At 30.9% G+C, this 127863-nt stretch overlaps 8 protein-coding genes across 9 annotated transcripts; 5 read left to right on the forward strand and 3 right to left on the reverse strand.

Moving 5' to 3' along the window:
* Positions 1–16755: 16755 nt before the first annotated feature.
* bbx (bobby sox) lies at positions 16756–36752 on the reverse strand. 2 transcript variants are annotated; one of them, XM_040720938.2, is made up of 2 exons: positions 36338–36752; positions 16756–19879 (listed from the first exon to the last, which is right to left on the reverse strand). In XM_040720938.2, the coding sequence occupies exon 2, from the start codon at positions 19201–19203 to the stop codon at positions 17899–17901; it is 1305 nt and encodes a 434-aa protein (XP_040576872.1). In that variant the 5' UTR covers positions 19204–19879; positions 36338–36752; the 3' UTR covers positions 16756–17898. The 2 variants fall into 2 exon arrangements, with proteins under 2 accessions (XP_040576872.1, XP_040576878.1); XM_040720944.2 differs by lacking the exon at positions 36338–36752 and adding an exon at positions 26502–26736.
* Positions 36753–37589: 837 nt separating this feature from the next.
* On the forward strand, positions 37590–40208 carry cm (AP-3 complex subunit carmine). Its single transcript, XM_040720958.2, has 8 exons — positions 37590–37640; positions 37744–38351; positions 38410–38832; positions 38882–39041; positions 39104–39217; positions 39290–39469; positions 39531–39689; positions 39749–40208. Exons 2-8 carry the CDS (start codon positions 38317–38319, stop codon positions 39932–39934), a joined length of 1257 nt encoding a protein of 418 aa, XP_040576892.1. The 5' UTR covers positions 37590–37640; positions 37744–38316; the 3' UTR covers positions 39935–40208.
* A 3670-nt stretch (positions 40209–43878) lies between these two features.
* On the forward strand, positions 43879–50486 carry LOC121125764 (gamma-soluble NSF attachment protein). The gene is made up of 4 exons (XM_040720966.2): positions 43879–44199; positions 48151–48441; positions 49742–49933; positions 49998–50486. Exons 1-4 carry the CDS (start codon positions 43906–43908, stop codon positions 50358–50360), a joined length of 1140 nt encoding a protein of 379 aa, XP_040576900.1. The 5' UTR covers positions 43879–43905; the 3' UTR covers positions 50361–50486.
* LOC121125772 (uncharacterized) lies at positions 49392–52201 on the reverse strand. The gene is made up of 2 exons (XM_040720978.2): positions 51644–52201; positions 49392–51573 (listed from the first exon to the last, which is right to left on the reverse strand). The coding sequence occupies exons 1-2, from the start codon at positions 52185–52187 to the stop codon at positions 51326–51328; spliced, it is 792 nt and encodes a 263-aa protein (XP_040576912.2). The 5' UTR covers positions 52188–52201; the 3' UTR covers positions 49392–51325.
* Positions 52202–54620: 2419 nt separating this feature from the next.
* Positions 54621–57392, forward strand: eIF2Bdelta (eukaryotic translation initiation factor 2B subunit delta). Its single transcript, XM_040721001.2, has 6 exons — positions 54621–54783; positions 54856–55341; positions 55478–56511; positions 56568–56798; positions 56871–56998; positions 57081–57392. Exons 1-6 carry the CDS (start codon positions 54763–54765, stop codon positions 57278–57280), a joined length of 2100 nt encoding a protein of 699 aa, XP_040576935.1. The 5' UTR covers positions 54621–54762; the 3' UTR covers positions 57281–57392.
* Positions 57393–61772: 4380 nt separating this feature from the next.
* Positions 61773–93662, forward strand: LOC121125790 (myophilin). The gene is made up of 5 exons (XM_040721013.2): positions 61773–61909; positions 72658–72743; positions 92029–92151; positions 93200–93320; positions 93383–93662. Exons 1-5 carry the CDS (start codon positions 61904–61906, stop codon positions 93563–93565), a joined length of 519 nt encoding a protein of 172 aa, XP_040576947.1. The 5' UTR covers positions 61773–61903; the 3' UTR covers positions 93566–93662.
* Positions 93663–94247: 585 nt separating this feature from the next.
* On the reverse strand, positions 94248–98723 carry LOC121125795 (SH2 domain-containing protein 3C). The gene is made up of 6 exons (XM_071891519.1): positions 98401–98723; positions 97855–98241; positions 97158–97486; positions 96664–97109; positions 95633–95981; positions 94248–95466 (listed from the first exon to the last, which is right to left on the reverse strand). The coding sequence occupies exons 1-6, from the start codon at positions 98526–98528 to the stop codon at positions 94385–94387; spliced, it is 2721 nt and encodes a 906-aa protein (XP_071747620.1). The 5' UTR covers positions 98529–98723; the 3' UTR covers positions 94248–94384.
* Positions 98724–99420: 697 nt separating this feature from the next.
* B9d1 (B9 domain-containing protein 1) lies at positions 99421–100728 on the forward strand. Its single transcript, XM_071894110.1, is given in 4 exon segments — positions 99421–99507; positions 99609–99765; positions 99829–99858; positions 99860–100728. Coding segments are annotated over 4 exon segments (648 nt in total). The 5' UTR covers positions 99421–99442; the 3' UTR covers positions 100256–100728.
* Positions 100729–127863: the final 27135 nt, after the last annotated feature.

Below are 127863 nucleotides of genomic sequence, written 5' to 3' on the forward strand. Positions count from 1 at the left end.
TTACGTCTTTATCGTTACATTAAAATAGTGAACATTATTAAGATAATTTATTAAAGTAAAATAACGTTCTTTATAATATTAAGTTAAATAAGTATGGGTAAATTAAAAAATATATATATATTAATTATAACTAGAAGTCAGAAGCAGAGAATCAGACAAATTTAAGAGGACAAATAATACGATAAAGAAACTATTAGTATAAAATAAAACAAATATGTAGATTCAACAAATTATTAGTAAAACTATACATATAAAAAATGAAATGAGACATTTTTATACAGAAATAAATATACTTAATAGCAGAATAGAATATGCATTGGCAATACAGACAAAATTATCGAAAAAAGAGAAGTACATTATCTTTAGAAGTCTAGAATTATCTTCTACTCATTTTCCAATGACAAAAGATGCACGCATGTAATAAAGAAATCAAGGGTCCAGGTAATATATGTAGGTAATTATTATCCATATGGATTATACATCACAAACTCCACTTTATTTATGGAATTGTGATTGAGATCATTTATTTCTGCTTTATATACCTCAACGGAATTGAAGGACCCTTATAAATGCAATATTTTTCATAGAGTAAAAGACGAAGCAGAGTTGATTTAAGAAGAAAAGAACTTCAGAATTCCAATGAAGGAGTAGTGGATGGACGTTTGAACTCTTACTTTTTCTCACTTGCCTTTCAGTGGATTATTCCGTCTATTTATGGAACTCATTAGTTCTTATAGCAGTAAACGATTCTTTTGTAGAAGATTTGGAGGAATATATGTACTTTTGAACATAGAGGCAATGATTTTCGAGGTCAAAAGTCACTATCACAGACCTTGAAAGGGATGGGGCATCTGTACAATGAACGATCCTTCCATTTTAAAAAAGGAGATCCAGCGAGTCATACAGAGACGAGATTCCTCGAACAGAACATAAAGAGAGGATCAGAAGGTGTGTTAAAAGGATGTCCTAAAGGAAATATGAACTCAGAGGGAAAATAGATAGATGGAGATCCAATTAAATGTAATCCAGGCGGAGGGTGAACTTTTTTAAGGTATTTGACCAATAAAATTAATTATATTCAATATTACTAAGGTAAGTGGCAAACTAATGTATTTATTCAAGGGAGATGTTATACAAGAAATATTAATAAATAGTGGAAAAAAAAAAGAAAATCTACCAACTGTTTTCCTTTTCTAATCTCAAAATAGTAATTTATTTGACCAAAAAGCCCATCTTTAGTAATAACTGCTCGACATGGAGTGGAGTTTGTGTATATTTCCTTCCTCCCATAGCTGATCTTATCTAATTCTAATGAGACGTCATGACAGCTAAGTTAATCTTTTACCAAACATGCGTCAAATAGTTAAGATAACCATGTTGATTTTCGGGGGTTTTTACGTACGTCATATTTTTTGCATCTCTAGAGATTAGTGTGTTCACTAGTATGAAAAAAAAAAAAATTGTTCATTTTTTTTTCAGCTGCTGATTTGTCTATTCGTGTCCTGAACGTTGATGTCTCATTTTTTCTTGTTAAGCAGTGAACATGTGTAAATATACTAATAGTAATTATAGTCCAAACAGAAGGAAATAATGACTCGAGTCATATGTACCTAGGCCATATTCCAGAGGTATAGACTCGACTCGTTAATTTAATTATTTGTTATCAAATGGCCAAATTATAGGAAAATGTATATTAGAAAAAGACTGTGACTTTATTGACTCGGGATTTGGGATGGATTTGAGCCTTTTGACTTTAAATAATTATTCAAGACTCCAAATACATATATATTTCCAACGGTTAGAGAAAATGATTTTTGAAATATAATTTATTTGAATTTGTAAATTAATGAACTCCTTCAGAAGTAATAGTTTATGTATATCCAACTTATTTATTCACAATATAAATACTTGACCTTTTCAACAACTCTCTGTCAAGAACATTTTTTCTTTCAAAATAATGGTAAATATCTATTTATTTAGAAGTAGGAATGTTTATTCCTAAATTTTATTATTTTAAAACAAAATCTATTCCTGGCTCAATTCTATATATACAATATTTCTTGATTAATCAATGTTCAGTTTACTCATCTAATACAGGATTTAAGAAATGAGGGTCCTTATTTGGGATGACACATATGCAATGTAACTAAAGACTTCATTGACTGTATTTTTTTATCAGCTGTCGGTTTTTTACTCTCCTTCTCACAGCGTTATTCATTCCACTTACACCAAAATTTACAGTTGATTGGCTGATTCATTTATCCATATCAGTATTTTGAGCAACCTTGATCGTTTGAACTTGAATCTCAAGGAGAGAGAAATAGATAAAGCCCAACAAAAAAGTTAGGGCCGATTAGACTAAATACTAAGAAGCATATAATGTTGAATGCCTTAAATAATGAAATGGAGGCGGTTGGTCTCTCTTCATTGTCATAAATGTTATAAAAAGAAATTGCGTTTGTAAACAGTTTCTACAAATACTTTGAAAAAAGCTTATTCTCCAAAAATTGATTATAAATTCAAAAACCAATCATTCTATATTTGCTTCTGTCACTACTCAGTAAATGGAAGAGAAAGACTTAATAAATATAATACCAAAGAAGAATACAAATTATGTAATAGTTTCTGTAACAAAGTAAGCATCATTACTGGGGAAATGCTCTCTGTATTCATGATAAATGTTGTTAAATAAAAGAGGAATCATGTTTGGGAATGTAATCAGGGGAAAAAATGTGATAACAAGAAAGATTGTACCACTGGTTGATCAAGGAAATATATTACAACTCAATGGTACCTTGAGCGGTCTATCGACCAAAAACATTTTTTTCCAATGGACAATTTGCCGAACCGACATTTAGCTGAAGGACAATTTTCCAAATGTACATTTGTCGAAGGAAAATTTACCGAAGGACTATTTGGGGTATTCCTGTATAATAATTTTTAATATATATATATATATATACGATTGGATATTTTAATTCAATATTAAAATAATAGTATGATAAATAGGTGTTCTTCATATGTCATATAAGGTAAATTAATTACTGTTCTTTTGCAGAAAAATATTTCTTTATTAATTATATTCATTAATTATCATTATATAAGCACAACTCATTAGTATGTAGTTCGAATCATTACCGTTCTAGTACTTTAAATAAATTATATAATGACCAAATACGACAGCAATTCGAATGGAAGAAGTGCTAATCACTTCTCCATTATCAATTAATCATCATTCGACATGATAAATTATTTCATCCCTTCGGCAAAATGTACATTCGGTAAATTATCTGTTTGGCAAATTGTCCTAGAACCGAATGGTACATTAGAAATATTTTTTTTTAGTCAAAAAGTCTAATTATTTTTAATAAAATACTTTCTATTAATGATGTTTTCAATGCTTTTTTTTAGTCAATTATAATTGTTACAAATCACTATCGACCTTAATATTGATCAAACTTCTCGAAAAAATATCAAAATATTCAAATTTCGAAAAAGTTATCTGATTTATTTATTATTGTTTGCTATGAGGACTAATCTACATAAAAGTTCCGCCATCTAAAATGTTACACTTTTTGAAAATTCAAAAATTGTTATTTTCAAAAAATATCATCAAATTTGGACAGGTTATTTACATTCTCAATCGATATAGGCGCCTCTTATCTTATTGACCAGTTCCAGTCTGTTGGAGAACTTTGCAGAGTAGTTCATTACAAAGCTTGGTTGGCTCAAGCAGTGATGATAGCGGCCTAAAGCTGGTTCTTTGTTGAATATCAGACTCCCGAAAGCTTCCCCTTGATGTGTCTAAAAATAGCAAAGTCCAGGGATGTACAGTCAGGCCTGTGAGGAGGCCAAGAGTCTTAATTTTCAAGCTTGTTGAGGAGGATTTTGCACCGGACATACACTTTACTCAATCCTAAGGCTTCAACCCCTAGCAAGGAGTTTTTTGTAGGCATTAATGATTAAGCCTTGCTTTATCAATCGGCCCATGGTTGTCTGGTTGCTGTGAAATTAACAGAGCAACATTGATGAATCAATGCCATTAATGGTCACCTTGCCTCTTCTTCCTTAAATAGTGCCTATAACTGCCTTAACCGAATTCTTCCGATTTGGACCTTCTAGAAACGTTTGGTGTGTCCCTCATGGTCCTTCAGTACAAAATAGAGTGGTTACAGCTCAACCCTTTAGAGATCTCTGATGCTGATTTTCCACCCACATGAAGCTCCAAAATTGCAGCTATGCGTTGTTCAATGTTTTTGGTTATGGTACTCCTATTTCTCGATTGAGTTTTCTTATTTTTGTTTACAATTTCTTTAAACAATTGATTCCAATAAGTTATTAATAGTATCATATAAATATAACTAATAGGACAAAGGCGCACCATTTAAAAAAGTGTTGCATTTTAGATTGAAGGGCCTAAATTTGTTTATTTTGGCCTTGTTAGTACATCCCGTGCGAATATCAAATCCCTATTCATACCTACTCTTTTCATGTTGTCCCTCAGTCTCAAACACACATTTATTACATATAAATATAAGTATTTAGTAAACATTATTACATTCACACGGTTAAGCCCTCCCTCTCTACATATAATGTGATGTTGCTTGAAATGAAATGCTACAAGGAATGCAGTATCAAGCCATTTCAGGAGTATAATGTTTGAATATCCCTTAGAAACAGAAATTTTCTTTTTTCTCTCAGAAAGTAGAGAGCAGATGTGTAAATTCCATCTAACATAAAAATAATTCAAAAGCTACACATAATATACAGACTATATGTATATATATATCCTTCTGTACTTAATGTCACTCTAACACATATAATACGTACTTTAATCATATGAATGGTCGTCGAAGACTACAGCCTCTTTGAAAAAAAGTACAAAATAATTGTAATATTATTGTAACAACTAACAAGATTTTTGCATTCATATTACAAAATACATTTTTCTGCTGTTACCAATCAAAAAACTTACTTTGGTTTATTTTACAGGCCTCTCAGGCTATTTATGGAGTACTACAGACATTTTTAATTTTTCAAAGTTGAAATTGTGTATTTTTAGACCTCTTGTGCCGACGTAACAAGAGCCATGGTATTAGATGAGGTCATACATCCATTTACTTGTACCAGAAAAACTCGACTTTTTATAAAATTACTAAAATAACTGTATAGTTGTTTTAGGATGCTATTAGATCTATTAACTTTGTAAATTGGTCCAAGAGTTTATCTTCCTCATCACCCTCTGCACACCAGACATAACCTTCTCAGGGCCGTCAAAATTCATCTCTCGTAGTAGATATTTAGGTTTAGGTCGGGGCTGTAAGGGGATTTACTTGGTCTATTTTGTTGTTTTCTCGCAGTTTGTGGTGTATCCAGATACTCGAGAGCTGTCGTACCCCAGATCGTCTGTCAGGATCCACTGAAAAGCTTTTTGCGGGGAGGGGGGGACATCTGCTACAATTTTGTTAAGCCAAAGGTTAGAGTAAATCAAGTCAGGAACACGAGTGATGCTGTTGAGGCACTGGGTCTCCTAGCGGCGTCCTGGACAGCCCTTGTACACCATGGTGAAATTTACATCATTTATTGCTTAATCCGGTTTAAAACAGTTTCCCGAGTAGGGGAGTGTTCTGGGTCATTGTTGGAGAGTTCAGTGTAGATTTGTAACTGATTTTCTCAGTGACCGATAATTTTGCCTCGACAAGATTTTGCCACATGACATATCCTCCACCGTTTTATATTTTGTATTATCGGTTCGAATTTTACTGCTGTATCTTGATTGGATTGATAATATAGCTAGGAGAAGAAGAAAATAGGATATATAATAAATAATTATAAAAAAGGAATAGTCAATGATTTATAATATTGTCTGGAGGAGCATAAGCACCAATCATGCAACTTGTTGTAGTGAAATTATCATTTCTAATGATAAATTCCTTTTGGTGAACTCATATGAACTTTGTACAATTATAAACCTATAATATTTGTCGTAGTTGTCATTTTATATCAACATCACGTAGTACTTTCAGTAATTCTTCCATTTTGGGATAATATTTGAAATCCCTCAAAAAAATGATATATTGAAATAATGTGTAGGTACAATTCAAAATCAAAGAAGAACAGGGCTAACTATAAAGTTCATTAATCAATGGTTAATAAATAATAAGTCAATCATAGTCATATTATACCGGATAATTTTTAAAGCTAAAGGGTAGCAAATCTGTAATGTGGCAAAATCTCTTGGAGACAACATTACCAGTGGTAAAAAATGAAGGCGAAAGTGTAGGTGCTAAAAATTACATAAAACCGATTTTCCGTCTTCCAGCTATGATAGAAGTAGCTGCGAAGACAAAGATTATGCATCGTGCACCTGTGAAATCATTATCCAATATATTTGAATCACATAAACCTTGACACTTGATACAAAAATGAGACAAACAATCCTTTCTTACAATTAAGGATGTAAGAGAAATGATAACGACATAATTTGTATATAGAATTTAGGGGGGAAAAGTTATACGATCAAATTATTTATGAGTAGTGATGGAACGATTAAAAAAAAATCCGGATGCCGATTCCAATGCAATTCTAGTCAAAGTACCAAATCAAAATTTTCGAAAAAAGTTCAAAACCCCTTGGCTATTTCTCCAAAAATTAAATGTTTTGGAAAAAAAATTCAAAAATACACACCTCTTCACAGAAAATTTCCAAAATCTACAGATATTTAAAAAAATTATATTTTTTAGAGGAAAAATTACAAAATTCATAGACGTTCACAAAAATTAAAATTTATTGGGAAAAAAATTTAAGTATTATATTTTTTGGGGAAAAAAATCAAAAATTTCTAATTTTTTAAATAAATAAATAAACTGGTTAAAAAGAAAATTATATATCATTTTACTTTAATTTGATTTGACAATCTATATCCTGATATGCTAATGCTGATCTGCTGTGATTATTTAGTGTGTATTAGGATAACATATGTGAATAAATTTGTTTCCACATGGTGAGTAATCTCGCGGCAAATTTTCTCACGGAGAACTTTCCTTATGCCAACTTTGGTACTGAAAACGGTACAAAAATATTGCTATATTGTTACAACCCTAGTGTAAATCATTGAACACATCTTAGATCCAAATATTTACCCGAAAACGGAACAGTTTTATATACACAGTATCAGAATACCCCTTCAATAAATAAATAGCTACGATCTTGAACTATCCAGACAACCCATATACAATTACATCAACAATATGTGTATGTACGTATTTTTGTAATCCGTAGTTATGTTTTCTCTAAGAAGCGTGCACTTCATACTAAAAAAGTTGCAACGACGTAGCTCAATGGACAATGCGCTCAGGATAAATTATTATCTTGAACTCAATGTGCGTAGGTTACGCCTCAGTCGTTCTTAGAGAAGAAAATATACTTCATATATATGGACTTTAATAAGGATTTCTAGGTCAGACGCAAGGTTTGTCAAAATACAAGGTTCGCCCATCATGTGCATCGGGCTTGCTTGAATTTTCAGTTTGAAATATCGTACCGACTACAGGGCAAAACAGGTAAATTTTGACAAAACATACAACCAAAAAACATAGTCTATGACGTAACTATTGCTATAATTTTCAATTTCATGTATAGTACCGACTGCTGGGTACAAAAGACAGACTTTGACAAAACACGCAAACACCATCAACAATAATGGAGAAGGTCAAACATCGGTCGTACACGCGTTATGGTGTAACATTGTACTTATATATATTAACCTTAGTCAGATTGAATTTATGTAATAGTATAATGTTTTCTTAAACTTAATTCCATGTGACCAATTAAAGGAACATTATAAAAAATAGTATAGATTTGTATAACAACGTTATGTAAAAATGAATGAAATGTTCACTCATATTTTTTACAACTCTAACCTATAAAATTAGAGCTGAGGACTCATTTTTGAAAACAAGCATGTGTATTTAAAGGTCAGCAAGGTATCCCTCTAAAGACTAAAATACTCCGTGGTTGATCACATCATATTTTTTTTTCTGAGGCTGTTATTATTAATATTTGATTTTTTAAGAGAGAACATTTAAATATTGATTAACTACGTGTGAGTGTGCTTGTCAAAAACTGAAAGTAGCACTTAGAATTTCTTTGGGAGTTATTTCTATATTTTTAAATACAAAGTGTGATTGTTCGTGGACGCATAATAACTCTGAGCAATACCAAGTACTAACGCTAGTAAATGATAACACATGCATGGCGAATACGAATAAGGATTCTTCAAACTTTTAACTATATATATACACATAAGTATTGAGTTTTGGTCATAGAACGAATTTTTTTTTTTTTTTGTTCGGTCTTCAGTGATTTTTTCTAGAGTGATAGTTCAGTCCGAATCGATATCTTAGACCGTAGACCCAAATTTAATCTTTATCAAATCATGGACCGACATATACAATTATTTTTTGTGTTCTTGATCTATGGTCGAATTTTCTGTACTATTCTTATTTTTTAGTTGCTCAATGTACAGCAAATTGATATAGACAACATATTTAACTTCATACAGCGTTATTCTGCTCATGTTCACAATTTTATAACAAACATGACCTCATCAACAATTCATCTGGAAAACTAGTGTTGTGTCAGTCTTTATTTATTTGGTTTAGCCAAGTCTTAGGACCTGTTCCATCAGTTCTCAGGATTGGTCCTTAAAACCGCCAGTCCTATGGACTGCCAGTACTAGAAACGATCAAAAATGACTAAGTCTTCAATCCTGAATAAGGATAGACACTACAGTATATAAGTAGATCTGGTCAAACCCGAATTTTAAATGAGCCCATGTTTTTATAAGACCCATCCCGGCCGATCTTCTTTAAAGAACCAAATTAAGTCGGTCCAGTAAAAATCATAACGGTCTAAGAATTGACCTTCTTTAAAGGTCATAATTAGTTAGGTCTAAGATATTCAGACCGTAACCCAACACTAATACACATAGTAACAAATTTAACACAACACAGTTAATGTTTTCAAACAGTTGTTGTACATTGTACATCGACACCTGAAAACAAAATACGCGATATGTTTTTGTGTTAGGGAGGTAACGACTTGGGACAAGTACCTAGAATGATCAACAATTGACCAATAAGTAGAGTATATATTTTCATTAGTGGGATAACCCCGTGATTCATGAATCTAAATTTAGATACATCACATATGAACGTATGTACATAATTATACCTCGATAGAAACGATGAAATATTTATACATATATTTTAAAAGATTATAAGATGTGAAGATCAGGGAAAAAATCAACAACTGCCTGTATACTTGTATTCACAGCACGTTTTTACATTTGGTCGATCTACGGACTCACCTCTTGCAGAAGCGACCGTCCTCATTGGGAGGCTGTTTATGGCGACAAATATGAACTTGCTGTCATCTTTACTGTAGTGGAGCCTTTGATAACATTTCCTTTACTGGTGCTTATACAGGACTCCAAGAGCTAGGTGTGGATCTCCCTATCTGCTTATGGTACGAAAAAGTATCCTGAAAGGGATAAGCATCACTCTTTGAGGAACTACGAAGAAAGTCCGCCCAACCAGGGGTAGTCCACAGGGGTGAGCGATGTTCCCTATTATGTGGAATATCACATCAATGATCGCTTAGCAAAGTTCGAGGATACTAAGGTAAGGATTGTTGGTGATGCAGATGATGTCCTCCTTATCGTTGTTGGACTTGATCTGCTAAGTATGGTTTATACTATGAATAAAACTCTCCTAACTGTTAATCAATAGGGGCATGCCAAGGATTTTATTCTATATTTTAACCTCTCCAATACAGTGCCACAGTCTTCACAAGTAAAACAAAACCTTCACTTTCACCTTGGCCAAGCCATTCAATGGGAGCTAACAAGTACAATACTCTCAAGAGATTAAATATCTCCATGTTATATTGGACTCGAAACTTAGATTCCTCACTCATCTCAGACCAAAATCGTGCAAAGTCGAGAAGCTTCTCCATACAATGAAAGGGCCTTATTGCACAAACCTGGAGCCTTAGCCCAGGCCAAACACTCTGCACTTACCTAAGTGGGATCAAACCTGCCTTAAAATATTTCTCTGATTTGGGCACACAATTTTACGTCAAGGCAAAGGCTCTTCTTGAAAAAATTCAGAGCTGGGCCTGTGTCATCCTATGTGTTGGACGCCCACATAGAGGGGGCAGGGGGAGGGTTGGAGTTATTCTTTGGAATTCTCCCCCCTTTCTTAGACACCCAGCGTCTTGCAGCGATGGCTGGTCTGCGCATCGTCAAAACCTACAATGACAGCATTAATAAATGGAGTCATTTCAAAACGGAGAGTGTACAATCTAGTTTTGCATAGGACAGAATTATCTCCAGTCTGTTTCCTAACATCCAAAAAGACAAAATAAATCGAGTGAAAAGCAACTTTCTTGATAAGGATTTTGAAAACCAAAATTATATATTCTCAGATGGATCTAAGAATGACAGAGACGTTGTAGTCAGTAATGGTGATCAAGTAGTAGGGGAAGCCTCTATAACCATCACTCCTCAAAACACTGTTTTCCAAGCTGAGATGCTCGCCATAAAAGATGTTCTTTCTTGTATTTAAAGCAATTGGGAGAAATGGGGTACTAGGGGACTTTGCATCTGGTCATACTCTCAAGCAACAATTGGACCAAAGCGGTCTATAGAAAGAGTAGAGAGAAAGAGTTGCATTGTCCGAGATTAAAAACCTCTTTTGAGGTCGTTAGCTTGTGAGGTCCTTCTCTCCCTCTCTTGGGTAAGAGGTCATCACTGGAAATAAGTTACCTGATATGCTAGCCAAAGCTGGAGGAGTGGATCAACCTCATACCCGAATTGTTAGTATTCCTCCGTCATCTCTTAGGGGGAAAGTATCTGCCCATTACATGGACAAATGGTCGACACATTGGACAAACCTGGACTATTGCCGTCAAAGCCGTGCGATTCACGATTCTCCCAAAGGCTAGACTTGGGAGGTGGAAGCACCTCTTGGATTTTTTAGAGGAAAACGGAACTCCTTAGTTCATTTTACCACTGGGCATTGTCTCCTAAGTCGACACTATCACCTTATGCACTATAAAGTTAGCCCACTATGTCGTGGTTTGGTTTAAGAGATGAAGAACCAATTCATCTGGTTTATTAATGTCCTAAATTTATGAATGAGCGGACACAACTTTTCGACAATATTCAACCTTTCCAAGGATGTTCTGTCTCCAGCCTCTCCAGTTTTTTAATCAATTATGATATCGACCACTGGCTGAACAATGAACCATCCCTAGAAACCCTTCAAGATGGACTGCTGTAGGATACCTAATCCGGCAAATTATAGCGAGGGCATCACAAGTTAAAGTTATTTTTCATTTGTATATACTAATTGTATGTTTTTATATTATGTTTAGCAATAAATGTTTTCATGGCGAATTACTAAGTTAAACTTTTTTTAATCGTTGCCAAATTGAGAGATCAAGCATGGCGAATAGAATATATTACCTTTCCATGCAATAGGACCCTGCTTCATAATACCTTCCCTTTAAAAGTTCGATATTTATGACACTTTAATAAAGGCTTAACATATTTATCCCCTCGTCTCACTTGAAGTCATATAGCTATTTCATAATTTGATTTCTCTTTGATAAATAAACGAAGTAATAATTTATACTTAGAGATATTTTTGTGTGTTTTTTTTTGTAAGAGTGCAAGGAAAAGGCGGGAGCGACACATATGGTATACCTGAATTAAGACCCTTGTTTATATCAGCTTCTTTCTATATGATTTTAGGTGGAGAACCTTCTGCATTTAAAATAGCATTAGAACAGTGAAAATAAAATATTATACATATATTTAAATCTATACTTGTGCGAACACGCTCTTTTAAAGACAATGAAAAATTAAAAAGATTTTTATTTTTATTCAGTTTGTTTATGTTAAATTCTAAACTAAAACAATCATCTAGAAACTATAAATATACATATATAATATGTATATTTCTATTGTAAAACGTCCATGCATACAACTTTTTTTCTTTTTTTTCAGTCCCTTTGATGTAAATATAATCAAACTTCTATCCCTTTTTGACACTCTTGAAAATGCAACATGTGACAATATTGATTTTGGTAATTATATGGCAATTTTTCTAAATGATTGACATTCTGATTTATTTATTGGCATTGCCATTCTAACTTGCCGTATTCCTTAATGAAGATGCATACTAAAACTACTACTGGCTAATCTACTTCTTCCTTCATTTACCTAATTCCCTTTTTAAATTCAAATTTAATATACACTCTTCCTTTTAACTTTAGTACAATAATTCATTTTTTGGATTTTTAATTTTTTTGGTGCATTTTTGAACAACAATCCATACCTCAAAAAAAACTTGGAAACAGGGGGGGAATCCATATTGTCTTATTGAAAAAATCAACTTATTATCCAAAAAAAAAAAAAAAAACTTGCCTTCCTGAGCCAAGGAATCTTCTCTCTCATCAGAATGAAACATAACTCTACGTACGTAACTCAAAATTAAAAGCAACATTTATTTTATGTCTAAAGCCTTTATCTGTCTCCTCCTTTCAAATAAATACATTTTTATCATTGTTTTTCTAAGGGGGAGGAACATCATACACCCACAAAGATTATTTTAATACTATGAAGGATATATTAATTTTATTATGGATTTTTAAAACAATTTAACAATTTTTTTTAAATTATCTCTGTATAATTTTTTATTCAATATACTAAAGATGATTTTTTATGTCAATCTATGTATTTTATGAAAAGAAGTGCACTCTCCATGAATACAGTACTCCCTAACTATTGCTACGTTCCCAAAAGACTATGAATACAATTCATGGTACTGATCTCTTGTCATATATATATGACAGGACCCATTTTATTATTTCTATGGAAAAAAATTTGTTATCATATTATGAAATATATGTACATAAATGTAATTCATTTTAAAAGTAGTGGAGAAGTTATAATGATCGTCGGAAGTACTTAAGAGAATTGATGTGATGGACATATTTGACAAACTACTAGATAATTTCGTGGCTCTTTTGTGTTTTCTTTTTGGAGAAAAGTACAAAAAGATCTCGGTAGGTTTGTGTTCCTCTTTATAATTCCAATAAATGTTATTTACTTCATTTTTTAATGACAAATTAGAAATTAAAAGTTGTTTGTAATTTTCTTCGCGAAGTTCGATTTACCCCGTTTTTTTACAAAAATAGACTAGGGAATTTTTTGTTGGTATGTTATTTGAAGTTTATAGCACATTTTTTGTTTTAATTCATAATAATAGATATATTATGATTCTGACCCGCGCCTTAGGGGTTTAGACATGAAGAAGAAATAATATTGAACATTGTCAATGGAATCCTCCTCTCTCAGCTCAAGCAACGCCGTGTAATCCTTCGTTAGTATTGCATTAAAATGAAAATATCTTGAGTATTTTTTGCTAGATATGTGCAACGATCCTAATTTTTATCATATATATCTTTTCGGATTAATAAACCATCATCATTTTTCATTAAAAATTACAACTGCCGACAGTTAAGGACCGATCCTAAGATTGGAATGGACGGAATAAGTAAGGACCGACGCAATATCATGATGTACTCATTTCGCCTTCATATAGCAATTCAATGTATAGGTATAATGAGTAATAGTTGGTAACAAGGAAAAGTACAGAAGGCTAGCTACCATATGTTTGTTATGTTTTTCAAATGTGTCCTTTCCCTTTGTAAGGTCGAGGTTGTGAGTGGATAAAAATGCTAGTCATGCTAATGTTCTTACTTTAAAACTTTAAAAAATAATAATAAAAAGGAAGAAATTATATGTACATGGGTAAGCAATTCAGTAACCCCGGCTTTTAGCAAGGTAATGCTCGTACAGGCATATCACACTATGTCCTGTTTCTGAATAGTTTCTGAAGATAAAAGGATGAAGAGATACAATGGTATTAATTTATGTTAAAATATATTATTATATAAAAGTAGAAACTTCCCCTAAATCACAATTATTACGCTTCATAGAAGCTTTTATGCAAGCTAAAAAAATGTCTCATAAAGTTTGCCCTCCCCTTCAAGGGAGTAAGCAATACTTTTTTTTTTTTAAGGAGGGGGGAAGGGGCTTATTTATTGGAATATTTTTGAAAAAAGTTTCAAAAAATCCACAGCTTTTCACAAAAATTTATTTTTTTTGGTAAAATATTTCAATATTTTAGGTGGGAAATCCAAAAATGTCTTAATTTGGGGTGGACTGCAGCCCCTCCAGCCCATCCCCTGCCAACGTCATTGAGCTGGAATAGTTTACATTCCTAGATATCGCAATATACCATAGAAATTTGAATATACAACACATATTTTTACCTAAGGCATGGTTTGAAGTTTGAAATTCTTAAAATTAATTAACGTTTCCTTACCCAAATTTTTATGTAGAATTCAAATCTGATGTTATAAATACAAAATATTTAACGGTTTTTTAGATATACTCATTTTTGTAAAGGTATGTCTAATCTCACGGCAATAATATCTCTTCAGCCTTTTTAAATTCTAAAAATGAAAAAAATAGTCAAATACCTGTGGTTGTGAGAACCTCTAGTTGTTAAGCGACAATTTGGACCTTGATTTAGCTCATATCAAGTAGGAGCTGGTCATGGTATTGCGTAATATCACGCGTTCCAAAACATAGATATTTTGCTTTAAAAAAAACGAGTTTCTGTTCCTTCGTAAATAAAAAAAATTACATTGTATTTGTCTCAAATTGGTTATTATTTTCATAAAGAAGTAAGTATACCCTGGGCAGAATCGATTAACTTTTTACGAATATAGCTCTTTCTTTATTTTTGTTACGACTCTCGTAATGCAAAAAATTTCCACAAAATTTCAAATTCGTAAATCGTAAGAAAAAAAAATCGGAAATATTACACCTGCTAAGAGAAAATTAAACACATCAGCCTAAAGAATAATATTTCAGGTAAAAATGATTAAATTTTCAAGTGTATAGCTCCTAAACTTTTTATGTATCCTCGATTTTTTTTTTCACACTTAAATATTTTTTTTTTTATATGTTTCTACACAAGAAATAGTAAAAAATGGTATCAATTTAAAGCCTATTAAATTACCAATAAAATGATAGATAAATCAAGACTGTAGGCCTTTCTTATTAGTAGATGTGGTTACCTAAAGCCAGGCTTTTATCGAAAAGTGTGAATTCTTTATTCCTGTTTGTCACTTGACACATATTTTTTAAAAGGCGATTCCACTTAAATTATGGAAGAAACAACTTAGCGTGCTGCAGTTATATTTTAAATTTATGGCCACTATCTATCATTTTAACATAAATAATGGTAAAATAAATGTAGATTGTAGACTCTATAGGTCTCCAAAATTGGGATTCCAAAAAAAAAAATTTCGCACAGTCATTTTCAGACTAAATTAGTCACAAATTCAAATTTCTTGGCTAAACGACACTAAATACAGGATTGAAAATTAAAAAATCATACGCTACAGACATTTTTACCCTAGAAAAGACTTATTAAACAATTCTCAATGCTTATTTTCTAACCTAAATATATATTTTAAAAATCCAAGATTGTTTTGATGTTGACATATTGGATATCAATTCCGTCACATTAGATTATCTTTTGATTTTTCCATAGTATGGTGAATGGAGAAGGAAGAAGCAGCAAACGTTTTTAAAGACTTGAACGAATGTTTAAAAACATCACAGATGTCAAGTTACAAACAACAGGAATTGAATGGCTGTGCGTTGTTTTTATGCTTTCTTGGAAAATTAGTGAACTCTGAAGGGAGAAAAGTGCACAAATAACATAATATTGTATGAGAAAGATCCTCTCTCTCTCTCCCTGTCTAACATTTACTTCCTTGCAATTTTTGAACACATTTGACTATAATAAGTTTTGTATTAATGTTATTTGTTTGACAAATTTATAGTCAATTCCTTAGAAGGACTGTTTTTTTATTGATACAATAAATTGGTATTTATATCCTGTTGACAAGATAGTTTTTTTTTTTTTTTTTTTTTTTTGAAGGAAAAGAGAAAAAAAAATATTTTTTGAAAAATAACAAAACAAAAAAAAAAAAAAATACTGTCCCTTAGAAAACAATTATCTACATCAAAAGTTACAAGTTATTTTTTTCTGACAAACTTATTTTTTTTTAAAATATGTAAAATAAATACTGCAAATATTTTTTTTTTTTGGTGTTTTTTGTTAAATTTTTTGTTTTTCATTTTTGCATTGAGTGGTAAATGATATAAATTGAGAAATAAATAAGTAAAAAAATCATCATGAAAAAGGCTTATATATCCTAAGAAATGAAAATGAAAAAAGCGGCCACAAATTTGACAAAAAAAGCCTAAGGATTTAATAATATAATCAGGTTCATCAATATCCTCTAATTTTGACGATAGATTCTTTTAATATACATATTATATTAATATATATTTATATTAATTAAGTATATTGACTAATACTTTATTATTTGAGAAAAAACCGGAGAAAAAAATAATTAGGAGTGATTTACAACACAACAAACACGAGAGACACACATGAAAAATGCTGTAGTATATAGTAGCTCTCCCTTATAGGGAATAAACAAGACACATTATTTGGCTATCAATGTACTGTGCTAGAGCCAGAGAAGGAAGGTGGGGCGGAGTGAGTTGCACTCAAGGAAATTTTAGACGTCAACGTATTTACATAACATATAAGGTATATTCATTATTTTCCCTTTTTCACAGTAAAGAATAATGATTAAAATATCACAATTTGACAAAAAATGAGTTGATTTCTTCTTTATATATATATATTACCATTCCCAGTCAACAAAATAGTCCGAATATATTTATGTATGCATAATATACTCTGCCTCAAATACAACTTCAATTCAGTAACACTTCGTGTCAAGGACAAAAAAAAAGAGAGAAAAAAAAAAAAAGGGGGGTATAATATATATGTTAGTAAATGCTTCTAAATCTGACTGAAATATTATTATAATAAATACATTTTAAAAAATCACAGTTATTTGTGTATCTATCGAACCAATATAACTATTGGATATAATTGTGTACATTGAGGAATATATTCTTGAATGATTATGGTCACACACAAAGATTCCTTTTTGTATGTTTTTACTCAGATCTTTTATATGTAATAGCCATCGGGGATCATCAAATAATTAAGGATAAGAGAGATTTTTCTATATAGAAAAAAAAATAATGAAAGCAGACGATTTGAATAACAAATATGAGTAAGCTCGAGATATTGATAAAAAATGATTAACTTGGTGGTGTTTGTTAAAAATAGTAGTAGTAATAATAATAATATAAGTTCGTCTGCTGTTGCATATTTATAAAAATAATCTCTTTTTTTTTTTTTTTTTTTTTTTTAAATTTTCAGTTAAAGATAGAAAACATTTGACAAACATTCATTATAATTATTATTAAAAAGAAGAGAGAGCATTTTTCATGGTGATGGGTTTTATGGTTGGGAATAATAAACTCAAAATATAATAATTACATGATTGATCCTAGAACAACAACATAATGTCATAATTTTTATGCAATACTCGTTGCTATAAGGTATATAATAGAATAATATTAATGTTTAAGATGTAGCTGGCAGTGAGGAATATAATAATAATAATTTTTATACAATATAAAAATGGAAAAAAAGAAAAGAAAAAAAGAAATTAGCACAGATAAAGGGGGATTGGTCCTATTTCCTCAAGGTTCTTTTTTTTTCTCCTGGAAATTTAAATACGATTATACATATTTTTTATCACACTGATTTTGTTTGAAAAAAACAAAGTAAAACAAAAAAACATCTCCACATTCATTTAGGCAATCAGTTGTTCACTTTCATTTCGAGAACGTGATTGTCGACGAGAGAGTTCTTCATCACCAGATTTTCTTCTGGAATTAATTCCAGACTTAATTTTTGACATTTTACGTTGATATTCCTCTAAGCTCAAAACGGGTAAGGCATTGAGTTTAGCAGAAACGTTGAAAGGCTTACAAGGGGTGTGAGTGTTGTTTGGACTGGTTGAAGAAGGAGGCATGGGTGGTGGGTTTTGAATGTTATCTTCTGAGGGTGAAGAATTAGAGCCACTCCGATGTCTCCTTTTCCTACCAAAACGACCCTCTTCTTTATACTCTTGATATCTCCGACCTTTACAAGAGCGAGAAGGTCGTTTCTCTTCATCATCACTTGACTTTATAGGCTTCTTGGCTAACGGATTAGGCAGGGATTTCCGTAAAGCAGACATGTCAGGACGATCACACCCCATGTCTTCCTTTAAACTTTGATAAATCCTCTCTTTAATTTGCTCAGATGAAGAGTCCAAATTATTAAAAGGGTTATTGTTATTTAGAGATGAAGATCGGTGCTGACCAGTTTCATCCCCAAGGGACGGTGACTTATCAAGAATGTTTTCAATGATATGTTCAATTATCGTTTGTCCCCGAATTGTACACTGAGTGGATAAATTGATAGGAGAATCCCCATTCTCATCACCGGTGATGCGCTCCTCCTCCTGTTTTAAAAGAGTTTTTGCTACACGACCCCAAACAGCCTTTTTAAGAGTCCTGAAGCCTTCTTCAGGCTCTTTAGAGCCATTACTATCCTTCTCAACGGACTGCTGAGATGAGGGTGGAGTAGGAGAATCACGAACACCTGCTAACTGTAAAAGAGCTTTACACGCCGCATCATCATTCTCTACTTCTTCGGGACTTTTCCCTTCCGTGTTTGTAGTTGTCGTTGTGGCAGCAGCCAAAAACCGTTTCTTAAATGGTTTTGGAGCTGATGCAACAACTTGATTTTCGGAACACTCTACTAAACTTAAATCATCCTTATCACAGTCCCCTAATTTCTCTTCGTTCTGATGGTGGTGGTGGTGGTGGTTGGATAAGTGAAGTTTGTATTCTAATGCTAGGTCCGTGTAAGCTGACTTATCTTCAGAAGATAAACTAGTCCACCAATCACCTAAAATTTTCGTGATACTCCGATTTTCGAGTGTTGGGTACTTTTCTTTGACAGTGTCTCTGTGTCTTTTACTAAACAAGAGAAATGCATTCATGGGTCTACGTCCAATCAGTTGACTACTACTCTTATCTTCGTCTTCCCTCATATTATTCATTTCCATTTCCCTCTTCCTCTTCTAATAAAACGTCTTCTCCTTCAGCTTCTTGTTCCTCCTTTTTCTTTAAGAAGATGCGCTTTAATATCAATTTCTTATTCGCTTTTTGAAAATACTCTAAGGGTTTTTGTGGCTTGTGACTAAAGACTGAATCAACTTCTTCTTCAAAGTTTGTAGAACTTTTCTCCGTATGACGAAAGAAAACAGAGGATCCAAGTGACCATGAGAATTTTCCAATGAATACTTGATTCCCTATTTGAACCACGGGCTCTGAAGTATCAAGTCCCACAAATTTTGTATTTTCAGAAGAAACGGGATCCTTTCCAAATATACCAGAAACTTCAACGTGAAGATATTCCTCTTCCTCTAGCTCCCAATCAGAAGACATGATACGACACAAATCATGTCTTAAAGTCCAACACTTTTTGAAATTTTCAGAGCGTATTAAAACACAAACACAATAACACTATTATACTAACAATTATTTTTGTTTTGTTTTTCTTCTTAATAAGGTATTTATCAAGTATTTTTATTTTAAAGATAGGTTGGTTGCTGTTTTTTTTGTATTAAATGGATTCGTTACGATGAGTATCTTCAAGGTATTCTCCATAGACTTGACTTCGAAGCAAATTCGTTTCCTCTTGTTTGCTGGAGCAATAATGAGAATACATCATCTTAATCCCTGAAATTAAGAATAAATACAAATTATGATCAGCACGTTTGTATGTAGGTACATATTATGTCATTTGTTATAGGGAACAAACACTGTCTTAGTTAAAATAAAAATATCATTTAAATACTATATGGAGTACTAGGTTAATGAGCATACTTCAACAGTTTGGTTTTTACGTAAGTTTGAACATTTTTTTACATTATTAATAATAACACTAAAAATTATTTGAGCTCACAAACGATTATACAATAAAAAATGTATCCAATAAAAATGAAAGAGCATTACAACGTGTCAACTATGACTAAATGAAGTGTATTCGTCAACCCATTTTTTTATTATTATTTATTTTTTGCATGACGATTATGAAACCATTTTCTATAATGTTTAATGTTTCCTTTTTTCTTAACGAAATAAGACAAGACTAAATCTGAGGAAGACAGAACTTGAGATGCAATGGTTGTTGAAGAGCAATAATCCTCACTTTAGTCGCTCAACTTTGAGTGGGGAGGGGGGATGATATCTTCTTATTTATTTTTGATCCTCACATACTCGTATATATATAGATATGTTTATGTAAAGAGTTAAAAAATTGTAATGATAATATATATATATTTATTTCACATCATGACAACATCTCACCCTCACTTAGAACATATTATTATCTATCTACCAACGAATGAACCAAACCAACCAAGGGAGGAGATACATAATTTTATATTCTCCAGGTGACCCGAAAAAAAAACTCCTGCGTTACAATTTCATATTTGCATTCTCCTTTCAAAGCAGCAGCGTTACAGCATAATATAAAAATGAGCAAGGTATAACTTTTTTTCCTTGGAAAGAGAAAAAAAAAAGGGAGATTATCAATTACATTCAACTTCAAGAGAGAGAGAGAGAGAGACGCTCTCTCTCTGTTCGGCTTCGTTCTTAATACTATGTATATCCTACCTTAACAAACATACTTTCGATTTTCTTTTTTTCTCTTATATAAAAAAGAATATAATAATATACATAAATCAGCTCTCCTTAGTACTCGTAGTTATAGTAGTACTTAAGAAACCGGATTTTTTTTTTTTTTTTTTTTTTTTTTTTTTTTCTCAATCAAAATACATTTAAATATATATATATGTATAGAGTATTTGTAAATATCTAACGATTCTTTACATATTATATTATGTAGTATAAGAAAATAAAAGGCACATTGCTACTACTTCACAGAAGGTTTTTGTTTTTAAACGTACTATGTAGAATATTTCTTATCCATAAACAACTAATAATAGTGTTGGATTCAAGTATTACTCAAACTCAAGGAAGGATTTGACTTTACTTCTAAAGCACATAATTTTCATTAAAAAAGTTTTCCGAAATATTCGACTTTACTTGAAAAACTCAAATAGTTATCAATATATCAATAATATAGTTGGATTCGAGTATTACTTGAACACGGGAGGTGGGACTCGATTTTAGTATCAAAACCGATACATTTCTTAAAAAGTTTTTCGAAATAATATTTTTAGGTAAATTTGACTTTACTTGAAAAACTCAAATAACTATTAATATATCAATAATAGTGCTGGATTCGAGTATTATTCGAACTCAAGGTGAGGAGATTCAACTTTGATACTAAATTCGATCATTTTTAGAGAAACTACTCTCGAAATTGTCCAAAATATGTATCTATATTTTTTTTTATTTGAAAATTCGACTTTATTTTAAGTATTCAAATCATCTTCAAAAAATGGAAACATTCGTGTAATATTGATTAGTCAATTTTCTACTAATATCACTCAATTAAAGGACAGTAAAAAATTACAGCGGACGCTCTTTTTCTGATTAAAAGAAGAGTTGTTATTCTATTAAAAAAGCCAGAGAAACCGCAATACATAAGATATGTATCAAGGTTAATAGAAATACAAGGTTAGACTATCATGTAATCGGACTTACTAGAGTTTTCAATTTGAGGTACCCTACCGATTGCTAGAAAAGACAGACTTATTTCGACGTTATAGAGTATCACAACGTACTCTAAAAGTCAAGGAAGGCGATATGTGCTACTCTTGGTAACAGTTATACTCTATGACGTCACGATTAAAAAGCGTGGTGGAAGTCAAACATCAGTCGGAAAAGCGTTATGGAATAACCTTGTATTTGTATTACTCTTTATATGTATAAATTCTCAAAACTTTACAAACTACACCAAACTTAAAAATTGCTATGTTGTTCCATCCCGAACTCCAAAATATTGACTCGAATCCAAAACATCAACATATTTTTTGCCAACTGTCGTTATATATATTCACCATTTCCAGAGATAAAAAAACATTTGTGATAATAATGCAAATAATAAGTTGAGGCCGTCGTAGCTGACCAACACATTCATATTATAGTAGTGACAAATAGCGTAGTTAACTGCATAGAGGGCGCTTCAAATATTTTTATGTTCAATCCCCATTGTATTTTACATTTTATTATATTTGATTTATGGAACTCTTCGGTTATTATAAAATGATAGGAGATTCCATACAAGATCTGAAGTGATTGATGTATAAACAACTATAACCTCGATTGTTTTGATCAACTAACTTCAAAAAAATTTCCTTGCTTTTGATGAGTATTCCCCTTATTATTTAGTGTTTTGAACATTGAGAAACACGGGCTCATAATGAAAAGTGGAATGTCTCAGAACTCAAACAACACCAAACTCGAAAATCGAACAAACTCAACATTTTGGAAACAAAACTAACCCTAAATCATAGATACTTAAAGCATCAATTTCTAAAATATATATATCTGTAAAACAAAAACTTGTTGCTAAGGCAAAGGGCGAAAGAAGAAAATAGCAAAACCGCATGTTGGAAGGAAGGGGAAAATATTAATGAGTGATAGAGAAATTGAGTCGAGAGTTTCTTAGAAGGAAAATAAACATGACGAAAAAGTCACAATGTTTCCAAGGCAGAGTAATGGACTTCATTTGACCTACATAAAAAATATAATTATAATAATATATTGATCAAATCCTTCACAGGCTCCTTATGTGTGGTTGTTGATGTATGTACTATTGCAGTTGTTCGAGGAGTAATGTCTCAGGCAACAAACAACAAGAAGTCATAAAGAGTGAAAGTAATTAAGTTGGTTCGCAACAACTGCTACATCATATTAGTGATAATAATATTGAAGAATTATTATGAATATTACTCTAACAAAATACAAATAATTGTTAGTAAATTATTTGAAGAAGATACAAGTAAAAAACAAATAAACAAAACTTGACTTGTACAATGTCTGTAGTATATATTAAGGGAGGGAGTGAGGGAGTGTGGTTCAATGACCTGCACAATATATAATAGACATACTTTTACAGAAAGAAAGAAAAAAAACACAATGTAAATAATAAAAAGAAGATGAAGAAAAAAAAGGAAGAATGACAGCAACAACCAACCAACCAAACAACTAACTAACCACCCCAGCCATCAAACGAGTTTGAATGAAGTCCTGCTAACGTGTGTAGTGTTAAATATCTATATTATGTATCTCTGATATGAGACAACGACAACGAAAAGAAGAAAGAAAAAAAAAGGTGTGTGTGTGATAAATAAATAATTAAAAAGTCTTATCAAAACGATTAATAAAAAGCTTCTTCTTCTAATACCTTAGAGTATGTTCATATTATTATATTATATACCATAAGGTCAGTGGCGCAGGAACCTTAGAAGCCATTGCCCTTCCCCCACCCCCTACTTCTGTGTAATTTTTTTACTCTTCACAAAAAAAAATCCTCCACCCTAAAAAATTTCCAATGACATAATTTTCGACAAAAAAAATCACTTTCGCTTTTTCGTTCAAATTTAGTCTCGTATAAAAACTTTTCAATCAAACATTTAAGTTAAATTTTTTTGAAAGCTAAAGTTATAAAAAAAAATATTTCGCAAATTTGGCATATAATAAAAGAAAAGAAAAAAACTTTTCTGACAAAAAATCCTGCGGCGCCCATGATGACCTAACCATTATTTAATTTGCCCCTCCTCCCTTGAAAATACATTCCGGCGCCGGTGATACAGGTACACCTTGAATTACGAGTAAATAGGAAGGGTAATCGACATTCAAAAACTGTTTGTTACAATAAAATGATTACAATTACAAAGCAACTATCTGTACTTATTAGTGTTGAAACTTGATCCTAATTTGCATTTTTATTTAGGATCAGTATTAAATGATTTTTTCTAGACCGAAATTTAAACAGTGGAATGATAAAAAAACCTATGAAATTTCTTTTCGAAAAACGTCATTTTTTTAGGGGCCCAATTGAAAACAGATATTATTTTTCATACAAAACCCTAACATAGCAAGGAGTCTCGCTATTTGAGAGCTTAGTACATTTACGTATAATGAAATGCCATCAAAACGATAAATTAGTACATGTCCTTACGGTTCTTTAGGGGCATATTTATATTATTCGTCACTCTATATATAAAAAAATTTAAATTTATAAAAAAAATCATGAAACTTCCTTCTAAAACCAAAATCTTCATTAACATAAAAGTACCATAATATGTACATAAAAATATCTTATTTAGTTCACAGTAGATCAGTTTCGCTATAATATGTATTGAAGTTTTTATATATCAAAACCCTTTTCCTAATAACATCAATCATTTACATAGATTGATGCAAAAAGGATACAATAATGTTAGTTCGCGTAGCACTGGCAGTCTTAAAGATTTAGATATCTGCAGAACCCAGATCAATGGTTCTTGAACTAAAGTACGTAAGCTACCTCTAGAGCAGGGATTTTCAACCTTTTTTCGGTAATGTTGTATTTCTTGTAAAATATTTGTTCATGCAAGTACCCCCTAAGCAGCCAAATTATTTTTAGTTTTAGTGATGTGACACTTGTAAAATATTTTTTCAAAGGCTCAATTAGCCCAATGGTTACGCGTATCCTCTACATAGATCACTCTGCCTTTCAATATCCAGTGTTGGTCATAATGGTGGTATTACAAGTCCATATTTACTCGGTCCAGTCAAGTCTTATGACTGGTCCTTCGGACTGTCTATACTAAAACTCATTTAAAAATTGAATAAAGCAATAAACTTGAGTGGCATCATAAATGATCGAGCTTTATAAGTTTTTAGAACTGAACTGGACCAGACCACGAGTGAACTACTGGACGGGACTGCACTCCTAAATAAGGATTAGCACAACACTAGTGGTAGGTAGTTATTCGGAGATCCTGATATTTTCTCAGGTGGTACAACACACTTTAAAACGGGTTGAGAACCACTGACAGACCTATTAAATATTCGGAGTTTTGTCATTTGTAAATATATTTTAATATATGATCACTTTCTTAATGATTCCATATGATACCTGTAATGCTACCCAAGATAACAATGGACTCTAGGTTAGGGACTATTATACGTTTCAAAAACCGACCCTTAATGTTCAAGTGTTTACATTCATATAATCATCTTGTAACTGGATATAGTTATATACTTTTTAGCTTTCTTATAAGTATATTCAATTGCCTACTGTGCAGTTTCAGCTCTCTTGAACACTAACTCCAACAACAACAACAGCACTTTGGGTTGCTGAACCTTGTTGTTGTGCACTAGAGTAGAATAGAGAAAGAGAGAGGAATTAAACTTTTACTTTTTAAAAGAGGAGGATTTTAATCTACTATTTTCATTTTTGTCATATCAAAAATAGAATATTATAATATGTAGGATTATTACATATATATATATATATATGTGTACATAAATGAATGTTTGTTGTATACTACACCATATGATCGTATTTTTCATAGTAAATATTAGATTTGAAACGCAACTATTACGTACTCCTGAACATTTATTCTCCTATGTTTTTGCAAGAAGACAAAGAGGAGAAGGAGTAGTAGAAGAAGTCATTGAACGACCTTAGTAATACTCCACGAAGCATAGCGTTACTATAAGTTTTTTTAAATATATATTAAACAAAAAAATAAAAAAGTTTTTGGCGATTCATCATTAATAAATTGATATGACGAATAGCTAAAATATATTAATAATATTTTTATAATTATTAGTGTTGTGGGTTTCGGTCTGAGAATCATAAAACGAACTGAGACCCTTGTAAAAAACCCCGCAACTAATCCTCAGGGTTACTCTCCGACTTTTATTAGCCCACATTAATGTTCTATTAGGTTTGAAAATAATTGAGTAAGATAGAAAAGGAGGTCTACTATTCAGAAGTTAAATAATAATCACAATATCTCAGGAAAAGAAAATTTATACTACCAATTCCTGAAAAAAGACGGGCCCCACTAAAAAAATACATACGATTTGCATGCGAATCATAAAGCAAAAATGTCGCAAACATTCCACGTGCACGTAAAGGGGTATCAGTAGATTTTTATGATCTTTAAAATGATAGTATCTATTGGGAGCGGGTACTCAGAATTTGGGGGTTAAGTGATTGGTGGGCCAATTTATTGTGAGGTAATAAAAATGTAAATAACAGTTGAAAAACTAATCTAGTATATTACCACTTTAGTAGCGGCATACCAAGCCATACAAAAAATCGCTCAAGATCGGTACCACAAAAAATGGTGTTTTTTAAGAGAAAATAAAAAATATTTGTAATTATTACCTTTTATAAAAAGGAAATTTGATGGTCTACGTCTTCAGACCGCAGTTTGAATCAATCTTGAAAATATCCCTCAATACCAAACCAATGGAAAAATTCGATCTCAGACAGAGTTTGGACATTAATTTCTACCCATAAGATGCAAGAAAAACACTAAATCAAAACAGAAAACTGGCCCTTTTGCTTCTCGTTTCTTTAAACAGACGACAATAGACTTATCATCCATCCGCATAATATATATAATAAATATATGTACAACATTTGAAGGATGATAAGGATTTAGTCAAGTTATATGTATAAAATACACATAAAAGTGAATATAAAAAACGCAAGAGTGTAAATCCACTCTTACTCTACAAGTACTGAAAATCTTATCAGGAATCTTCATGCTATTACTTATTTGCTCTTGAATACAAGGAAACACACATACACAAACCGAAACAGAGAGAGAAGTCAAAATACTAATAACAAAATTAAGAAGTAGAAGAAGGGCCATTAACCTTACGTACTACATAGAATTATGACAACATATTCATATGAAGTAAATAATTGCCTTCATCATCCAAGTCAAGGATATTTCCGCTTTTGTAACATTTTGTGAATTGTTGTATAGGGGGAGAGGAAGGTGGAATCAACAACATCAAAGTATCAAATATGTAACCTATACAGTATATATCTTGTGTACAAGTTGAAATTTGTATAAACAAGTTTATGCCTTATTATTTAATTTCAACATCCTTCATTTTAATTACAGACTATTAATTGATGTTATCCTTTCATTTTAGAACACTAAAATTACCCATCTAATATGTAGGCATTTAGAACAGAGATATGAAAAAAGTTTTTATACAAGTCCAAATCTTTGATCACAAGACAATTCCAAGTCCTTGAATATTTTCATTAAAAAAAAGTACTTCCAAAGTCCAAGTCCCTAAACCCTTCATATTAAGAATAATATAACTATGAATGAAACTATGATGAGCATTTGAACTTTATTATGTGTTATAAAGTTCGTCTGAACAATTAGTTTTTAATATATATATTGTGTACAAGTTACAACTTATATAAGCATATTGTAAAAGTTAAAATCTCTTCTTTTTAAAACGTATTATTTAATTACATCATAGATTATTCTAATTAAAAACCATAGATTGATAATATCATTTCATTTTTATCTTTAATTGAAATGACATGGTTATTTTGTATGTATTAATGAGTAATTTAACTGTGGGTATTTGAGCTTTATAATGTGCAATGGAATACATTTTATTAAGTAATTTTGTACTAAAATACTCAGAAATTATACAATATTGAACACTAAAGAATATTCAATTATTGCATTACCCTCCTTATAACAAATTCATCCTTTCAAATTATTCATCTAATGTTTTAATGATTACACCTTGTACAATTTGCTTATAGAATTTACAACTAGTACAAGAGAAGTACACATAATAGTACATAAAAATAGGACGTGGATCTTGCAAAATGAACGAACAACATACATTTGTACACATATTTAGGTAGATAAGAAGTAAAAAGTCATGGGCTCTACTCAGTAACATATGCATGTTTTCCTCATGATTCTTTCTTGACATTGTTTAAACAAAAAAAAAGTCCTTTTATTTTTAGATTATTATTATTATTCAATTTCTGTGTCATATTAAAAAGTAACTAAATAGTAGTATTATATTGAATCATTATTTGAAGTAAGTCAAAAGGGGGCATTCACCCCAAGCGCGCGCACGCCCTTTCTGCTCCTTCTTTTTCCTTGTGATGTCCTTATATATTTTTTCCTATGTGAGAAATATAGTGCGTTTTTTGCGGCGCAATTTTAATTTGCATATTTAAAATACCATTTATTAATAAATGTACATAAATACACATATTAGGGAGGAATTGACGTCATTATTTAATCAATAAAGGGTTGGGGGACATCTAAAAACAAAGAAGAAAATGAAACTTCAAATTGAAGGAGTATATTTTGATAGAAAAAGGATACTACTCTTCAAATACTATAAATAATACACCATATGGGATGTAGGGAGTAGTGGTAAAGTGTGCATGAAAGATAGGAAATTGAGGTACTTTACTATAGTATTAGTGAAATTGGTCTTTTGTAGAGGGTGCTATAAAATTTGGGACGTTTTATAAAGACCGATACAACCCTAACTATTAGGTTTCTTAAGCTTAAAATACAAAATTGAGAGAAAATAACAAGAGCTGCTTCACAGTTGCAATTTTCATACCATTTCGAATGCCCCTCTTAAAATATGTATTATCTGACATCCAGTCAAACATTCAAACTGTGTCCCGAGAAGATCTCAATCCAATTGCAATCATTTTTCAACACACATAATAAAGGAGAAGAGGGGGAAAGGTCAAAGCAAAAAGAAGTTCAAAAATGGCACACTACTACACTACCAGTGCCTTCTTCTCTGTTTCTTCTTCAATTTTTACCTGGGTTTTTTTGAAAGTGTTTTTTCTTTCTTTTTTGTGAACTGGCAAATATATAAGTACATATGTACCTATATATCAATATTGTCTACCTAACATTAAATTGCTCAGAGATTCCCTTTTTATTTGATATCGAAGGACTACTTTAATATACAAGTATGCAGTCCGGATTCCCGGGATATCCTGGACACAAGGCGGGGAATACGAAGTAACATTGTATTTTTCTCGTATGTATGTGAATGAAGGTGGATTTATTTGCTAGTAAAAGGCTCAAGAAATGATGAAAAATTCGTGCAGCAATCATGGATGAAAGCCCGGTGTTATTGCCGTAAATTTATTTATATGCTTGTACAAGTTGCAATTTATTCTTAAATAAATTACATTCTTTAATTATGACTCCAACCATTTTGATTACAAACTAATAATTATAATTAATTGATGTTATAATTTCCTTTTCACCTATTAAAACTACTTATTTGTCAATGTGAACTAGTGTTGTGTCGGTCCTTATTTAGGATTGAAGACTGAAGTCCTGTATATCAGGGCTAAAACTATTAAGTCCTTGATATTGTCACTTAACTTTATTAATTTCTTCAATGGACTTATTCGACCGGTTTTAAGAATAGATTGAATAAAAAATGACTTAACAGTACTGTGAACCCTTTGGATTGTCCAATGTACCCCAGAATAGATATCAACGTGTAACTTTCATCCATAATGTCAAAAACTACACCATTAATATATAGTCCATAATGATTCCCAGCCTTTTTATCCCTGCAGAGTCCTACAGCATTTTTTAATATATTGCAGAATATAAAATATGCCCTCAATCATATGTTTAATTTATTACTTATGTGATGTCAATCGGAGGAACTCAGGCTTTGGAACTACTGACCTAAAGGATATTCAACTATCATTATCCTTCAAATTACTAGTAGGATTCTAAAACTCTCGATCATTGATAGTTACAATTTGCTCAATATGGTTATACAAATTACAACTTGTACAATACATATTTGACATTAGTAACATTTAGTGTACATTTTAAAAGATAAAAAGGTCATCATCGTGACTCGTCAACAATAACAACATAATATCCACTCATTAGAAAAACAAATAGAAGATGATAGGATATTGCAAGGATGTTTTGTACTAAATATTACGTATAGACTTATGACATTATGATTGGACATGTGTATGTTTATTAAACATATTAATAATGATAATAACAATATTACACTCTCGTTTTCGTATCTTTGTGTGTATTATATATATTTTTTTTTTTAAACTCATTGTATCCTCATACATTCAATCATATAAAAAAATGCAGGAAAAAGTGTGTAGCATATACACATTTGACAGTCATACATAGAGCTAAGTTTGTTGAGACTCGGAACCAGACAGATGTTTATTTTTGGTTCGGTCGTACGTGATTTTTTCTAGAACGATATTTCAGTTCAGACTGTAGACCGAAATTTAATAGTTTTCAAATCGTGGACAGATACTTTTATTTTTTGTTTCAATCCTCCGACCAATTTTCTCCCTTATCCGCCTGATCGTACAAATATGACTTATGCAACAAATTTAACTAATGAGGTTATTGTAGGTAGATATTCCTAATTTGAAACATACATGACGTCATCATCAATTTATATATGGAATTTTAAATGACAACGGTCAAGACCAAATTTTTTATCGAGGCCAGTCCAGACTGGACTTCTTTTCAGGACCGAATGAGTGCGGTCCACTAATAATCATAAAAACAATCTCAGACGGTCTTGGATGTTCTGGCCGAAGCCCAGCACGCTAATAAATACTACTACGTTGAATCAAATTCTCAATCTCTTATGAACACAAAGTTGCATGAAAGTAGTAGTCGAAGAAGCACATTCAACTAGTTCCCCAGGAATATATATATATATATATATAAGATTTCATCGAATGCCCTCTCTCTCTCTCTCTCTCCGTCTTTCTTTATCTATCTTCGTATAACCACACTACCAAGATTATATTATTTATAATATACAGGAGTACGCCTTCCACAGTAATTTTTTCGTAGGCACAGAACGCAATACTTCTTAAAACTTACTTAGTATGCAAGTTTATATATATATTGGGCCACGAGATGACTTTTTTTTTGCCGGATTTCGCTTTTTATATACACATATCCAAGGGATTTTTTTTTTTCAGGAAAAAAATAATAATAATAATACGCCTATTGCCCTTCGAAGAAGAGGAAAATCATGCGAGTTCATTGCTCCTTAAGTGTGTATATAATATATACATACGTATATTTCAAAACCGTGCGCACGCATAGGCGGAAGAAGAAGGCACCACACTTCAAGTGAAAGCAGATTTTTTTTTTTTTTTTTTTTTTAATCGCTGTATTTTTTATCTACTATTTGGCAAGCAAATATTACTATTATTATAATAATGATAATGTTCCACAAGTCACAGCACACACACGAATGAATTCCCCCCTTACTCCCCCCTTCTTTTTGCTCCAATAGTAGTTATATTTTATATGTAACACAACGAATAATAATACGAAGAAGTAGACAGGCGGATAGACAGGCACAGGGAATCAAAAATTAAGTCAGACCATATCCCTTTTAAAAAAGGAAGGAATTGTCTAACATAAAAAGTGGCCCTATTTATATAAATATATATATATAAGAAGGGGGGGGCAACTAATTCTTACATTTTGACAGATAATTTTTGGGGGGACTGAGTATGGGCGTAAGGAAGATATCTGTGGCATATGATGTGCAATAAATTAAGTAGTGATGGGAAAATTTAAAAAAAAATCACGCTGCCGATTCTGATGCAATTCTAGTAACAATTACAATGCCGATTCTTGAAATATGTTAAATAATAGTTCAAAAATACAATTTTGCTATCAGGTACATCCAGAGGAGGACACTTTAGGGGGGAAGGGCTTGGTTCCTGGAATTTTTTGAAATTGATTTTTTTTGGGAAAAAAATTTTAAAATTAAATTTTAAAATATTAAATTTAAGAAGAAGAAAAGTCAAATATACAATTTGATATTAAAATTCAAAAATCTACAATTTACCAAAAATTATTTCAAAAATACATGAATATTCTCAAAAAAATTAATTTTTTGGAGAAAATCAGGGTTAAATCCAAAATTGAAAATTTAATTAAACTTTAAATATTAAATTTTCTTGTAAAAAGCAAATATTCCTTCATTTTAAAGGGGGCTTGTTTTGTTTTATCATAACCTAGAAATTTAATAAATAGGTCAATACTAGTAATATATAAGAATCGCAATCGCAAATTTGTCATTATTTTGCCAATACCGATTCCAGAAAAAAAAAACCGATTCTCCAATTCCAATTAATCGTCCAATCACTAATATTAAGTAAAAGGGCAATGAAATATCGGAAAAAGTGACAAAACTATACAAATAACATTTTTTGGTTTTGGAATATATCTACCTTCTTTTATTTTTTTGTCGGTAAATATATAGTTTAGATTAAGGGAAATGGTTAGAAAATATTAATACCACTTGAAAAGAAAAATTACTAATTGATATCAAAAAATAGAAAAATAGTTTCATGTCAATATTTACTTAATTGGCAATGTTCTTCGTTTTTTACCAAGGTGACCCAACGGTGGGTCATTTTAAAAATTTAAGTAACTTCTAAAAAACGTTGTATTTAATTTTTTCGCCATTATTTTTTAAAACATATTGAGTATCCATGTGAATGAAAATAATCAGTATATTTTAAACAAAAATTATGAAAAGGACACTAACTTATTTTTTTTTTTTGTCACTTTTCATCGGCTTTTTACTGAAGGTAAATATTAATGGGCTTCAAACCAAATGGCACAGATATATTCATTTGATCCATACAGAGTACCAAAACAGATTAAGCTTGTTGGATCTAAATTGAAGCACCCTAATATACATAATCGAACTTTTTATTATACGTAGTAATGATCATAAATAAATAAATATAATAAAAAAGGGGGTGCGCAGTCCATTTTTGAAGATATGATGTGTATTATATATATTTTTCTAACCCAGTAATTTACAAAACAAAAAAGGTGAACGACCCTTAGAAATTGTATGTATGTATATATAGAGAGAGATATGTATACATTTATTTATTTTCACCTTTATTTCAAAAAGAGCGTGATTTGCAAATTTATTTATACGATAAAAATTATATATATTTATACTTATTCCATTAGTCTTATGTCAATATTTAAATAAAAATGGCAAAACTATATATATATGAAAGAATGTTGTTGCATTGAAAAATATATATATTAAAACAAATTTCTCAAATGTTAATATATATATAAATACATACGATATTCCTCTGGAAACACACGTTACGTGCTATATATGTATATAAATATTTATTTGATAGACTAAAAGGGTGAAGAACGAAAGAATGTATTCCTCAGGGGGGGGAGGAAAATATTTTAAAATTTATATATGTATATATATATGAAAGATAAATTAATGTTTACTAGTATTGTGGACTTCCTTTATGTTAATTCTTTTAATAAGACTATACAATATACATCAGAGGTGGAGACATGGACTCGAAAGTAATTACATTTTTTTCACTGGATATTAAGTCCTACTATTTAAAGTATATTTACATATCTGAATAGTGTTGGGTTATTCCTTATTGATTCGGTACAGTCCAGTCTTAAGATCGGTCCTTCAAACTGTTCTTACTATAACTCATTAAAAAAAAAGTTGGGTGACACGTCATCAAGGACCGAACTTTTATAAGTTTTAGGACTTAACTGTATGGACTGCAGTCCTCATTCCTAAATAAGGATCAACAAAAAAAAATTATCTGAGAAATTGAACTGGAGTCGATAAAAATAATAAAGCATAAGGACCTTTTCCCCACCTCTGCAATACATATGTATAGTGTCAGACCTGGTCTAATAACCACCTGTGTTAATCGTGTCACCGCATTAAATGGGCGTATTTAATTTCCAAATAGTTACAAAATAAGAAACCTGGTTTAAGGGATCCCCTGCATTGAGTTGTCGCTTTTTCAGTTTTCCTTGTCTGAAATACATATAATGTCTTTGTATTCCTCTCTCCTTTAGGTAAAGAAGCCTTTTGCAATAGATTTTATGTACATAGCAAGCAAACATATTCAGAATTCGTATTTTCTCTGATATACATATATAATATTAATATATTTCTATTTCAATGTAGGAGGGAAAATAAATAACTTATATAATGTATGAATATATATTTAGTTTTTTTAATAATAATAACATAATACTAAATATATAGTCCTGCACAATATATGTATATAAATATAATGGTAACAAGAAGACAATTCTTAATAGAAAGTTTTCTCCAATGGCTCCAAGATAAAGCCCTCTCCTCTTCTTCCCCCTATTTCTTAACTTACGTATATACATATATATAATTTCATTATTATATATTCCCCCTACTTTTTACATAATATATATATGTAAAGATAGTAACAAAGAGACCTAATTTTTCCCTTTCTACATATAACCTACCCCCTTTCACATTTCATTCCTTCTTCCAGAGAGTTCACTCAGAAACTTTTCTCCCCAATTTGTTTCTTTCATCGAAACTATGTATCTAGAAAGAGACGTGTAGTTACAGACAGGAATCCAAAAAATGGTTTCATCTCCTTTCAAATAAATTTATTCAATTATATATTTAATAAATTGATTTTAAAGTAAGAAAAACAAAATAACAAGTCATAACGAGGTTAAGTGCTGCTGCTTAATCTTATGCATACTTCTTTTAATACTGCTGTGTTTACATTAAATGCTTATCAGGCATATTTATAAGTAGTATGTACACATAAAAAGTTGTAATAATAATAATATCAGAGAAGGAAAAAAAATGAAAATAAAAACAAATTATAAAATCAAGAGAGGAACCTTTTTATTTATTTTTAAGTTGAAGGGCGAATATTGACCCAATAATAGTTATAGAAATAAGGAGAAGAAAAAATAGTAATGAATAAATATAATATATGCATATATTATTAAGTATTAAGAGTATCATTATAATCTAAAGCTTTCTAACGATTTTAAATGCATAAATTGTACCGACTCTTTGAAGAAGAATGAAGCAATGTTTATAAAAAGTAAATAAACGGTTAGAGAAATAAAATACAGTATCATATCCAGTAGAAAAATAAAAATGAGATTAATAATTCGGTATGGGGTCGCAAAAATAGGATTATTTCTTCCTGAATTATTTTAGTAGTATGATTAATTTACACACACACATTAGTGACAGAAAATAAAGTGTAGAAGAGAGGAAGGAAATGATTATGTACAAGATGGTGATCCTGAAGCAGAGTTAGCGTCATTTTCAAAAACATGATGGTAACCATGAATAGTATTATACCCTTCTTGCCCCCACCCTAAAGCCATTATTTGACAGTGATCCCCTCTTTTCCTCTCTTCGTTTCATCTCAATTTCAACCATCTGTCTAATAGGAGTATATATTGTATTATATACATAGCCAGGGATTTTTAATAATAGTTTTCATGTCTACAAAAATACACAAAAAGAATAAAAATCGTTGATGAAATATGGTGTAAGCATATTACTATATACACAATATTATTAGAAGGGAATAACGAATCATGGCATTTGTAATACTTCATCAGATATATATATGATGTTTGGTACTGTACATATGATGCTATTAGAATAGACTAACGTATCAGGGATGGATCACAATTTGCCACTTCCACTCATGGGATTGAACATCTTTTTCTTTGAACGAAAAGAGTCCTTAATAATTAATAAGGGATGGAAGAATCAAAGTTTGACACCTACTGTTACTTCTATACTAAATCCACATGTTTTCAAATATACCTTTTAAGTGTTTAAACCTTTAGAAACTGTCCTAATTTCCCATGTAGCAAAGGGAATGAGGACTTAAGACATGTAGAAATGTCTGTTGGAAATGAATCCTAATAGAGTGAAGAAGAAAAAGAATGAGGAGGAGGAGGAGGAGGAAGACAATTCTGTACAGTAAGTAAATAAGCAAGAAGAAGAAGGAGGAGAATGTGACTAGGAGGGCTGAGATGGCGTGGTGTGGGTGCTCTAGAGAAGGGGCAAAGGGAGAGCCGAGTATTTACTTCTACTCACCGGCGCCATCTTGGAAATCTACAATTTCTTAGCAAGCGTCAACTCTCAAGGAACTTAAGACAAAAGTTGAGATAAAACTATGTGTGAATGGAGAGGAAAGGGGTGGAAAGTGTAGTGGAGGGAATGAGGAAGGAATTGAGCGGCTTCTTCCATTGAGAAAGTGAGGAAGAGTCGGAGGATTAAGGTTACTGGGTTAAGTTCCGTCATGTTGTTGATGTATTTTTTTACCTGTCAGAACTGAAAGTCTCAAGCGGTAATTGTAACGAAATGCGAGTTGTTTCGACCGAGAGGCCCGACGAGATAGGATTTCGAGTTCCTTTATTTGGTTTTCTAATTGTGTGATTTGTTGAGTCGCTTTACCGAGGCGATTTTCGGAATCCAATAATTTCTCTTCCAATTGCTGTCGTTCAAAGCTTAGGGACATACTATTATTTAAGACACTGAATAATAATCCTTAAATAAGAGAGAACAGCACACTGAGTATAAATAATGTTTCATATAATGCACTAAAACATGGAGCAGCGAGATAGCTACGATCCAACTTTAGAATTAATACTTGATTAAAGAACGAATAGATACAAGTTTCAAACGAATGAAATGAAATAATAAACTCGGGGCGCTCCAGGAGCAGAAGAAAAAAATTAAATTAAAAAGAAGAGAGAGAGAGAAAGAAAAAAGGAAAGAAAAAGGAGAATGAGTTGCACCGGTTCAGTTCATCATTGCTGAGGAGCGCGATTTTCTTTTTCTTCTTACATTTTATTATTTTTCTCTCTTTTTTTTCTATGTATGTACTATGTAGTTTAATTCTACTTCGAGCTGAATTTCGCTATCGACATCGAACTGCAGTTCAGTTCCTATAAATTCACCCTTTTTCATAAATAATTTTTTTTTTTTACTATTTTCAAATAAACTCAGCAGCCTTTTTACAAAATAGTTCGTATAAATATCATTTATACATTTCATTGAAAACTTACGTCACTAATCTTCATTTTCTATCCCTCCCAATCAATGTCAGGGTTAGTTCGCAGTTAGCAATGGACGTACACTTACTCAAAAAAAAAGGTTCAAAGAGCATCATTTTCTTTCCTTGCTGAAATTAAACAATAGAACCTACTGTTTCGTAGTAGTAATTTCACTTTCCATTTTTATGTAAAAAGTAATGTTATTATATCAATGACTATCAACATCCAATGAAGGACAGATTCTAGATAGTAAATACATCCTGAATGATATTTAAACATTAATAAACTACCTTATGGTTGCAAGTGTCAGTGGATACGAAATGAAAAATTAAATATTAGAGGATATTATTGTGTATCCTTGAGACCGTGGAAGAGGGACATTTTAGGATTACAAAACTAGTAAACAAGACAAACAATGATTTTACAACACTTGTTTTATATGTTTTTGCATTAAACATAAAACGTATATTATTAACATTCATTTCCTTGACTACTACATAAATGACGCACATAGAGTCAAATTGCATAATATGTGCTAGGGACACGACCTTACTTCTTCCATCCAATATGTATGTATATAGATTTGAGGTATTTTTCGGAATCTTTCTTAAGTAAACATATAGTATTATTACTCTGTCTGTACATATGCTCCATCTTATGCCTCTTTATTAGGACTGCGTCCAACTTGTTCAAATTGCAGGAAAAAGCTGTTACAAAATGCTACTTTCAATGTTCATTAAAGTCAGACTATAGAGACACCAAAGATGAGGAGAAAATGCATAACATATTATAAATACACGTTCTCCATACGTTTCTGACCTTCGAACTAATAGGTTATAATATGTAAAAATAATGACATTTAGTCAAAATTGCATAAAATATCATTATTTATACTACATATACTATAAACAAGAGTTTCTATGCCTATGTGTAGTTTGCAAACTCCAATTTGCATCATAAAATGGTGCTGTATACATGGAGTTATGTGTGTACTTCTTCAATCATCATAACTGTGAACTAGATGGGCAATGGAGAGCTGCATACAGGAGAAAGGGACGGAGGAAGGATGCCCCAGTACATACGTACCTCCTAAGAGGATCCTCCTCTAGAAATGACGTCACATTGATGACGTTTTCAAAAACATATGAAGAGAGACGGATCTGCAGTAGGGCTACTTTAACAAGAAGAAGGGTTCTTTTACTCTGATTATTTAAAGAATCATTGGTCTGGTTTCACTATTAGAGTATGATACATAGTTTATTCATCATAAATCCCTCAGGGTAAGTCCCTTGGACTCCTCCATTACCATCTCATTCTTTTAAATGATAATATTTTCAGGGATATATTTATGGAGAAGCATTGGCAATCTGTTGTTTCCCGATCCGTATGTGATTATTTTTTTGATGCACAGAATAAAGCATCTTCGGATCAGGACATTCCTCCAGTCATAGCGACCCCTCATCATTACCTCATTCATATTTCTCGCTCCAATGTCTTTTTTGTGGCGGCTTGCATGTCTGAAGTGCCGCCTCTATTCGTGGTCGAATTTCTACATCGAGTGGTTGATACGCTAGGGGATTATTTTAGTGGGGATTCTTCTGAGAGCGTCATTAAGGAAAACTATGTCTTAGTCTATGAATTATTAGATGAAATGTTGGACAATGGATTTCCTTTAGCCACTGAGTCGAATATACTCAAAGAACTCATTAAACCCCCTAATATTCTTAGAACAGTTGTCAACACAGTCACTGGAAAGTCAAAGTAAGGATGTGTTTAGTTATTGTATGAGTTTATTCTGAATCCTTTTTAGCATGAGCGAAACCTTGCCCACTGGACAGCTCTCTAATGTTCCTTGGAGACGCTCCAGCGTTAAATATACAAATAATGAAGCGTATTTTGATGTCATTGAAGAAGTCGATGCAATTATTGATAAATCAGGAGCAACAGTTTCAGCCGAGATTCACGGATATGTATATAATTACATCTTATAATTATATTTTTTCCATAAATTGTTACATATTGTTGGCTCTAGATCGACTGTGTTGTCAAACTGAGTGGTATGCCGGATTTAACCATGTCATTTATGAATCCAAGAATGTTTGACGATACTTCGTTTCACCCATGTGTCCGCTACAAAAGATGGGATGTAAGTCTCTTATCATAAATTAAAATTCATATTTTATTTATATCTATGTAAATGATTTGATATTTTGAATAGTCTGAGAAGATTCTATCCTTTATTCCACCGGATGGTAATTTTCGATTAATGTCATATTTGGTTGGGTCCCAATCCGTTGTTGCCATTCCTATTTATGTTCGCCATCAGTTAAACTTTTCTTCTGCTGGACATGGCAAACTAGATATCACAGTTGGGCCTAAACAAACCATGGGAAGAAATGTGAGTTACTTACCCTTAAGTAGATAATATTCTTATTGATTTTATATTATTAATTTAACAGTTAGAGAGTGTCAAAATTGAGATACCTATGCCCAAATCCGTTCTTAATTGCTCTCTAATTGCCACACAAGGGAAATATGCATTTGATCCTGTAAGCCATGCGCTGACTTGGGATATAGGCAAGATTGATTCAGCCAAGTTACCAAATATTCGTGGAACGGTAAATAAATATCCCTATACGAATAGTGTACTACATGACAATTTTTTTTTCTTTAATAGGTATCATTGCAAACGGGTGCAATGTCACCAGATTGTAATCCAACAATGAACGTATCTTTTACCATCAATCAAATGGCTGTATCAGGTTTAAAAGTGAGTAGATTGGATCTCTATGGGGAGAAATATAAGCCCTTCAAAGGTGTCAAGTATATAACTAAGGCAGGCCGCTTCCAAGTTAGGATGTAAACAATTGTATCCTTTTTGTATTGTTTAACCAAGACATTTCTTCTGCACTGTTATATATCACATAAAGAGACTCCCTTTTAAAATTTATACATCTTGACAAACTCTGTTGACTTTTGAAGAAAAAAAAAGATGTTATCCAATGACCAATGAAAAGTTTATGGATTTGTTGTTATACTCATTAGAATTGCATACTTTAATTGTTTTTTATATTATTCTTGTGTTTTTCTATTGATGAAATTTTATTATCATTATTAATAAATTTGCGTCATTTTTATGTATGTTAATTACCTTGTTTCGTGTAGATCGTGTCTATCAAATACTTGTGAAGAATTGCTATTAGAGTTTGATCATTAATTTGATTTGCGTAATACATTTTCAATCATTTCTTAGTACTATATGGATACATAAGAGTTTATAACGAAACCCATTATTTTTTAAGACGTTCTTAAACAATTCAAGATCATTAACTAAATGATAATTATGTCGGGGAAAAAAAATAATTCTCATTAAGTTAAGGTATGACAGCGTATGACAATTAAGGCCTTTTTATTGAGGTAAGGATGTCACTGAATATTCAAAGAAACCCATATCAAAAAGTTAGGCATAAAAATTTATAACTTTCATTCATTTCATATTCGCAATACAATATGGATCCAACAATGTATATGTTGCACAGCTAAGGTAATTTTGATAGATAATTGAAATTATTAGGGCCAGAAAATTGCAAATTAGAGTCGCCATGTATTGATTTTGAAGATAATGTTTAATCTTCCCCGACAAATTAATATCTTTTATTTTAGGATACATTTTATATACTTAGTTGAATATTGATACAATTGGTATCTATACTATTGGTACAATAGTTCTTATGAATATGATGTATTGAAGCCGCTAAATTGCACGTTACAAGGTGGAGATGGTTATATTTGTCAATTTATTTCCTTCAAAAAAGTAGAATATTGTTACTTACTTATATACTTATTCGTACACGATTGTTAAATTACTAGGGAGCAACTGTACTCATTCGACACTTAATGTTATAGCATAAAAATATATAATTTGTATTTGAGCTAGTTTCAAAAGTGGTTCGTTACTTGAAGACTTTTAATTTGTTTAATTATAACCTTCAACGATGTTTGTCGTCGTTAATTAATGATTAATGACCCTATTTTCTATCTTTTTTTTGAGGTTATTTTTTAAAAAATATTATTGAGCATCACCCCCATATCGATGATAGAATAAAAGATTGTTTATTTTAAATAATAGCAATGTCTTCAATATTTATTATATTTGTATTCATATTTTACATGCTTGCATATTGGAGTGAGATAAAATTCACATTACTAGCAATAAGTATTAGAACTTAAGTTGATTAATATTAAAAATCTCAAACTTAGAGGAAACTAAATTAAGCCTCCAACCAATAGTAGTAGTTCAACAAGTCAGCAAAAAAACATTTTCAAAGCAATAAAATGACAAAATTATTAGAGCCAAGAGTTATCTTGAATGTTTTTGAACGAAACAAGATTCTTAAAAGTCTGATCAACTTTGAGACAACTCTGATGCCTAAGCAACTTAATTATAAGTACAAAAAAAATTGTACGATCATTTTTATAAAAAAAAGATAAAACTGGAACTCTAACCCTATTATTCAAATCAACTTTATAGTCAATTTAGGGGTATTATTGACATTTCTGTTGATCAGCGGTACTCAACTTGTGGGTCGTCACCCCAAATAAGGTCGCCTAATGCCTTTTAAAAAGTTGTTGTATGATACCAAATGCCCTTGTGTAGTACCTCTTTTCGTTTTATTATAAATATTCTCCAATTATAGTAGTTATTTAAACTAAAATTTATTCAATAAAATTTCAGATTGCCCATGATGAATTGAGAAATAAGTATTAGGAAAATAAAAGTGATGCGTTTTTTTAAGTATGGAATTACTTTCACAGTTGAAAAATGATAATGAGTCATTTCCAAAGAAATTATGTCAGCCGAATCGATATAGCCCAACGAAACGAAACGCCATTTGGACAATAAACATCCTAACTTTTTGGTCAAGGATGTCCAGTATTATAAAAACAAAGCTGATGCTGTAAAAAAACAAAACAAAAAAACAGGCTTGATTTTGGCGGTAAGTACCAACAGCAAAATATGGTAGTCATTAAAGCTTCATATTTGGTGGCTACCAAAGCCAAGAAACCTCACATCATAGCTGAAGAGTTGTTGCTGCCAAGAAAAATAAGACATTGTTCAAGTTATGATAAGAATGGGATATTTTAACAAATTCAATTGAATTGAAGGCAGATGTTGTCAAAAGGTTTTAGTTATTACAATTTACGACTTTGTTTTGTTGAACATATTTTGATAAATTTTTTGATCTATAATACGAAAGGGTGACTCGGCATTGCTCGGGCGACCGTTAGGGTGTTCTTACAGGCATTATAATTAAGGAAGCAGATATACTCTTGATTATAATATAGCGCCTGTATATTATATGACATGTATTATTATGAATTTAAAAAAAAAGTGTTATAAACTTCAAATAACATACCAACATATATGCATGCAAATATATGTCTAGATGATAAGTCCATCTTTTAATTTTTAAAATTGGAAAAAATTGTTCTGTACTAACTTTGCAAAAAACTGTTTTGTCTAAGTTTGAAAAGGAAAGAAAAGGTATTTATGGACATTGTAAACAGAAGCAAACAGCTTCCAATATTTTTTTCTTACTTACAAAACAAAAAAAGTTACGTTTAATGTCGTCATTAAAAAAGAAAAAAAAAGAATAATCTCCTCAAAAAAAAAAAAAAACTTAAAAAAAAACCCTCATGTATGTAAATTTTGCAAAAATTATGCTATAATATGTTCAGAAAATTAAAAATTATGTTTTAGAATATTAGGGTTTGTAATTTTATGTCCAAAATACCTTGTTTTGTGGCTTTCTTCATAAAAATTTACGTTTGATGAAAAAACGAGAAAAAAATTGAAAAAACATTTAGAAAATAAAAGATATTTCCGTTAAACTTCAATTTTTTTCGTCAAATATATAAGCAAACAAATTTCTACAAATTTTATTTTATCTAGGAATCCAATATTCTATTGAAAATCTATTTTTTTTTAACCTGATAAAGAAATAAAACTGCAATTTCCACAGATTTAATTTTCTACCAATAACTTTTTGGATGTTAAATAAACTTAGAGAATATCATTATTTATATAGTTGTTTATTGAGACGCCAGTCACATAGAGGATTTATAACTCAACCCTCTTTCTAGTCTCATTGAGCTCCATTTTTTTGTTTTGGGTATATAATAATGTATATGACACCCTAACAAAAAAATGGGTACTTCCGTCCTAGCTTAACCATGTTCAAAAGAGGTACCCATGCAAAGTTTTACCCTCCTCGGTCCAAAGATGTGGGAACCCATAAAGGACACACAACAAACTCTATTGTATATATACATATTAATAAAGCCAGGTTTATCTGGATGAATGTAGGATAGTTTAAAGATGAAATTTATTAACGAACGTGTGTACGCTCAGCGCTTCATATTAAAAAATAAAATGATAAAAGGGAAAGGCTAAGCATTTTTTAGCGAGGGTATTTTTTTGTTGGCAACTTGAATCATTATTTTATTTATTATTGAGGAGAGACCATTTAATTATTGAGTAATTGCGTTTGAGTGTGCTCATAAAAAATGAAGTAAGGATTGGGGAGTCATCTTCTCTATTAATAAAGCAAATCGATATTATTAAAGCAAAGTGTCCCTGTTCGTAGATGGCTAATAACTCCAGCCATTGCCGAATACTACCGAAAGTACTATATAAAAAGGAATTGCTTTTATTTTAATAAATCCTTAATGAGTGCGATATGATAAAAATAACTTTGACGAAGGAAAATAAGGCTGAAAAGATAATGAATATATAAAAGATAAATTCACTTTAGTACTTTTTGTATTGGTCTAATGAGCATACATGAGAAAATGAGAGACGTGCAGTTTTATTTAGTAGAAGCAAAAGTTCATTTATCAAAGGCAGAAAAAATATCTAAATCTCGACTAAACATCTTCCGAAGGTCATCTCGACTCTGTTTAGCAGCAAAGGATTATTGTAAAGCAGGTATCTTGTACTATAAAGGTGGAAGCATGGATGAGTCTCGAAAAGTATTTTTACTTGCTTGTGAATGCTACAAAGGAAAAAAGGCTTGGTACTCTGCTGCTAAAACTTTAGAACAAGCTATGATCATAACCATGCAGCAAGTAAGGAGATCTACTAATTATAGTACACAGTTAATTTGTCTTATCTGAGAAATAAGACGTAGTTATAAATATGTATTTTATTTTTTAATTGATATATATTTGTTTTAATATCTGTAGAACTTATTATTAAAAGTGTATATACTATCGCAAATTATTCGACTCATACATTTGAACCTTTTCTAAAAGAGATCATTCTATAATAAAATGGAACATTCTTTTACTTTTTTTGTACCAAAAAAGATCATTTGAAAAAAATAAACGGGCCCTGTATTTTATTTCCTAAAAAAATCAAATTTAAAAATGGAAAATAAATAAAGGGCCCCGCATATTTATATTTACCCCAAGCTCCACAAACGCTAAAACCAACGTTGACTCTACTAAAACTAATTCAGCACTTACATAAAAAGTACACTATTATTTAATTTGATATAGATCCAGGGTCAGTTTTACCATTGAGACTAATTAATAATTTTTTTATATATGGAGGGGAAATTTATATCTTTTCTGATGAAATTTGAAAAGATACAAAATTTGTCACTTTTGACAAAAAGTATAAAAATTATGCTTATGTTACCAAAAATACAACATTAAGGTTTTCCAAAAATATGTAGGTCTTTATGTATATATATTGTTGGTTTTTTTGAGAAGTCAATCACTTTTTGATTTATAATTCAACACCCTATCTAGTCTCCTTGAGCTGTAAAAACAGGTTTTGTGTTTTGGATATAGCAAAAGCCCCCTTATATGACCCCCCTCCCCAAAAAAAATAAGCACCCCCGTTTTAGCCTAAACAGGTTCGATAGAGGCAGCCATACAAAATTTCAGCATCCTAGGTTCCACAGTGTAGGCACGCATAAAGGACACACACAAACTCTATTTTATATATATAAAGTCATTCAAAAAATATGTCTTATAGGCATATAATATGTGGTTCTAGAACACTTTGCCAAAATCTTACTGCCAAATGGACACTTTGCCGAATGTATACTTCGTCCAATAACCGCTTTGCCGAGCGGACACTTTGACGAAATAAATAATAAATATATTTGATGATGATTCTCATTCATATTACACCAATTTAAATAGATAAAACAAAGAAAATAGTAAACATTTTCTTTCATAAGGTGTGTATTTAACATAATAAATGTTACTTTCACCTCTTTAGCATATTCCAACTCAAGGATAAGTTCTATAAAAAAACTTATTCATGATTCTAAAATATCAAAGAAATAATATTGATTGATCATGATTCATGCCATATCTTCGAATAATTTTTCTAAAGAATTTAAAAATTACACACGTACATAAGATATAAAGTTAGTGACACATTTACAGAAAATATGGCAATAGATTTGCGAAAACGAAAAAGTCAAATCAAGGGTATACAGGGTGTCCCACAGTTAGAGTCTCATAAAAAAAATTAGATTATCCACAGACTATTTTGTCTTGTATTTGAATAAGTTTTGATACTTTTTTTATAGGTTTAATATTATCGTACAATTGACCAAACATTTTTTCAATGTGATTGGCCTTGTTCTGAACAAATTGACAGATATTTTCTCATAACGTCAACATTGTTGATGCCGGCGATTTTGTGGACCTAAAAAACCAAGTTTTATTTCAATAAAATCCGTTTTTCAATAAAGTTTATCAAAATAATGACCAATTGTATTTCAAAATAGGAGCAACAAATTAAACATTATTTTGCCAATGCCGATTCCGAAAAAAAAAAACACCCGACCTCGAGGTTGTGCCCGGTTCAGGTCCAGCGATTCTATCAGTCTTGGTTCTTTCATTTCAACGGTTTCGGTATCAGTCTCTGTTCCAGTCTTCGGTTTCTGTTTCTTTTTTATACAGACTCAGTTTGGTAAGAGGCACAAGGGGCGTCGCTTAAAAATTCGGGCCCAGGAAAGGATATTAGATATGAACATGGTCACAGTTACCTTATACGCAGAGTACTTAGTGCCCCAAGTTTCAGCAGGGGCTCCGAATACTATGGCTGCTAAGACACTAGTTTTCAAAATGGGGACTTGAGGGGAAGATAGAGAGGAGGGGGGACGCAGGAAGATGGAAAATTGAGGATTCCTTTTAGTCTACACATACATAGTACACATATTTCGTATGAAGGGGGAATCAGCTAAAAATGTATTAATGTAGGGGACCTTGACATACAAAAGTTTGGGAAACCCTGGCTTAAGAAATATTATGGCTATCATATAATAGGTCCCCTACAAGGTTAGTAGGGGACCTAGATTCCTAATCTACTCTACCCCTTTCCTCTTTTATTTAAACCGTCTGGTCTCTAAAACCACTTTCCCAGATTAGAAGAACCCCTTAGCTATATGGAACTCAGATACAATCATATTACCCTGGCTATTTTAAAAGAATATTTGGAGAATTCTTCAAATGCACAAAAAAAAAAAAAAAAAACAACTCAGAAAATTGACTTACTGATGAAAACTAATTTATTTCTTTTGAAATATATTGTATTTATTTATATATTCTATGTAAGGACAAAAAGACCGATAAGAATATATTGTGGTCTTGGTGTCCACCTCGGTTCGACTTAGTCGGTTTTGGTTCTAGCGATTCAAGAACCGGAACCGCTTGAATCTCTAGAAACGTAACACTGATAAGGGCACAACCATAGTAGACATGACTTGGATTTAATTCAAAATCCGTGTTTATCATTGGTATCAAGTAGTATTCAGTGCAGTTGTAAAGTTTTTATTTATTCTTAAAGGCATTTGACGTCGTTTCATCAAGATTTATTGGAAATTTGTCCATTTTATGTAGTAAAACATCAAGAAAGGACACGCTCCATTGATCCGACAATGACGTAACCCCCCCCATTCCGGACCTAGACATCTCCTCGATCCTTTCCCCTTCCATAATTGTGAATGAATGGGAATTGCTCTTTCTGTTTAGTTAAAAAAAAATATTTTTTTAATAACTTTCCTGGCCAATATCTATATTTTCATCGTCTAATGACTTCAATTTGATTTCATTTTCAGTATTCTATCGTATGAAATTACCAATTATGACTTTTCATTTGTGTAAAATGAATTAACATTTCATTAACTTTAATATACCTTGCAACCTTTTCTACCGCTATAGAAATGGAAAAAGGCTCAAAATCAGTTGGTAGTGATAGTTAAACAATTCTTTCCAACCCAACTGCTCACTCAACATAATAACATCTAATTCGAATTCAACCAATCAACGTTCAGAACAAAAATAAAGTAATGATATATGGCCAGATAACTTGATAAATCAAAAGCTGATAATAGAGTACAGTGTAAATTTCTATCCCCATGTTATGTAACAAACCTTTTAGCGCTATCTTTGATAAATTTTCATGGAATATATTTTTCTGATACAGGCACAAGATATTGAGAATAATTATAATTAGTCATTATTAATTTAGTGTTAATAATCATAAATTTTTTGATATAATATTCAAATATATGTATATTTACTGAACTAACTTAATTGACCGGTATTTTCAATTAAAATAATCATTTCGTTCTAGGGAAAGCACTCAAATTTGGAAATATAATCCTATACAACAAAATAAAGGACTTGGAGGCCCACATTTATTATTAATTGTAATCAAGATAAATTAATAAATAATTCATTTTTCAAATGCTGAAATATTTTATCAATTTATCATTACTTTGATTTTCATCTATATAGTTCTTTCCTGTCGAAATATGTCTCTGAATCGGAGTTATACAATTAAAACTTGATTTAAAAAAAGACATTAAAGCCCAAACCTCTAATGGTTGGAAGTTTTAATGGTCTTTTTTGTGTTCTACGGCTTAAATACTAATAATAAATGTAGGTTTGAGCCTGAGTGCCAAAATACTGTTGTATGGTGTAATGAATTATTTCATGAAATTTTATAAAAACCTAAAATTCAAATTCGTTTGTTTTTGTTCTTTTTTTTAGAACAATTTTGAGACCCTTGTGGATCTATCATGGAAGACAGCAGCTCTATACGACATGGCAAGACAACCAGACCAAGCTGCACTCATTCTTGCACGCTCAGGTTCTGTTCTGCGATGCAAATATCCTGATCAATACATAGCAATGATGTATAAAGCTGCAGAGATTGTTGCTGTGGAAAGTCGATTTGTTCAAGCAGCAACATATTTGAAGAGAATAGCTTCATCTCATCTAAACGATAATAATGTAAAAAGAGCAGTTCCTGTTCTGCATCAAATCATCGATTTTTATGCGGTATGGGTTGGAATATTTTAAATTTAAAGTATTACATTAGTCAACGAATTTTTACTCTTGGATTGAAATTGTGTTCATGTTTGCTTTTACCTCGAAAAACATGAAAATGATCTTTATAGCCCAAAATATCTAGTTTTGTGGGCTACAGAGAGCAAAATTTCATTTACTGGTTATCAATAAATCCAAGTAGCTAAATAAAAATACAAAAATATTGTTTCAAGCAACAAATATTAAATAATTTTTTTGAAGTTATCTTTTTTTATAATGAAGTTTTTATGTCTTCACTTAACCCGAAAATATCAAATATTTTTGCAAAAAAATTTCAATAATCCATTGTTTAAAAAAAAAAAAACAACGCATCAACAGCTGTTCACAAAAAGTTAAATTTTTTGAAAAAAAATTTACGTTTATTTTTGCGTAAATTTTTTTCATTGTGAGAAAAAAAAATTCTAGTAAAAAAGCAAAAATTTTTTTTTTTTTTTTTTTGGGGGTAAGATACAGCCCCTGCTTCTAAAGAAAAGGGTCATTAAATGTCATAAATTAATTTTTCTATCTTTTTTTTTTCTACTTACTAGACATTCTCTCCGATTGAGAAAAGATTTAGAAATAAATTATAATTAGAAAATTTTTTAAATATGAAATATGTACCTACAAACTATATTTTATTTATACCTTACAAGACGAAAAATTAAACCGAATCATGTAGATACTGTTAAAAAAATTAAAAAAACAACAACACTATCTATGCTACAACACCGAAATTTTGAGTTATAAAGGTAATTTTCAGATTATTCGGAGTATAAACAATCAGGAACACACCATCTAATCTAATCAATCTAAAGGCAAGAAAAGTTTGAAATTTTGTTTACTAGTGATATCAGTTATCTTAAGGCATTCACTAGAATAAGTGAATAATAATGATTCTAGAAGCCTAATTCTAAGAACAAAAATTTTTCATGGCATTCATTTGTATATTTCCAAGAATTAAATATTTACTTATGATTAATTATCTGTTAATATTTCTAAAACTATTGATCTCCTTTAAAGAAACTAAAAAAAATGTCAAAATATTTTTCATTTCAATATTCATATTTCAAAGATAAAAAAAAGAAAATAAACTTTTCTATAAACTAAATCAAGTCAAGGAGTGCCATCTTGAGAGTAACCCACTTAATGAAATTGCAAAAAACTTATCGATGTCAATATTAAATTATTGTTATAAATTAATCAACACTTTCTTAACTTAATAATACCAATTAAACTTTACTGTTAAGTGTTTTTTTTATATTAAAAAATTTAGCAAACGGATGAATACACAAACCTATGGCTAACTATTGTCAAGTTAACACTTCTAATGTTAATTATAGATGATTATGAGAAAGTTAATTCATTATTACACGAATATAGTATTGTAAAAGGGATTAATCTAGAGGAATACGAGATCCTCTCCTTAGTTTCCGAGGCTTTCAACACACCTGATGATTGTGAAAAGGTAAGAAATTCTATATCAAATACGAAATAGTTTAAAAATGATATGTTTCTTTAATTTATTTAAGGTGAATCAAGGGTTGAAAGCTTTAGAATCAGACGTTTTTGTGCACACACAAGAATCAAAGGTTTTAGTAAACAAACTCAAATCTCTTGCAGTGAGTTGCCGACTAAACAACGAGTATACAGAAGACGAAGATTCGTCTTCCATAAATACAAATACTGATATAAGTGTATCATATTCGCTGAGTCAGCCAGATACAGTTATTAAAAAGGAAATAAAGGCTTATGGAGATGATACAGGGATTGTAACTAATTTAATACATCCAAGTATGAACCCAAATGTATTTTCAAATGATAAATTGCATTTCAAAGACAAAAAAAATAATTTAATACCAAAATTTCGTACGTCTAAATCAACCACAAGTTGAGTATAAAAATATTATTGAGATGTTGACGTAACAATTTAAAAAAAATTTTAGAATAAAAAATATATCGGTTCTAGAAAAACTGTGATAAGTTAACACAAAAAAATCTTGAACAAAAATCAAGAAAAATGTCTAATTTATTTATTTTACATCATATACCTACTTCATAGAAATATTTCAGTCAATTATGGATCTTGTATTCAAATGTCTGGGAGGGTTTGAGATACCCAAGAATGTAAGATATAGTTTAAAGCCTTCATTTGATTTATGACTTATTTTGGACCCAATATGACGTTACAAACATAATCAATCATTTTTATTTTTATTTTAAGTGCAATTTACGGTGCATTCAAAGGATTAATAGTGGACATTAACTATGTCCACTGTATTTATGTCATATTTTATTAAGAACGTAGCTATAATTTGTTGATTGAAATCGACGATAATTCGTCGAAGAATACAAAAGTAATCCAGACGCAATTTTAAAGAAAATCTTTCCTTATCTACAATCAATAGATAAGTTTTTTCATAATTGTTCTTGTATTGACGAACCCTTAAATTCTAGCTTTCATTTACGTAAAATTGATATTCATGTATCTTGTCCCTTTACTATATAATTAATCTCAAATAATGGACTCCTTGACAATGCATTTAAAAAATCTAGACTTGAATGGATGAATTCATTATAAATATAAAACCATAATTTCACTTCATATCAAATTTTTGGAACAGAAACAGTATCACAAAAATTATCAAGTAGAAAATGATTTGCAGTAATTAGTAATGATTATCGTGATGGCACAAATACGTCAAATTGAATTTTAATTATGGATAATAGAGTGTAGCTATGAGTGACATATGATTTCATAATGAAAACAGAAATAAATTGACATATATTTGACTATCTCTTTTAAAATGATCATAAAGTAATATTATATTTTTATCAACAGAATGAATTACTCCAAAACTTATTTCGTTAAAACGACATAATCAGCCAAGTCCTTGTGCTTCTCATTATCAAATATACTCGGATTTTCTTCTGGAATAATAACCATCGACACTATTTTGGCATCCGGAGCATACTTTTTCAAATGTTCGACTAATCCTAGGTTCTTTTGAATATGAAAATGTCCTGTCAAATGAATAACTTTTTTGTTTTGTTTGAATTGTTCGCAGATACTGTGAGCCATAGTAGCATCCCATAGATTTTGAGCCTCTGTAATAAATAAAGAAATTGATCAAGTATTGTTAGAATAAGATTAGTAAAAAAAATTGTTTTTACATACCGAGCATACCCATCATTGAATTAGAATCCATGGTTTCCCTTCCAACTACACCCATCATCTCTTTAAATACTTCACTATAAGCTTCACTAGGAGGTGCGTATGTAAGAGGGGAAGGTAGAAAAGTCTTTCCAGAATCACTACAAAGTTCTAAGCCGGACCTTCCTAATCTACGAACAATAGATACGTACCTTCGTGGACAATTAGCTCCCAAAACATTCAACTTTTTATCCTTACAATGACGAATTAAACCCATGTAATCAGTATAATTTTCTGGAGGATTAGAGTCTCTTAGGAAGATATCTTCATCGATTAGATTCGACAAATATTCATGTATAACAGGCTGAGAGGACCTATCCCAAAATTCAAGTGATAGTGTCAATTCAGGACAAGACACTTTTTCAAGTATTCGTTGTTGAAGAGACAGTCGTTGGGGATCCATGTGATTTTCTCCGATTAAAAAAACATCCCATGCCTTGATTTGAGGAAGCTCTTCATTAATAAAATGAAGGATTCGTTTACCATTGGAACCTCGGAATATGTTCATTATGATAAATATTATTCGTGCTTCACTTTGGATATATATCCGTCGTATCCCAGAGATATTAAATTGTCATAGGCAACTCTGTAGCGAGTTGGTAGGAAATAGAAATTAACAAATTGTGCAGGAGGCCACACAAACCATTCAGCGATGTACAGTTTAACTCCTTTTTCAGATATATGAGACCAAAATGAATCCAACTTTTTCCTTTCAATCAGTCCAGCCACAGACAAACAAGTCAGAATTAGAATAGGACTAAAAATGATCTGATCTATGATTACTTTTTTGAAAATAATAATGCCTTTTCTACTAGGTAGAATTTTATCCAAATATATGTACCAATAATGACATAAAATACCGGATGTAAGACCAAAGGATGAGGCCATTAAGAGGGTTCGACTTGCATTGTATCTGTAACAGTGATTTAATTATAAAATAATATAATATTATTACTTAAAATAAGTAATAACTATTAAACTTTGACAACAAACTTACTTTTTATTTGAAGACTCCAATTTCTGTTGGCAAATATCTCCTATTGCAGATAATCCAGTCGAAATAAAAACGTTTGTGAGAAGAAGATATCGATGGGAAAATATATTTCTAAAAAAATTCATAGCCTGGACATGAATTCAGAATTAATAATGATTACTATCATATGTGATATGAGAACTTTCAGCGCCACCATGTACACCCAGTTATTTTTGTAGTAAATAAATAAAAAATGTAATTTTTTTATGTAACGTAACCTCGACTCTATATATGACAACTTACATAAGTTTTTATAATATTTTTACCAGAACTATTACGAATTTTAATCTGTGAAAAGGCAAAGCTAATTAAGATAAAAAAAACTATTTAAAAAATATATATATATTTTGTTCTATCACAATGGAAAAATATCTTATTAGTTATTACCTTTCTCGACCGTTGCATTAATAGCATATATAAATAAGAAAAGATTTCTTGTTCAATGTTCTTTCATTATGTATTTATTAAAATAAGTATTCAATTGTATAATTGAAAAATAATAAGACAAGATAATTCTACAAATGAACAATAAAGTATTACGTTTTTCATTAAATAGATTTTACGCAGAAAAATTCCACATGGGATCATATGAATCATGATTCATGATATTAATATGACGTCACAAAATTTTCGTCCAATAATTTTATTATAGATATACTTGTATAAATACCAAACATACCATATAATAATCGATCATGAATCCTAGTAAGATTTCTCATATTATTGTAACATGTAGTGAATATTAGTTATATTATATTATATATATTTTTTTTAAAGATTGTAAATGCTGGTTGAATGACCACTGTAAATATTTTATATTGAATGACTATCTACGCTTATTTTGACTGAAGTGCAAAATAATTTACTCATATTAGTAAAGAGTAGATTGAAATTTTATCTCCTCGCATCTTACCCGTTTCAAAAAATAACTTTTTTTTTAAGATAGAAAGTTTAACCATTCAACAATTTTCCTTTTAATGACATAGATTATGTATTATCACTGATATCACTGTGGATGCCCTGATAATTTATCAGGGCATCCACAGGGCAGGAGATTTTTTATCTAGACTACAAAAAATTATTTTTCTTTCAGAAAAAAATTTAAATTTATAAAGCCTCGCAAATTTTTACATTCAATTTAAAATGGCCATTGGATCATATTTGGGCTCTTCTAAAAAAAAATAATTCAAAAAAGTTTTTGTCTCTTCTAAAAATCCACCACAAAATAAAATCCTGCGAACGCCCTTGATGATATATTTTTAATTTAACCTAATTAGAAAATGAAACACATACGATATTATGTACACTAGTTCTCAAAATAAAATTGAGCCAATTAACAAATCCATCAATATATTGGTAATAAATTGACAGTTGAATAATTTTTATAGAAACAGTTTTCCATTTCTTAATTGGTATAAAGGTGGCTGTTTGCTTCAGAAACATTTTTTTTTACATAGATATAGAAGAATTTTGATGCAATTTGAGTGGAAAAAGTGGTGAGTAGATGATTTATTACTGCATGACGACTTCTAAAACTATAAATCTTGATTTGCTCTCGTTCATTTCTAAAAATTGGAATGGATACATATTTTCAAATAACTGTACGCAATATGGGTTTTATTATAAAAATTGGGTTAAATTAAAATATATCAAATATATCATGTCATTGGAACGAAAATTGTTTAATGGTTAAACTTTCTATAAAAAGAAATTGAATTATTTTTTTGAATGGGTAAGATATGAGCTGTTAAAGTTTCAATTTACTACATTTACTTTGTTAATATGCAAAAATTATTTTGCAATGCCACCAAGCACAAGAAAGAGAGCCTTCCTACTTACATTTCAGGTCGAGTACTAGGTTGCGTGGTAAGTTTAATAAAGATTAATATTTTTCTTTTTCTTCCTTTTATATGATTAAATTGTTGTCATCAGCAGCAGCTACTTACTGCACTTAGCTGGCAGCTGCTATCCTATTCAGTGAGCTGGTTTCTTCTTCGATATATTCCAAATCCTTCTTTTTTTGTTAATTACTAAACTTATTATTTCACTCATGTCTTCCTCAAATACATTGGTAAATAGACTCGTCATACTATTTGATATTGTTCTTTTTCCATTTCCCCTTAAAAACCACTTATATTTATAGAAAAAGAAAAAGGGTAACCACAAAATCTATAACCGGCCTGATGTGTTGCCCTCAGGGATGTTGGACGCATATATGGACACGGAGACCCCCGAAACCACAACCAAGTCAAGTTTAAAACCAGTTTCTACCAAGAATAAAAACAAGAAGAAGCTAGAACAACGCAAAATGGCGGAAGAGGAGGCCGCTAAAGAAAAGGAAAAGGTTCAACCTGAAGAAGTTGTTATTTTAGATTCATGGGAGGATTATGACCCTGACGTGGAGCCTGAGGTTCATTTGCCTCCTCCCTCGAAACCCACACCAGCAAAAGAAGCAACACAAAGTAATTCTTCTTCTACCAAAAGCAGCGCTCCACAAAAAGTGTCAACTTCGAATCCAAAGCCGTCTGTGGATTTAGAGGCCAAGAAGGCTCAAGAAGCTCTACAGCGGTTAAACGAAACTATTTTTAAAATGTCCTCATTATTCATTGAAAAGAATCCTGCACCTAATGTAATTAAGTACTTTTTTAATGTGCATTTGGGTATTTAATTAGTAATAGAATGATTGTCGTTCATTTACCATGGTCCTAAATGACTATTTGAAAAGAATAAATAAACAATTGTGTACAATTTATATTACTTTTCAGGCTGCAAATAAGGTCAACACTGAAATACTTCATGAAAACCCCACAGAGAATATGTCAAAACCAACGAGTAACAGCAATGTACCAAGCAAAGAAGCTCCAAAAAATGAAAAAACTAAGGAATTTAAGAAGGAAAAAAAACAATTAGCGGACAATGATCCTTCTTCGAATAAAGATCAAAATAAAAATAAAGAGGATATAAAAGCGGAAAGAGAGGCAAAAAAAGCGGCTAAAGCTGCCCGCCGAGCCGCTTCTAAAGGAGATGCCCCTCAACTTGTTGTACAGCCTGAAAAGAAGCCACCACAACTTGATGAACCAGCGAATGGAGCTAAAAAAACTAATGCTGAATTGAAAGCTGAAAGAAGAGCGAAACAGGAGGCTCAGAGAGCGGCTAAAGCTGCTGTTGCTTTGACTGCTGCTCCCCCAATTGTGAAGACCCCTGAAACAAAGCCTAAAGCCAACCAAAATGTAACTTCTGACCATGTAGAGAAAAAAATTAAGAAAAAACCTATTACAGCTGAGATAGTCCCAATTAAAAATTGTATGAGAAAAGTTATGTTATTTTCTCATTTACCCATTTATGAAAGGAATTGTAGTTTTAAAAATAACTTGCCTTTAGTGAACGGGGAAATTCATCCAGTAATTCTGCAGTTAGGACTGCAATATTCTATGGGAACCATTTCAGGATCAAATTCTCGATGCGTTAGTTTAATGCATGCCTTAAAGAGAATAATATCCGACTATGTGACGCCTCCTCAAAAAGAACTGTCTAGAGATCTAGATGCTAGTTTAATTCCATACATTAGCTTCCTCACAAACTATCGTACACTGAGCGTGTCCATGGAAAACGCTCTTCGATATGTGAGGACAAAGATTCGTAGAATTGATCCATCTATTTCTGACGAAGAGGCTAAAAATCTATTGATTGAAGAAATAGATGATTTCATCCATGTTAATATTGTTCTTGCATCAAAACAAATTTCGATGACAGCACGCGAAAAAATCAAGGATGGAGATGTGATTCTCACATATGGACAGTTAGTTGCTTCATCACTTAGTCCCTATTCTATAAACTTAATACCCTTTTTTTTAGTTCTTCCCTTGTAAGATCCGTTTTTATTTACGCCGTTCAAAATGGTGTAAAATTTAGAGTTATCGTGGCTGACTCTCGACCAAAATTTGAAGGAAAGGAAATGGTTAGGCATTTGGTCAAGTCTGGTATTAAGTGCACGTACGTCCTCATATCTGCTGTTCCTTATATCATTCGCGAAGTATCAAAAGTTATTGTTGGTGCTTGTTCAATTTTAGCAAATGGAACTGTCAAGTATGTTTATTTTAAGTATTACAATCCTAAAACATAGTGCTAACCTATTTTTTTAAATCACAATTTACCTAGCTCTAGGGTAGGTACGTCTCAAGTAGCCCTTATAGCAAAAGCATGCAACGTTCCAGTCTTGGTTTGTTGTGAAACGTACAAATTCTCAGAGCGTGTTCAAACGGATTCTTTTGTATTTAATGAACTAGGTAAGACATAATTCTCTCTTTTTTTAAACTTCTACTTTAAGTGAGAAATATTAATATAATCTCATGTTCTGTTTGTTTCTAGGTGATCCTAACGATTTGGTCCCTTCTAATCACCCACTGAAGGATTGGCAAAATATACCAAAGTTGAATTTGTTGAACCTTTGCTACGATATCACTCCAGCATGCCTCGTGGATGCCATTATATCAGAAATTTCTGTCATTCCAGGGACATCCGTCCCTGTTGTTCTACGTCTCAAAAATTCAGAGGCTAATATAAAATAATTTCACATACTGTCTCTTTTTTTTTTGTATTACAATTAAACTAAATATAATTATTTATATTAACTTATACATTGTTACATACTGTTAATTAAATTAATTCCTTCTGTATAAACTGATTATTAAATTATCTAATGAAAAGGTAGATATTCTTCTTTTTTTGTTGCCAAAAAGAAGCTTTGTAACACTAGACATTTGCTATTTATAAACTATTAATGAGAACGACATCTATTATACTTTTAAGCTCTATATTATAGTTTTATATTAATTAATAATGTTAGCGTTTGGGGAAATGAATGAAGCTGATACATTCAAAAATATTTTTTATTAAAAAAAAAAAAATACTAGGATTCACTTTGCCGTAAAACCACCGGTTTAAAATCTCATATATAATTGTTGATAAAATTAAAAAGTGCATGTATTATCAAACACAAAATTTCACATCGATTTATACGCATTCATAGCCTAATAAAACTTTGATCTCAAGTCCTATTAATTTATTATTCTACGACTTTAAACTTACCTGTCATAAATATCTTGAATGCACATTGAATGGATTGTGAAGTCATTAGGATATTATAATATAATTACAATCTTTTTGTACGTACAACTCAAGTTAAAAAAATCTTCAGTGGAAATGGAATGAAGATATTTAAAAAGAAAGTGCATAAGTAAATAGATAATGATTCATATTCTTAATTTATTCTTACAACTTCGGTATGGATGCAAGAAAACATCGATCTAAGAAATAATTTATAAATATGTGTGCACTTTAATTAGCGCATTCCAGAATAGCTTAGTTATTAAATCTAGGCTGATAATGTCTACTTAGGCAAAGATTCTTGACTGGGTACCAAATATATATTTATATATATATGAGTTGGACCCGTTTCGATTTTTCTGTTAATTTGTTCGTTACAGACAAGTTTAGGATCATTTTGTTTTAAACGACCATGTATATCAATTTTTGTTCATCACGAACAATTTTAGCAAAATCTGCATAACTGTCTGAATTCATGAAGACTGGCTGGGTAGTTAGTACTTATTACAAATAGATAGGTTTTTTTAAGAATGCAAGTAGAACGTGGGAGTGAGGTATATGGTATACCTGAATTAAGATCTTTGCTAATATCAGCTGCTTGTTTTCTTATTTTGGAGGGAGTAAATGAATTACCGCCATAAAGAGGAGAACCTTCTATATTTAAAATAGCATAAATGCAGGGAGGATCTTATAATTATTTTTAAATTCATATATATTTTTTTTATTAGGCATTTTTTAAACAATTTACACCAAAAATAGGCGATAATTCTTGTTTTAGAGGAAGATATTAACACATCGCAACTTAATAAATATTAAAAAAAGAAAAGAAACAACACACGCATCAACTGTTTTTCCTTTTCTAATCGCTATACTTAGTTATTTCTTTACATTCATCCCCTCTTACTTATAAGTTATAAACTATACAGTAATTCATGATACCCTCAGTGCCCTAGTGCACAAAAATTGATAATTTGGCCCCCTAAGATATTTATTGATTACTTGTTGTACTTTCCCGCTGTATAATACACTTAGTTATACTTTTATAGTTATAACTTATAATTTTAATCTTTAATTTCTTTGAAAATCAAGAAAAAAATGAAAGAGGAAAAAAGAAAAAATATATAATAATTAAAATAGCTGACACCATCTAGAGTCGATAACAACATCCTCAATAAAAACTTTGTCCCCATATATATTATCTATGGTGCCCAGAGCGTTACCTCACCAACACAAAAAAATACATTGAGACTATGAAAATTCCCAACAATTATCGAAACCTCGTAATAGTTTCATATTTAGGAAGAACTGATTTTGGGCCTTTTTATTTATTTTCGGAGGAAAGGCTGTGTGATAAAAATAAAATCAAGATAGTGACGTGGTGTTGTCGTTTCGACATTTGGTTTTACCTTTGGTCATGGGGTAAAATATATATTTGGAAAACAATAAAAAGGATAGCAGTAATGAACGCCGTTCAAAGATTTTTTTCGGATAGTCGTTCAATTTTTTCTGTTCAGGGCATAATATTTTATATCAAAGCTGTATTCGAAGTCCATATTATCCTAATCCTCATGCTCCTAGTCCAAGATAAGTTCATGTTCATAGTGTATCAATATTAACATATTTGGAGTTATTTAATGTACCTTGGGGCTTTAGGAATATACCCTCATTTCCCCCAAGTAAATTTTGTAAAAAGCTACTACTTCTAGGATCTTGGATTTGGGGATACTCTCAAATACAGATTAGGCTAAATAGGTAAATGGTGATGAAATGCCTTTAATCAAAGAACTGAACTTTCCTCAAAAAATAAAATCTATAAATAATAATAGAAAAAAAGAAAGATTATATGTTTGTATAAAAATAAACAGATTAACTTAATTATGGCAAGCAAACTAAATTTTAAAGGTGTTAGTTTTATTTTAAATCTATAATACTACTAGTTCAAGTGCAAAAGCAAATTTTAATTATAATGAGAAAAGTTAAAAAAATACCACACACAAAGAAATAAATTGTTAATGAAACCATTCAAAAAGTCAACAATAATATTTTGGAAAACGATAGACATTCTAAAAAGGCAAAAAAATGTAATGCAAATGTTTCAGCAATGTCTATGCAAGGCCGTTAATAGGATTTTTTGATTTTTTTTTGACAAATTTATCATATAATTTTGTTTTTTGAAAAGCTATATTTTTTGAAAAATTTAAAAAAGGATCTTTATAGAAAAGACCCATTTAAAAGTTTACCTTATAGATAATAATGAGATCCACCTCTATTGATAACCTCGTCCACAAGGCGTTAGAAACTTTGGAAGGCCTGAACGACATCGTGCAGATCCATTTTTGTCATTGTACGGGTAATGGACTTCTTCAAGGCTTCCACAGATATTTGACACATGCACTTTTTTGGCCTTTTGGCCCGGTGCACTGTTTTCTTTGAAGGTATAACTTCTTCCTTGGGCTACTCCATCCATCCAGGGAATGTAAATTTAAAGTACTAAGCCAGAACCAGTACAATGACAATACTGGGTAGCAAACTTAACAGATGAAGGCAATGGAACAGTCTTTTGCATACCTTGTCACCTCTATGGTCTCAACTCATAAGTAGAGTTGACATGTTTGTAATACAAAAACTACATTTAAAAATGAGAAAATGAAAAACGGCTTCTGGCGTTCTCTTGAGTCTTTTTTGTTCATTCTTTAATAGGGTATGGCAGTGCTAACTTCTCCCTCTGAAGTAAGAATTATCGCCTATCTTTGGTGTATTCTCTTAAAAATGCATAATAAAATAAATGTGTATGAATTTAAATACAATTACAATATTTTCCCTGAACTAATGGTATTTTAAATGTAGAAGGATATCCTCATAAGAGCTGTAATTCATTTTCTCCCCAGAAGTAATATAATAGACAGCTGATATTAATTCATTTGTACCATATGTCTAGCTCTCTTTTTATCTTAATGCAAATATCAACTCTAGTCATAAGTAGGTATAATGCAATTATTGAAATTCCATTAGCAAGCCGTTATCCTTTTTGTATCTCGCAGCCTTTCCTTCATAAATAAACAGGGAAATAAGCCTCACAATTAGTAGCTAGTTAGCTTTAATGGATTTTGGGTCATATTTATAAATCTGGCTAGTTTTGGATATTTAAAAAATTCATTTGTTTAATTTATATAATTTTTCGTTTATCGGTGTAAAAAATCGGGACAAAAAATATTTTTCTTATTATTCTCAGTTATATTCTTAGGTTTTCTTTTCAAATTGAATATACAGTCAAATCTCATCAATCAAAGCTCAGAACACTTTCAGCTATCAAGGAAAAACTGTTTAAATTTTCATGTACATACGAGTATGTGAGATAATAGAGTCTATGTTATATGTTTGACATTTTAGTTGTGTAAACTTTGATTTTTTATGATGATAGTTACTAATTGATTCATTGGTACATTAAAAAATTAAATCAGGTCAGGAGATCAAATGAAATGATAACATTAATAAATTGTTGTTAATGAAAATGGACACTGTGTTTAATAAAATATGGCATTATATTTATGAGGCAACTTGTACAAAATATATTTTAAATTGATTTTTTTCGATAAATTCGTTTGTTAATTGCCTAACAAACTTACAAAGTGTTATATATATATATCTACATGATCTTATTTATAATTAAGAACATGGATATAATTATGTAGACTCCAACTTTTTAAAAGTGTAAAAACACTTCACACTAATAATCGTATTATACTTAAACATACAATACTCATAGCTCTTAATGGCATGTGTTATCCATCATACAAGCAATAACAAAAAAGAAAACAAAAAGAAGAAGAAATGCATTAAATACTTGAAAATAGCTCACACCTCCTATAATAAGCAACTCCTATTATGAAGAAAGCCACAAGAGATCTAAGATTTTTTTTTTTTGCTTCCCTGATGAATTCAACATTTTTTTTACAAAAATATTTTCCATATTTTGCAGAAACACTTTGCAAAAGACATACATACATTGAGAGATTATAAGTAACTCTTCCCATCCTCATTGGAAAAATAATAAAAAGATCAATCAATCTTCGAATAAGAAAAAAATGGCGGTAAGAATTTGTGGTTTTTTCTTGCATGATGGGAGGAGTTTCTACCTTTTTCATGTTTTTTATTATTAATGCACAAATGGGTATTTGTACGTGAGGAAATGTTTATGGCATGTAGACAGAAAAAAAAAAATCCCCAGTGAGTAAGTAGATTCTTTAAATGAACAAGCATAGTCTTTTTGCACTTTAATTTAAAGTATATTTAGCCATTATTGTTCCTCTTAAATATATAGCGGATGTTTGAAAAGTCACGGAATGTTATTAAAATCAAAATCAAAGAAGTTTTGTAGTTTATTTATTTATTTAAACTTCAGTGTAACTGCTTGGTGTGATAGTTTTAGAAGTGAGGTCAGCTGTTTAGGTTAGATCAAATGCTCTTAATGGGAAATAGAGTTGTCTGGTATATATATAAAATAAATCCTGCAAAAACTATATATATCTATTATTTTCCCTGTTAATAACTTCGAAGGTTTTCTCATCAATTAATAAAATAACTGTGTTTTCACGATGTTTAACATTATTCTGGATGCATTTCCAGCACTAGAACGGTTTTTTTTGGCACTTGACTTAGTAAAGGTGGCTTTTGAAGCCTTAGGCACTTACCACTAGGAACTTTTTCGATTCTTAACACTGTGGACATGGCAATGGTGTTTTTCTTGGCCAACTCAGTCATTTTCATTCTTGGATTGGTTTTAAAGGCCTCTCAGGGAGCTTCTGGAGTTTTTTTTTTGTTGGTTGACCACTTTGAGGCTGTTCTTCAATGTTATTTCTAGCTTCAAGTCGTTTCCTTACCCTCTAGACCGTCTGGTTGCTGACTGAGGGTATGGTCATAACGTTTGTGTTGGTTGCGATCGGCGTAGATTAGAACAGCAACCTCCTTTCTTTTGGCTTCCATTTTCCACTTATGAGTATTTAACCTAATCTAAACAGCTGGCCTCACCTCTAAAACTATCCTAACAAAAAGTTCGAACCGGATGTAAAAAAAAGCATACGAAACCTCTTAATCTTTTATTTTAATTACATTTCAATACTTTTTGAACACTTGGTCTGTAAATAAATCCTCCTAAAAAGGGCTCAATCATTTATCAAGGTTTGTTTAATAGCACAAGTCATAAATATTATTTACATGCCGTATATATTTCTAATTGTAAGGAGTTACTTGGTATAAACTGTTCAGTTTTACTCCTAAACTTTCAAATAATACCCAACGATTAGTTCTGCATTAGCTACAGCTCTTAGAGTTTGTGGAGTATTGCCTATTCCTGAGTTATGACTTTTTTTTCTCATTTTAAATTTCCTGTATAATATTTTTCATTTTCATTAATTTTTTTCTGAACCTCAAGTATTGTCCCTATTACTAAAACCCTTTTTATTTTATGAAATATAATTTGTTTGGGGTTAATTTACGAGTTAACTGGAGTTAATTGTTTATGTATTCAGTGGGATAAATGTAAAATTATCTTAATCTTAATGACCAATTTGTCATATTACCTTATTTATGTTAAGCTTGATAAATTTAATTAGTTTACAAATGAATATATTTTTGTTAGATTATATAAAACATATATTTTTGGGTAGATTAAATTCTTTTATATTATACTTATAGACCTTATTATTCCCTACTATAGTTACTACCATAAAAAACTTACCCCAGCGCTACGTTGGCTTAGCTCTGAGGTTCTTGCACCTACGGAGAAAATTGGCTGAAAAATGGCGTATATTAAAATTTATATTACAACTAAAGTACCATTAATTATGTTATCAAATGTGTACCAAAAGCTGCATATTCTTTTGAACTGTGTAAAAATAAATCAACAACTCAGATTTCAATATTACTTCTACAGGTTGAATAACGCACCAACTAACATGTTCGTCCCTCTACTTAACCCACCTTAATGACGAATCTTCAATTTGTTGGGAAAAACAGAAAAACAACAACTGATTTTTGAGCATTTTTTATTTGAATTGTTTAAACATTTCTACACTTTTTGGTGTAAGAAATCTAAAGAAATCCGCATATAAATGTATTTATTTGCTTTAAAAACCTTGTGCTAATTTCAAATATGGTCCAATATTTCATGTTGAATCCTAATAAAAATGAATTTAATGAAAAAAAAAATATCTTTTTAGCATTTTTTTTGAAAAGCCTCAGTTTGTTATTTTCTTAGATTTTCAAAAGAAGTAAAATTTGGTGGTTTGTATAATTCAATAAATTTATACGAAATAAAAAATGTGATTTATTTTATCAAATTGCATATACCATAGAAACTTTTTTTTATTTTATAATACGTTGAATTGAATACACTATACTTTACTTTGCTATATGTAGAGTAGGATTTTTTTGTTAAACATTTTATTCAATCAATCAATTTCAGTTCCAATAGCCTTTGTTTGCAGAAAAAAATAAACACATTGTAAAGTTATTATTAAAATCGATCATTTTATTTTTAGCTATTTTAAAAAAAAAGGAGTCATATACAGCAATATCCCATTTAATCTGGATTGGATCAATCCCGGCATAACTAAAGTACATACTTTCCTTTCAAGATCATTTTAATAATAAATGAATCATTTAATGGGTATAAATTTATTTCTGCTGTAGTTTAAACTATTGGAAGATTTTTGTAATGATCTCTTAAGAATGTATTTCTAGACACTTGATTGATCGTACAAAGATAATAAAACTCATATTTTATTCAATATGAAGTCTTTTGACCTCAATAAAGCCCTTCAACCGATTTTGAAGGGGTGAGCAAACATTTATGATATAGTTTGGTTCAAGTTTTGTCAATTTCGGTCAGTTATTCGTTACTAACGAACACTCATAATTTGGTGTATGTTTAGTACAGATCTTGGTCCCAATACAAGTCCACATTTTATAATCACGATCCTCCCATGAGACGTCATTTTATTCTATGAACAGTTAATCTGGATATGTATCATTCCTTACAAATTTCGCACATTTTGGCATTGACGCACAGCATGGCTGAGATCTGACTGTGGATTTCGTTTGGCATCTCAAAAATGATTAGCAAACTATTTTTTTTTTTTGTAAACGCAGAATAGACCTAATCAACTATTTTGGGCATCTTGGCGCTGTCCCTAAATGATTTTCTAATTTTAACTTATTTATTGCCCCAAATTAGACTTCCTTTTATTGATTAGTTAAAGTCCTAAAAATTGATAGCAAATGTTTTATAAAATTCCTTGAGAAAAATCCATAATATCAATTAATATGGTTCCCTCACTCATCCTAACATGCAATTTCTATGATACAATGAAGGAAAAAAGTATTTTATTAATTGCTGATTTTGTGAGTATCCATACAATGATAAAGATATTATATGGCATTGAAATCCGGAGACTAGCTAGGAACTCCATTCTCTTAATGTGCTTCTTCTTGATCCACTCCACTCATTGGTTGTTTTGGGTTATTGTCGTACTAAAAAACTAGGGGACTACATTAATTTAACTTTGTACATATGTTACCATTTCTAATCTTCAATAGCCTATAACAGACTTTGATAATGGCTTCGATGCACCACCGGACGCTCTGAAAGCCGGTAATTTTGTAATTGGAGCTCACAGAGTTGCAATCATCATCAATGGAAGTCTTTAGAGTTTCGATTTTCGGTGGGCTAGTCCGTCAGTTCCTGTCTTCGACATACAGTCAGAAGGAAAAATCGAACAGATTCAATGGTCTTCTTCACGCTTTAAATATTCTCCCTTAGTAAAGCTTGAAATCAACGTTAGTGTTCCGCGCGATGTGCAGGGAAATCTGAACACTTAATAATTAATAAAGATTGAGTTATTAAAATTAATTCCTATTCATATATATTAAAGAATTAAATATTAGTTACAAAACAGAACAAGAGAGTCCCTCTAGCTTACGTACAAGTTGATGAAATGACACTTGAACGTGATTGACTAATTCCTATTCACGCAATCCAAGCATTTGGGCATCTCCAGATCCACCGTCTACTCATTGAATAAATAAGAAACGTTGGAGAGGAAGAAGGGATCTATTAAAAAGGCCAAATTGTATCTGGAGGAGTTAAAGAAAACAGCTCAGGCCAATCCCCTCAAGTCCATGAGGGTCCATGTAAGAGATATTGGAGTTTCACAGCAAACTATTCAGAGAGCTATAAAAAAATGTATGGAAAGAACCTTGTGAGGGTGGAGAGGCCACTTTTTACAACTGAAATAAAAGAAACTTATCTTCTGCGCTGCAATAATCTTTTGAACTCTTTTTTGACACATTTGGCCCCCTACAGTCCTGATGCCAACCCCCCTTGACTACACCTTTTGGGTGATTGTCCAGGGGAAGGCTTGCAATGCCCGACATCCAAACACTGAGGTCCTCAGAGCCACTGTCAGCCAGTATTGGGGCACCATGACAGAGGACTTCGAGCTCATACACACATTTATTTACATTATAGATTTTGCTGAAATTTTATCGTTAATTAATAAATTATATCTTGAAAGTGTTTTGATCTCAATGGACCACTCTGTAGAGACGCAATCTCCATTCTTTTGGCTCGTTTTGAGGTCCTTTTTCGATTGATTGTCTTAATTTTTTTTTGCGGGGGAGGGTGTCAAAACAATCAGTTTGCCAGCTGATTAGAGGAATTATCAATTCACCTTATTGTGTTGTTCGTATTACTCTCTGATATCCACAATGCATCCACTAAATATTTATCAAGTTATTTATGCTAATAAAAGTCTTTTAAAAATGCTTTTGTATAAAATAGAAGCATACATATATAAAATATCTGTCATGAAAGGCCTTAAAAATAAAAGATATCATGCACAAAATTGTCCATACGCTGCCTGCATATACAAATAGGTAATTTGCTTTTTTTAGTAAGACAGTTTCTTCCTCACTTTTTAGTATGTTAAAAAATATTTTGTCTTTCTGCTTCAACTAAGTTATTTGATTAAATATATCATCCTCTACCCATCTCTCTGACATAATATCTGATATATATGTTTTGATATAGTAAAATTGAGGATTTTGTTAGTTTTTTTTGCTTAGCTAAAGACTTTGTCAAAAAATATTTTTTGAGGAGTCTATGAAATATAAAACATAATTTAATTTCGAATGTCAGAGTTTATTTATTGATTATTATTATAATCTTTTGTGGAAAAAGATTAACACAATCCAAATATATATAGAAATTAAGGCAAAAGTTGCTAACTTTCACCATTTCAGTGGGGGGAGGTGGACTTAGTCCCAAAAATTGTCAATATCTGTATATAATTATTTTTATAAATATGTTTATCTTATATATAAACAAGGGTGGTCTGAAAAGTTTCTTACATCTACATGAAGATAGAATCACTCGTAAATAAAAGCTAGTCACATCTATTTTGTATCTGTTGACAGTTACTCCCCAAAGTTTCAGCCATTTTGGACGCGGCTTTGCTATGCATCAGTCGTTTGAGAGAGTTGATGTGAGTGTTATTGTGAAAATACTTTTAACTTGATTATCCATCTCAAGAGATGCTTTAATTCAATTTCCCATATTTTAGGGAGGACGTCGGAATGAAAATTTCTTCAAGCTACACTTATGAAGTCATAAACAATTTATTTGTAAGATCGGTATAGACCGAATATGAAATATGACCTATTTTTTACGGACCAAACTGAACCAAATTGTTTCTTTGGACCGATCTAGACCGAACTTTTTTTTAAGGACCGAATTATTAGGGAACAACAAAAAACGTTATAATTCCTGACCGAAACCCAACACTATTACATATTTAGTTGTTTGAGCTTATTAACAAATAACAATTCGTTAAATTGTAAATTAATATCATATGGAAGTTTTAATAAGCCATAAAAATTTAAACGAATGCACCCAAAATAGTCATTTAACACATTGGAGTTAATGATGTAAAATTATCGGGAAAAAATGAAAAATTCGAATATCGTAAATTTTCAAGTTTTTTTGTCAAGTAATAACAGAATAGTTTTTGAATATAAATATATGTCTATGAAGTTCAATAAGTGAAGACGTGATCTATGTTTTTCTTCTGAGTAAGGACTGATTAGTTTAGTATACAAGAGCAAGCCACATAGAATTAGTATTGTACCTTGTTTGATCACATTTAGTCTTTTTCTTATCTTTGTACCGAAGAAAATATTTGATAGCATGGATCTTTGTACTCCTGTTGATCCATTTCTTAATAATATATCTATTGTGAACTGTCTATAGACAATACTGTTTATGAAATTTTAAATATCTTAGATATATATATACCAGTTACCATAGCTTAATACTCCCAACTGATGCTACTGGATTATCTTTCAGAATACTCAAGGTGAGTTTCCATATCTATTGACCTTATACAAGAATATGTCTTTTGAAGAGACCCATTTTTTTATAAAAAATATCTTCTTCGAAATTCAACAATTCTCTTTTTCGAAATGAAAGAGGTTCTGTGATTTAAACTGATTCTTATTTGTATTCCACGATTTATTTCTTCTTTGTAAAGCATGTTAGTTACTGCCGTACTTACAAAATTGACATTTAATGTCTAACAATTCCTTACCTGTATTATATATTGCAAATTTTCCTTAAAAGAGTAACAGAAAATAGTAGTAAAATCAGTTGGGAGATGGACAATTCTTCCCAAAGGTGGAACTATTCTTCATTTAGTTCTAGTAAGTGTTCATAGAAACTCAGCAAGAGCTAATTCAAATTCTATACGTCAACATTATTTAGAACAATGATTAAAGGGGGAAACAGACAGAACGACAGCTGGTTTTTGGGTGTAACGACGCCGTGCACATTAATTGTTTTAACAACATTTTCATAGCTAACTTTTATTCTAGACATACAATGTATTTGATCCCTTGCCGATTTTGTAAGATTGTAATGTACTTCTTTTTGAGGGGCTTCTTTGTTGCTTTTGCCATTTGTTTTGGATCTTTGTCATGTCGGAAGCCCCATTAAAAGACTCTTTTTCAGTGCTATATCTTGAGGGAAGGAAGTTGTTCCTTCCTCTTAGCAAAGAAACAACCCTAAAAAGTAATGTTTCTACTCCCTTGCATGTTTTTGGGATTATACCCTGCATTTTTCTAACATCAAACACTATTTCTATGTTCATATAATGTATCGCACTCTTAAAAACAATCTACCATTAAAATTATAAACCGTTCTTTTTTTCATCAGTGAGCAAACCTACAAAATAGGCAAAAGATCCTCTTGCACTTCTATCCTCACCTTTATGTACATAATTTTAACAAATTTATTTATTTATTACAAATAAAATATAACCTCGGCATATTATTTAATTTACCACAGTTGAGTTACAAAACAAATTTAAATATTTACTATAAAAGTATACGGTGTGCATTTTATTTTTAAAAAAGCAATCAAATTTTCTTAATGTAAATAATATGATAATAAAAAGCAAATTGTTTGTGAGATGTTATAATAACGGGTATACAATATTTAATCATATTTTCTTTAAAAAGCAGAGGAAAACATTTGCATATATTATAAATGTATATATAAACATTTTTTGCACAAAAACTATTTCACTCAATACAAAAATATATTTTAAACATTATATTTAGTTATATATATTTGTAAGTCGAAAATAAAACGTATTTTCGTTCTAAAACTCATGTATAGCCCGTAAAAACCCTGCTTCCAAATATTTAGTTACATTTTAATAGCCTGTTTAGTACGGTTTATAAATATGACACTTTCAGTAATAAAGTACACTCTGTACCGTGTGCGTAGTTGAAATTTGGACACTTATAAGAGAGGAATAAGAAAAATACGTAAGAGAAATAGATATTTTCCTCCCAACTGCTCACAAATAAATTGTATTCACACCCACTCCAAACACAATGACACAAAAGAATCGAGATTGCTGCTAAACTTCCCATGCAACACACTCCAAAGATATATCCGAAACTTGGAGGCCTTTATGACGGTATTGGGAAGGAGGCGAGCTTTAAAAAGATGGCAGGGGTGTCTGTAGGGGGAAGGATGGAGTGACTGTAGCTCCCCCCAAATTAAGTAAGATTTTGATTCTTACAAGAAAATTGAGTATTTGATTTTTTTTTTAAATGATTAAAATTTCAGTTTTTCATGAACACCTCTGGATTTTTGAATTTTTTGAGGATACCTATGAAGTTTTTGATTAAAGTTATATATTTTTGAAATTTTTTCAAAAAATTTTATATTTGAAATTTAATTTTTGAAATTTTTCTCCAAATTCATTTTTTGTGAACAGCTCTGAATTTTTGAAATCTTTATCTAAAAAATTTCGTTTTTGTGAATAACTATAGATTTTTGAATTTTCTTCCCATAAAAAATTTTATATTTAAAATTTAATTTTTATAATTTTTTATGATCAGATCTGGATTTTTAAAATTTTTATCCCAAAAATTTTATATTTGATATTTAATTTTAGAAAAATATAACTTTTCTATTTTTTTTTCAAAGGGTATTTTTACCCTCTCTAAAGGTTTAAGCCAATTTTTGAGTATGAAAAAATCAATAATACACATAAAAGTTAAAATTTATAAAACTCCATTGTTTACCAATTAGTATTTAGATATATTTATTCTTTTTTTAAGAAAATGCAGTAGAAGCTATTGGGAAATTTTTTATTAAACTAATTAATAATTTCAGGTTAACTAGACCTTCTAGAACCAAATACTCTTTTGTAAATGATTTATTCTTTAAAAAAGTTCATTTGGCGTAAAAATTATTGAAAACCGAAACGTTATTTATTAACTAGCAAAACCCTCAACCTTTATATAGAGCATTTTGATTGACGTCATAAATTGCATCTTAATTGACGCCATTTTGGGTGCTCAAAGATGATATTTTACAATTTAAAATGTACCAACTTCCGATAAAACTTGATAAAACTACATCAAATGACATTATGAATAAAAAATATCTCAACATATGCATGAAATTCTACTTGATGCCAATGATAAATACTAAATTTGAATTAAATGAAAGTACTAAAAATCCTTAAAAATAGTTAAATTTGTACATTTTTTGATTTTTTTGATTAGGCACATGAAAATATGGATAATTAAAGAAAAAAATGTTATTCTCTTCATTATAATAGTTAATTTATTTGCAACATTATGGAAATTATATTGCGTAATGCTGTAATAACTTATTTTCAATACATATTTGTCTCTGACATACAGGGTGGTCCATATAAATGGGGAATTTCTTTAAAGGTTTATAACGAACGAACTAAGCTTGATATCGCAAGAGGTGACACTGGTCTGCCAAAGCTTCTGACGCATTGTGGCCTATATTATCAAGAGAGGCAGTTTTCATTATAAATAATTGAATTTCATTAAATGTAGCTTTCAAATAATACAAAAATGATGGTTCTACTCTACTTAGTTCATTCGTTATAAGCCTTTAAAATTTTTCCAAATTTATTTGGACCACCCTGTATTAAAATTAAATTATGCGTTTGAGAGATAGTTTTTGATAAGCAGTAAGATTCAAGTCTTTTTATTGGTTGGTCTAATTTTGACATCCCTATTTTTCTTAATATGAATGAAAAAAAATGATTTTTATAGTTATAAAACTTAGTTTAGTAGGCCTCCAAAATAGACAATAATGCTCTATTGCATTTTCTCAGGATTAGATATTCGCATATCAGGAATAGGCACATATTTGAAACATAATTTAAAAAAAAAAAAAAGAGAATGAGCTTTTATTTTATTGATTGTTTTCATACAAATAAGTTAGATGTAAGCTATACAAGCGTAAACATACACAGATATTTCATATCGAAAATTCTCAAAAAACAGATTTTATTCGTAAAAACTAATTACAAATTCGTAATCAACTTGACAATAATTACTTGAATTAAATAAATATGGAATTTAAAATTATTTTTGAAAAGATTAAATGAAAAAAGTCACTTTTGTCGTGACAGGTACTTTTACTTTAAACTATTTCCCCTTAAACTACTACGCCTTAAAGCCATTTTACCTTAAGGATATTGCACCTTTATATATATATAAATGAGGTTTAAACGTGGTTATTGTTTATTTTTGAATTGATGTTCCCTTTGAATTTTCAAAAAAAAAAAAAAAAAGTAATGTTTTTAACTATAAAAAGCATTGAATGGTTGTTTTCGTTCTAAATATGATGGGATTATGTGCCAAAATTAAAATACTATGTAATGAGTTCGAACCACAAACAAAAAATATAATCTAATTAATAAGAAAAATAAACGAAGAGGAAGACTGTTCGAATTGAAGAAGTGCTAGTCACTGCTCTGTTATTAATTATCATTATACATTATGGATTATTCATATTGGGAAAGGCTCATGCATAGACGAACATACATATGGCATAATTTGATATAAAAATATCACAAAAACATAAATTTAAATTAAAAATAAACAATAACAACGTATAAATCTCATTAATTTATATATTAAGCCTAAATATCTTTAAGTCGAAGAGGTTTAATGGAAAATGTCTGGGGCAAATAGTTTAAGGGAAAAGTACCTACCGCCCACTTTTATAATCTACCCTGTTTGGAGCCCCAATTTTTTATAATCAAGCACAGGGACACTGGAAAATAGGTATCTCCAATTATCCTCCATATTGCCTCAAAATCAATGGCCCGGATTCATTGGAGTATTGCTGTATAATTTAAAAAAAAGCAAAAAACAAAAATAAAATAATCATAAATTTTTTCGTCCATTTTGTTTTAAAATATATATTTTTATTTTATAGCCTGCACCAAAACGTGATGAACAACAAGAAACTGAGATAATTAAATGGATAGAAGAGGTCCTTGGCTCTAAACTCCCTAATAAGCCGTAAGAAATACCACTTTTTTTTTTAATAATATACATATTTTTATACAAAAAACACAAAATAAATAAATAAAAAATAATATATATTAAAATTAAACTCATCATAACATTTCAATCATTTTTTTTTGCATCAAAACATGAGATGATGATGTAAACAGCATATGATGATGAAGATTACGTCATCAGGTGTTATTTATTTATGCACAATATGTTTCCATACTTTAACGATTTTTCATTTTATAATGGGACTAATAAGAATTATAATTATATTATTTTTCTTCCTCTTGTATCATTATCCGGGTAGGCTTTATCACATATGTTAACTACATCAACAGTAACCTTGGGTGTATCAGTAATAAAAAAATCTCACATGCGTTTTGTATGTTTTTATTGAGTGCGTATACAGGGTGCACTGTATATAGTTATCCCTGATGTACTGAGTGGTCCATTAAAATCTGAACACTTTGAATTTTTAAGTTCAACGAGATATAACAAAATAATTTCCACAAAATTAATACTGAGCACTCTAAATTATTAATTTAGCCGCCCTTAGCGGCAGTGATGGCTTCAGGTGGTGGCGGAAGGCCTGGCTCTTGCTGCCGATGTAGTCATTTGTAATGGCGTCCCAGGACTGGCTGGCAGTAGCTTAGAAGGACTCAGTGTTTGGATGATGGGCACTCCAGTCCTTCCCCTCGACATGTACTCAAAGGGTGTAGTCGAGAGAGTTGGCATCATGGCTGTAGGGGGAGGGCAGAAGTGTAAAAAAAAAGAGTTCAAAAGAACTCAAAAGACTCATTTAAAAGAGCCTTGCAAGGGGTTTCTTTCATTGATGGTGTCAAAAGTTGCCTCTCCACCCTTACAAGGCTCTTTCTCTTTTCTTTTCTTTCTATTTTTATCTGAGGAGAGTACATTTAAGTACTGAGTAACTACGTGTGATTGTGTTAATAAAAAACGGAGAAAAACACAGAGAATTTTTTTGGGGAATTATCTTCTATATTATTAAAGGAAGGGTTGTCTATTGGTTGGTGTCTAATTACTCCAATCAATGCCGGATACTACCGCTAATATTAAATAATATTATTATTCAGGGAGTTGTACTGTTTACCCATCAGTCGCTTTCTTTATAAACCAATATGAGTTAACAACGCTCATGTTCCATTACCTGGACTTTTTCGAAGAGTATTTCTTCTCTGTTTTTTTGATAATATTCTAAATCAGGAGCCGGGAACCTTTTTGGTTGAGGGAGCCATGAACACCACATATTTTAAAATATAATTCTGCGAGAGCCATACCATATGTTTAACACTAAATGCAAGTAAATGTGTGCTTTTTACCAACGCTTATAAAAACAATAAGTCTCTCAATTCTTATTAATAAAACAAAAAAGTTAAAAAATTTCCTCCGCTGCATAATTTGCTCGAATGACCTTAATTTTTTCCTCCTATTTTGGCGTGAACTTTCTCACAAATAACTTTTTTAATAGAAACTCAAAAATTCAAAATGCCTTATCATTTTTTTTAAATTAAAAAATGGTCTGCAAGCCATATGTAGTCATCAAAAGAGCCTTATCTGGCTCGCGAGCCATGAGTTCCCCCTCTTTTAAATGATTATTTTGTAGTATGTATTTGTACTTGAGATAAATAATAGCTTTTTAAATCACTCATGATTAGAACGCATTTCATTTTTTTTTAAATTAATCACTAGTAAAATAATTTTTTCATATCTCTTTACATTATTTTGCTTTAAATAAATACATGTGAGTTATTGTGAGGTCACCATTTAGATAGATTAAAACCTGTTTATATATAATATTAGAATCTACCTTTCTATGGATTATATTTGTATCAGTATCAATAGAAATTTCGTAAGTTGATAACTCAACGGTAGTTTATCATAAATTTAGGAATTTACCGTAGATATGTAATTTTTGTATGTATAATCTAAGCGAATTAGTGTTGTGTAGACACGTCCAATCATCACATCGACTTGGGACAATGATTTTTTTATTTAAAAATAAATTATAAGTATTGATGGAAGTTAAATAATAATTAATTTCCTAAGGGGAAACTAAGAAACATGGATATAATATACTACAATCATAAAAAAATCTATTGCAATTTAGAGAAAATCAAATCATATTTTTATTGTGGATTCGGCTAGAGAATAATAACTAAACCTCATCATTTTTTAAAAGTTTTTTTGAACGCTGCTGTCCCTATGCTTAACCTATTTATAGGGCCCAAATTAGATCTTATTGATTTTTCTTTAGAAGTTGTAAGACATTTTCTAGCAATTTTAAGGATTCTAACAAATAAGCGAGGGAGCTATACCGATTGATGTTTGACTTCTACCACGCATTTTAATAGTGACGTCATAGATTATATACTATTACTTTTAATCATATAATTTTTAGTATAATATGCTGTTATGTGTTGTTATACTTTTTATTACATCTAAATATGTGCGTCTTGCCCAACAGTCGGTACTGTACATCAAATTGAAAATTATACCAAGCCCAATTACATGACGATCTAACCTTGTATTTCTTTTAACCTTGGGTATTACTAAACTATGGAGGCTGATATAGGCTTTTTCGAGACATCTAGGTAAATTTTATCATATAAATAATTAATTATATAAATACAAACAGGGACAAGGATTGAAATCTGGAGCAAAGGGAAAATGTTGATAGCTAATGAGGCCCCCCTTCATCCCAAGTGTTAATAATTATGAACACAAGATATAATTTAACTATGTTATTTAAATGATTTTGAAGCCTGTTGTTTTTTTTGGCTTAAGAGACTATTTAAAAAATTGCAGTAGATCGTAGATATTTAATCAAAAATGACAAATAAAAAGGATGATAAAATGAGTCTATTCCAAAAAAAAAAAAAAAAAATAAAATGTATATATATATATATATATATACTAAAAAGAAAGCAAATTTAGTAAATTTTTTTATATAGAGGAAAAATATTTACTCTGACCACATTCTTCAAATCTATCCTGGACACCACTGGCTAGAAGGAAAATGAAATTGAGTGGAAGTGTCTTGACCCTGATGAAATGTGGGTCTTAATCCGGTTAAGCCAAGTTCATAAAAAACATAGTAGCCATATCTAAAAGAAAGTCATTGAGAAATGAATATATAATATAATATTTATTTTAAAAAATGAAAAATTTATAACTTTCAAAAGGTATGTAAGTCATTCACAATGGAAAATATATTTCCCTCTTATAAATAAATCCTAAAAAAATATCTCAAAAGAATCCGTGCGTAAATTTGTGTGCTTAATAAAATATACATAATTTGTCAAACTCACCTCAAATCCTGACAAGAATATAATTAATCATATTGAGTTTACATATTTGAAATACAGTCAAACCTGCATTAAGCGGCCAGGGATGGGAAACGTTAAAGTTTTTTGCAAGTCACTTCATAGAACCAGGTATTACTTAAACGCTTAAAACAGGTGGTCATTAGACCAGGTTTGACTGTGTTATATATATATAATGAAGATATTACGGAAATAAAATTGGCAAATTTGCAAGTTCTTTGACATTTACTTATATATATATATATATGATTTTTTAACCAAAAAAATTTAATCACAATATACAAGTTAATGACACCTCTTGCAAATTTATGTTTTCGAGTACTTTTTTCTTCTTTTTGCAAACTTTGCAAAGAGTTATAATAATATGGTGAAACTTGATGAAGGAAAACTACATTCATTTTCATGTGTACAATCTCTTTTGTGCTAGATGCTTGCAAAAAATTCCTCCTATAACATGTAGGTGAATAATTTATGAAATAACTTTTCCTTGAATAAAAAAAAAAATATTGAATGGGGTATAACGTTTAAGCAACAATATAAAGCTTGGCATATGAACAAAATCTATGTTAAATAATAAACATTGATTATGGAGGTTTATTTTGGGTTCTAATAATGAGTATGTTGACATTAGAATAATTTTTAAGACTAATAATTTAATATTCTTTTAAGAAAAACAAGTTATATTAAAAAAAGGGTTAGAAATGACATTTATAGATCCATGAGAACCAATGAAGGATAGTAAATAACAAATACATAGTTTTAGTAAAATGAGAGGTTTCGCTATTATGTCATTATACTAAAAATAACATGTCCATATAAATTGTTTTTTTTCCTATAATTTTTTTTTTTTTTTCACGGATAAATTTTTATTTTTAACTTTTTATATAGTTTGGTATTAATGCATTCATGAAAATGCATTATAGATACATATTTAAACGTAACATCACTAGTTGCACTAAATAAATTATCCTTGATGAGTGCTCTTAGTATTTTTCAAATAAAAAAGTGGATCATGCAGTTTATTCGAGGAAAATCCATTCATTTTGGCTATAAAATTTAGGACAGCTGTTCTAAAGGAAGATACATATATTATTCCTTTGAATTTTTCATAGGGAATAACCCTAAGACAAGGAGAAACTTGGAGTTTCACCAATTAAATTTAAGTAAACGTTATAGTATCAAAAGTACTCCATCTGAAATGGTGATTGTCTTGGAAGTCCATGTACTACTCATTGTTCATTTCTTTTTATTGAAGCCACCGAGAAACCGAGCAATAATACCTTGTATTGGGCAATCATTTGGTTTGTGAATGTTTTTTCAACAACAAATACCCAATTTTATTAGAGATAACGAAGTATGGTTTAAGTGAATGATGTAAGATTTCCTTGCTTAGCCTCTCTTCCTTAAGGCTGATTACCTATGAACCTTATACTACAGAGTGGGGACCGAAAACTTGCAATGTCATTTTTAATTTTATCCTCACCAAGTCTTGTTTTTATGCCATGTGTCTACGTGAAAAATGTCGGAGGAACAACAAAAACGGCAACACGTGTACGATTTCCTCCACGTCGGTGTCAGAGTTACAAAACCGTTAGCATCTCTATCCGGAGATGCCTATAATATCAAAAAGTCCATATTAGCCACATAAAGCTAAGCAGGAGCACAAATTCTGCAGCAACAATATAACTGATTGATGGCCTGCCTCCATTTGGCTTTCCTCCATCTCCGACTTCAAATCCCTGGAAATTGCAGTTTGAGGTGTCTTAGAGTAGAATATCTCCCACACCTCTCATCCATATTGAGATTCTTTTCGAGCTGCCATCATGACAGTGTGGTACGCCATGTACAAAACCTTCATCGTCAAGAGCTGACAATCTGCTTGCAGGTGTGTCGAGGCTCTTGTGACTGGTAAAGGAGAGCATATTGAATAAAAATATAATATTTAAACATGTCAAGAAATAGTTTTGAGTTGTCTTTTCTTGATTCCATAAAAAAACCCGTTTTTGATGTAAGAAATAGCAATTTAGCGGCGGGGGTGTGTAGTTAATGCTGCTCGTATCATGTAAAAAAGAAGCCGTGTTGAAAAGCTCAGTGTGTCATATTGAAAAAGACAAGTAAAGTACATATATTTATCTTAATAATGTAAAGTATGCCTGTATCTGTGCTGAAAGTAGCCCATTTTTGACTGAAAATACTTCATCTAAGAAATAACAATAAAATCGAGCATGCGCATCATATTAAAGAAAAAGAGCATTCGTATAGAAATATATTAAAAATGAATGAAATCTCCCAGGGGCTTAGATCAATTCATATAAAAAAGAAAAAAATTAGAAGTACTTTATATTAAAAAAAAAGAATTTTACTTTATGAGGCGTAGCAACGAGCTATATATATTTTTTCTCCAGCTGTTATTATTATTCTTATTATATTGTGTAACTACGTTTGAGTATATAGAAGATAACTCCATGAAAAGTTATCTCTTTTCATGGAGTTATCTTCTATATTATGAATGCAAAGTTTGTTTGATCATCGACGTTTAATAGCTCTGGTAAATTCCGGTGACTACCACTAGTACATCATTAAAACAAAGTTAATCACCGCTTAATAACTCCAAGAGAAACTAGGTATTCCCACTAGTACATATGTAATCAAACAAACAATAATGATAAATTACTAATGGAGCTTTCTTATAGTTACAAATCCATGTTTTCGCAATTTATTTCTCAAATAACTGATAAGATTCACTTACATGAAATTATTTTTTAAATATAGTTCTACTTTCTTTGGAAATATGGTTAAAGTTATATTTGTATTTTGTGAAAAATTTATCTTAATAGTCATCAATTTTTCATTTATTTATTTATCTTTTTTTTTTTTTTTGGGGGTTAGTAAATAATCCACTTTTTATTTATATTATCCATTTTTTTTCAATGGAGGACAAATACAATATTTTGGACTTGTATTCTATTTCAAAACGACTAGTTTTTCCCTCCAATATTTACGACTTTCTTATGGTAATCTTTTTATTTATAAAAAAACCATTTTTTACATTAAAAAAAAATCATAAAAGAATCATTTTTATATAAACTAAAAGATTTTTGAACTTTTATGTCTACTAATAATGTCGAAAGAAAACTCGATTTGAGTAAATTCAACAATTTTCTGAAGATTACTAGAACTCCCTTGAAATATTTTATTTTAATTTTAGAAAATTATACTTTTTTTAAGCTTCAATAAATACAAAATTGAAACATTCGATTAACAATGATTCAAATGTCTAAAATCCATAAAATAAACAGGAAAACGCTAAATAAAAAAATGCGGAAATTATCAAAAACTCGGAAAAACATACATTCTCCCGAAACATACTAAAAATATGTTCATTTTCATGGCAAATGGTGAATTATATTACTAAAACGGTATAAAAACTATTAAAAAAATCAGGGAACTCATTTTGCTGCAAATATTTTATTTAAAAAAATATATATATATCTGCTAAAAAAAAGAAAATTACTCATTTGTCAAAATGAGTAATTTTCCTCATTTAAAAAAAATGTATATTACATTTTTGTAAACAGACATTATGTTCTACGTCAAATATGTAAGTTACAGATTTTTTGTGTTTATTTTTTATAATGAGTATGAATGGGCAAAACGTAGATTAAATAATAGTTTTAAGATTAAAAAAGGATAAAGGGTTTTCTTTTTTTTGTTCATTCTTTAATAGATTGTCGGGGTTTTAACATCTCTCTCTAAATGCCTATTTTTGGTGTAATTAAAAAAAAAATATTATGAAATAATAATATTTATGTTTAAATATAACTTTACTATATTTTTCCTGCGTTAATAATCTTTCAAATTTTGAAAGCTCTACTCTCTATAGCAGTGTTGCAAGTTAACGAATATTTTGATTCAGTAGTACTATAAGTTTTACTCCTGGCCTTTCCTCGCACTCTATGAAATGCCCATCTTACACCACATTACATACATTGTATATATGTAAAAATTAAAAAAAAATAAATAAATAAATAACTCGACCGAACTCCACAATGTTTACATTGTCCTAACACCAACTCTACTCAAAAAAAAAAAAAAAAAATTAGGATTGAGCCCCGGTTTTAGATAAAAGATCATCCTTGCATTTGCTTTCACTACGATTTTAGGTTAAGTTACACACTATGACTTGCATACATGTGAGACTCCTTGGTCCGTGTTTCAAGACTGGTCGGAGAATCCATCGACCTATTCGTTTTTAAGAGATCTTAAGTTGTGATAATAAAATAATCACAAGTCATAAAAAGCTTAAGTGATCCACCTTTCGTTTACACCATGCCTTATAAAGCTTGAGTCACAGGGCTTAAGGCAAATCCGAATATTTACCCTAAACTTCACCTATGGTCAAATCAGTATATATCGAATGGTTAACGGCGTAAAATGAGCCCAAAAAGCTCCAGCAAGTTAGGATTCAAAAATAATGTTTGGTTAAGGATCATTAAAATGTCTTATCAATGAATAAGGATGAATCTTAGGAGCCCCTGACTTCGAGGTACTCCTCCGTTTATCGAATTCAAGCTCTGTTGAATTAAATTTTTTTTTGTCTCAAATCCAACAATAATATCTTCTATCATGAACTTAAAAATACCCTTGTTACATCCTAGTTTCTGTTTCATGTCATTTCTTAATTGACGTATTTCTTTTTGGATTATGATAAAAAACATTTTCTGAATGAAAGCTACATTATACTAATGAATATAAATAAATAAATAACGGAATTTTTTTTCTAGGATAGATTTGATAACTGTTAGTTATTTTGTTGTTGTAAAATATAAGGATTTGAATATTTTTAATTGTAATTTTTCAGTAATATTAACATTTTTTATACTTAGTTTGAGATTTTCTACACCGCTATGTTCATTTTTGTCTTGCACTAGAGTTAAGAAAGATATTTTTGTTAATAAAAACTAAATTTTAATTCTCCTAGAGCTCAACAAAAGTAGTTTAATCATTTTTTTGATCAAGGGTGTGTGAATGATTGAACAAACATTTAGATAATTGTTTTCTGCTTTATTTAGTGTTGTGCCAATCCAGTAATTTATTTGGTTCAGTCAAGTACTAGAACCGGTCCTTTTATTCGTTAAGAGTGGTATTTAAGTACCGCAAGTCCTTTGGAACTTCAGTTCTAGAATTGATTTAAGGAAGAAAAAAAAAAGGTTGAGTTACACCATCAAAAGCCGAACTTTATTAATTTTAGGACTGATATTTAGAGCTTAACTGGACGGGACTGCATCCCATTTGTTAAATTATTATTTCAATCGTCTTTTCGCCTCTTTACTTAGAGCCTACCGAGTTAGATACCCAAAGAAAATATATTTATTTCCTTCAAAATGTAATGTTGATTTCAAATATGTGCTTATGTAATATTTTAAAGGTAAAATGATCCATTTTATTCAAAAAGCTATTTAAATGTTTAAAATTTTTTTTTTTTTTTCAAGAGTTTGATTTGAAGATAAATAAAACACTTCACTTTTCATTTTCTTTAAAAAATCAAAATGAAACTCTCATTTAAAATATGAATAACTTATAGTTCATTTTCAAGAAAAAGAACAGAGTATTAGATTTTAGAGGGCCTTTTTCAGCAGAAATACTGAACGATTCGGAATTTTTTAAAGGTAGATTTATTCGAGGTTAAAATGATAATTTTATTTAAAATACAACAATTTCTATAGAGGGTTTTACTCACGTCATCGATTGCATAATAAACTGAAAGAGATGCCATGTTGGACGCATAGCTGTGTATATAGTTAAAAAAATAAAACAGACAATACCGTACAATTTGCCCTTAATCGATTGATATAGCTCTCTCGAGTTTGAATATGTAGATACTGCGTAGTGGAAACTAGTGATGAAAATTGTTTGTATTTTCGGCATATAATAAAAAAAAACCTAAAGTAAACATGGTAACATAGACAATTTGAAAAATATTTTTGAGGAGAGCAACTACAATCACCTGTGACAGTGAAGGGGGGGGGGAGGAAGGAAATAAACAAGAACAACACAATAATTACTCCGATGTCGATCCTCAATTCTACTCTGAGCCCCACAAGAACTTAAAAATATATCTCTGCAACATATCCTCAAGATTACTCTTGGTCTTTTATGAGCCCACGCAAATGTTCAATCAGGTTTTGAATAATTGAATATAGTAGGAAAGGAATTTCAAAATTAAGGGATTAAATTATAATGACAACTGCTCAGAAAAATCCTTTTTCTGATTACCAATTAAAAAGAACAACAAAACAACGACCAACTAATAAATACACACGATTTGCATCACTATGAATAAGTCTTGCACCACCTATTTAATTGTATTTTATATAGGTGTAAAGAGTTTCAAGCATTAAGTTAGGGGAATTAATGAAAAGCTATTGCTTTTATCTTTCAAACAAGATATTGCAGATAAATACCTATATCTCACTCCTGGACAAAGATGGAAACAAATTTTTTTGAAGATTACAACTTTGATCCGCACCAACCATGACACCAGTGATATCGTCAAGTAGGTCACGGTCAACTGCCAAACCATGTACCACGTTTGCAAGTGTCTGGACAGTGGGTCCGGCCTCAAAGATCAATCTCGAAGCGGTAGGTAATCTAACTAATCCCCAAACACTCTTTTGAGGTTTTTACCGCTATGTTAAGAATATAGAAATTAAAAAATAGCCTGGAACCCTGCCTATTTGAACAATATTTGGTAGAAGAGAATTTTAGCAGTTATGATATTTTAATAGATTATCCGCGAGTAGCTATGAAAGGATAGAAAAAAAAAAAAAAAAAAAACCTTCGTATCTAGTGAGGACATAGGCTCGAGTTTAGCACTCACTTCAGGTAATATTTTCTACAAATCTACTCATACTCCTTTACCAAGTGATTTTGGGCCCATGTCTTCTTTCTCTTTTTGGGAGAGAAACATCGGGAGATAAAATAAGATTACGTCAAAATTGCAGTGTATTTTCAATTTTTTTGAAAGCTTCAGCAATAAGGAAGGTTGTGAGCTTGGTCTTAATTCAGAACAAGCTAATAAATGAATTGGATTACTATTGGAATTATTGCTAAAAAAAAATTTCAAACCACCAACAAATAATTTGAATTTTTTTTTTTTCAATTCGTCTTTAAGAATCTACAATACATATACCCATATAATAGTATTACATTTTTAAACCAATAGAGCATGAGCAAACTAAAAAAATATATTTTATTGCAAAGTAGTGGAGAGTCTCTTGTTTAAAAAAAAAAATGACGGATACTGAGATATTTTTTCACAGTGCCATCTTTGTGAGTATCATACACATATATCTACTAAAATATAACATTATATGTATTTGTATGCGTGCTTGTCTGTCCGCTAATAAAAAAGCATTAGCAGGGTATTTGTTTGAAAAAGGGAGACAGATACAGGGCTTAAACATAAAATAAAAGTTGTTCAGAATTCTGAGTTCTAGAGCTTCTTTTCATTCTGATCAGACCAGATTCCTGGGCTCTGAAGGTCAAGTTGGCTTTTTCGCAAATTTTGTTGATTTTTTTCAAAAAACAAGATCGATTCCCCCGTGCTTCAAAGTTTTTTTTTAAAGGTATGGGTGGTTGATTCGAAAATGCACAAAAAAAAAAGAAAAAAAGAAGGAATTATTGTACTAAGGGAAAAAGGGAGAAATTATATTGAATACGAATTAAAAAAGAGAATTAGGAAGAGGATCAACGTGTTTGTCTTTGTTGTTGGAGTTGTATTATTTTGCTGCGATATGGAGGCACTATCTGTTCCTTTATTTATAAGCTAATATTAATAAACAACGTTCATTCCCTGTGATAAAATATAACCTGCCTTGAATAAATATGGTACACTTTGGAACTTATATATTGGAGTATGATTTTTTTTTTTAAATCTACAACCCTGAAACTATGTTTGTTTAATAAATACAAACAGATTTTATGAAGATTTTTTCGTATCCATTTCCGTTTAAAATATGTTGAACAATTATTTATCTCTCGTTATTAGAGGTAACACCATGCCCAATATAAGCATAATTGCAATATATGTCCTAATAACATTGCCCATTCCTTTCTTCAGAAATAACTACAATAGTTTCATTACTTAACCTGGATTATTTTTTTAATAAAAAATTATTTTCAAAAAAGTCATTATAGATGACTTAGTTGTATAACTTTTTGCGGCATACATACAAGTATTTGCTTGCCTTTTTCTCATTTTAACTTTGTTTGAACAACATTTGTAATTAATTAATGCACTTTCACATTTTCTTAGAAGGAACATATTGAGAATGTTGATTAATAATATTGAGTAGATTAATCCTTTCACTCTATATACTGTTTTGTTTTGGGTGGGTGATACATTCACTTTAAACAATTTATGAGTGATTTTTTGGGGGCCTGTAAGAATCAATAATAATTGTGTTCTGCACACAATTTTGCTTACATATATTCACAAAATTTATTTTAAATCAAAACAATATTATTGAAATGATGGACCTTGAAAGTAAGCGTGCATTTTAGCCTCCTTCCTCTCCAGATTGTTATTTTAGATAATTTTTGTTGTCCAAATGAAATGGACTTGTAGGTACAACTAGTTCCACGGGGCCCTGTTGCGAATACCTGCCCTATAAAATAATATTTGTATAAGATATTCCTCAGAAATCTTTGCCGTGTCTGATTAAGCATATCTCTTCCCCGTGTGAACACAGAAATCTTTAAAACTCAATAAAATAAAAGCAGTATTTTTGATTTGAATTGATGTTTACACCGCGCCTGTTAAATACTTTTATATCATCTGTTTATAGTTTCAAACATCAATATTTATTCCAATTCTAGATTTGATAAAAAACCCGTTTCTTTCTTATTATGCAATGCTGTTTTATTGATAAAAATAATTCATTGATATACACGTAAATAAATTTCCTTAAAAACATTTTCTGTCAAAATGTTTCTATTTCTAGGATATTCTTTGCTTTTTAGAAATATATATCTAGAGTCTACTTTCTTACTATTTCATACTAATGTTGTCAGGATATCAATATGTTCGTACCGGTTCCGGTACCAAGAGTATTTGCAATATTTTTGGCGAAAAAAAGAATAATTGGAAATTCAAATACGCTTACAGACGTATCCACAGGATTGGTAGTGCTAACTTGTAGCATTTTGAGCAAATTAAAAATTAAGAAACCGAAAGTCAACATGGTAACCATGACAATTTGAATAATGGCTTGGAGGATAGCAGCTTATCTGACACGACATTTCATTATATCAGCTACAAGCAGCTGTGATGAGGGAGAGAAGGAAATAAATAAGGTCATGGAAAAGAATTACTCCACTGTCGATACTAAATTCTACTCTGAGTCCAACAAAGATTTACAATTATAACTCTTCAAACGATCCTTACGGCTACTCTTTGTCTTTTATGAGCACGCTTAAATGTTCAATCCGGTTTTGTATATACTAATTGAATGTAGTAGAAATGGAAGTTCACTCATCAGGAATTAAATAATAATGGCAACAGCTTAGGAAAAAAAAATCACTCTTCAGTTTGTCAACTCCAAAAAAACGGGAGTGTTAAAATATATACCCAATTTTCATCACTAGGTTTCAGGTAGATATAAAAAAAATGACAACTTCCATTATGTGTTCGAGCTCTGTGCACCTTGGAAGGCAATGATTTTTATATTTGTATGAGAGTGGTTCAAATTACTTTTATTAACATACTAGATATATAGTGTGTATTTTTATGTAATTCATCTTGAGGTCCTGTTGCAAACATCAAATATTGTCAATACACCAATAACTGACATATAAAAGGATAATTATTTATTACTGTAATATAAAAAATTATACATAAAAAAATTGGGATTGCCATGGCTACTGTTGTGTCAGTCCTTGTTTAAAACCTAAAGACCGGTACTTGTCAGTCCTTAAAGAAGGTAAAATCGATCCCTTGTGACGTCATTGAGAGAATTCTTCCTTTTTTTAATTAATACACTATTTAGTAGAATAAATTATATTTACTAAGTTAAAAAATATATATGTTCGTTATATGAAAATAGGGATATTTTTTGCAAAATATGTGCAATGTTCTTAATACATACCTCATATATTATTTTTGACTTAACACAACATCGACATTTACTGACAAATTCCGAGGATTGACAGTAAGAGGAGTGGTTCCAAGGACCTACAATCCTAATGATAGGACTGGTCCTAAAAATGGATAAAACCGAGTATATAAGGACTCAGACAACAAAAGCCCTTCCCCTCCCCCCTTTTGCGTGGCACCAGTGTTTTTATTTAGGGAGGTGGCATTTGTTTATCTCAGAAATTTTGGGATTACTTCTTTGGTAGTCTAATATTTTTGTGAAGTAATGGGGTCCTGCATGAACCGGTTCAAATTTGAATTTAGTAATGTACCGTTTTATATATGTGTAGTGGCCTCGATAGGATTATATATTTTTTTTGGGAGGGGGCTTAATTTTTTGAAAATATTTCAATAATCCACAGTCATTCACAAAAAAAATAATTTTTTCCAAAAGAAAATAAAATATTTTACCTTTTGGAAAAAAAAAAAAAAAATCAGTAGTCATACTCAAAAAATTAAATTTTTCTTAGAGAAATTTCAAAAATCCATAGCTATCTACAAAAAATAATTTTTAGAACAATTAAATATAATTAAGGTTCAAATATTAAATTTTTTGAAAAAATATTTCAAATTTTCTAAGAAAAAGTAAACATTTCTTAATTTTGGGGGTGGTGGGCTAAATCCCTTCCAACATAACCCTCCAGACGCTTCTGATGTTTCGATACCCTGCCCTACTATAGTACCAGTACTCTGAACAACTCTTCTACCTCACTCAAGTACAAAAAAGGTTAAGAATAAAAGAAACGAAAATTGGTAAAAAACCAACTGCGACGTGTTCTGTTAACAATGAATGAATGTGTGTGCTATTATTGCCTAATGCAGTAAAAAGTATAGGCAAGGAATACAAAAATAAAAATAATAACGTGCTATTTGCATAAAAAAGTATTAGCTTATATTATATTTATATATTATACTGTTTGAGTCATATATATATATATATGTATATTATGGTGCAAGTTGGGATTTTAGTACAAGTTGCAACTTGTACGATCAGACTGTACAAATTACAATTTTACGTTTCATACAACTTCTTTTTCTCCATTATATCTCCAAACCTTTCCTTTTTTTTCTTAATTTATTTATTGGGAAAAATATTTCTTGATTACTTTAATAATCGGAGCCTTGAAGGGTTCCCAACAACTTTCAATATTAGGGTCATTTCACGTCAAGTGTACACACTTTTTTTCAATTTACGACATGTTCATCACCTATTTTGATGGTCTTTTGGTGACCTGGTTTTTATATATGAAATAAGAGAGTGTGTGAAATATTAAGGTTCTCTGAATTACCAGGGCCGTTCTAGGGCTGCTCAAAGTTAAGCCTAATGCGTTGCAGCATTAGGTGTTATGAAGGCCATGATTCCGGTCGTAGTGGCTTGAAAAATTACATCAGAAACTACTTGTAAATCATATAATATTTAAGAAAATAAAATTCTAATACAAAAAAGAAAGCTGAGAACTCACAAATTTATACCAGCCCCAAGCCCCGCTAAAACCGGTGCTGTATGTTGGCAATAAAAAATGCAGAAAACTTGCAAATTTCGAATGAAATTTTCTACAAATTACATACAATCAAATTATAAACTATTAAAGGATAATTGATATGTATATATTAAATAAATGCCTACAAAGCCTTTTAAGGCTTTAATAACAACATCCATTTTACATCATATTGATATGAAACCTTAGATATGACTCCATAGATATATTTTTGTACCATATTGTCAAAAAAGATCCGTTAATCGAAGAAATTTAAACCTAATTGCATTTCTGGAAATAACGTTTAAAAAATATGTATTTGTACAAAGTAAGGTTTCTCATTTCCCGAGAAATACATTTTTAAACTACAGGTTCCCTTTAGTAAATAATAAATACTGAAAAAACTTAAGTAATTATATTATATTTAAAGAAGAAATATTAAACTTTAAGGTAGCTCTTGAATTCCATAACTCGATCCTTCTCATAACAAAAAAATGATCAGTAAGTAAAAAACGACCTAATTTTGCATAGAGCTGAGGATTGTACAATTGTGAAATATATTTACAATCCAACCTGTAAGCTAAAAGTCAATTTGCACTTCAATAGAATCAATTTTTATAATCCTCTTTTTATAAAAATATGAAACATCAAAAATGCCAAATCCATAGAGAACAAAATATAAAGAGCCGACAATTTGGGAATACGCTTGTTCTAAATTTCAGCTGTTGAAAAACAGGGATGTAGTAGAGAAGAAACGGAGAAAAAGAATAGTTTGAAAAAAGGAGAAGTTCCTGTATTAACGAGTTTAGACCGAGTAATGAATTTTACCTGCTCCATCTATTTAACTGTATTTTTGAGAAGTGTAGAGATTTTTAAAGATAAATTTTGGCAAGTTAATAAAACCTGCTGTTGTTATCTGTCAAATGATATATTGCAAAGAAATATTTCTCACGTCTGGAGAAAGATGGAAAGAAAAAGGTTGGAGATTGAAACTTTGATCTGCATTGTCCAGAAAACCTTGGACGTAGTCAAGCAGCTCAGGGGCAACTTCCACACTATTCACAGTTCTCCTCGAAAAGGTGGAAAAGTAAACTTAACATCTGTAGCTACCAAACCCTCTTTTGAGGACAATCCATCCATGTTCATCGACAAATTCGCAAAGGAGAAGTTCCTTTGCCCATCTACCGTGTCAAAGATGATCAATGCTGCTGAGGGGAAGTCAAAGTTTTTACTCAAAAACATCGACAATAATTTATGGAGCGCTGTTGAAATTTTCTTAATTAACTTCTGACCACCCCGGAGACGTACCTCAATCCACTGGACTACAGCATGTGATGGAAAGTTGAATACTAAGTCAATATTAATGAGTCACAATAAGAAGTTTAATAATGTACATAACATAAATACTATGTGAGTTTTTGGGCTGAGTTCTATAACATATTTTTTCATTCCAAGTATCTGTACTATAAAAAAAGAGCATATATAAAAATTAATATTTTAAAAGTTATTTAAGATCTGTTACTTGAATTTTTTTTTAAATATATTCATTAAGCAATAGTATATGAAATATTGCTCTTTGTAGGCCACAAAACCAGAAATTTTAATTTATGAAGGTCATTTACATGTTTTTCGTGTGTAAAACAAACCACACATCATCTCACTCCAAAGGCAAACATTTGTTGACTATATAACTTCTTTTATCCAAAAAGCCATAAAACAAGTTTTTCTGAATCAAAAAAGTTTTATTTTGAGTTCATAATGATAGTGTGCATTTAAAGTTTTGTTTTACATATTTTTAGAATCATATTAGATACGTAACGTTCCCTGTTGTTCATATACTGAATATACCTGGTTATGTTTTCATTTTTCTCTTCTCTTTAATTTACTTTTTATTGCGAGATTTTAGAGAAATAGTATTTTTTACAAAAATATTCAACATTTCGTTGGCAACATGTCTTATTTTATTATTGTAGATGACTAATGGATAAAACTAATGTTTAATCGGTGATTCCGCAAAGGTCTTAAAAATGTTGGTTTTCCAGAATAAATCCAGTTTCAATTAGACCATTTGGATATATTGCACCAATATAAAGTTCTTGAGGATACCAAGTTTAATGGCAACAATTTTAGCTCGACATAATAAGTATTTGCAGAGTTATCATAGGCCATCAAATCATAAAATGAATTGAAAAAATCGTTTTTTGTTTATTAAAAATTGAAGCTATTAACTGATTTTTAAAATTCGCTCCCAAAAAAATCAGGAGCTCAATTGCAATTGGTTTTATTTTGACAAAATATTCTGTCGAACCATTTTTTTAGTAATATTTATTTTTGACGGCCATGATAGCAACTGACTTTATTTCTAAAAAAAAACTTTGGAATATCGCCTCGAGAATGAAACGAGCTGATTGCCACCTAATGAAACTTATATTATGAAATAATTAAATGCAGGATTTCCTCAGATCCCGTGAGACAAACCCTAATATAAACAAACAACGCGCTCGGGAGAAATTATTCTCTTTAACTCAGTGTGTGTAGGTTCGTGCCCAGTTGATTCTTCGAGAAAGAAATATATTTATCTATATGGACTTCACTCAATATTCCTAGGTTAGTTGGAGTAATTGTAATACCATGATATTTATTTATACTTAATCAGTGGAACTCCCTCTGACCAATTAAAGGAATATTAAAAAAAAGTAATGTGAAGTAATATGTATTCATGATAATTATATTAAAGACGCCATATTTAAAGCTATTGTCATAATTATAAACATGACGTTAAATACGTATGTACGGAAAATCAGACATGTTTAATAATATTTTGCGCTAGTTTTGCAAAAAACAACAACTTTAGTACATACATATTTGTATAAAAACAATTTATCATCATCATAAATTCAACTTTGCTCGTTTTGCGTTTTTTTTTTTTTTGTGCAAATTAAATTCCTTTGAGAGAATAGATGTAAGTAAATAAAATAAAGCACTTGGAGCCTCATTTTTTATTAATTTAATTTCATTGAGGGATAAATTAAACAGATTATGTGTCTTGTTGTTTTATTTAAAGTGAACGAAAAATTGAATAATGATGCACAGAGCTTATTTTTTTCGTTATATCCTCTAGATGAGGGCTTCTTAATCCGTGGCAAGGAATTCAAAACAATTTAGAGTGAATTCATAGAGTAGTAACTTGTAAGGATTTTCGGTATGTAAAAAAGAAAAGAAGCAAAAATTAACATGGCAATCCTGACAGTTTGATGAATATTTTAGAAGTGAGTAGCTGAGCTGTCATACGTAAGCAGCTATGAAATGAAAGAAACGTAAAAAAATCCCACTCCGTATCTGGCAGGGAATTACTCCGTTGCACGCTACCAATCATCTACTATGACGTCAATATTAAAAGCGTGGTGGAAGTCAAGCATCAGTCGTACACGCGTTATGGTATAGCCCTGTATTTCTATTTGCCTGGGTAAATACTAGGTAGAATATGGCCTCATCAAATTCACTTAGTGCCCAATTTTTTATATGGAAATGAACTAAAATGGTTTTTGCAAACAATATATTGTTCTATTTTGTATGTGTGTCCATAATTTGACCATCAGATAGCCTATTACATTATACAATATCTTTTTTGGCTGGTATATGATCTGATACTGTATATAATTTCACTAGGTAAAAGTAAAATTGCTTTCATATAAAATATATGTTAATGGATATATTTCTCCCATTGTATAGAATTACCCAAATATCTCTTGAAAAAAGTATTGAAAATAATAATATAATATGTTAGTGCTAAGAAATAGTTTCATTAACAAATATCCATTACTCAAAGAATCAACCATTTTCACAAATTTCAAAGAAATTAATCTTACTTTATTGTAAAGATGAGTACTTTTGTCGAAAAATTCAAATTACAAAAGAAAATTTAGGTGTGGAATAAGTGTATCTAGTCAAGTGACTTTATTATGCTGATTCAAGTCCTCTCGTTTCTAACATTCAATTGCTCCTGAATCTTTCTTGAGCACATTATTAAATGACTCAAGAGTGACTTCTTTTTTATGCGATTTAAAAGGATTTGAGACAACTTAATTAAGTTATTTGACTCACAAGTCCGACTCGAACTTTGTAACTGAATTCTTAGTTACTTGAAATCTGTGGCACGAATGTACACATACACTATTTAAGTTAAGTACTCGTCTCTGTTTCACGGTATTTCTTATGATTATGTAATTGTTAAGACTCCTTTAATTAATAGATAATATAGATATATATTTTTAAAGATACGAGGATCTACTTCGTGATGGTGTCATTCTATGTCATTTGATCAATAAAATATCTCCTGGATCCGTCAAAAAGATTTTAGAAAATGGAACTAACTTCCAACTAATGGAAAACATTGAAAGGTAATAACATGCATAATTAACCTTTTGTTAGTGAACTGGTATTTTTTATCCCCAATTTTAGAAAACTACTTTTATTTTGTTTAACAACAATTTATTGTCATAACTTTTTATCACACTCCTGAAACGTATAATCAAAATAAACGCAGCTTTTAGTTGTTCTAAAGTGTGTGGCTATTATTATACGTTTTAGCTATGTTTAATTATTTTCGTTGTTTTTATATATTTCCATTCTAGCGAGGAGTGAAGAAAATAAAAAGATAGCTAGGGCCATAGGACGGACTGATCAGTCCATAGAATGAATGAATGGTAAAAAGATAGGACCGGTAAAAAAAATATGATTGAAGGGGAAAGACTGATTAGTAAATCAATCCTAAAACCGATTCAACACTAAGTTCATGCTTTTATTTTTATATCATGGGGTTACCTCGCTGAAACAAAAATGTACATTGTACTTTGTTGTCAGTTGTCGATGTTTCTGCTTTATTTTTCCTAATCAGTGTTCTTGACGTGGATTTTTTGAATTATAATTAGCTTTTGTTAAACTGTGAACAATTCCTAGCCATTATTGAATAATAGATCCATAGTTGGGAAGAATTGGCTAACTGCAAACTGATTTGGGGCCCTTTTTCTATTAGTGTTTGAAGAAAAGGTTGCGTCCACCGTTACAAAAGTAATGGCGCTATATATCATTTTCAACCTCACCAAAATTTATGATTACTTATTAAATACCCAAAATTCTTTAAAAGTAAATTGTTTGATTAAATTTTTTTACTGTAATAGTAACAAATGATGTCTTGTTAAGGGACATAACTAATGTTTTTAAGAATAATTTTTTTCTTTTGCTCCATAAGTATTTGTAGCATTGATATTATGAGTACAAAATGGCTAAATAGTTTTAAGAATATTAAAAATTTAAATAGTGTAATTTTGAGTATATTTCGACTATGTGTCAAGTGTGTAATGCTTTTTGGCTGATGTTTCACTCTAGTTCACTAACGAAGGCTTAAATTTATCCTTCACTTTAAATAACTTTTACACCGTGAAATAGGTTTCAAAAGGCCATAAAAAAGTATGGAGTACCTAACGAGGAAATATTTCAAACCCCGGATCTCTTTGAACGAAGAAATCTTCGACAAGTAACAATTTGTCTTTTATCTTTGGCGAGAATTGTAAGTATTAAATTACTTTAAAGAAACTTTTACAAGCATTAATTTAATTTAAAATAACATAGACACAAATGCACCCCGAGTATGAAGGGCCAAGTATGGGACCAAAGATGTCGACTGAGAATAAAAGAAACTTCTCGGAGGAAGATGCTCGACGTATGAGGGATGGACAAATTGGTCTACAATCTGGCTTTAATAAAGGAGCTACTCAATCCGGACAGAGTTTTGGAACTACAAGACACATGTAATGTGTCTTGTCAACATTGAGGCAAAAAATGATGACAGTAGTCCTTGTGTCTATTTTATGTTTTATTTTTAAAGAATAAATAAATATAATATTTTCAACATAGGGTCATATATATGGATAATTATTTATAAAGCTTTATATATGTAGGTAGTCAATTAAAATGGCAGGGCTGCTATACAGACCAGCCAAGAAAAATAAATGAACAAAAAAGTACATTTTACATTGTACAAACATTAGTTTTTAGGCCTCCTATTTTTGGGTATATATAACAAATCCCTGAGGAATTATACTACAAACTCCAAATTAGTTTCAATTCGTACTCTGAAAGAATTTTTCGCACTTGTTATAGAGATATTTTGCTACTAAGTACTCTTTTGATTTGGAACTTTGATATGATAAAGCAAGGAGTACTCTATGTATACATGGAATACGCACTCTTTTCTCCTTCCGTTTTTTTGACCAAGTAAGGGCTCTTTTTTAAAGAGTACAGCAGTTATGAAATGAACTAGAAAAATAAATTAAAACAATCGTGTAATGAATGCCTTATGGAGATAAAATATTTCATAGTAGTTCATCTATTTATTTTAATAATTAATAAATAAAGTTAATTTAATTACTTAAAATATTGGTTATCTAATTGTTTTAATTCAATTATCTCTTTTCTATTTTCCATTAATAGAAAATTAGAAAAAATACCCTTACATTGGTTAAAAAAAGAAGGAAAAAAAGAGTGAGCGTCTCATTTTTAGAATTTCCTTGAATAAAGTCATCTTGTAAATAATATATAAAACAAAATTGTATAACTCTGGCACATATTTTCTTATTTACTACATAAATTAGCTAAAACGGAGATCACTTTTTCAAACTTTGAAATCCTTTCAACACAGGATTGATTCACTGCTCCATTGCTACCCCAGAGTAACTTTAAATGAAAGTTTGTATGAAAGAGATCATAGAGAAGGATTTCATCTTGAATTTCAATGTCATTGATGTATTTAAGTCCGTTCTCTCTAAATCTATCCAGAGACTTCTCTGAGGAACATTCTTGAGCATAGGCAATATGAGAGTTGAATAGAGGGAAGGGCTCAGGGATGGGAACTCCTTTCGAAAATTTGAAAATCTCGTTGAATAAGTTTCGAAAGGTTTTGAGACCTCGTAGATCCTTACAACCGCTCAAAAAGGGAATTATATGAGGTATAACGATGAAAGAAGTCTCTGAGCTCTCAATTTCCTCAAATTTTCCCTCATTTAATATTTTTAGTTTAGATTTTAATTCATGCTCCAGACAGGACGAGTCCTCGGGGTAGTTCTCATTCAATTTTCTCCAAATGCTTGTGATTCCACGGAGCTTCACATTTGATAAAGCATTGACGACATTGAAAAATCCGACTAAATTATTGGATAGCTCTGACGCAATGGATATCCACTTCGCCATGAGAGCCACTGACTGCTCTTTGGATGTGGCTGTCAAAATCGTTGTTAAGATAAAGTACTTAAGACAAAGGCACCGCTCCATTAAATCCTCACGTAGTTGTTTTCCCTCCACGAGCGTTAGGAGATGAAGTCCAGACTTTATACCAGGAAGACCGTACTCTCGATTTAATGTAATGGATAGGAGATCCATGTCCAACTTCGTGAGGTGATATGCAAGTACGTCTGACTCTGTATCCAAGAGTGTTCTTTGTACAGCATTAATGGCTGTTGGATCAAGAGGTTTGTTCCCCTCTTTGGGTAAATAAAGTGTGCGAAACTCTGAAGGATTAAATGCAGAACTAAGTGAAATTGGAGTCATGGGGATTTCTTCGATGGAGGAAGAAGATGCTCGTAGTGCACATTCTTTTTCTTCCACGGGCGCGGTAACAGGCTCATTTGATGCAGATAAACTCGTTTCTTCTTGCGGATCTAGATATAAAATTTAATATCAATATGCATTTTGCAAATGCTCGATTAAATAAATTATCATTTCTTTTTTAATAAAAAGAAATATGATCAATCATTTTATTCAAAATATCTATATATTTTAAATGATATTACTAAATAATAAATAAATTGATAAAAAGCTCCTTACCTTCAAAAGAAAGTGGATCTCCTCCAATACTAATCCCCTTATTATCTTCAGACCCATCATTTACGTCAGTATTAAGTCCTAAAGGGAAGGGATCCTCGGGAAGAGGAGAATTTGCTTCATGCTCTTCATTTTCCTCGTTGGTTGATGAACTCAATAATGGAGTCAGTTCCTGATGCTCAAGGAGTGAAGTATTATCATCAGTCGTAGAAGAGAGCTCCGAATTTTCTGCAACTTCAGCCTTACTCAACGGTTTTTTTCTCAAAGTCAAGTTTATTGAGCCAGGTTGAGGTGGAGGAGGTGGCGGCACTTTGGGTCGAGGTCGAGATAAGGCTCTCGGATGATCATAGAACTATTTTAAATCCATAAATTAGGAATCTATCAGAGCCACAATTAATTTGAAAAAAATCTCAGTTACGATATTAATGATAAACATCCTTGTGAATAAATGTTTAAAGTAATAATATAATTAGTGATGTGGAAATTTTCCAAATTCTTGTGAGTATATGCTAAAAAAGTTTATGTTGGTAACCTTGAAGAATGTATTTTTATTAATTATTCCATCTTATTTGGAAAATTCAAATATATTAGCCATATAGACAGAAATATATACATGAAAAGTTAATTGATCGCAGTTTGGCATTGTACTGCTTTTTTAATATAAAGTTAGGTAGAATAATTCAGATGCTATAAAGGAAATTGGGTAGGGATGCCCTTGGTTTGAAAAACAAGTTTAGACTACTCAACATTGAACCTAATCATTGGCTTTTTTTAATATTAGCTGAGTTAATTTCATTGAATATATGATTGGCTAAAACAATATCCCAGGAGGAAGAAAAAATTAACCATCTACTAGGATGATTAACTCGTGAATACTGTGACTGTCTTATCTTTCTCAGTATCTTCTCCAGTATATCCAGCTGATATTTAGATTAAAATATTTCTGCAACTTGTCACCTCTACATATTAATTTCTCTTTGGTATTAGAGAAAAAAGATTACTCTAGTTTATAAAGCAATCTATGTCAATGTATAGATATGTCGTCTATCAAAGTTACCAACGTATGTTTTTTTTTCATTTACGCTCACAAGGGGTTTGACAAATTTCACAGCCTTAATTATAATTTTTTTTGAACAGCTCGTGATAGATTCCTGATTTCTTTCAATTTGAGTTGAGGACAAACATGGACGCGGCCGTGGAAGTGTGTCATACACAACATTTGGTTTCTTTACTCTGCGATTAAGAGTGGCTGTTCCATTATTGATACTATGGTTGTTATTTGAATTGGAAAATGAATTTTCCTTAAAGCAACTGAAGGGTTGATAAAGGGAGGAATCACTCGGTGATTTTGTTAATGAAATTGGTGGATGGGCATCATTGAAATTATTGCATGATGTCTGGGTCCCAACTCCGGCTGAATTCACATTTAAAGAGGTAGTTGATAAATTTTTCTTTGGAAAATTATGAGCTTTAGGCATATCTGAAAAAAATATATTTTTTAAAGTAAATATTTTATGAACCAATTTACCGTCGGACTTCCCCATCTGAGTTCGATGAAATGTACGATAATTGTTCATAATAGGAATAAAGTTATTTGAAGAGCTGTTTAAATTGTTAGACAAAATACATTGACGTTGCTTAATTATGTTGGCTTGAAGATTCAAACAACTTCGCTCGACATCCTTCAAATATTTTTCCATGAGACATTCCTGTTGCGTTGTATTTGTTTTGACACTACTTCGTCCTGAATTCGTACGTGAAGAACTTCTTTTTTCTGAAGAGGAGTTTGGCGTCCGAGACTTTGAATACGTTGGTGATGGACTACTCATCGAATCACAGAGACTGGATTGACGTAATCTAAAAATTTATGTTGATTGAAATAATGAAACGTAAATTTTCTTTTGTCTTAGATTCGAGTATTACTCTAACGCGAAATAACTCAACTCTACGAAAGCTGACAATTATCTGTAAATATCTCTAATCCGTTTGAAATATTTTTTGGAAAATTTCAGCAATAAATAGCCTAATTTTTAGTATCAATAAAAAGAAAAGTGCAAAACTACAGTCGTTCCTTTTTTATTTAAAGAACAGTCGATGTATTAAAAGGGTGAAATTACATTACCAAATGCTTGAGCTCGGAAATTACTAATACGAACTCGACTTGAAAACTCAAAGACTCGAACCTGGCCGAACTTGACAATTTGACACTACACCTTACACATTACCTATTAGTCTTCAATTTCTGCAACTGTTTTTGAATCTGTGATGTTGAGTAGTGTCCAAGGGGTACTTTTCGAGCTCTAGGTGCCTTGATTACAGCCCCAGAAAGAAGAGACACCGGTTTTTTATTCGACACATAATATGAAATTAGATCTGGGATTGTGGGGAAGGCCTCTTCTTCAAATCGATAGCAAACAGTTTCTTGAGAGGTGTGAGCATGAAGAACGAGTCGATTCATTCTAAAGTGTAAAATACGATTCCCAGAGCTTTTACATGTGAGAACAAAGTCACCAGGAGAGCTGATACAGTCTCTCACTAAGAAGTCCCCATCTGATTCCACAGTGGTTTCTGCTGCCAATCGAGTTATGGGCCCATGATACCATTGATAAGATCTGGAATTGAGAATATTATCCTTATCATTAAAATATTATGAAAAGTCGGTATATTTTGTATACATAGAGTTCTCTCAACCTCTTTTTGGTGTATATATAACTATGGCTTTGAAAATGTTAATTCCCGCTAAGTTTATTTCATTTTTTACAGCAGTTTACCTTATATCCGACTCATCTAAGCTCAGTTCATAGCCCAAATCTCTTTTCCTTTTATCCTCATAGTCATCATCCAACGAATCCACACTCACATTACTCGTCGAACTATTCACCAAATCCCCTCCACCCATAAGAATAGGTTTAGCAGAACCTTTTCCTGGAGGGGGGCGGGGGTGCAGGGGGGTTTTGAATGGTGATGATACATTATATTAATATATTTTATTGACTTTTAAAAATAATCAAGTGAGGGACGACCCAAGAGCAGCAACTTCATCATCATCGTGATGAATACTACTCCGTCCTCCTCCCCCCTTCTCTATATGTGTTTGTAAAAAGGGATTTTTTTATATATGTAATTCGGGAAAGCGCATTATTACTCCGTTTTTCCCCCCTTCTCTTTTCCTTTTTTTTTTTTTTTTTTTTTTTTTGAAAAAGAAAAGAATGTCTCCCTTTCTCCTTCTCCTCTTATTCTTCTTCTCTCCCCCTTTCCTTCCTCCATCTTGTGCTAGTACAATGCTACTCCTTCACAAACTAATTATTAAAATATTTTATAAATTAGTAGTTTTTTTAGTTTTTTATTCTAGACAATCTAGATATAAATTAGTTGCATGTATATGTCATAATTTAGAAGCAACAATGTTTTGCATAAGGAACGATTAATGTATACAAATAAAAATACTATCAGTAATCTTCTACAAAAAAAAAAAAAAAAAAAAAAAGAAAGTATATAAATCCTAAGGGAGAGAAAGAAGTGTATTTAGAGGGAGAGAAGAGAAAATAATGTTTTTTTCTTCTTCTTCTCGGTAATATGTAATTCACATCTCATACATGAATTTATGTGCATTTTGATGAATAATATAAATAAAAGGGATATTATTATTAAAACATTGAAGTACATTAACACCCCATACATTTGCTTATGTCAAAAACGCATTCCCATGACATGCGTTTACATACATAAATTATGTTATGATGACTTAATGTGATGCCTCTTTTTATGTATTTACAAGTTTATATTAGAATATATAATTTCATAACAACCATAATGAGGGATGTATTTCTATTAAGACATCTAATGACAGTCATCAAAAGGCTTTCACATGATTCCAGGTATTAATTCCATTCTTGTATCGTCTTTCTATTCAATGTGTACCTCAGACATATGAGAATTGTTAAATTAAAGGCTAAATCATGACGTTTTCTGACACAAGCACCGTGTTTTTACTCTCAGTGACGGGACAAATCCAAGGGGCGGATTTTCCAGGAATGGACGATCTTTACTGCCGCTACAGCTTTGTCTCTGGACCTGACTGGGCCATTACTGCTGGTCAAGAAGAAGGGATTAGCCAAGTCGCTAAAAAGAGTTTAGTAGGTATAATTTTTGTATTCATAACGCGGCTTTTATTTATTTTTTTGTTTCAACGTATTCAGGATGGATATCAACGCACCATATGGAACTTCCCCCCTTGACATCACATACCGCTCCACGTGCCCCTTTGGTTGGCCACAACTCGTCGTCTCTGTCTATGGATTGGATACTTTTGGAAATGACGTAGTGAGAGGTTACGGAGGCATCCACGTTCCTATTTCTCTAGGTTCAAAAACTCTGACCTTCCCTGCATTTGTACCTGAATCATCTTCCCTTCTTCAAAGATTCACAGGATGGGTTACAGGAAGGAGGCCGGAATTTATTGATCCACGTGTTGTAGCCTCTGGAGAAGGGCGGGACGTGACGCGAACACGGACTCAAGGACAAGTCACGGTACAATTCAATGTGGTTTCCAAGGATTTTAAAAAGTTGGGTTATGATACGACTCCAGGAGAGGGAGGATCCGGATCGTGTCAGGGGGATTCATGAAATTGGAGTGTGGCTTCAATACTTTTAGTTATATATGAGTGTATTTTTTTTATTATGTTTGAAATATTATATATTTATCCATGTTTTAATGGTATGGCTGTCCAAGACTTTCACTATTAGGGAGAAAGCTTTCAAATGCATAATTCTCATTAAAGGACAATTTTATGGGGACCAACTAAAACAATGCACAATTATTTGTGGCTTTACATTATATAAAGACGTAAGGGAATAAATCTTCAAATCTTAATTTATAATACAAAGTGTATTTTCAAGGCTTTTCTATGTAAATCTTTAAATAACGAGTACCCTTCTCTTTTTTTTTAAATATATTTTCAAACCATACGAAAACTATGTAAATATTATTACTTTGTCTCGCGTTCCCTATTTCATGAGTATGTACATAACTAAAGATGTATATTTTTATAAACTATAAAAACATGTATAAAAATAAACTTAGTTTGCGAGTAAATAAAGCCTATTTATTTATAAATACTCATAGAGTAGAGTGGAGGGGGGGGGATACAGGTAGACATATTTTACAAAAAAAAGTATGTTTGTTTAAAATTTTTATACTTATGGATGAGAAAAATATGTTAATAAATAGGAACATGTTTTTGATGAAAAATTACTTATAGAATGTACATACATAGATAGTAGGCTCACGTGCGCCATCTTTATGAAGATCTTGGAAGTATAAACGACCAATCTATATTTATCAGAAAAGTTTGTCTTTATTTATGTATGTATGTTATTCGTAAATCCATTTTTAAGTGTATCTTAAGAATGTAGATCTAAGAAAAAAAAGTTACTTGAGGACTTATTTCTTTCAACGAGTGTGTGAAGCAAAACCTCATAATAAGAAGGAAAGATAAAGGAAGTTCAGCTAGAAGGCGCTCTTGAGACTAAAACTCCCTGCCCCATAACGTCATACTAAAAAGAGCTGTTATTAATAATATTTCATTCTTTATGAGAGAACATTTAAGTACTGAGTAACTACGTGTGATTGTCTTGATGTTTTTCATTTGAAAAATAACACTGATGAATCCGGGGGAACTTATATTCTATAATATTCAAACCAAGTTCGTTTGATTGTTGATTCCTAACAACTCCCGGCAATACCAAGTACTATCTTAGGTGTTTTATAAAAATACAAACCATTAATCCTATACTAAAAACAATTTGAAAGTGATTACATAATTTTTTTTTAAATATGTTCATTTTATAAAATAACGATAAAAGTAAAAACTAGCGTGGCACTCTGTAGAGCCCTAACTTCCCACTAAAATCATTGTTTCTAAAAAAATTAACAAAATATGACCTCATTTTAGTGATGCATCTCAATTATTTTTGTGTGATATTGACCTCTCACAATTTAATTTGAGTAACATATCTCAATTTTTTCCAAATTTATTGTCAATTCAGCTTTTTTAACATTTTTTATGACCTTGACCTCTCAAAATTTAATAGCCTTTTACTGCTAATATAAATCATCTCCCTACCAATTTTAACAAAAATTGCTGTGTAACTTTATCCGTAACCCTCCATTGAAAACATAAAAATTACATTTTGTGTGACCCTGACCTTTTCCTTTGACCTCTCAAAATTTAATGGCATCTTACTGTTAATACACATAAATTATTATGCGTGTTGAGATGTAGAGAAATGAAAAGTATGCCTGAAGAAACCAGAAAAACCTATTGGCTTCCAGTAGGCAGAGAGGCCACACTTTTTGAGAGTGAGCTCGTCAAAATTAAAATCCCTGAAAGGATGGGACGTAGACTAGTATTAAATACGGTGGGTGACGTCCTTGAAACTCATCCACTAATGAAAATGCTGAAAAATTACCAAAGAAGCTGTTGTATAAAACAACAACTTTTGTTCAACTTCGTTGGTGGAGGTAATAAGAACGTTTATTAGAGGGGGAGGGAGAAAAAGGAAGCAATTGTCCTAGGTTCCATTTTTGCTTTTGAGAAAGTTACACTTTTAAGGAAGGTCATTAAGAAAGGGCCCAAATTAAATTCGGTATTTCTAAAAAAAAAAAGTGAAATTGCTAAAAAAATATTTTACACTTATAAAAGATATGAAATAAGCTCAAATTAAAAAAAAAAAGCATAACTAAAATGACCGCCACAGATTTATCCTTTCACAAGGCCACCCAAGCTAAAATCGGTCCTATTAACAAATGTGTCGACCAATCGGCTTTGTTATTGCTTTTCTTTGTAATCTGTAATGTCAATAAAAACTCTCCATAAAAAGACACTAGCGTAACCGTCAATTGACTCATTCTTTTTTTGTCAGATGACGATTTGTCTGCTCATATATTGTCCCTAGTAATGATATGAACGTTAATTTATTGTACTCGAACATGGTAATAAACTTTAAACTATTTTCTAATATTTAATTAAGAGTGGCAAGAAATGAGAAGAATTTTGTAGCAACCAGTTATTTTTGATAATATTTTCATTCTCTAACTACAGAAAAAAAATTGGAAGGTACAATACTAATAACATTAACATTGTACAATGTAACTATCTTTCAGGGTCGAACACTATTTGCATTAAACGTACATAGTGTTAGACCCTGAAAGAGGTAAAAAAAAATTCCTTTCCTTTTTGATAGTCGAGGTTAAGAGTGAATAAAAAACTAGTCATGGACTTCACATTATCCACTCCATGTACAAACTACGTATGGGAAAAATCATTAAATAAGGAGAGGTTGCGGGACTTATGTATTTATTAGTTGCGGCTGTTAAATATATATTTTCAAATATTAAATTCTTAATCTAAAATCAATAAAAAATATCACACAAGATACAATATACAAAACATTTATGCGGGATTGTTCTTATAGTTATTGCGTGTTTTTTTTGCATAGTTTGCATAATTTTCTTTCGTGCTGTCTATGTTTGTAACATATTGAGTACAAAAGTTAGAAAGCCTTTGAATAACTTTAGTTGGTAATTTTTTCCCATCTTCATATATATTTTACTTTTGTGGTTGTGTAAAATGATGATTGTACTTCTTTTTATACTGCCTTTGAATAACTTTATTTTGATTATTATTAGCAGGATATATACACAGATATGATTGAAAAAGGTAAAACTTTTAGATAGCCTTCTTTTTAGCTCAGTATGCTACATTTGTTCCTTTTTTTTTTCGCCAAACTGTTTCTATTTAATAAAACCAAAAAAAAAAATTATAATTATAACTATAATGCCTTTAAAAACAGCTTTAGATTAGGGCGTCTGCAGGACGTGGTCTTTTTTTCAAAATATTTAATATATAAAATTTAATTTTTTAAATTTGTATTTCAATAAAATTAATTTATCTAATATTTTCTAAAAAAATTAATTTTCTCTGAGTAGCTATGAATTTTTGAAATATTTTCGGGTATCATGTATAAGTTTGCCTATACATCATAGTTTCTCTTTCTATCTCGAAATTTGAGACAGCGACAGAGGATTGTTGAAATTCAATTATAGTAACCTTTTAACATTAAGTAAATAACTTTGGTACGTCAAGCGGAGGAACCCAAAGTGAGGGGATAAATTGACGGATGGAGTGGAGAATCTAGACTTTTTCGAGTTATTAGGATTATTAGAATAATTAGCATTACCCATTACTTTTATCCAAAAAGAAGAAGCAAATCCAAAATATTAGTCCCAAATTAGATTTCATCGATAGCTTTGGATCAAAACATTTTCATTTGGAAGGATTGTGAATTAAACGAATTGGAAATTTGGACTGCTTAAATAAAATGATTTTAATTTATTTTAGAATGCTTCTTTTCTTTATTTAAGTATGCCCTTCAACACAATGAGATCTTCCATATCTTATTTCGTGATAGTGCTAATTATTCAAATAACTCGAAAAAGTCGAGGTCCTTCCTTGACGTATCAAAGTTATTTCTTTAATATTAAAAGGTTGAATTTCAACTATAATCTGTCGCTGTCTCCAATTTCATGATAGAAAGAGAAAATATGACGTGTGGGAAAACTTATACAGGATACCCGAAAAAATTTCAAAAATTCATAGCTATTCAAATGAAATTATTTTTTTTGGAAAAATATTAGAAAAATTAATTTTCATTTAATTTTGTGAGAATAGTTAGGGATTTTTGAATTTTTTTGTGAATAACTGTGGATTTCGATTTTTTTTTTCCAAAAAAATGGATATTTTAAGTTTTACTTTTCAAATTTCTTTCCACAAAATTTTAATATTTGTATTATTTTTTTGAAAAACCAAAACTCAACTTGACACAACTTGTTTAAGCTCTATACCCATAAGGTCAAATATAAGGGCTCAGTTTGTTATAAAATCATGAAAAAAGTCTTCAAGAGCATCCAGGTTTCAAAATCAGAGAAATAGTAATCTCCTCTTTAACCTAAGATGAATATAAAAATATACCCACCTTCATACTTTATTAAATTTTAATAATTAAGTTGGAATTTGAAAGAGCAGGAAACAATGTTCCTGATGTTTTAAATTTTGTCTAGCTTTCTCCAAGTGTGGTGATAAACGAACATCTATAAAAAATACACCACACTTATATGCAACGTTTAAGTTAATGGAGGCTCTCTTAACATAATGGAGAGGAAATCTAAAGAAATTCCTTCCCTGAAACCTAAAATATCCGTTTTAACTTCAAACCAAGACTATGGAATTTTCATTCCCAACTCTAGGAGGTGAAATTATTTCGATTTTTTTCACTCAATTAAAGGTACCTTTAAGGAACATCAAATTTGAAATGATGTAAGCATCATCAACGAAAAACATAACTTAATGATGACTAAAAAACAGGATCGAATAGCCTCCAACGACCTGAAAGTCATCCTGAGTTCAGTTCTAAAGAGTCCAATCACACAAGTCGGATAAATAGTTTTTTGAATTTAATCTGGAGATTCATTTACATATAAACTTGACACATAAAAATTGATGTGAAGAAACTGAAGAATGTGTCATTTTTTGAATAATTTTTCATTTTTTGTCTATTTTTTTCATCAAATGTCAATTTTCCATTTTTTAATAAAAAATGCCGCAAAGTGCTTTTTGCACAATTATACAGCAACATTTCCCATACAACAGAGTAATTTTAATTTTCGGTTGTAGTGATAAATAATTTTTGCAATATTTGTAAAACTGAACCAGTTATGGCGGTTTATAATTTTTGCCAACATTAGTATACATAACTTTTTTTTTTTGCAAGTACCAAAAAATTACTTGTAGGAAAGTGTTTTGCTTTAAAAATGCCAATAAATGATATAACATTTTTTTTTACAAAATTCGCAAGTTTTTGTTTTTTTGTAATTTTATTCCCAAAATTCGATTTTAATTCATAATTATAGAACTAATGTTATAAGAGCCAATAAGAAAAGTATTTGAGGGAGGGGGTTCTGTGATGAAACTTTGTGGATTATCTTATTTAACCAGATGGATATAGTGTGATTAGTATTTGTATTATAAACTTTATACAATTTCCAATTAATCGTTATTATTATTAGTGATGTGTCGCGGGCTAAATCTTACAAATTTTATTCCTAACTCGCTTGAATACTCGTTACTCACACTAACACTTTTGCTCGCTAAAAAACTCGTCCGACAAAAAAATGATATTTTTTAAAGAATTATTGAAGCTTTTAATTTAAAAATTGTTTTCATAATTAATTATCCAAGATTCACTTAGAAATTAGTTTAACTAGTTTACTCTAAGATATAACTACTATTTAAACAAAGAATATAATGATGGTTTCTAAGATTATACTCTAGTACTGAAATACTGGAAGGGCTAGAGGAATTGGGATTATTTTAAAGCTTAAATCTCAAGGGATATGCTCAACGAATTAGTAGGTAGTAGATTGAAAATCAAATTTGACCATTCAAATTTATTTTTAATCGTAGCCACTCCCTTATGTATTTAGACATATTCATTAACATATATTAATTTAGCCAAGTTTGTGGCATGCCATTTCTTCTGATGATAAAATTTTTAATTGTATACTTAATAAACTACCTAATTCCAAGTAATTTCGATTACTCCCATTAGAGTTAAAAAAAAAATCAAAAAATCAAACAAAGATTACTTTTCATATCAACTGGGATTAAGAGGACACATAACACAAAATTCAACATTTTTCTACAAATGTTGCTTGTGGGAAAAGATAAATTCTAAATTTCGCAAAGGAAGGAAGTCAATCTAGGTAGATTTACATGTTATAATGAGATAGAAAAAGAAAAACAGAAAATCCCAAGTTATGATGAGTTCCAAGGTTCTTTTGACAAGTTCCGAGTAATCTCGAGTTTTTATGCCTATGAGCAGAGTTTTTGTGTCACTTTTTATTTACTTAATAAAACTCGAGTATCAATTTACGAGTTTTGTTCGTGGCACATCACTAATTATTTTCATATTAAAATAATTAGTATTATAATTATCAGGATCTTTCTCGATAACAACGACACCTTCATATTATGATTATAATAAAATAATTCTTTATACTCAATTATTCTATTAATAATTGTCAATGTGATGTCCCGCTCCCCCCTTCACTGAGCAACGCCGGATAACCATTTGCTAGTTTATTAGAGTTTTATTGGTACTTACACTTTAAAAAAAAAAGAAAACAAACATAATGTTTTATTGCCAAAAATTCAAAAATTTCTTCTGCCCAAACCTCAATATAAAACCTCTCACCCTTCGAGAGGAGGAGTCGTTGTGTCAGCAGAGGAAAGGTTAAATTCAATTCTAGTATAGATACTCTAAAAACAATATCTAAAATAAACTTTAAAGGACAAAAATACTGAATTGAAGGTTATAATAGTCATTTTCGTGTTCAACGTGGTAAATAACAATATTCAATTTAGGCTTTAGCTGGTAGGCGCTCCAATACCTTAATTTTGTTGCATGGTGTAATTAATTTTAGGATTTTTTTTCATATCTAAGAAAAAAATGAAATACTATTACTGAAAAATTGGAACCAGAAAGTATATGATAAATTAAGAATTTATGTAATAGGGAGAGGAAAAATAATATGCTGGGAAGATATTATATGGAAGTATATTTCAATCTGTATGTTAAGTATACACCACTGAAAAGTTACGGATCTTTAACGCATAAAAAAATGTCAAAAATACAACTTAATCAATATAGTTTTTTTTTCTTGATAATATTATCTATTTCATTACTGTAAATATTTTCAGATTATTTCAAATCCGCCTTATCTTCTCTTTCGTCAAAAATACCAAGAGTTATGATGTACATCTTCACAAGTTCTTCTAGAACTCTAGATAGTGGCTTCGGTAGCCCCCTTTTTTTTGGGGGGGGGGTATAATAAATCTATGGATATAAGTAATTATATTACTGTATTGATAATTTTTGGGCTAAGCTCCCCAAATGATCTAGGCATGGCTTACCGGAAAACCTTGCTCCATATATTATGTAGAGCACCTTTGAGATTATTGCCTCAATCTTACATTCATCCTTGGCCCTTGGATTGGTAGCAACCTGTCAATCGAATGGTGAATATACACCATCTTATTATAAGTTATTTTGCATCAATCAGAGCTTACAAAAGTATATTTAAATATCATTTTTGACCCTTTAATAAAATACAAAGTAGCTATTAATGTATGTATATTTTCATTAATCAGAAATGTAAAAAGAGAAGAGGGTATAAAATTTGATGAAATGGTTGAATGGTTATAACCTACAACCATGATTAACTCGTATCCCTGAACTCAAAATTTTTAATCATATATTTATGTATGGAAACCGGCGAGATTTTGATATCAAAATATTTTCCAATCCAATTTTATATTATGAAAATGATTAAATGTATCCGTGTCCCTAAATGCACCTAAAAATTTAACAACAAGAATTTATAAATCAAGTGGGCATATTTTTTTCATAATATCCAAAATCCGTATTTTTATTTGGAAATTTGTGTTTTAATCGTTAGATGAAGCACTTTTTTGGACCTTTAAAGGTGTTTCAACCAAGAAACAACGTATTTAAATATTTTTTGGAGCTTTAAATGAAGCATTTCTTTGTTCCAACACCTTTATACGTCTCAAAGTACTAAATTTAAGGATTAAAAAATTGAACTTCCAACTAAAAATATGCTTTAACATTTCAATATTTAATATCCTTTTACTGTGACCATATATAATCATCGTATTAATTTTGATCAAAATCGATTCATTTGTTTTGTTTTGTCACGAATGGTTTGTTTCGTTTGTCAACAGATTTAAAATCTTAAGAATACAATATTTAAAAAAACAAAGAAATTAAATAATTATATAACGAATGTGACTTAATATAAGGTTCGGCAAGGAGCATGTGTAGCTAAAACTCAGAGCGTCATATTAAAAATTAAAAGGAAGGGGGTCCAGATATTTAGCATTGTCAATCTTAAGCATTTTTAGCGTACTAGTTTTGTTGTTGTTGGCATATATGCATTATTACAAAAATATCGATCTTACTTTAATTAATTATATGGGATAGATATATACAAGTATATAGACCGTAAGAACAAAAATAATAATCATTATTAATCAATATATGGTACATATACTAACTTTTTAAAAAGTATTAGTTATTTTTTGTATAACTTGATGCAAGATATGTTTTATATATAAATCAATAAAATCAATATTGTACCAAGGTAAAAATATTTTACAATAAGCTGATGCATTCGAAATTTATTATTGACATGTCAAAAATAAATATGAAATAGGATGATGGAATTTTCTGTATATATATGGTTTATATTACCTAGTGGTACACATTTTATTTTTTTCAATTTTTCTAGAGTAAAATTTAAACGGCAGGTTTTGTGAAGACATTTATTTATCAAAATCATCTGAAGATAGTGCTCAACACAACTTTTACGAAATATGTGACCCCCCCAATTCTAATAATTGTCTCAATACGAAGCCTAAATCCCTTGCAGACATCGATTATGTTGTCAAGCTCCTTCTTGATGGAACCTTATAGAGATGGACACTCCTGTGAGGCGTAGCACACACCCTCTCCTTCGGAGACACCTAGATAAAGTAGTGCAAGTGGTTTGCGACTTGTTTCCAACTTGCTCTAAATAATTAAGAGGTCGAAAAAGTGGTCGATGATTGTTAGTTTCCCCTGTTAAATATACCTAATATAATATTCCTCTTTTTGTTCAACAAATATCATTAAAACTAGGGTAAAATTATGCTATATTATGTTTGGTAAAACAGATAAATTAAAAATCATTGAGGAAATCTTTCTTAGATTTCCTTTAATTATTGAGAATAGTGTGCACAATATCTTATCTGACTATTATAAATAAATATTAAAGAAACATAAAATGTAAAATTTTGGACACATTGCAATAGTAAAAAAATACCTAAAAATTGACAATTTTGAGCCAAAAATCCCATTTTTCTAATTTAAATGCCCTGTATCAAGCTAAGAATAGAATTAGAATTAATTAAAATTTTCCAAAGTTCGTTTTTTGATTATCCCCCACAGAGTAAGTATATGTGCTGAGAAAAAGATTATTAACCTGAAAATGGTATAGTGATATATGCTACTCTGATGAAAAAGAAACTTATATTTTCTAATTCCAAATTCAATTCTCATTTCATAGTTTAATTAGTTTTTTCATTAGGTTGGTAAACCTATCCACAATGTTATAATTAACTGGATATTTTTTACAAAAAGCTAAATATGGAGCAATACACAATATTTCAAAGGTTTTTTTAAAAAAAAATCTAGAAATATTTTTTTTTCCTTTTAACTATTTTCAAAAGTAGGAAATTGCAGAGGGTGCCAAAAAGAAGCTATGTCGTTCTATTTTAAATTATTTTTCTACAAAAAAACAAACAAAAGTAGAACTATATATATTTATGTCCATTTTCACATTGTCAGATATAAGTTCCTCTATTTTAAACAAATGCCTCTCATTTTTTACATAACCAAATCACCATAGATTTGCCATTAAATTAACAGAAATAAACACATTCTAATAAATTCAGGAAGGAAAAATTGCCAATATATGTATGAATTAATCTTGAATAATATTGAATAATACATAATTTATGGTTTTTTCTTTTAGTTTTATATCTATCCATCCATTCATGTATCAGAATTGGAAGTTTTCATGATTTATAGTCAATTCTATTATAGAAGCAAAAACAATATAACGAAAGAAAAGCGAAGAAGCAAATTAATGATCTAGTAATTGGCCAGTCATTGAGTGGTTGCGTGACTCAAAATATAGTGTAGTTAAGTTTAATATATCAGTAGAAAATTCAGTATGAAACATCTTTAAGAAACAGAAGGTTGGCTTCTTTTAACAGAATATATACTGTTAGGGATGATAAGCAAATCATTATAATCTTTATTTTAATATATGGTTAAAAGTATGGAAAGGTTGTGTGACTTACTTGCTGTGGTATTAAATATATTTCACTTACTTTTAGTGTTAACCAAAATAAATAAAATGAGACTATTTTTAACATATTTATTTTATGTTGATTCATCACATATTTATTTTCGGTTTCAAAAAAAGAATAATGTGACTCATTTTCATATTGAATTTTACACATAACCAAGTCGACTCAAAACATATAACAAATTGCATTAGGTTTAAAAAAACCAAAAAAAACTAGTTCATCCTTATGTGATATTTTTACCAATTGATTGATAGTTGAGTCACATCCTCCTCATTCATAATTGTTTTTCGTTTTTTCTTTCATCGTTAGCATCTTCCTCCATTGAGAGCTATAATCCAATCAAGTGCGTGACAACTTTGTTCGCTCATTCGACTTTTATTCCCTTGCATTTGATGTAATTGATTTACGATTTTTCTTATTTAAAAAAAATAATATATATGTATGTTTGACATATGTAACAAAATATACATATAAAGCCAATGACATTTTTTTGCAAGATATCTTCACCATATGCATTTAATAATAAAATTAAATAAAGCAATCTTTTAATTAATTAAAATAAAAAGGGGAATAAAATGCTTTCACTTTGATAAGCTTGATTGTTTGTATATACAAAAATATTAAAAATAAAACAATGAAAAAGTTTTCCAACAATTAAATACATACAATAAGGCGTGGAGATAGTATTCCTTGCATACTATGGTATGTATAAAATGGGACATAACTTTAAAAAAACGTTTCCATCAAATACTTTGAATCAAAACTTATTTTTCTCAATTGCTTATTTGACAAATAATGTTATTAATTAAGTAATTGTTACTTATTTGTATATAAATATAAAATTTTGTACGTCAACACTAAATGAGTATTACAACCGAAAGGATTAAAAAGATGATAAATTCCCTATTATTTTTTGTCTTAATAAATAATAGCAGTAGTCTCGGGTAGTTCAGTGGGGATTCCATTGCCAGAGTTTCCTCCCCACTAATGCATTCTCCTCTATTGATGACAAACGATCCATAATTTAGGATCATAATCTCAAGAGCCAGGAGTCCCGGATTTCATTTCGAAGCTTTAGCGCTAAGTTTCTTTCTCTCTCTCTTTCTCTTTGTTTCTTTCTTTCCCAGCTGGGAAGTCTAAATTTATGGACTCTTCTTATGAGATCAATTAAAAGAATATTTTTATTATTGGCCTTTTCTCAAATGAACAACGATATAGAGCGTTTTTGGGGAAGCTCTTTAAAAAAAAAAAATTAAAGTTCAGACTTTCAACTATCTAATGAGATCCTTTTAAACTTTTTAAATCTATTCGTGTTGAAGCTATGAGCCTCTGAAGAAAAAGCACCTTTTTCCCATTTTAAACAATGATAACTCGAGTTATAAGCATGATATAGATATTTTACAATTGCTTTTAGAATTTTTTAACATTCGGCTTTACAACATATTAACATAATTTTTCTCCATCTTCAACTTAAAACAGTTTTTAATCTTGAAAATAGCCAAGAATAATAAAAAATGTATGCCATTTTTCTGTAGGCCACAAGTTTACATATTTAAGACTCATAACCTATATCAATAACGTTATAAAAATAATTCTGGAAGTACGCGCAGGGGTTATGGGATTATTCTTCACGTTTTTACTCCGAGCAATGTCGGATTCTCTCACTGGTATTACATTTACCAGTGATATTGGTGTGAAAAAAAATATATAATAATAACAGCTTCAGAAAAAAAAAAAATAAAGAAGATATGTGATCCAGGGAGTACTTTATCGAATTGTTTAACCTCCAATTCATTTTTTTTTTAAATTTTATATAAAGTACTTCCCGTTTTTTTTCTTTTTTAATATGAATTGAACTAAATGACTGATAGATTTCATTTATTTTGTAAGTGCTCCCTGTATATTATACTCCTTTTTTAAAAATACTGTAGTGTATATGATATATATACACACTTAATGTTTCATGAAAAAACACTTGGGAGATTTCATTAATACCACTACATTGTTATTTCTTGTATCAAAATATGTTTAGGATTTACATGAAGCTGCAATATATACAATACACCCGGTAACTGGTTTTAAACATGCTTACATACAGATGAGACGTATCTACACTTAAAAATTACTTACTTATAACATAGATACAGACAGACAGACTTTGTTTAATTAATATAGATATGAATAAATACCTTTTTTTTTAAAAAAACATTATCTATTTTAATGACAAAATACCCAAAAAAAGTACTTGCTGTAGGATTATTATGAAAATAACGGAGGATTAATCGATTTATAACCGAAAGTGAAAAATAATTCGTTTAAGTATACAAATTCCGGGCGTTCTCACGTAACGCGGTTTCAATCACTGAGTATTTCGTACTCTCGGAGTCCATCCGTTTCTGAGGGATGAGGTCGGAGGAGATCATATCTAATTACGACTTTTTCTTATATATACCAGGAATCATTACAGTTGAATTACTTTCAGGAATACTTTGCATGGGAGTCGTAGTGTGGAAATTCGTACTGGCCTTTTTCTTCTTGGACATAGATCAACTCGGATAAAAATGATTTCAAAGCCTTATTGAATTATTTTTACCCTTAGTTTACAGTCTTTATTCACTGTGCTTATTCAAACTTAATTATTTGTTATCAAATTATAAGTCTTAATATCATTTGATTTTGTGATGATTTTATCGATTATAATTGTTGAAATAAGTTTACATAATTTACTCATAAAAGTTTTTATTGTATATTTTTATCCTAACAACAATATAGTAATTGTAAATAAGCAATAACTGAGAAATAATAAATAATGTACTTAGATTAAGTTCCAAATTAAAAAAATATGAACAAATCAAATTTATATTTGTAGGCATTTCTTATATATTGAAAGGTTGGAATAATTAAATTAGAAGGTTTCGCTGTCTCCAATATCGAGATAGAAAGAGAAAGTATGACGGGCGGGTTAAAAAAGGGTTCAGGGTATACCCCTATTTATTCCTATAATAGAAGTGTATTATTTTGCATCGGGGGGAGTGTCTTCTAAGTATTTGATTTGATACCTAGACTTAAAAATGTTAGTTATTACTTATTATACAAACTGCATCTCAAAAGGTTGCTGAATAAATATTGGATAAGTTCCAATTATTTAAATTTTACTATATTGAAATGAACGGATTAAAAATCAACTAAATATCCGAGTAAGATTAAATTTTATAAGTAACATGTCCGGCATATATTTTATTAAATAATTGTTTATAAATAAAATAGTTTTTTTAACAAAACAAAAAAAAAAAAAAAAAAAAAATAAGAAACAAATAATAATTGGACTTATAAAAATAATTTCTCCCATTTTATAGCTTTTATAACTAAAAAAGTCCTCATACAACGCAGATTTTATATAATACAGATTGATCTTTCTTTGTCCCAAAAACCACAATAAGCGGGGACCCCCTCTACGGAAAATCCAGATCTATTTTGAGAAAAAAGATTCCCAGGTTGTTTGTGAGTTACACTCACCCCATAAAAGCCCTACAACTTTTCCCCTTTCTCATGTAGATAACGATAATTTCAGAAACTAGAAGGGGAGGGGGGGATAGGCTAAGATAGCTTATGTCATCATTATATCAATTGGAATATACCATATATCTAATAATATATTTGAAATTTTCTTTCTTCTGTTCTTTTCATCTTTTCTATTGATAGATAGTTTGTAAGAGTATAAACCAGCATTTCCCAAAGTGAGCGATATCACTCGATCTAGGTGGAGAGTAATGCAAAGAAGGGCGGTTGGGAGGTGTTTGAGCAAAAAAGTTGGCACAAATTGATCTACAAAATTTATAAATGTGACTACAAGGTAGTAGCAACGAATATGTTGAATATTATATGGTGGATAGAATAGAAGTACTCTATATCAAGATTTAAGAAATGTAATTCATTATAAATCCCTTTATATTTTATCCTATACTCAGTACACTAATACTCTGAAACACAAACAGACTTCTTAGAATAAATACTAATACTTGAGTTAAAAGCTAAACTTAAACGCAAATTATGAGCCCTAAAACTCTAAGAAAGTATTTAAAGGACATCTATTAATTATAAAAGTGTATGAAAATATCAAAAAAAAAAAAATTAGTTCTTCAACTATTTAAACTAAAAGTACTTTTGTGATGAAATCTATAAATCTTCAGATTTATAGAAAAGTTCAAGGCACAAAAAACTATTGGAAATATGGCGTTGATTATTTCATAAATAAATATGGTAACTAGTGTGTTGTAGTAACTACGCTCACAAACAATCTTTACTTACGAGTAAACGTTACATGAATTATAAATCGATGAGTGAGGATGCGAAAGTTGTCTAAATCCTCGTGACTATAATTTTAAAAGTAAAATTATATTTTGGGAACTTTGATATACCAAATATCTGCTGAAAGGAATACTATTAAAACATTAGTCATCCTTGTTGACTAATACATACGTTTGAATTTTTAAGATAGAGTGAAAAAATCTATAAGAGCACTTTTATTTTGCAGGTTACTAATTAGTACTAATATGCTCAACATTTTCGCATCCCTTTCGATGAGGGCATCCTCTCCATTTCTACTCACATAATTGATTAAAACCTATCAATTAATTTTGGTTATTAAGCCAGTAAAGATGGTAATTCTGTAGAGTTGAAAAACCCAGCGGTAAAGTTTATCTATTTATTATTCAAATGAGAGAGTTATATTTTTTAAAATTTAAAAAATTCCCCATGGGCTCAAAAAGTGGCTGATTAATTGATAAAGCTATTTTCTAGTATGAGTAGTAATATAAATAAAATAGGTACATCATTTGGGAAAATTATTTTGATTGTTACATGAAAAATTAAATGAACATATTCAGATAGGTAAACTTTGTATTTACACAAATAAAATTTCATGAAAAAGATCAAAAAATTATAATATTCTTATTCCTATTTGAGACAATTATAGAAGCAATGTAGATGTATTATAATATTGCATTTGGAACACTCCAATTTTGAATTTTTTTATATTGAGGTTTTCATTTTATATTCACAAATTACATATGAAATAAATGACGGAAGATGGATTGCGAAAATAGATCCCATAAATAAGCATTTTAGTTTATAATTATCTTTTTCCAAAAAGGAACAAAAAAACAACAACAACGCCCTAAACACTATAAAAACATTCTCCATAGTAAGACTATTTCTTTTTAAAAGCTTTGGAAGATCTTACAATCCACTTTAAAGAGTCTAAATATTTTTTGCGCGTATCGTCTTGCAGTAACTGAGATGATAACAAATCTTATCTCTTCAGCATCTATGGTCTCTAAATTTGTCATTTTGCTGGTAATAAGAGCAACGCTAATTATAACGCCTTCGTCTTTCCCGTAGGCCCCTTTCGTTTTGAAAGCCCAAATAAACCAGTTCTTTTTTTGAATTTTGACTCTTGGTCATCTAGTCCCTTAACATTTAAGCAAATATATACTTTTAGAATTCGAACACTGGGGCAAACTACAAAAGCATGTATGGAGAAGCTAAAAGTTTTTCCACATTCTTTACATGGAACATTATAAAAATAAGGCCAGCCGAGATTTGAAACTGTAATGAACTAGTAATGATCTCTCTATATTTTTATACCAAGATTTCTGGAGATCCCAATTTTTTATAAAATTTTCACTTATCACAGTAACAGTACTCTGAAAATCTCTCGAATATAACATTTTCAAATGCCATGGTGTTGGAGGAATGTGGTTTTTAGCAGTCCTAAAAAGCGGAAAACTAAATTTACCCTTCACATATACCAAATTAGGGTATTTTGGAAGGTCTGCACAGTCAACATAGATATATGTTTAGCCATACTTTATAGGCAGTTCGAATCCTCTGTATTGTTGCAAAAATGTTTCTTACTTCGTTTTGATAAATTATATCTATGATAATGTTCTACTCATAATCAAAAACCCATACAATTGAACAATATCAATGAGATTGAGTTCCCCATCAAGCTTAAGTAAGAGGTGTAAATGCATGTTTTTTTATCTATATCTACATCCATTTTACCTATAAGGATACCTGGAAGCTAATCACACTTAAAATAGTATAACATTGATTGGTAGAAGCCATGATATCTTATAGTTGGTCCATAAGCATTAATTAAGGAAAACCTGAAGCCATTGTTATTAACTTCAATTATGTGGCATTGACTCTTGGATGAGTACTCTTTGGAGAAGAATAGTACTCCAGTTTCTTAGAAACCGGTAATAGAATGCCTCTTGAAGAGTCAGACCCAGTAAAAAAAATCAAAATCATGAGGAAGAAAGAACCCACAAGATCTTTTACAGTTTGAAGAAACCTTGGTTCTTACGCCTTTACAAATTATAGTGGAATTAAGCTTTATAAGTCACTGATCCTTGATTTATTTCTGCATTGTATATCTCTTGCAATACATCAAGATTTTCTAAAATCACTATTTTCCTCCTACTTTCCTAAGATCCATCATTATTTGTCTGTTTATCAGTTGCAAACAATTCATCTTCTATGACTTTGTCATCCTTCCCTGGTAATTAACTTCCTTCTTGATTTTCCACATCACTTCAGATATATTCTGTTTCAAACTCCTTCAGTTTTTGAAAATTCTCCGTTATACTCTTGATCTATTTCTCTATCCTGAAGAGATCTTTCCATATTTGTAGGAATCTTTTGAACTCTCTCGTCACTGCTTTTTGGTTCATTAGTATTATGACCTTCAACATTTTTTTGAAGAACTTCCTCTTCTAGAATTTTTAGGTAATCCGACCACTTCTCATACTTATTGGGACAGCTTTTAGCAAAATGAGCAGTCTTATAACCCTTTCCACATTTCTTAGGTTGATCTAAATTACTAATTCTGGTTTTGAAATCTTTGATTGGAAGAATTCCTGGTAAGTTATGCCTAGGCATTATACTTAAAACAAAGTAACAATTATTTAAACCATGAAATCTCCATCCCGAAAGCACATGGTTTTGAACAATTGATAATAATTCCATATTTCTCTAGTAATAATTTAATTTATTTATTTACAGCATCTTCATATGAGGATTGAATTATAACATTCTCCTAAAAAATAAAAGGATTTCCTGAAGAGTCTTTACGCTGAGTTTTAAGCTCCTAACTATTCCTTTGATTCATCCGTCTTTTTCTGCTACTTTCCTGAGACAAACTCATCTTCAACGTGAGCAAAGGCAACGACAATGCTCAAATCTATGTTACGAACAATAAAAATAATATTTCTAGCACCTGGACAATCATGAATTTCATAACAAATGAAATTATATGATTTAACAAATATTAATTTTACAAGAAATTGGCAAACTTATAAGGAATCAAATAATAAAATAAACTCTTCGCTTCTCTTGTACTGGTAGATGCTCTCTTCTTATTTATTAACATCACAATATACACTCACACACCAAGGTATCGTTGTTCCAATTAAAGAATAATAATTATAATAGTATCCTTTTTAATATGTGTACACCATGAGTGAACAAACAACAATAAACAACGTGTATTATCTCATGTGTAGAGGTGATAGAAGTAAAAAAAAAATCCTTATTCTGGGATATCCTTATTTCTGCTGTAAATAAATAAACAATCTTACTAGAATTCTTGAAGAATGTTGAATCTTATGATATCAAAAAAACTCTCAGAATGGCACTTATTTCCAGATCAAACTATTACTCCTCTGCAGAGAAATAAATAACACGTCCACTCTCTATCAAAATTTACATAGTATCACATGACAATTTTGTATTTTCCTTACACATTGGACACTTGGAACGTCTTAGTTAAAAAAAAACCCTGAAAAACTGGAGACCATTGTTACATTTTGTCAACTTTCACCAGCTGTTCCCCTCAAAAAAAAAAAAAAAAAAAGATAATAATAAATAAATAAATAAAAGGTACTAGGATTTTGACTTTCTACTTCGTGATTGATTAGCGTCAATTAAATGATATGACGAAGGAAAATAAGTAAGGCTGATATACAATTATTCTAGCATTCATAAACCTCAAAGTTTGAACATCAGAAACACTACTGACCAGTTGAATATAGGCCACCCCCTTTCTTTCATATAATTATCCCTTCATAAATAGCTTTTATCCTGGAGAGCACCTCCTCATACGCCCTTTAATGTATTTCGAAACACTATTAAGTTTACATACTTATTTTCAACAATATTCTACCCCTTTGCGTTAGAGCAGGGTTTCCTAAACTTTTTCAGGCTAGCACCCATTGGCCTGAATATAAACTGCTAGCCCCCCCCCCTAAAAAAATATAATTTTTTTTCCAAAATGATCATAATGAGATGGGTGTGTTTGGTGTAGGGACAGTAATAATAGTTCCTCCATATCAGGTTTAAACTTACTAAAAAGGAGACGTAGATTCCCGCATTCAGTATTTCTAAGCTTGTTCATTTGATTGAAAAAAAAGAAGAAAAACAAGGCAATTATACTGAAGATCCGTTATACAAAATAGGATGTTTTTAAAGCAAATAATACTTGATAGAGGTCAGATAGTTTTTTATTACCCATCTCATTATGTTTATTTAAGAAGAAAAAGTTATATATATTTAGGGGGGCACAAGTAGTTTATTTTGCAGGCCAAGGGGCCACCAGCCGGAAAAAGTTTGGGAAACTCTGGTATAAACGAATAAAAAAAATATATAAAAGAGTAATGACTTACTTAGTTACATTGGAATATCTTTTTACATATGCACCATTGATTGCTCAAATAATGATATAAAAAAGTCCATAAAAATGTATAAATGGTTTGCTTCTCAAAAGAAAAAATAATTGCTCATACGTAATAGATAGTATTTATGGGTGGGTAGCGTTTTTACTCCCTATTAATGGTGTAATAATTAGGGTCGTCAACAGGGCCGTACGTCAGTATTGCGCTTTGTCCGCTTCAGCGGACCCAAAAAAAAACAACCTTACTCAACCGTCCACCAATCATATAGGTATGTAAATGTAGATGAATTAAGTCATAATTAATGATTAAAATCTATTATATATATGTAACTTATGACCAACTCATAATAGTACTGAGTCATTATAATAAAATTACATATTTGTAGCACGTCCACCCAAAAGGAAGCTAGATAATTTTTCTCAAAATTGAACATGGAATACATTTTCCAACAAATTATAGTTCATTTAAATGAAAAAAAATGATTCTGATTAATCCTTTGGAGGCACCACAAATTGTACTTAAAGTAGCCAAAATTCACCGGCACATTTATAGAATTAGTAAATTAATAAATTATATCTCTAAGACAATATTGGGGACAAATTAAGTCAGGTAGATAAAACGGAGGTTTTAAACTACAGTTAACACTCTCGGGTATCTCAATTCATCGCAGAAATTTGAATTTAAATCCTGTAATTTACCGTAATTATCTCTTTCAAATATTGCCTGTCATTTTATAAATATAAATGATTGAACCTTTGAATATAAAACGCGTTTTCCGCTTCCCGTGATACATTTCTGATAATTAATAAATTACTGCAATTATTTCAAGACTACTTTACAGCCAAAAATAAAAAACAAAGACACACACAATATTTTTCGCATGGATTTAAAGTACTTCACATTGAGTGGATATTTGAGTTAGATATTACGTTTAACGTTACTGGTTGCAAATGTGAAATACTTTACAGGCAAAAAAATAGAAAAAAAAGACGCATACAACATTTTTCGTATGGAGTACTCTTGAAATATTTAAGAGCGTGAGAATTTGTTTCATTGAATACAAGATAAATTAAATTATTACTGCTTAAAAGGGGCATAAATCATAGTTATGTACTTTTTAGAGTGGATTGTTGCAGTAATTTATTAATTATCAGAAATGTATCACGGGAAGCAGAAAACGCATTTTAACAGAGAGTTGGTGATTTGTTCTATCTGTCAGAAGGAAATACAGAAGGACAACTTTAATGATCACAAAGTTAAACTCCATAAGAATGACCCCAGCTGCAAGTATCAAGTTAAAATTGATCATAAGAAGCAGAAAACATTGAACTTTGCTGTTAAGAAAACTTCCTCTGCTACATCCTCATCCTCAGTCACTGCCTCCGCCTGTCCCGATGACCTGCTCCAGTTGAGGCCTTACTGCCTGAACCAAGATCTGAAAAGTCCGTTTCTGCTGAAGAGAAAGTTACTGCAGACACAGAAAATAATGGCGACTCATCAAATTACCCCAGCGGACGGATTTCTCATGGAATAAGACTTCCTAATCTCGATATCGGACCAATCTTCTCTCCCGAGCAGCTCTCTGTAGTCAACAACAACAATATTCCCTCTGCAGAGGACTCTGAGACTAGGACAATGTCCAAGGAGGTGAGAAGAGCAAGACTGAGGAGATGGAGTTTGTGGACAGAGGCCCAGAGTACCCTGTCGTCTTCACGAGCCAGCTGGGTGACCCGATACTTACCAGGCGGGAGCCAAAGCGGAAGGACATCCAGACCAGAACCAGAGTGGAGACTGAGCGGGAAACTGTGCCTAAAGGCGAGAGAGATCATCCTCTACAGCCCAAGTTACAAACATACAGTCCTCAGATAGATGACAAATACTCCAGAGACTTTCAACATGATTGGTTCCGTAAGTTCCCGTTGCTAGAATATGACGAGGTTGAAAAGTCCGCCAAGTGTTTAGCCTGTTCCAAATTTTCCATTTTCAACCTTGGGAAATTTGAGTTCAAAACATGGAAAAACAGTTCCTCGTTGAAAGTTCATTCTAACAACAAAAAACGCAAACTGTCGATGGAAAAGTGGATCAATTTCCTCACATAAAAGAGAACGAATACCTCGGTTCTCGGCCATGTTCAGTCTCAACATGCTGAGGAAGTCGTGAAGTTGCGAGCTTATTTGAGGTATCTTTTCCAAACTGTTGGGTTCATCGCAAAGCAAGGATTGGCTATTAGGGGCGATTCCGAAACAAGAGAAAAGTTGACGGAATGTAACGAAAATAATCGAGGAAACTTCTTGGAGCTTTTGTCCCTGCGTTCACACGACAATCATATTCTCAAAGATAAACTGGAGGGTGAAGTCAAAAAATTTGGTTCAGCTGCGGCAGGTTTTGCCAAATGGACTCCACCTGACATCCAAAATGAGCTGATAGAGATTATAGCATCCAAAGTGACGGAAAATATAATTGAAGATGTCAAGACTTGTGCCGGCGATGATTACTACTGGTTCTCTGTGATTGTTGATGAGACATCAGATATGTCAAACAAGGAGCAGTCCAGTCTGTCACTGGGAAATCTGACGAGTGAAGGCATCAAGAAAGAGAGCTTCCTCAAGTTTGTAAAAGTTACCCAGACTGACGGCTAATATTTGTTTGAGAAGCTTCACGAGGCTGTCAAGGATCTCGGCCTTAACCCTGCCCGTACTGTCTCCCTGGCCGCGGACGGTGCCTTCAACATATCCGGCATCAAGAAGGGTCTTGCCGCCATGTGGAAGGAAGCAGCCCCACTGTGTGTCTACATCCACTGCTACGCCCATGTCCTCAATCTTGTAGTCAAGGATCTTCTCTCAGATATAACCCTGTTGAGAAATACAATGGGGACAGTACAAATTTTATACAATTTCATTGAAGGGTCACTAAAGAGGTCAGCAATCTATAAGTCGGTGAAGATAACAAGTAAAGATGAGGAGCATGCCAAGGTGATGCCCCTGAAGAACCAGTCTGCTTCCCGCTTGAGTCTCCGCTACGATGCTGTAGACGCTGTATCTCTAGGGATGGTCAGAATCATGAAGACCCTCATAATAATGAGTAAAGATAAAGATACATTGTCGAGTTCAACAGCAACTTCTCTGCTCAACAGCATCTTTAGTCACGAATTTGTTTTTGACATTGAACTGTTGAAGACACTCCTCAAACACACATCTAGCTTGTCAGATGAACTTCAAGGCAGAAAGGTTGACCAAACAAAGGCCCGGAAACACGTCAACCTAGTGATTAGGACTCTTGAAGATCTTAAGAATGAGAAAATCTTTGAATCAATCTGGAAACTTGCTGAGTTGAAGTCGTCTGAGATGAAATCAGTATTTGACCAGGAGGACTCAATTGATTTGGAATTCAAGGAGGCGAAGATTCCAAGGAGAATAAAGTGGAAAGGAACAACTGAATCCTACTTCCGTGAAACACATTTCGATGTTGCAATCAATAAGATTGTATTAGAGCTTGAGAGCAGATTTGCCACCGACGATACAAACATCACAATGGATCTCATTGCAATCGTCAATGACAGTGAAGTGGAGACCTGTGTCGTTGAGCGTGTCGCCAAGCACTACAGACTTGAACTCGAGCAGCTCCAGTCAGACCATGCAATCTTCCAGCAATTCAAGGTTAATATTATAATGTTTCATTTTGCATTATATGTTTAAAATTTATGTTTCTCTAAGCAGATACTGACACAGAAGACATTGTTTCGTCACAAATTGCTGCGGAGTTAATAAGCTCGGCAGTGTTCCGCCTGATGCCGGAGCTATACAAGGTGATCGTTATCCTGGCCTCAATGCCCATCAGCAGCTGTGAGGCGGAGCGGTCATTCTCCTGTCTCAGAAGGCTCAAGAACCACATGAGTACACCTTTGCGTCAAGGAAAGAGAGGAAAAACTTTTTCTTCTAATCATGATAAAGAACACATGCATTTTTTTCTTCATTTTTTTCAAACACATCATTACGTATACATACGAGTTAAGAACATCAAGACTTGTGAACATAATTTATTTTCTGTCGATGTAACCGTTTCATGGTATATTATAATCTCGTTCATTCTCTTCATCCGTTATTATTTTAAAAATATTTAAGGAGGTTTAAATTGTTTGACTTAATTGTATAGTTCAAAAATTTTCTCTCATTCTTGCACCGTGCATTTTATACTCCATTATACTCCTTCCTTTATGAATAGGTCGGCATTGACTTTCCGTCTAGAGTTTTTCCTTTTCATTTTATTTTTCCCAATGTTTGCCTGAAGAAAATAATGGTCAGACAGTCCATTGGACGATATTCTTGCAAGATTTAATCTATGTTGTAGCATTTGCCCTGTTTAAATATCCCACGTTCACCACTAAAAATCAACCGTTCACCCTTGTAAAGCGGACCGAAAAATCTTCCTGACATACGGCACTGGTCGTCAATTCACGGGATATTTCAGCATTCAAGTTTGATTCTTTCTGGTCAACTGAACAGTGTTTTTATTATTTTATAAAGCTGTTATCATTATTTTTTCATTCTTGAGGAGATAACATCTAAGTTACAAATTTAATCGTAGGTTTCTGTGCTATATTTAACAGTTTTAAAACTGTAAAAGCGTAAAACTATCTATGGATCATTAGATGAGCAAGGGGAGAGTGGAGGGGCTGTAGCCCCCCTCAAATTAAGGATTTTTGATTCTTACTACAAAATTTAATATTTGAGATTTTTTTTCACAAAATTGAACATTTGAAAAACATAACCCCTGAATTTTTTTTTAATACAAAATTGTTTTTTATTTTTTTTTTTTCAAAAAAATTACGAAAATCAAGGGTCATTATGGTATATATTCATTTATAGTCACGTTTTGCGTTAAAATGGCACTTAATAAACTGTATTTTCAAAATTTTCTCTCGGGAGAAACCCTCAATAATCAGAAACCATTCGACCTGGTTTGATTTTACTATTCAGTATAATTGGGGACCATGTTCCAGAGGACAATCTTCCTAGAGCCTTTGATAATCTATTCATGAAATTGAAGTCCTTCATTCACATATATAAATTAAGTAGCATAATCCAGAGTTAAAACGAATATAATAGACTAGTTACCACATGTTTTTATTTAAATTCATTTAATCTAACTTTTCAGCATGTACAATACCTTTTTTTGGCATATCTAATTCATTAATTAGGTATCATTGTTCTTGTTTAGGAATAGACAAAGTCTACAAGGCGCTTTATAATTTTGAAAAAAGTCCTACTTGGCGCTTATTTCTAAGAATCACAACTGCACAAATTTTCAGACTAATTATAAGAAATACATAATTTTAGATTAATACATGGATTACTTAACATATGTTATGCTAAGTAATCTATGATTTCAATAAATTCGTAAATACATTATTGCATATGAATAATAAGTTTTAATATCCTTTTACTTAGATAACGGAAGAATTTCTTATAAATCACGTAACCTATCCTATTGAAAGATTGATCAAGGAAAGCTATAGACTTCCTTTGATTGATAACTTAGATAAGTAATAACAGGTTATTATTTTTTACAAATAATATATTTAATCAATGAATTCTTAGATAAGGAAGGGAAGCTTCAGCTGTCAATCTACAAGAGTGGAAAATCCTTGAATATTGTCATTGTGCATTGGAAATCATTGGAACTGGAATTATCTATATCTATAGAATCTCTGATTAGTCCAATACAAGGAGGTATTGGACACATTGAAGTCGTTAGATGGATTAAATGCAGTTAACTAATATTAATATTAAGCTGTCTACTGTTTTTCCAGACCCGGATTTCGAGGACATATGATATTATGATCAGTCATCCTAGACTCGATTGTACGATAACTCTTCCTCAATTGGGCGCTAAAAGAACTCATTAACTTGGCGCCTTGCGGACTCTTCTTGTACTTGAGATTATGAGGTTATAATAACTTATCCTGGAGTCTACACTACAATAACTCTCCCTAAATTATATGCTACGATAACTTATCGTTGACCTAGTCCCATGAGGACTCCTGTTGGACTCTATTTTATTATAAGTCATCCTATACTGATGACTATAATTATTTGTGCTGTTCGATGAAGAGTTGCCAACTCTTGCTGCAGTTTTTACTATAATAAATGAACGTATACACTTTTTGCTTTATATTCGAAATACATTTTTTATTAGAAAAAAAATTAATTTTTATTGCGTTTAATCATTAAACACAATTCAAATTACTTGGATCATTGAAGATATTCTGATAATAAACACTTCCTGTTTATTCACTGTTTGGTTTTTTGGCTCTTTATGATTTATTATATTGATAAACAATGCTTTTCTTTTTCTCATAAATTTGATCGTTTACCTCAGAGATGTAATTCTTTGCATACAGTTGAAAATTTTACATATTATACTTGGAAAATAATTGTTAAAGGTATTCAAATTATGCTTCGGAAATGCTTGAACCATAAGGATCATGTTCAAAAATATTTAACATACTTTTATAAATATTTGTTGAGATTTTAGGCATGCAGGTATTTGATTGTATATTGCCCGGTTACCTTTAAAATTTGAAAAAGTTTAAAAAACATAACAAGCTAGAAATACAAGATCTTAGGGACGGGTAAGTCCACGTCTATCATTTTGATCGGCCACAGCGGGTTTTTCCTCACCAGAAGTAAAAGAGAACAAATCTACATGACATTCTCGTTTTTTATGTGCGAACAAATTTTGGTATGATTTGCAAGAAACTATTTTACATACTGAGTACATAAATGATACTTACATATCCCCCCAAAAAAATAATAACTGTTTCTTTTGATTTATTAAGACATTACGAGAAGTTTATTCTTTTTAATTGGGAAACAATGTTTAAGGAAAATGTTCGTGTCCATTTTGTTAACATCAAAGGAAAAAATATTTTTTATAGCTTTTAAAGGAATATATATTTTAATAACATTCTTTATTCTGATGGACTTTTCTGAATCTAAGTACTGCCTTACACTCAAATCTATTTTGGTACAGTATCTTCTTTTATAAATGCCAAATCGAGCTTCAATGGTATCATAATTTATCTTTTCTAAAAGAAAATGGTTGATATCGACCTCATCTAGTAATTCTTGAGACATCATACATAGTCCAGTTGATGTTTGTTTAGTTGCTAAAATCGTATCCTTGTTGAGACTTGTCACTTTGTCTCCGAGTTTTTCCCATTCATCAAGCCAAACATGAACAATCTTTTAAAAAGTGAAGTTGAGAGGAGTCCTTAGTAATTTGTTCTTTCCATTCATTTCTCTTGTAACTTCCAATTCGTGGGGATCGTATATTTACAATCATCCACCACGTCCAAAATACTTCCAATAAGTCCGCCGTGACAGGCCAATCTTTTTTTTAGCATTTCTTTGTCCATAATGTCTAAGTGCAGCCATCGTTGACTCATGAAACAAACTATCCGTAAGCTTCACAGTCATTTTTTCTATTGGTCGTGATTTCAATACCCTCTCAGTTAGTTTGTGGACAATTTTAAGGGGGCTCCTTGTTCAAGATTGTAAAGATCTACAATATCTGAAACAATTCCTTCCATTAATTTTCCTGTGAAGTTGGGATATACAGAATGAGTTCGGGACAAGAAGTTGTAAAAAAAGTTCTTCATGTGATGAACTGAGTCAAAAAGTAAATTTAGATTTTAGATTTTGGACTGTAAGGATCGAAAATATAGTGCCTAAGATTTCCACGACAAAGCTCAGTGGAGTACATTTTTTGGTTTTTGTTTTTGTAATTTTATTTATTTGAATAATTTTTATTCAATATTTCCCAAGTTTTCTTACTGCTTTAATAACTTAAATGGAGACCACACATATCTCAGAATTAGTTTTTTCTTCCTTTTTTTGCAGATAAAGTAAATATAGCGTGTCCCTTGGTCGGAGGTCCCAGCTAATCGTAATGACACTTGGGAAAGGTATCATTGACTTGCTTACTAATTGATCAATTTTTTTACAGACATATCAACTGTTAAATAAAAACAAATAATTATTGTGTTATTATCTTCATCAGAACAAGGGCAACTGAGTTGGAGGGCAAAATATATATTATGTCAGCACTTCTTGGGGTAATAAGGAGTCATGGGAAGTTCTCCCGCATTATCCCCTTCTCCAAAGGTCTCATTACCAAGATTTAAAATATAAAAGACGACAATAAAAGCCTTGAGAGGAAGCCTGGAAGCCACAAGGCCAAAAAAACTTAAAAGTGGGGTGAAGAAAACTTGGCGAATTTCTGGTCCTGGTCACTGTGGACTCCATCCTTACCAGACCACAACCCTCTTGACTATGGGATCTGGGGCGCCATCAAGAGAAAGGCTTGTGTACCTCTCATGTGAATGGGGATGCCCTAAACACTGCTGTGGGAAATGAATGGGCTGACATTTCAGAGAAATGTGTAA

Source organism: Lepeophtheirus salmonis, chromosome 1 (genome assembly GCF_016086655.4).
Source record: "Lepeophtheirus salmonis chromosome 1, UVic_Lsal_1.4, whole genome shotgun sequence".
Classification (NCBI taxonomy): Eukaryota; Metazoa; Arthropoda; class Copepoda; order Siphonostomatoida; family Caligidae; genus Lepeophtheirus; species Lepeophtheirus salmonis.

Coding starts and splice junctions, on each gene's coding strand:
- bbx (XM_040720938.2), bottom strand. CDS start 19,203: ATGGAAATGAATAATATGAGGGAAGACGAAGATAAGAGTAGTAGTCAA.
- eIF2Bdelta (XM_040721001.2), top strand. CDS start 54,763: ATGTCTTCCTCAAATACATTG. Junction 54,784..54,855: donor TGTCTTCCTCAAATACATTG/GTAAATAGACTC, acceptor TTATATTTATAG/AAAAAGAAAAAGGGTAACCA. Junction 56,799..56,870: donor TTAGCAAATGGAACTGTCAA/GTATGTTTATTT, acceptor CAATTTACCTAG/CTCTAGGGTAGGTACGTCTC.
- LOC121125764 (XM_040720966.2), top strand. CDS start 43,906: ATGAGCATACATGAGAAAATGAGAGACGTGCAGTTTTATTTAGTAGAA. Junction 48,442..49,741: donor AAATCATCGATTTTTATGCG/GTATGGGTTGGA, acceptor TAAAAAATTTAG/CAAACGGATGAATACACAAA. Junction 49,934..49,997: donor CACCTGATGATTGTGAAAAG/GTAAGAAATTCT, acceptor AATTTATTTAAG/GTGAATCAAGGGTTGAAAGC.
- LOC121125795 (XM_071891519.1), bottom strand. CDS start 98,528: ATGGGTGGAGGGGATTTGGTGAATAGTTCGACGAGTAATGTGAGTGTG. Junction 98,242..98,400: donor TTAGATGAGTCGGATATAAG/GTAAACTGCTGT, acceptor TCTCAATTCCAG/ATCTTATCAATGGTATCATG. Junction 97,487..97,854: donor CAGAAATTGAAGACTAATAG/GTAATGTGTAAG, acceptor ATAAATTTTTAG/ATTACGTCAATCCAGTCTCT.
- cm (XM_040720958.2), top strand. CDS start 38,317: ATGATACATAGTTTATTCATCATAAATCCCTCAGG. Junction 39,042..39,103: donor CAGCCGAGATTCACGGATAT/GTATATAATTAC, acceptor TGTTGGCTCTAG/ATCGACTGTGTTGTCAAACT. Junction 39,690..39,748: donor TACCAAATATTCGTGGAACG/GTAAATAAATAT, acceptor TTTCTTTAATAG/GTATCATTGCAAACGGGTGC.
- LOC121125772 (XM_040720978.2), bottom strand. CDS start 52,187: ATGAACATATTCCGAGGTTCCAATGGTAAACGAATCCTTCATTTTATT. Junction 51,574..51,643: donor TTCAATGATGGGTATGCTCG/GTATGTAAAAAC, acceptor TATTTATTACAG/AGGCTCAAAATCTATGGGAT.
- LOC121125790 (XM_040721013.2), top strand. Junction 72,744..92,028: donor TCTAAACTCCCTAATAAGCC/GTAAGAAATACC, acceptor ATATTTTTAAAG/ATACGAGGATCTACTTCGTG. Junction 93,321..93,382: donor TTTTATCTTTGGCGAGAATT/GTAAGTATTAAA, acceptor AAAATAACATAG/ACACAAATGCACCCCGAGTA.